Raw genomic sequence first — 127,735 nt, forward strand, 5'->3', positions numbered from 1 at the left:
TTCTCCTAGATCAGAATTAATGTGTGTCGGTTACTTGACCACTTACCAGAGATATTGACTTACGTTTGTGATGGTTTTGACGATGACCATCTCTGAACAGCTGAAATCTCGTTATATTGACAACAATAAAAAATTAGCCCAGTTTCAGTCTCGTGACGTTTGCATTTGGCTCTAATGGGATTATCAAGTCTACATTTAGAAGACATAACGACTTCCACAGGGATTCTTTCCCATTCCGATTAAACGTTGAATGTCTGAGTCATCGAGGCTTTCAAAAGGTTGATCCACATTTTCATGGAAGTCTTTGTCTTCCCACAGTTCCAAAATATTCCCTCTTTATCGGTGTCTCTGTAAATCTGTCCGTCTCACTGCATCTCCGTGACTTTCTGGCCGCTTTCTCGTCCGTCCCTGATACAGTGTCTCTCCCTTCCTCTAATTTCTCTTCTAAATTTTATTTACATTCTACCGTCATATCACGGTTGACGCATACGAGGGGCTTTCAGAAATCAACGACGCGTGAAAATCTGAATAACCATGACATGCCCATTCACGACACCTCAAGGCCTTGCCACATTTTCAGGAAGATGCGACAGACAAGTCGGGGTATTTTTGCACGAGAGATGGACATACAGACAGACGGCTAAACAGAAGACCACAAATATAAATGATTTTGCAAGTTAAATATCTCTGGTTTTACATTTAATTGTAGTAATATAATGTTGTTATAAAACAAGAAAAGTCTTTCAAGGTTTTCAAGCTAGATTTGAGTGAATACATGTATTCTTTTATTGTTTTTAGTAAAGTAGTATTTCGAAACTAGTAGTTAATGAACGACTGTGTTATGAAACTGCATCGGTAGTCGTTTTAATTTCATTATCAATTACAAACATTAGTCTATACAACACCCCAAAACAAACAAACAAACAAACGAATGAACAATCTATCAAACAAATAAATAAAAAAAGACAAGTACACAGCCTAAACAACAAACTTTTGTTTAGCCGATTTCAGTTTCCGAAAAACGCGGTGTGAATCATTTTGATACTTGTCTTGTCATTTTTAATCATTGAAATAAAACGTTCATAATGTATGTGGCGAACACGAATATCACCACGACACACGTCAAAAATTGAATCGATTATTTGACGAACTGCGAAATTTTGCAAGCTGAACCTAAATTTTACATTTCTAACTTCTCTCTTTACAATTTGCAAACTTGAAGGCAGTACGTAATGACAACAATAAGCAAAGGTTCAAGTCTCTGAATGATTCAACGTATCAACCAAGATCATACTCAGGTTGAAGGAAATCGTCATATGGCATTTCGTCATAATACTAACCCTAATTTCCTAATTAAGTCAAAGTAATTCAAAAGTAGACACGCGTCGCTAATTTAAGAGATAATTGCACATTCTAATTAGTGCACTGTTTCGGTCAAATGCGCGAAAACCAATCAAGTTATTGTAAAAGGACGCTTTCCTTTGTTTATCCCAATAATGGACGCGCTGTCACTCAGAGCGGTAGTCAATCTTCTGACCAAGGAACAAACAGTCGCCCATTTTGATAATAGTTGTCTTTCAAGGGTTCTGTTTTCCTTAAGACCAACGGTGATGCAAAAAGCCACTCATTTTGATAATAGTTGTCTTTCAAGGGTTCTGTTTTCCTTAAGACCAACGGTGATGCTTCTGTTTCTTCGATATATTGTGTTAAAAGATCATAAAATCGAACAAAAATTTGAAAATTAGATACTGATTATCAAGCTTATTCAATAAAGGTGTGAATAAAAATCTCCACCGAGGCTTTAAAATGATATCCTTTCCTCTGTTCTTCATCAAGTTGAATGTCTTGACTTATTCACGCCGCAGTGTCATTTCCAAATCGTGTTTTACGTAACGGTAACTTAATTTTTTTGTTACCGATGTATATTTACTTTGTATCGTAAATATTGCATTCTATGTACAGGTGCAGTTTTTTGTCTCTTGATAAAGAGCATTAAGGTCCTTTGTCTTGTAACGGTCAAAGTCTGTCGAGGATCGAGGACAGTGAAATAGACAGTGTAGCATTACAGTGATGTTAACGTCAACGATAACAACTTTCAGGAGTTGAAAGGTTTCTATTTCGGCAGAACGCTACGTTCAGTCAGCAGTAACCGTTATATGGTATAAGTGAAAACGATAGACTGGGAAAGACGAAAGTTACCATTTTAATGTTCTACCTGCTGCTGTTTGTCACATTTTATCTTCCATTGGTTTCTTTATGGCAGAAACAACATTCTCTAGAGCATCAGCGATACAGACAGGGACAGATAGAAACTACAAAAAGTGTGTCAATAAGGCTATCCAAATAAACATTTAACGAAGGTACTTTTCATTGTCGAAGTATATATACGAACTTAAAAGCACACGAAAAGTATCAGCGTTAACTCCAAATAAATCGATTATCTGAACGAAGCTTTCAATTCAAGGAAAACAAAACAATCGGTGCAAACTGAACTACGAGCACCAGGGATTAGGGATTGTGGCTTTAAGCAAAGTGTATGTATATTTCTTTCGGACTAGGCTATCCGTCAACAACCAAAACAGTTGGTGAAAAGAGTCTTTCCCAAACGAACTTGAGTCTGAATCTGGTCGCATTTCAACCGACAGTCTTGTACAATTATATGTACTGGCGAGTTTGAATGACTGCACTCTATATTTGTAGTTGCTTTCCATATTTTAGCTCACCTTTAAACTTTATTTTTTTAATCCTGCACAAAAGAAGATGGGAATGCTTTAGTAAGAAATGGAAAATTATTCGAAGATTTAGAGTTTCATTTTCCTTCTTTGTAATAACACAGTAGGGCCTATACAGAATGTGAGAACATCATTTTCTCCGCGTAACGACACATTTTACAAGATTCTTCACCGTAAACAGGTATTCTACTATTAAAGTATGCTCTTCTGGGACCTTGGTCTCAGTGATATGGCAGTCACGATTTTAACAAAATCATTAAAATAATTTCAGAGTCCCCGGGCGTAGAAACCTATATCGCTAATTAGTAAACGAGTGGGGAGGGTGTCCACAGGGTATAAGGGCATAAGTCTCCAATGTGAACATCTGTCGTTGTCTTCAGAATCCCCTGGAGACCTGATGAAGTAATGTTAGCACGAGACTACATTATTTCCCTTATATAAATGCTAGTCATTGTTGCAGGTAAGAAGTGAAGCCGTTGATGTCAAAAGTTTTCTTTGGCAAGCGGAAGTGTTAAATATAGACAATATGGCTTATTGACATTACAAACTTGTAAAATGTTTGAAAGAGCATCTAAAGTTACCGGTCAGAAAGTAGAAATTGCTTGTAACTGCAACAAAGTCCCCGTTATAATGATTTTACATTTTTCAAGGCAAAATATTCAATTGACATATCTGAAAAAAACAGCCATCAAGTAATGGTCATACCACTCATATTTATTGCTTTTCAGCACATATGGGAGCTTATTACATCAATTCAAAGTTTCACATGATAGCATATTTGTCAGATTTAACATGAATTAATTTAGAGAGAGAGAGAGAGAGAGAGAGAGAGAGAGAGAGAGAGAGAGAGAGAGAGAGAGAGAGAGAGAGAGAGAGAGAGAGAGAGAGAGAGTTGCACAGTGAGCTGTTGGTTTTAAATTATGACGACAGTGTCATGTTTTCAACGACCAAATTAGAGAAGAAAGGGCTATATGGTAAAGGGAATGTTGGCATTCAATATGTAAAGTAGTACTAGCCAAATCGTTCAGTGAAATCTTGAATTTTCCTTTGTGATAATAATATGACTTTGTCAGGGAGTTACTAATGTATTGCCGTGTTTTGACAACGGTCTTTAAGCGTCCAAGAGAACAAAGGAAACGTCGCGAAAATCTATTTACGAATAATATATCTCATGAGTTTACCCGTCTACCCTTGCCAAACAGATAACGTGATTTGATCGTTTTTGCGTGCTTTGAACTATAGCAAAATCGGGTCATCATAACAAATACATGTACGTTTGATGTCTCCAAATAAGATGGATGTGTGAATGCATGGATAGATGAATGTATTGGTGGATGAATGGATGAATGGATGGATTGATGGATATTTGGAATATTTCGCCATCGGCATGAGTGTAGAAGACAATGAACGTTTACTTCGCTATTTCTTCTCCACCACTTTCCCATCCCTAAGCATTGTGTTTAAGAGATTAGACTGTAAGATGCAATTGTGCAGTTTCATCTGTACATTGTGTAACCGAAATAATTAGATTCATTATTCTCAACGAAATGATAGAAATGGCTGAGCTAACGTGAGTGTGAGGCACGGATGAATTCACACACCCTTGTATCTCTATAAATTTCAAGTCATAATTTCCCCTCTATGCACAATGGACAAGGTGGCAGTGTTCGTACACAGTGATTTCACAGGTAGTTTTACAAATCAATATCTGATTCATTTCAGAACTGGTTAACCACTTTCTGGTGAACGGCCGAGCGCAAAGCCCGGGAGGATAGACGTTGTGTCGTCACAAGATGGTGCTACCAAGTATTAAACAGGAACCGGAAGAGATCTCATCGGAAGCGGAAGTCAATGAAAATCACAACGAGATTCAAAACGAGAACCATAACATGGGTGCAAACGGTCGCAAGGAAGCTCACCTCACGCGTGAAGAACGACGTCGCAGACGCAGGCCACTGCCAAGTATAGAACAGCGCATGCGACCAGGGAGAGAATAAGAGTCGAAGCTTTCAATGTTGCGTTCGGAGAACTTCGGAAACTTCTTCCGACCCTTCCACCGGATAAGAAACTATCAAAAATTGAAATACTCCGTTTGGCAATTTGTTACATTTCCTATCTCAATCATGTCCTTGACGTTTAACGAATTACCATTGAGCAAAAGGACAACAATTAAGCTGATGAATTTTACAAGGTACCTGAGGGACTTCAAAGTTTCCGATGAAGTCTCATTGTTAAGGTGTTCAAGGGCACGCCACTTATTGACATTTGAATTTCAAATGTCATGTTAGTTTGTTCTAAAACTCTGAACACCAATCAAATTGTGGTATTATGATTAGAGCGGAAATGACGTATTCATACGGGTTTTATTCAACTGTCATTTCCTTTGAGCAACATAGTCGAATCACGCAAGAAATTTATTTAAATGAAATATCCGGGGAATAAGACGACATACTAAAAACAATACACTGTGTATTTGTGTAAATAATAAGCAAGCGATATCGCTGATTCGTCTGTAGTTGCCAAACAACTGTCTACATATGCCAAACTATAGAAACTATGTAATTACATTAAAAAACAATTGTTCCGCAAAAATTTATGAGAGATGTACTTCTCCAAAACTTAAATGAGATTATTTGTCTGTTTGTTGTATCTTATCTCTTTGATTTTTATGTGCTTTGAAGTGCTCTGCGGCAAAAGATACTTAATTGGAATTTCCTTGTTTTCGAATCTGCCAGGGCTGGGATAAGTGCAATATTCTATAATCAGGGATTCTGTGGTAGATTGATTTAGATCGCCACTAGATCATCCGGATTAATTTTGAAGGAAGTTATTTTAATCTTGTTTAGTGAAAGTCTACGGTTTACTGACGTAAAGAGTATGCTATGTCTGTATTCTCTTTCTGACTGGAATAGCATTTCTATAGTAGCAAAAGAGAACGCCAATAACAAGCAAGGGCTGCATCGTCCTCGTGATCAGACAGCACTACACTACACTACACTACACTACACTACACTACACTACACTACACTACACTACACTACACTACACTACACTACACTACACTACACTACACTACACTACACTACACTACACTACACTACACTACACTACACTAACTACACTACACTACACTACACTACACTACACTACACTACACTACACTACACTACATCTCTGACACTGCATTAAGGGGTGAAACATTTGATATATTGGGGGGGGGGGGGGTGGAAGATTGATGAGGTAGCATTATTTTTTACCTGATCCATTGTACTCTTTTTTCCCCACTCTCCCATCTTTTTTTGTCGAGCGTTCTCTGACTGAATTTTTTTCAGTGACATTTGCTGGGAATCTTTTGGGTTTTTTTTCGAAAATCTTCCAGACCCCCAGGATTAAACAGCCTAACAGAATTGAATCAAAGTTTTGTACATGTTTTACATAATTGAGAGGACTGCAAGTATTTTTCCCAAACGAGATTGTGACTTCTTTGAATTAATAATTCCATGGCATAAGAAGTAACTGATCGTGATCAGGTGATAATGTTCTTCCTAATTTCCGTTAATACACTGGATGAAGAATTAGCGAGCGGGTCTGTGTACCGACGGAATGATTAATCTGTACTAAAATATATCTACCATTCGAAAAGGGATCTCTGTCATCTTTATCGCTACTTTCTTCTTCCAGCATGCACAGTCTTTACAAATACAGCGGCACTTTCACGGCATTTCAAAGTCTGACGTACTGACTGTCACCTGTTGTAATTTATGATAGGTGAAGCGTATCGATCTTGCATCACAGTAAAAGATAATCAGACCACAACCAGACTGTGGATTTGCAAATGATCACGGCGTTCACGCTATTTGATCAGTAAAGTAAAGAATGAACATATAGAAAAAACTGTAATAAAAATTTACCGTAAAAACCTTTCATGTGTCACTGTCATACTTTTTTCCGATTTGACAATTCATATTTGGGAAAACGTCAAGACTGAAGATGCTAGTCCCAAGCCTGTACAGCGAATACTATTTAAAAACATTTAGTTACATATAAACAGTTTGAGCGACGTAACCATATCGCTGCCCTGCCTGGAATATGTAGAGCAAGTTCCGCACCATGGGACGTTTGAAACTAAGGGACTTAGGGGCCGTGGATAATTGAATCACGCGCACGGTAAACGCAACTTTAGCGGGGGAGTGGTTTGGCTATATTTCGATTACCGTGCGCAAAAATCGCACTACAAGTTTTCATATCGCAACATCTCGCTACACGTTTTATGTATCGCAAAATATCGCGCTACATTGTTTGGCGTGTACCAGGCCAGTACGGCACCGGCGCTACACCAGCATTCTTTTGACATACATGTGAATCAGTGCACGAGTAAAATAAGGTAACAATCATTTTGGATACACTGTTTCATTTCATTCTATTGGTTGCGTCATTGTTGAGTTGGCACTGAACAGAGATTGACGGGGTATGGGGGGGGGGGTCGGTAGCGTATGCGTGATTTCATAGCGACGTTTTTACCGATTGTTTGATGCAGATACAGAATGAGGCTTGGTTGGATTTTCTCACTTCCAAACTTTCGTTCAGGGGAGGGGGAGGGGGGGGGGGTTGAGGACCAACGCACTTAGTTTCGTTTACCGTGCGCATATTTTAACCACGGCCCCTTGCTAACGACTATTTGTGTGAAAATTGAAGGCAAGTCCTTGGAGGTGGTTACAGTACGGTTCATGCTGGTTTAGTGAAAGTCAAATGACTTCAGCCATACAGTCTCAGACTCACAAAATGTATAAGTCTTAGCTACAGTGTAGTAGATGTGAAGGACATTCTACTGCTGCACAGGGTTGATCCTCATTCCAGCGACGATTATACAAATCTTCAAACCTAAATAAGTTATGATAAAATGTAACAAGTAAGATGAACAACATGTGTCGCCAACGTTCAAAAATCATTGACGATATAGCAATGTCTGTATCACTCCCACCAACACTGCTGCACTGAGACTGAAATATGATTAATTTATCAAATCAAAAATAGATAAAGGAAGCAATCAAATAATTACTTCCGTCCTCCGTAATCTAATAAAGTTTATTATTTCCATAATGAGAATTATATTTCATTGAATTATTTCGATGCGACACCCCAGGTTTATGTTATTTCATGGGGTGCTAAGACAGTGACTATGTCCAAACGAAGTGAGGTCAGAGGGTTGTCAGGTAATTTCATGTTTCCTTGGGACGCGTTTCTAGGATCCAGCAAAGGATTTGTCTGTGTTTGCCGTGTTTAGTTATGAGACATATTGCCAACGAAGACATACTACGCGTATGCAGACTGACGGGTTTCCTTAGTCACCTTTGACCCTGATTTAGAAATCATGTGTATCATTTCTGTAACAAGCTGTATTTTGGCATCAAAGCTGTCACTTGTTCCACATCACCACCATTCAACTTCAACACTTAGAATTGCAAAGACTCATCCTCTCTGACATCAAAAGTTACGATAACGTTGCAGGATCATTGAAATATTGTAATAAATTTGCTGACAACATAATAACTTCGTTCTATTGGGAAATCATACATGAAAGACTTCGATTTACTGACGTATAATATTTATAATGTATATTAACTCTTTGCAGTCACATGCACATACGTGCACTGCCATATATAGCAATATGCTTTTCCAGATATTGTCAAACTCGAAGCATCAAAATGTATAGAAGTCTCTTTGTTTCCATGTATTGCGTGATGAAACAAACAATTGAAATGATTACAGTGAATAAATAAGGTTTTACGAACTTTTCATCTTGTCTTGCTAATTAATCGACAGCAGACAAAAACGGGCAGGAGATTTTAGACGGAGATTTTGTAGCTGTCGAGGTTTCGTCCGTTGATGCAGTGGACACAGATGAAATCCATTCCGTGGAATTCGAATGCCTTGAATGTCTCCAAAGGGACATAAAGCACAGAAGAAATGAATGATCCAAGTTTCAGTTCAGCAAGTATCAGTGTCTGGCTCAGGTGGTCAAGTTTGACTCTCACATCTCTCAAATAACTTATCTCCATAGTAACGATGTCTTTTTAATCTCCACGTTTGCTTGGTGGAATGACCAATTAGCAGACATGCTTCAAAACATCTGAGACACAATATTGACTTTCCGTCAAGAGAACATGAAAATGCAGGTAGTTGTCGCGAAAGATTTGTTTTCAATATGTATGTATGTATGTATGTATGTATGTATGTATGTATGTATGTATGTATGTATGTATGTATGTATGTATGTATGTATGTATGTATGTATGTATGTATGTATGTATGTGTGTATGTGTGTATGTGTGTATGTATGTATGTATGTATGTATGTATGTATGTATGTATGTATGTATGTATGTATGTATGTATGTATGTATGTATGTATGTATGTATGTATGTATGTACGTACGTACGTGTGTGCGTGCGGTGGTGTGTGTGTGTGTGTAGGTGTGTGTGTGTGTGTGTGTGTGTGTGTGTGTGTGTGTGTGTGTGTGTGTGTGTGTGTGTGTATGTACGCACGTACGGATGATGCGTAAGCATGACATAGATACTTTAAACAATGCAATCGTAATACCATGGAAGTACAATCGTAGTACCATGGAAGTACAATCGTAGTGCCATGGAAGTACAATCACGCACAAAGGTAGGTAATCATTACAACGGAGTTAATAACAGAGTTGTTATTGAGTAACGATGGAGAAGACTAAAATTATAACACATAGTTAGCTCTTTCTCCGCAATTGCAACTCTTCAAGTGACGTTTACGATGAGAGATTCATTAAGCTGTTTAAAGTTGCAAAAGAACAAGCTATTGGCGTTAATATGAAATAAGACATTGCAAATTATCGTTGCATTCTTACTCAATCTTCATTTGAATTTGGAGTGGTTAACCGACTGTAAAACATATTCTTACTTGAAAACGGTACTCTCGTCTCGTTTGTTTTTTGAAAATTGAAAGATTTTTATTGTAGTTATCAAAATGATTTTTATCTTATTGAATCTGAGAAAAAATTACATTGCAGAAGCCAAAAAAATATTGAACATTCATCATACATGATCATTATCATGTGTCATGTCTGTTTTGCATGGATCTCGGTAGATATTTGAACTGTAAATTCCCCACTTTATGTGCAAACATTTTCTCTTTTGTAACGGCATAGTGAAACTCAGTTTGTTGTACAAAGTTAACAAATCATTTGTATGCTGGGTAGTTCCTTTTTTATGATAATGAAGTAGGAAATTCACAATAACAGAAAGTTTAGGATCACATGGTATGATCTGCCATATTTTTGATCTTTTTCTCAATTTTAATTTTTGTCTCAATAACATAAAAATGATTCCACAAATAACAGCACATGTTGACAATCATGTAAAATATGGAGTTAAGTTTCTTCGTTGTTTTTGCAGAAAGAACATAGAGCTGCAAATTGAAAGTTACTAGTATTTGAATTTTGACGTAACAATTTTGACAATCCTATGTACGATTGTACATATCGAGAGAAATACTTATAAGCCTAGATCTCCGATTGACTGATAAGAAAAAAACTACAGGTATATCTGTGCATTTCATAAAGGATGAGTGGAAAATGACGGGCAGAACTCAATTAGGAGCAGTAAACTTGCAAGCAGAATACGTAAGGGAGTCTACACCATTGAAAATAGGCGAAAGTAGTCGATGAAAGACTGAGAACATATCATGATGATATATATCGACCTTTGGAAGATCAGAAATGACAACCGTCGTGACAAAAGCAACAATGGTTTCAATGTTGAAGTAAACGTAACGATGGAAAAATCAAAGGGAGAAGTGACTAAAAAGTACACATTGCACATAAATTGTGTGTTGATGTTGTAATAATAATAAGAAAATTGATGAAAAATGCGTTATAATACATGCTTACCTCAGCTTATTATTGTATTCACCGCTTTCTTTTTAATATATAAGAATAACTACGGATTGATATTTGTGTAATGACTATTAAAGACGTAAAAATATCGATAAATGAAAATGTAATGACCTTTTCTTATTTCTAAGAGAGAAACTTTTACAATGCTAAATCTATTGATTTTATTTTCAAACGAATTCCAACATTATCTTACTAAAAATTCTGACGCAGGTTGATACATAGACAGTGGAGCTCCGGGATAATGTAATATTAATGGCCGAATACTTGTGTTTGAACAAAGAACTGTCATAGCGCCCTCAAAGCTTTCAAAAGAACTCTCATCAGTTGCTGTTAACAAATCAGCAAGTATTGAAGTCGATGTACAAAGGACGCTTTAGTCTAAAGTCATTTTTCAAAAAAACATCATCGAGTTTCAAAGATTTCCAAGCAGCGATTCACTGATTATACGATAATATTTTGACTCATAACAATCTTGAGGTGGATCCTGTCCAGGTTGCTTTATTGTCTTATAAATTACTTTCCTTCAAGGTCAACTTTACCTATCCGTCTTTAGACGAATCTACACTACTCGTCCTTCTGAAAACAAAGCTACGCCCACTCGGAAATGACCTCATACTGAAATATGTATCAAATAGTACGCAGCAATGTCAATAATATTGCTCCGTAGAGGATGAACAATTCTTAACGGAAGTAAAAAAGACATTGTTGACTGTGACTGGCCTCTCTTGAGAATATTGTGTAGATAACCATACTTACCATGTCGGCCGTTTGTGCAATTTATGTCAACACTAACTGATCTTAAAACTGTAAAGAACCACTTCAATTTAAGTTCAGCTGACGTGAGCAATAGAGAAAATCTCGACGAAAATTATGTACTTTTTCATAATCCTAGAGATCGGGTTGAATTATCTTTAAAAGATCGCTGAAATCTAGCTTTCTCCCATTAAAGTAACTCGAGCTGTTTTACCGTAGAGGGCAGTATACAATAGAAGACTATACTGAATTTTTATATATTTAAGCAATTTCTTTGTCATTCTTTCAAAAAAAGTAAAAACTAATTATTTCAAATAGTGATACACTTAAAAAGAGAATTATGTCAGTCTACAGTGCCGTGCAGAATATGAAAATGTAATTCCATAAAAACTTAGACTGCATCATAAAAATGGAAGCGGTATACATGTTTTATCAGTTTACAGTGATTGACAACAGTTTCAGTGGCAATCGGAATGGTTCATCTTCACAACTACGAAATTAATGTATACATGTACATGTCAGTAATCGTTTTAATGATGATGAGAGAAAAAGAACGAGAAAAAATATTCACACTGACCTTGGATAAAAAGGAAAGTTGTTATAAAATAAACATGTCTATTATCAGGATAATAACACTGTATACAATTAATTACAATGAAATGAAGCACATATGGTTTTTCGTCTTAACAAATAAAACTGAAAATTACAGTCCGAACAAGAATTTGTAGTTTTAATACTGACAATGCTCTGCGAATGTATCGATGAATATGTACAATGGTTTGGTCTACATTTGGAAATCCGTTAAATGCACAAGAAATTATCATCATAGATATTTCACACATACGGGAATCGAGTTTATCATGGTTTAATTTGGTAAGCTTAGGCCTACATACTCACAGAAATTACTTTGCACTAGTTTACGGTCATTTTATGACAATTTGAGTACAAGTGACTAACAAATAATATACTGGCACACAATAAACTACGAACAAAACGCTATACCTTCAGTACGTTTAAAGATAGTAACCTAGAGTACAAGAAATACAATATAAAGCGTTAGATATTTATTATTTTTCTCTCCAATAGATTGACATTAAAAGTCATGTGTAGTTTTTGACCGAAAACGTGAAGGAGAAGACTTTCGGTAAATCAATGACAACAGCGTTTGCTTTCACCCGACAAATTTATTATGTTCAAAATGTATTCGAGTAACATCTTTGAAAGCTAAAGTATCTTTTTGCTGGAAAATATATGGTCGGCTCTATCCGTTTATAAGCCACATACTTATCGCCAGAAACTTTGGGTGTGCACTTTGGACGATTAGATTAACAGCGCCCTCTTTCAAAAGAATCTCACAATCTGCCGGAGGGGGCGCTTTACCAAACTCCGGCTTCACTCAAGTTTTCATGGCATGGCCGGCCCTCCCAACTGGCCATCACTTGCTGACTGTCAGACCATGGACAGTTTGGAATTTACCATCGCGATCAGATGGAAATATTTGTTGCATACTATGCAGGAGTTATCATAGGATATACAGGTAATGTTTTACAAGTACATTTCACTGACAAATGAACCGTACCGGTCGTTTGTCTCTGCAAGACTCTGGTGTAATTGTGTTGGTTTGTCAGGACAGTCCAATACACAATCTCATCAAAATATTCCATTTTTTGGAGTTTAGAAAATCATAAAATCACCGGTTTTTATTTTCAGTGAAAGCAGTCAATCCATACAAATTACGGAAATCAATTTTAGTCCGAAAACCATTTTAAGAATTTTAATGATTGAATTTTAAAAACTGCATTTCAAGAATCAATTGATTGTTTTCATTCATTCATTATGATTCATCAAAAGTTACTCATATTTTGTTCACAAAAAATTCTCATCATGGATTCTGGTCACTATAGACAAGTCTAGCGACTCATACACAATAAATTTTTAGCCCTCACTTGATGTCTAAATTTTGTAATTCTACCAAAAATTGAGAAATTCTTATCATGACCAACTTTACTTGGCATTCCAGTGACGTCACCAATTCAAACTGCTCATTGCAATCAATGCATTTATGAAAATGTCAGAAATTTTTCACCCAAATTTTTAAAACTTGGTTTTCAACCACCATAAACGTGTCCATCGAGTTGTGAAGAAGAAATTTTTAGCCCACACTTGATGTCTAAAATTTCTGGATTTTGAGAAAATGGAGAAAACCTTCTGACCTACTTTACTTGAAGTCAACAAAACAATCGATGACGTCACCGATGCAGACCGTCCATTGCTTTCAATGCATTTTCAAAAAATTCCTGAATTTTTCACCAAAATTTTCACAATTCTGATCCGGATGATCCACATGAAGTTCTGTGTCGAGTTGAGGACAAGAGATTTTTAGTCCAAACTTGGGGTGTAGGATGTGAAAAATGTGTTAAAAATGGTGATATTTTGATGAGATTGTAATGCATATCTATGTTGATACAGAGAATACTTTGATTTGGTGGACGGACCGAGACGGCCACCTCGCTGTGACAGCAATTGTTGTTGTGATGTCATCATTGACTGCAATGAACTCTGGGTAATACCATTCACCTTCAAATAATACACAATCCAATTGTCCATCAGATCTCAGTTTTACAATGCCATTACTCTCCCATCTACAAATATAAATATTGCCGTGTGAATCGACATCCAAGCCTTTTGGATAGTGTAACCTATCATTGCGATATGAATTCAGAAAATTCAAATCAGAATCTAAAACATGAATGACATGTTTGTTGTAGTCTGACACTAAGAGATGGTTGTTGCTAGTAGCCATTACAGAGTGTGGATAATGAATTGATCACTGACTCTTGCAACAAGTTTTCCATCTTTGATGTTGTATTTGATCAAACTTTTACCTTTGCTGTCAGTGACAAAAATAAATGCTGCCATTACAGTAATGCTCCTAACCTCAATGTTTGCACTTTGGGGAATAATTTGAATAATTTTTTATTTTGATCACAAATAATTATTTGGTTATTACCGATGTCAGTGATAAAGAAGTGACCATCAGGGGATATGGCCACATCCAATGGCTTGAATTCTTTGTCAACTGACCATCAAATCTGATAATTTCTATGACCACCTTATTCTTATTGAGTATTTGTATGCGATGGTTTTCTGTGTCACAGATCACAAGCTGATCTCCATGCCATGCCAGACCATTGGGATAATTAAACTGTCCTGGCTCTGTACCAGACTTCACACTGCCCAATACCTGCACTGTCCACTCAGAACCTGAGGAGTAACAAAGAGTTTAAAGGTCAATCTAAATGTAAACAATACTGCAGGTAAGTTTTCACTTCTCTATTTTTTGAAATTTATTGTGTTAAGATTTTTGTTCTGTAAGACAGGAGTGAAAGATTATATCCATAATTTATTAAATTGTTACTGCCATTTTACATTATTAAATGTTAGATTTGTAAAATTTGACTGAGTTATCATGCATAAATATGTTTATAGAATGATGCCTCAATTTAAACTTTGGCCAGCCTCTTTTTATTCTATTTGAAAACACTGAAACTTTGATCTTAAAAGCGTATTTTCTGTCTCATTCTAAGTTGTTATACCAGACAGAGACACATACTTTGACACAGACATTTTATGATTTATCATTGTCTATAGATCAATTTGTGTGCATTCATTTTAACTTAAAATTTGAAGACAAAGTTGACTTGCTTTTGGTGAAACTCACAGAGATAGTCACAATGAAACTAAAAACTTTAATAGCCTTTTTTTGTAATGTTCTGTTGATTCAAAACTTGTACACTTTTAACTCTGAAAGAAAATTGCTGAACACTTCTGTGAGCATACTGCAAGTTTAGTGGTATATAGAATATATTAACAAGAACCCCAAAAAATTGAAATGGAATGATTTTCAATATTGATTCAGAGTTAGTGTTGTACTGAGTTTGCAGTCTTTGGACCAAATGTCCAAAAAATAAAGGCATGGCTTTTTATATGCCATACCGCTGTTTATAGCTGTATACATAACCCATTTGGTAATATTATCTTTGATTTGTTGTAAATATATTTTAGACAAATATTTTTCACACTTTTTAAAGCAACCTTTTTAGGACTTGGATCAAAATTTATATCATATAGTATTTGGACATGTGTTGTTGCCTTAGTTGAAGTGGAGTCAGATTTGTCAATGTTGTGGCAATGTATGTCTTGTACGATATTAAATGGTGTTTCCCCATCCTGCAGTACAGAGTTGATTTAATGAATGCTAAAAAATTATACCAACCTAGAGTAGAAAGACTCCTTTTTCTGTCAAAACCTTAAAATCATCCATTGTTGTTTGAGATTATCTTGACAGTTGAGAAATACCAACACAGCATGTACATCAAAGGAATCACAATGATCAGTCTGACTTGTATTCTAAAAACATCTCAGTTAAATCTGACATCAGTTCTTGTTATTCAGGTCAATCATAGAACTCATTAATTCAGTGTATTGTTCTTCTGTACATGACACTGATTTTACAACATGTGAGCTGTCAAGTTGAATTTGTATGATGCAGGGATTTGTCCATTCGCCATATAAATCAATCAATCAATCAATCAATCAATCAATCAATCTAATCGTCAACTCAGTTTGTACATGGGTGAACTTCAAAATGTTATTATTAACTGGTGAATTCTAGTCCAGACTAGAATTCCAATGTAAACAGAAACAGTGCACTTTACATGTCCATGGATTATGAGATATAAGCAAAGTAGATATTGCTGTTTCAACATGATGACTGGTGTGTATACCAGAACTTAATTTGACATTCAAAAGAGAAATAGTGAATAAAAATTATCAAAAGTTTCAGCTTCAGTCCCTTTAATTGCATCTCACTCTTGTAAATGTAAAACATTGACTTAATTGCCATCGTTTTTACTTTGCTTTGTTTACAAACTATTCTTTTTCTTGTTTTATTTAAATTGAGGAATGGACTGCAAAACCATGATGTCGTCAAAATAACTATATGATAGAGGGCGCTGTCATCCTATCAAGTAGGCAGTAAACAAGAACAGGCCTGTAGGGTAGGTGTTTATGTTTTATTACAAATTTATAAAAATAAAAGAATCAGAGTGTCAGAATTTTTAGACATGATGCTAATTTTAATATGTATTATGTTACTGGAGAAATGTTTCAAAGAAAAATCCATCCAGGCAAGGAATCTTTTAAAATAAAGGAATGTTGACGGTAACATGAAAAGACGTATGACCCTGTAAATGATGTATTTTGCTAAGAAACCATGCAATAATGTCATAGTAACAAGGAATACTGTGATGTTGCCTCTCAAATGTGCTTTGGGTGACCTGTCACTAAAATTTTCAATTAATCGGTCATGTGATCTACTGTATTTGGGTTCCAATGTTTCATATCTATGACTACAGCAAAGGACATAACACATGTATTTGATAGTAAATGGAGCAATTATTCCTGAGGACAAAGTTTCACCAAAATCATAATCCCATGCAGCATTGCTGCTGCTGTGACTGACGATCCTACAGGATTGTTTCATTAGCATTATCATTGTTTTCTATCATGGTAGCATAGTTAGAATTGTTCCTAATGGCTGTAAACAGTAAAACATAAATATTAGTGACAGGTCATCTAAAGAGTGAAGATTTCCGCTCTGTCAATGCTAATGTTAACTCATATTGTGTAACTTAGTGTGCAAAAATTGAATGAATAATGAAAATGAATCAAGCAGTGCACTCTACCAACTGTCTAAAAGCATCAGCCACTCACGTGATGGGTAAATAATAGAATTAAGGTTCCAAGACAAGAAATTTACCATTTTAAACCAACAATTCTCTAGTGTTTAAGAAGCTCAGAACCCCCGTAAATTGTATATTTTCGGAAAGCCTAGATATAGGGGAACAGTTTGGTTTCCATAGTGTCACCATTGTTTACATAACTATCTCGTGACAGGTAATTTGCATAACCCTTCAAAAATCGGTTTTCCCTATGTTTTGTTTCAATGCTTTGAGACATGTGGCTGAAATTTGTGTGAGTGCAAGCTGTACTGAGGGTCTTCAAAAGTGTGTCTCAGAATTTTTTTAAACTTTCTACAACAGTTTCTATGCCAGAAAAACTTCCAGAGCAGTGAATTTAAGCGTAGTTGATTTCTTTAAAATTGTGCTCCAAAAAAACTAAGCAAGATATAAAAAATCTGAGACATATTTTTGAAGATCGTTGTGACAGCTTGCATTCCAGCAAGTTTGAGTCAGATATTTTGAAGTATTGAGACAAAACATAGGGAAAACCGATTTTGAAAGGTTATGCAAATTACCTGTCACGTGATAGTTATGTAAACAATGGTGACACTGTGATTACCAAAATGTTCCCCTATATCTAGGCTTTTAGAAAATGTATACTTTACAGGGGTTCTGAGCTTATTAACCGTTAGAGAATTGTTAGATTAAAAAGGTCAAATTTCTGTCTTGGAACCTTAAGGTGTGGACCATTTGGTTCAGGGAGGGGGTTGGGGGGCTGGAGGATTTGAAAAAAAAATGTTGCTAGAGGAACAATTTTTAGAGAAAAAAAGTGCTTCAAGGAAGTAAAGGAAGGCCATAAAAAAATTGTTGCCATGTACCCCAAGACAGCAGATTGTATTTGAATAATCTCTGGAGCAGCTGCGTAAAGTGGTAAATTATGGCCCAGCTTTCATAGATTGTTTGATAATTAATATGTGTGGTATGAATAGGTTAGTGGAAACATACAAGCAGAAATCTGAGAATACATCGATGTGTACTTGTATATATACTGATTATTTGCAAGTTGTTTACGAATGAGTTACTGCTAAAGTGTCAGATAATGCACTGTCAATATTTGTCAATATCATGTTATGTATGTTTAATTTTAACATTTTCCTTTGAACTGTTTCTTATCATAATAGAAAGTACTGGTAATGCCAATGAACATATGTTATGTGTCATGTCTTTAATGAAGAAAACAAAACTGTTCAGTCTGTCCCCATAAAATCTTCTGTTTAAAAAATTTCTAAACTTTTAATAAAACAGCAAATGGAATTCGGTTGGTATCTGAAAACAAGAGTTCAGTCTTTGAGCAATTAGAAAAGCACTTTTTACAGAATATTTTGTTGATATCTGAAAAGTGAAGCTTTACTAAAATCAACACAGCTAATTTTGTCACAGCTTGCAAGTATAAGTATCTGAATGTGGATATCTATAAATAACTCACACTAGTTGTTAAGAAGATTTATTACTGCAAATTAAACATAAAGAAAATATTTTTTAGGAAATTGCAGATAAGTAGAGGTCACATTATTCATGATTATCTATGATGATCTGTTTTGGAAAGGCGTGCATTATGCATCCACATGCGAGACACCAAACAAGCCTGGTCATTTCCAATTCAGTGATGCTGCACAGTACTGGAAATATTCCATGACTCATCTTTCCTTATGATTTGTACCATTGGAGATTGATGAAGTTTCCAGGTTATTACTTCACTCATACAGTGCAGGGGGCCTACACATGTCTTCAATTAAAATACATTCATTGACATTATGTGATTATGTGAGGTTGTTATGAAATACCGCAGAGGATGCATGAGGACATTGGCGCAGCGTATCGCCCGACGCGAAGCAAATGGCGATGCACGGCGCCAATGTCCGAGTGCATCCTTTGTGGTATTTTCGTAGTAACCAGGAGCTTATTATTATACATCTTATATTCGTGACTGGGACATCAAATTGTCAGAGTAATGACCGTTTTCGTGCAATGTCAACAATTTTTCTTCCGATTTATAGCGCAAGTGTGTGCTATCTCGGACGCGCTTCTGCAAGATCTGGATAGTGAGTGTGTGCACTATATACACACGTACGTACAGAGCGCGTGTGAGACATGTTCTGGCACCCGGCCAATGAGTCCCTTGAAACCGTTCAATAGTGAAAGCGCAGATACAGCTGCAGGGGATGGGGCGCCTTGAAACGCGTACGTGTTGCGGAACAGGCGTTCAGTGCGGCTTTTTTAGCGCACACTAAATTCTGTTGTTCTCGATGGTAGATCATGTATAATAATGCAGATTATCAAATGCCAAATCAATTATGAAACTTTAATTTCCTTTTTAATGTTTTATATCTTTGTATCTAAACTTTGACCTCAAAATGTAACCGTAAATGATCTATGTCTGTGCAGAATAAAACTTTGCCAATATTTTACAGTGTAGTCTCTCCGTGAGTGAAAGAATGTTACAATTTACAGGGCTAAATGATATGGCAATACATTGTTCTTTCAAGTTTTAGGCTTTCTGCATGCACACAAGCTACCACATATTGCCCTCCAGTTCAAATAATGGCTATATACTGCTATAAAAAGAATTTAACTTTAAACTATTAGATTATCCTAGCTAGTACAATTCTTTTATTTTCTCAACAGAAATGGAAAGAAATTATGTATCTACTTTTCATTGTCAGGAAGCATATGGGCATAATCACTGCTGTCAGGTAAGTTACCATGGTGATACAGATCAGATCAGATCACATTTTTTTCGTGTGTTACTGTTTTTTGAAATTCTGAGTATCCCTGTTAAATTCCTCTTCTCCATGCCACACATAACGATTTATTCAAATTATTTTTAATCCATAGAGTATAAAGATACACTTTAAATAGTGGTTTTGAAGATGATTTCCCAATCATACATAAGGTTTGCTGAAAATGAATTGATTTACTGTCATAAGGTTTGACATGAATCTTTTGACATAATTCTTTTATTTCAAATATTCTTGTCACTGCACTGCGATAAATTACTTTCTGAACATACATGATACCAAGGTTGGATGAAAAGTTTGAGCTGAACTACGAAGGAGCGATGCCAGATCAATGAAGCTTGGTTTACATTTATTTCAAATCTTCAGATGGCTATGACTCTTCAGGAGGATATGAAAAATGAGGAAAGTTGAGAAAAAAAGGTGTCTTGTTCCATCAGGACAATGTTCCACCCAACAAGTCTGAATCCAAGCGCTGCAGTACCGCTGCGAGAAGTGAGTGATGATCGAACCGCAAGGGGACTGTGTTGAAAAATAAATACCATAGAAACTCATTCCAGTAGGACTTCATAATTTGGTTCAAAACTTTCCATCCAACCCTCATATATTGTCAAATGACAATCTTGTAATTATAAAAATATCCCCTTAACATATGTCAGATACATGTATCATTACACTCATTGATAGGTTTTAAGTGTGAGTGTTGATTGTAAAAATATAATTCATCATCTATGGATGGCAGATAATCTTCCCTATTCAAGGAAATTAACACTGCAATATAGTCACAGGGCAATTACAGTGATCTTATAGAGAGATAATAAAGTTAAATTTGCTGTTATAAATAACTTGACTTTTTATGCAGATGTGTCACTGCACCAAATTTAATTATTTCATTCTGTACGTAGTATTGTGTATGATAAGTGTGTTAATCTGAGAAGGCAAGTTGAACTTTACGGTGTGTTGCCCTGATATGTTCTCTATCAATTCTGATCAATCATTTAAATCGGTATTTTTCTTTGTTTCAGTTCCCCTTCTAAGTTTGGTAGAGCAGAGATGTACATGTAGACCAGAGAGCCCAGGGGCATTAGAAAGGGACTGTGTATGAATAGTTAAAAGGCAGGTAGAATTCACTTGATTTTATTTTCTATCCTTTCAGATATTCTCACTGACTGACGCTTCAATTAGTGTGACTTTGTATGTATTAAGTAAAATATTATTAGTTCCAGAGACCAGCTCTGGAACTGTTAGTTTTTGCTCACTTTCCTTCTTTTTCTTTCTTTCTTTCTTTCTTTCTTCTCTATTTCCGGTTTTACTACCATAGAACATGCTATACACAAATTTTACCTTAATTACCCAGAATGCATTGCGACACGCTTATGACGTCATCGCTCAGCTCGGACGGGTTTTACGGGCATTTCTTGTTTGTTTATTTATTTATTTTTTATTTGGCATTGCTCAACTATCATATTGCGTTCAGTTATTAATAATTCTAGCTTTCTTTCGCTTTGTTTTTTGTTGCTTTTTGATTTATTTTTCTCTAAATACCCGCCGTACGTGGCGCTATACTGTTTCGCCCGAATGCTCATGAGACAACATGGCGGCGTATCGATCGCCTCGCTCGCACAGAGAGAGAAAAGTAGCCTTTCCCTAAGTTTACAAGCGCGGCTTGGCACATCGTGTACAAGGCGAGGTGGGTGTGCTCGAAAACGATGATCAATGCAAAATTTGGACTCAAAATCGGCTGTTTTGGCGGAGAAACTGCCCGCCGTATTTCTGAGGAGCCACCAGCGGTTTTTCCTATATCAGTCTGCGGGGCTGTGGTGGGAGGCCGTTTAACGCCGGTAACACACAGCCCTGCCATGCAGAGCTAGGCATTCATAGTGAACGTACTGTCTGTCATGCACCGGCATGCGTTGGCTGCACGTAAAAGCAACTCAACTTTCCAAGATCAAATGGTCAGTATCTTGTGAAAACAGCGACATAGCAATGAAAATTGTTTTAGTCTGTGCTTTTAATCAAATGAAAATGCATGTGGCTCAATTTCAACGGCCTAGGTCTGATGTTTCCTCTCGTCTGATCATCGTCGTAAATGACACGCCTCTTTATGGCAACAACTCAGCGCTACCCGTCAAGCGATTTATTTTTGCGTAGGTCAGCGGTCAGCGAAAATTATTGCTCTGGCTCGCGAGAATGTCGTCTGATAAACATTTCCGTGCGTTGTCGCCCCGTATGTATCTGTTGCGTTTTTACCGTACATGTAGGCATTCGTAATCTGTGTACTGTAATTCCCCGGACTGCCTTGCATTTAGTTGAATTGGTGTTTACTGCTATCAGCCCTGCATGAATATTAAAATCCAAAGCACTCTTTCATTCTGCACCTATCTTTGTCACACATTCTCTTGTTTCTTCCGCTGCTCTGGTCTCTGGAACTTCGCTTTTGCTTGCAAATGCTTTCTAGTTATAATTATGATTTTATTTTGTGATTTTTATACAACTGTGGAACAAACGTTTGTTTAATCCTGACCTCCATCATGCAAAATTTGAAAGAAATAATGACTTTGGAATATTGGTTCGAAACATGAAGGATGTCAACATTCAATTATTTGATTTTTGTTGTGAAATTTTTCCTGCTGTGTATTGCAGTGATGTGAGAACAGTGTGGACACTGCTGTGTACAGTGATGTGAGAACGCTGCTGTGTGCAGTGATGTGAGAACACTGCTGTGTACAGTGATGTGAGATCACTGCTGTGTACAGTGATGTGAGAACACCGCTGTGTACAGTGATGTGAGCTCACTGCAGTGTACAGTGATGTGAGAACACTGCTGTGTACAGTGATGTGAGAACACTGCTGTGTACAGTGATGTGAGAACACTGCTGTGTACAGTGATGTGAGAACACTGCTGTGTACAGTGATGTGAGAACACTGCTGTGCACAGTGATGTGAGAACACCGCTGTGTACAGTGATGTGAGAACACTGCTGTGTACAGTGATGTACGGTGAGAACACTGCTGTGTACAGTGATGTGAGAACACGTACTGCTGCAGTGTAAAGTGATGTGAGAACACTGCTGTGTACAGTGATGTGAGAACAGCACTGCTGTGTACAGTGATGTGAGAACACTGCTGTGTACAGTGATGTGAGAACACTGCTGTGCACAGTGATGTGAGAACACTGCTGTGTACAGTGATGTGAGAACACCGCTGTGTACAGTGATGTGAGAACACTGCTGTGTACAGTGATGTGAGAACACTGCTGTGTACAGTGATGTGAGAACACTGCTGTGTACAGTGATGTGAGAACACTGCTGTGTACAGTGATGTGAGAACACTGCTGTACAGTGATGTGAGAACACTGCAGTGTACAGTGATGTGAGAACACTGCTGTGTACAGTGATGTGAGAACACGCTGTGTACAGTGATGTGAGAACACCGCTGTGTACAGTGATGTGAGAACACTGCTATGTACAGTGATGTGAGAACTGTGTACAGTGATGTGAGAACACCACAGTGTACAGCGGTGTGAGAACACCGCTGTGTACAGTGATGTGAGAACACCGCTGTGTACAGTGATGTGAGAACACCGCTGTGTACAGTGATGTGAGAACACCGCTGTGTACAGTGATGTGAGAACACTGCTGTGTACACAGTGATGTGAGAGCACTGCTGAGTACAGTGATGTGAGAACACCGCTGTGTACAGTGATGTGAGAACACTGCTGTGTACAGTGATGTGAGAACACTGCTGTGTACAGTGATGTGAGAACACCGCTGTGTACAGTGATGTGAGAACACCGCTGTGTACAGTGATGTGAGAACACCGCTGTGTACAGCGGTGTGAGAACACCACAGTGTACAGTGATGTGAGAACACCGCAGTGTACAGCGATATGAGAACACTGCTGCTGTGTACAGCGATGTGAGAACACCGCTGTGTACAGTGATGTGAGAACACCGCTGTGTACAGCGATGTGAGAACACCGCTGTGTACAGTGATGTGAGAACACCGCAGTGTACAGCGATATGAGAACACTGCTGTGTACAGCGATGTGAGAACACCACAGTGTACAGTGATGTGAGAAACACCACAGTGTACAGTGATGTGAGAACACTGCTGTGTACAGTGATGTGAGAACATGCACTGCTGTGTACATTAATGTGATGTGAGAACATGCTGTGTACACAGTGATGTGAGAGCACTGCTGAGTACAGTGATGTGAGAACGCTGCTGTGTACAGTGATGTGAGAACGCTGCTGTGTACAGTGATGTGAGAGCACTGCTGAGTACAGTGATGTGAGATCGAGCGCTGCAGTGTACAGTGATGTGAGAACCTGCTGTGTACAGTGATGTGAGAACACCGCTGTGTACAGTGATGTGAGAAAACCGCTGTGTACAGTGATGTGAGAACACCACTGTGTACAGTGATGTGACAACACTGCTGAGTACAGTGATGTGAGAACATGCACTGCTGTGTACATTTAACTGTGATGTGAGAACACTGCTGTGTACAGTGATGTGAGAACACTGCTGTGTACACAGTGATGTGAGCACTGCTGAGTACAGTGATGTGAGAACGCTGCTGTGTACAGTGATGTGAGAACACTGCTGTGTACAGTGATGTGAGAACACGCTGTGTACACAGTGATGTGAGAGCACTGCTGAGTACAGTGATGTGAGAATGCTGCTGTGTACAGTGATGAGAGAACGCTGCTGTGTACAGTGATGTGAGAGGACTGCTGAGTACAGTGATATGAGAACACCGCTGTGTACAGTGATGTGAGAACACCGCTGTGTAAAGTGATGTGAGAACGCTGCTGTGTAAAGTGATGTGAGAACGCTGCTGTGTACAGTGATGTGAGAGCTCTGCTGTGTACAGTGATGTGAGAGCGCTGCTGTGTACAGTGATGTGAGAACACCGCTGTGTACAGTGATGTGAGAACGCTGCTGTGTACAGTGATGTGAGAACACTGCTGTGTACAGTGATGTGAGAACACTGCTGTGTACAGTGATGTGAGAACACCGCTGTGTACAGTGATGTGAGAACACCGCTGTGTACAGTGATGTGAGAACACTGCTGTGTACAGTGATGTGAGAACACTGCTGTGTACAGTGATGTGAGAACACTGCTGTGTACAGTGATGTGAGAACACCGCTGTGCACAGTGATGTGAGAACACTGCTGTGTACAGTGATGTGAGAACACTATTCCAGTTCTATGCCAGGAGAAAGCCTGCTGTGCAGTTTTACGAGACAGGATATGCACAATCAGAATATCTTCTTCTCTGAAACTGTTTGTTGGTTTGCTTTTTAACTTGGTATGCATGATTTTATGTTATTTACCATTCAGAAGTGTTCAAATTGTGGCAAAATGTTATTATTTGTATTTTGGAGGCAAATTTTCCAATTTCTGGTCAAAAATACATCTCAGAAATTGTCTAATTGCTTTGAAACTGGGTATGCATGTGTCTACGGTAGGACTAAACTTGGTTGAGTATATTCAAAATCGGGAGAATTTTGCATGAGTGTATTTTTTTTTTTGGGGGGGGGGTCCAAATGTGAGCAAAGTGACATTGACACTATTTTTCATTCTTAGTATGTAATGCATCGACTATGAAAAAATCAAAAGAATCTAATCAAATAACCATTGAATTGTGAAGAGTACTCATGAAATAATAATTGTTGTTCTTCGTGCAGATTTAACCCCTACACTGAACACGGCTAGAACAACAATTAAGACTGGTCACTGGTGCATTGGATTGACCCAAGCTCTCGGATAGTTTCAATCACCATACTACGTACCACCAATAGGATTCCTCATACACTCACCTCCATGTCTCTCATAAAGCTTCTTTTCTCACCAATATAACGTTTGGTACCAATCGGCTGTGGTTCTGTGTTGGATGCTGTTGATCGAACAAAAGTATCTGGTTTTAGTATTCAGATATATTCCAGAATATTTTATGTGATTTTGATGACAGTATAATGACTTAATTCAGAGGAAATATTTTGAGAAATTGTATGTTCAATGTATTGCATTGTACAAGACAACTTATAATCTTTATACATACATGTATGACAAATATTACTTAATATCAGTTAAATTTTGTCACATTTGATGTTAATTTAGAAAAAATGTTTTTAAAATGTTGGACAAATACAAATACAAAACAGTAGCTACATTGATACAAGGTACTGAAACACATTTTCACATAATTACTGAAAACTCACCTGAAAGACAAACATGTGAAAACATACATAATTTATAATCATACAACAGTTTCCACAACTAGTTTTCTGGTCTTTATGCTTGAATTGATTGTCAAAGAAATTATTTGCGGGTTTTATGCTGTTCAGTGTATCATTGTTTAGTACGTAAAATCACCTTGAATGTATAGTAAGACTTTACAGAGCTGAAACTTTATCACACCCTGTATGTGTGAAAGAGGAACATTGTGTAAATCTTTGTCAATAAGTATAGTACTGTGCATGCTTTAATGCCTTACGGCCACTTCTAACAGGTTCTGACAAATATCACCAAACGTTAACGTTCATTTCAAAACAGATCAAGTGTTGTCATTTCTTGTCATCAGCTGTCAGATGATAGATTTTACTTTGACATTCCTGACATTTAAATTAGACGTTTATGATGCTTCTGAGACAGGTGTAATAGGAGAAACAAAACTTTAACTAATTACTAAGCTGATTTCTTTTGCTACAGTGATATGATCATATGTGTAGTATACATGCACTGTGTTATTTAGCCTGTGATGTGTTTATCTTACATGGAAACCTAATGTTGAAAAAACAATAGTCATCTGTATCGCTTTAGCCTGTTGTATGTTAATTTTGTCATTGCAACATTTAATGAACCTGCTGTAGGACAAATTACATTTTGCGTTCCATGCCCAAATGTCAGTAGACTATACATCTTTTCAGCGAGGTTGAGTGAAACCGTCAAAACACTGAAAGTTATGTTAATGCAGAGAATTCCTATCCAGTTCATGTAAGTAATATATTTTTTAGAATGTGACTTGTCACTTGTATTATATAAAAATGTGAAGCTTTTTTCAGTGATTTGGTAGCCAATTTTTATTTTTTTGAGTCGTTTATTTTCTTGAATTACCACAGGGCATCACAATACACTCAATCCATGCTCAATCCATGCTGGTACAAAACAAGAAATAAGTTTGTGTCAGACATTTAAACAATGTAGCATGGTATATATCAGCTGGATGAGGTGTTTGTGTGTGCAGCTTTACTCAATCAAGAGCGTGTCAATGCAAAATATGCCATAATAGTAACTACATCAGTGAGCAGTGTAACATAAGCAGTAGAAGCTTACAATACTTACAAGAATTATCAGTTGTAGGTGTACCAGGAACCAATTCATCGTCACTCTTTTCTTTACCATTAGATACAGCTCCACTAGTTGTATCGCCATTATTACTTTTCGTAACTTCTGTGGTTGATTTCTGTACATCATCGGTGGTACCTGCAACAGCAGATGTCCCTATTGCAGTTTCATCGCTAGAGGATATATCACTTTGTGTTGCTGTGCATGACAAATGACTTGACAAGTTATGGTGTTTTCAACAACAACAATAAGTTAATAAGGTAAAATAAATCAATTACAAAAAAAACTTGTTCAGGGTTTACAAAAGCACATAGCAATTCATTACACGGAAGATTAAATGTTGTTAAGTTGTAGTTTGGGTTAGTGTGTTCTGGTGACGAGGTGTCGTATTTGGCCACAGTTTCGTGTTATCTACCATAGAACCTATTGAAAGTCCTCACTTGTCCTCTTTGGTGTGTATCCCTCTCTCACTAGTCTTGATGCCAATGAGCTGTGTCTTATTTGAAAATCAGTGTAGGAATCACAAGCTCTACAATATCTGAGAAGTTGAGAAAACGTATACACCATAACCAGGTGCAGATGGAATATTACTTGACAAGTGGGGATAATTTATGATTTTCAAAATCGAAATCACCCTTTTGTCATACAGCTTAGTGTGTATCCAATAAGTACCGACTTGTAAGAGGAGAGTGAGATATGAAGCCAAGTTCTTCGGTTGTTTCTTCAATTTACAACTCTTCAGGATAAACATAACGTACGTTTTTTGACATGTCTGGATTGTCTAGATTAATCAGATCATCAACGCCTTGCAAGTTTCTTTCGACTCTGCTTTGTAGAGATATTGCATGAACTCTGCTTTATATGTGTACGGAAATAAGATAGCAATTTAGTAGAGGTGCACAATTCGTACCCATCGGTATGCCATTAGATTGTTGAAATGTCATACCACAGAATTAACAGTTATGTTGTCGAAAAAGAAATGAAGCATCTTAATAATTTCTTCATCTGTGTATTTGTGCATACATGTTGTTACTAAAATAACCTGACCTACCGGTATATGTATGGTAAAGTATTGGTCCCTAATGTATACCATTTTTATGTGTGTAGCTTGTTTACAAGAGACGACAGCCTTGTTTTAACGCTCCCATATATGCATATGTATATATGCAAATGGGAGGTATTCGTATAAGGTGGAAAAATGGCGTCTGTGTGTATGTATGTAAGTATGTATGTATGTCTGTTAGTCCGTCCGGATCAAAAACTCCTAAACCGTAGCACCTACTGTCCTAGTATTCGGTGTACAGGTGCACCTAGGGGTGGAGATGTGAATTTGTTCAAATGAACATGTCAGTGCCAAAAATATGCAAATGAGGGGGAAAAAGGAAAAATCCTACAAATGGCTAAAACTCAGTAAGCATTGGTCAGATTTGGTTGAAACTTGGTATGCAGATTTCTTTAGGTATTCTAAATTATGTGTGCAAAAATTGGGATGAAATTTGCATGTTTGTATTTTTAATGTATTTTTTTCCGTTTTTAGTAAAAAAATCTTGTTCTCTGAAATCGCTCGTCTGAATGCTATGAAACTTAATATTCATGTTCCTCAGAATGACCTCAGTCATGCTTGTACAAATTGTATTGATATTGTCATATTTGTAATTTTGGGGCAATTTTCCCAATTTTTGATAAAAAATTTTTTAATCCAAAAACTGCTGATTTGATAGCTTTGATACATGTATTTGGTATACAGGTATTTAAGATTAATCTTAATATAATGTATTGAAGGTATGTTGAAACTGGCAATTTTTTTTTTATTTTGGGGCAATTTTTGCCTTTTTTGCTCAAAAAATTTTTCTCTAAAACTTCTGATCTGGTAGCTTTGATATCTAGTGTACAGGTTCCTAGGGTTTATGTTAATTAGATATATTTAAAATTAGGATGAAATCTGCAATTTTGTATTTTGGGGGGCAATTTTTCTCATTTTTGGTCAAAAAATTGTTTCTCAAAATTTACCAGTCTGATTGCTTTGATATTTAGTAAACCGGTCCTTAGGGTTTTTGTTAATAAGATATATTGAAATTAAGTTGAAATCCGGAATTTTAAATTTTTTGGACAACTTTGCGAAACTTTCAGTTTTACTGGGATATCTTTCATTTTGTATTTTAAGATTTTTTTGGTAATTTTATACCTACTGGAACTAAGAGTATATAATGTGGTGATTTAGTAAGCATTTGATATAGTAAACTGTATTTGGTGTTGAAATGCGGTAAAAAAATTCTGGCGGATTTTGAAAAAATTCCAAACAAATGCCAATAAAAAATTCAGCCAGAGAAGGTTGACAAAAAGAAAAGGTGAGAGAGTGGGGAAAAAAGAGTGTAAAATGGATCGGATAAAAAAGATAATGTACCTCATCGATCTTCCAGACACCATCCCTTATCAAATGGTCCACCCCGATGTATTTTTGTGCACAATTAACCATGCAGTGTATTTTAGTTTAAGATGTCAAGTTAGGTAAGGATTTGAAAGGAATAGTCAAGTTCACCGCAGTTTAACTTTATCTCTTGTGTGATCATCCTTGTGTAATTGGTTAAGTATGTAAGTTGTTCCAGATGTGGATGTACCAGCTGTTCTGGAAGAAAACAATGTTTACTTTTTCCTGTAGGGTTTCTGAATTGATGATTGTATGTTGAAATTTCTCCATGTATCTGGTGTATGGGCAAAGTGTAAACATTGGTTGCATGTCATGTATTTCAGTCTATGTCAAATATTGTAAATGAAAATCAAGAACAGTTTACTGTGTGCTTGTAAAAGATAACATATTTGTCAATACATAAACTGCCTTGCAGATTGATTGTCTTAAAAATTATCACAGAAGTAGAAAAGGAAAAGAAACTAATCAAATTGCTGTAACATATTCACTCTCAGTGCCTGTATAGGCCTATACTTAACTATTTTATCATTACATTCAGCTGTTTGTTATATCTTTATCACTCTCCATAGGCCAAGGCACACTTTGGGTCAATGTCAACACTCTGTGCAAGTCTGTGTATGTCAGTCTGTCTGTATATGTATGTTCATGTTTCATACAATTGTTGACTTGTTTTGATAACTATATGGGAGCGAACAGTAGTATATGTGGAAAAGTCTGCTAGTTTTATCTTGGAAATACACATTCATAGTTTTCTCATAGGACTATCATGTATATTGAATGAACATAATCGATGAAATCTAAACATCATTTTTTTGTATACACATGTATTCTTTACCTGCAACTTCAAGCAAAGTACGTTTACATGAATTATCACACACAAATAAATGTAGAGATATAGCTTTTTATGGGAAGATGTTAATAGTTTGCCCAATAGACTCCAATGTATTATGATTTGTTTTTTTGGATGAAGCACTATGACGGCCACACTTTGCCTTCCTTTACGGGGATTGGGATTATAAAATTAAAGCAAGTCAGAAAAGGGGACGTGAACACATAGCAGGCTTGTTAGGAGGGTATTTGATAAATCTGAGACCTTTTTTTGAATCTACCGGCCCCTCCAGAGGTGTTTGTGAACGCACCCTAATATTGAGGAAGTACCAGGCGTGTTTACATCTTTACGTATATTAACATATTCACATCTACAGAAATTAGAGAAATAATATTTGTTTTGAAGTCGCCACATAAACAAATCATTTGTTATCAAATTTTAGTACCACCTAGAAATAGAATGGTATATCGCATAGAGTGTAGAGCTATAAACCCTTTCACTTCTGTCTGCAGATTGCAGGATACATTAGAATTAGAATTAGTATTGTTTAATGTTAAATGTACTTTAACAGAGCTGAGATAATAATATACAAAATATGTCATTAGTAACTGCATCAATGAGCAGTGTAACATCAGCAGTACAAGCTTACAATACTTACAAGAATTATCAGTTGTAGGTTTACAAGGAACCAATTCATCTTCAGTCTTGTCTTTACCATTAGATACAGCTCCACTAATTGTATCGCCGTTATTACTTTGCGTAACTTTTGTGGTTGATTTCTGTGCATCATCAGTGATACCTGCAACAGATGATGTCCCTATTGCAGTTTCATCGCTAGAGGATATATCACTTTGTGTTGCTGTACTTGACAAATGACTCGACAAGTTATGTTTTTCAACAAGAACAAAACTTGTGAGGTAAAATGAATCAATTACCAAAACAGGTTTTTCAGGGTTTACAAAAGCACATGACAATTCATTACGCGGAGGATTAAATGTTGTTAAGTTATAGTTTGGGTTAGTTTGTTCTGGTGACCGAGGTGTCGTATTTGGCCACAATGTCGTGTTATCTACCATAGAAGCTATTGAAAGTCCTCACTTGTCCTTTTTGGTGTGTATCCCTATCTCACTAGTTTTGATGCCAATGAGCTGTGTCGTATTTGAAAATCAGTGTAGGAATCACAAGCTCTACAATATCTGAGTAGTTGAGAAACGTACACACCATAACCAGGTGCAGATGGAATATTACTTGACAAGATGGGAATAATTTATGATTTCAAAATCGAATAAATCCCTATTGTCATACAGCTTAGTGTGTATCCTATTGGTACCCACTTGTAGGAACAGATCGAGATATGAAGCTGAGTTCTTACTGTCAGTTACATGTTTAATTTCCAACTGTTCAGGATAAATATGATGTAAGTTATTTGATGTGTCTGGATTGTCTAGACTAATCAGATCATCAAAATATCTGTGCATGGTGATGAAACGCCTTGCAAGATTTTAGACCCTGCTTTGTGGAGAGATTGTAGGTATTCTGCTTCATATGATTACAGAAATAAGTCAGCAAGAAGGGGTGCACAAATTGTACCCATTTGTATGCCGATAAATTACTGAAATGGTATACCAACAAACTTAACAAATATGTTGTCAATTAAGAAATCAAGCATTTTAATAATTTTTGTTCTGTATATTTGTGCCTGTCTTCCATGTTTTTACTAAAAAAATTTATGTATTGGTACTTTTACTGCCATTTTTAAAATGCAGGAAAGCTTGCTTCATAAGAGATGTCAGCCTTGTTTTTAGTTGATCATGGGCAATTGTGATGTATTAATATGGAAAAGTCAAATGTCCGGCTTGACTTGTACTTATTTCTTCTGACTTTTAAGTCCGAAAGCAACAATTCCTTCGAATTTTTAGTATCAGAATTTGATTGAACCCATCCGTTTCATAAACTTTGTCGAAATATTGAAAAAGACCATTTTGATGGTGGATAAAATTATAGTTAATAATTGTGACAGATGTTCAGCAGTGCATTTTCTTGATCCTGCGGTAAAGCATTGTTTGAAAGGGTTCTTATGTAGTTTGGGCATCCAATAAAACACAAGCAGTGTTTTGTCCTTCTATATTATACACTAGCTATAATTACTACATACAAAAATAATGTTGTTTGAAGCTTTGTCTGCAGGAACTACAACATATTTGTTGTGTAAAGCATTGAGGCATGCTTTGACAGCGGAGTCAGCTTATACAAAATATGCCGTTCAGTACCTGCGTCATTGAGCTGTGCAATATCAGCAGTATCACCAGTAGAAGCTGTATTATAGGAGTCACTACAAGAACCATCAGTGCTGGTGTACCAGGAACTGATTCATCGTCAGTCTTGTCTTCACCATTACATTCAGCTCCACTAGTTGTATCGCCTTATTACTTTGCGTAACTTCTGTGGTTGGTTTCTGTACATCATCTGCAACAGAAGATGTCCCGATGGCAGTTTCATTGCTGGAGGATATATCATTTTTTGTTGCCGTACAGGACAAATGACCAGACAGGTTATGTTTTTTCAACAACAAAATGAATCAATTACCAACGCAGCTTGTTCAGGGTTTACAAAAGCACATAGCAATTCATTACACGGAATATTAAATGTTGTTAAGTTGTAGTTTGGGTTAGTTTGTTCTAGTGACCGTGGTGTCGTATTTGGCCACAGTGTCGTCTTATCTACCATAGAAGCTATTGAATGTCCTCACTTTTCCTCTTTGGTGTGTATCCCTATCTCACTTTGTAAATGCATCAGTTACAAAAACAGCTTGCAGCATGTACCAATTTACTACTCAGAAGATTAAATGTTGTTAAGTCGTATTTTAAGTGAGTATGTTTTGTAAGCCTTGGTGATAAGGTGTACCAAAGTGGTATTCCTCTCTTCAGCCAGTATCTCAGATTTCATTCTTTTTGTTTTGTTAAACTCTGTATCCACATAATACAATCTCACTACCAATAATTAAAATATATCAATATTTCAATGCATTCACAATCATTCAAACTACTTTCATTGATGAAACTTTTGTTTGGGTGAATATCATTCCTGTCTATGTAGGTTATGCTACTCTTTTGTCCCAAAGTTATTCAATAAAGAAATTTAAATTCCTAAAGATTCAAGAAACAAAAGCAGTGAAAGGTGATGACTTCACCTGCGTGGTCAACATGTAAATGAAAACGCATCGGTAACTAGCATCTAGGAATTAATCAAATTGGCAGGTTTGGCCATATATATTAGAGTTTGAAAAGATAGATCGAAAATGTTTTCTTTTTATTGATTTGCCTGTATTCTTGAACCATTCATTATTCAAATTACATGTTAACCAGAATGGGAGTTGACAACTTCTAATGTATTTGCATTTGACGCTACATTTTGCATGAGTGACATTGGTTCCAAATGATAAAAGGAAAGGCTTTAGTAGATTTTTTATCATCAATTTAGAATGATTAGCTTATTTATTTACAGAGCATTCAATTTCAGCATTGAATTGGCTGGAAAATATTTCATTGGCCTCTGTCAAGATTGGCAAAGTCCCTATTGACATAGTAAAAACATATGACTTCCTGTGCCTCACAGATGATAAAAGTTTCAAGAACCCCGCTGCTTCCCCTAGAGAAACATGCTATGACATCAAGAAAAACAGTATTTCTATATTTGAATATTTCCCCCTGCAATAAAGATGTAACTTTGTGTAAAAGATTTTACATCCTTGTATATGCAAGAGTTCTTTTATCCACTTTCCGGTGTATTTCAAATATTTTGTTTGTCTGCAGTTTCCACTGTCTCAAATGCATCCGAGTCGGTATTGCTGATTATTTATGTTAGCACGTATGATAATTATCACATACTATGCAGTTTCTTAATATTTAAAGACAATGTTAACAGTTGAGTGTAAACCTAGAGAAGCTTGTTGACACTTTCAACAAGAAAACCCTGAAAAACATGAAGAGTTACAATTACTTGGCCTTTAAATGCTCTTATGCTATAATCAGCAGTATTTGGTTTGCCGAGAGACTTATTAGAGCTTTGGATAATCTATAATTTTAAGAATTACTGAAATCCACATGCTTTAAGATAGAATGCACTTCAATGGAAAAAGACTTAAACTTTCACTCAAATCTTTCTCAAGGAATCTTTCAACTATTCACTTTCAGAATTAAGAGTAAAAATTGGGATTCATCGTGCAATTTTCGGTACAAAAGAAACAAAGCGAGCAATTTTACCGATGTTTGAAATTCAAAATGGCCGCCAGCCCTGTATTAACTGTATAGAGAAAAATAAAAATTTTCGATTTAAAAACTGTCAAATGTTTTCTTACTCAACGGGCCTTTAAAATTGCCCCAACCCCATACGTGGTAGATAAGAGAAGACATGAAAAGGTTTGAGAGTCCGAATATCTGTCCTCAAAGCGCATTCCACCTTTAAACTTCTGGAGTGTGTATCACTATTAACTGAATTTAGGGCAACTATCCTCAAAATCAAAGTGACTCACCTCTGTTCTTTGATGACTTTCTTTGTGACTTGTACCAGAAAGACTGCAAGGTTCAAGCAAGAAAAATAATGGAATATGTATGAAAAGCTTCCTTAGTATATGACTAAAACTAGTATCTTGGGATAAGGCATAAAATTGATAAGAAAATGTTGAAACATTTCTGTACGTCAATTGAAAACGAAAACGATATCAGAAAATGCAAGCCCTGCAGTTGAATCACTTATTTATTTATTTATTTATTTATTAGTCATTCATTCATTCATTCATTCATTCATTCATTCATTCATTCATTCATTCATTCACATAAGTATGAAAGGGTGGTATTGTATTGATGACCGATTCCCTGAGATGTCCTGAATATATAATGTGCTAAAGAGCAAAGTTTTGTAACTTTTAAGATTATCAAAAACCCAATGATTTGCAACATATAACATATATCTTTATAGTACTGTGCAGAGTTTCGAAAACTGCTAATAAAAGCATTGAATTCAATAATGTCATGTAGAGTGTTTTGCCTATGTCCCTTGAGATCACGAAACACAACTTGAGAAGTTCCAGCTGGTACACACCAAGTACAGTAATATGTTTGTCAGATCGCATACCACTTTGCTTTTCTGGAATGCTGATAGACGAGTCTGATAGCTTCGGCCTTTTGAATGGAATAACTGCTGTTCTTGGCATCTTTACTATTGCTTTTCATTTGCTTTTTTCATTTCTCCAAAAATACACTTACCTTAATCTTTTTGTACAACGTTGGTGAAATCTTTCAGAAATTGCGTAAAACCAGATATTTTCGCCATTGTACACTTGCACAGAGAAGAGCTTATAGAGTACTCAAATTGAATAGTTTACATTTACATTGCAATACGTCATAGTTAAATTTTCTAATGATATCAGCACTTTGATTGGTTTTGACATTTTGGTGACTCACATTTGGCATAGTCGTGCTGACAGGGCGCAGGAACAGACGATATTGGGCAATAAGGAAAAACAAATAACATTTTCAGAGTCAATATGGAGGTCTACTTTAAAAAGCAAAAGACTTGCAAGGGATGGTACTCTTACAATGGAAATCAACACAGCTATAAAGCACAACCCACTCATGGCAATCCTGAAGAGTCTTGCCGTAGCACGTTCTTGCTCTGTAAAACAAACAAGAACAATAATGCCTTTGCTACACAGGAAATATGAAAATGTTGCTCAAAACCATATCCAGCATTCATTATACCCAAACCTAACCAGTTCATATGTAACTTTTGGAATAGGCAAATAATCGTGGTAAACATAATAAGCGTCTTTGATCATGTTGATGGAGATCTTAGCGAGATTGGGTGACTTATAAAAAGGTTTATCATTATTTCCTGGTGCATTTTAGTGGCATAAATGAGACGAAAATGCACCTAACACATACAAGTGGAAACATGTTAAACAATTATTGCTTTAAAGCTTTAGTAACTTGAATATTTAGTCCCACGAAATGGGTTAATGATTCCAACATACCAATAATGAAACACGAAATAGTAACATTAGAGCTTTTTCTTTCAAGACTTTACTAACAAACTACTGAAAATCTCCAAAAATCTGAGAGATATGTGTAGATCGGTTTAATATTTGTCCGAATATTTTGACCTATTGAAATGTCAACAATACTTGGCTGCAAATTTAAGTCTCCGTGTGCTCTCAGTAGGAATATAATTTAACTAAATTTAAATAACCTATACCTTTATGGGCAATGTCAAGTCCCAACTTGCATTGGCGGTAGCGCCATCTTTCTATAGTTGTTCTCAGCCTTAGGTTTCCTGCACCAACAGACTTTAGTTTGACGTTTTTCTCTACGTCTGTTTGAATCAGCTGAGACAGGGAACCATTCTCATAGTTAGCCCATAAGATATCAAGAGTTACAGTGGATGGACACAACAGGACGACCGACAACCCACGGTCAAATAGGAGCTGACACTTGATCTCAAAACTTCGCAGAAACTTCTCAAATCTCGGTAGATCATCACATGACTTTAATTCTTGGCGTATATTGTTTTTTAAATCCTCCTGCAAGGGTGTCGTAGTATCAGGATTTAAACCAATCTTTAGACTTCCTGTCAACAAAAGTACGGAAGTGTTTTATACGGGTACATTGCAAAGGTGGGACTTGAAAATTTATTGAATGTCAAATTCATCTTCAAATGCCTTCTGGCACTATTAGTTCCTGCCATTTCCATTTTCGGCGCGCCCTTCGGATGCAACAGGGCATAAAACAATTCATTGGTGATCCAGGCAGCCACCTTTAGGCGAAAGATCTAGGTTTAGGCTTTGCCCAGATTACAGGGAAGTCTGGCAGTGCGTAGTAATTTCATTTAAATGACATGTTGGTGAGTAAAAGGTGATAGCAAGGTGCACGAAATCGGGTATGCCACATATCACCATTGATGGAAACTATCAGGAACCGCTTCTTAAACAGATTGTATTGCAGTTGATAATATTTAGCATAGAGATTACTTCTTATAACGTGCTCGGAGTGCTGCAACTGTAAGAATTTCGTAATAAGCTAGTTTTGAAATCCCAAATCGCAGTTTCGTTAGCATCATGGCGACAAGGGTAATGATCAGGCCGTGAATTACGTAACCTTTCATCAATACAACAGAGGCACAATATTGATATTCGATATCCCGTCGTAGAAGCAGACATGGTTAACAAGCATACCACGTTGTTAGCCAAATTGGAGCGTCTTATCAGCATTTAGCTCCACTGCTCAGACAATATTTTTCTGCGTGAATTTCTTTTTTGCTTTTCAGGGATAACACTGATACAGACGAGCTGATGAGAACACTGAAAGCAAAATGTGTAGAATTTGCAGGTATTTTGTCATGTCAAGATTAGCAGTCAAAAGACAACCCTCTTGCCAAATCTAAAAAACTACGCAAGTGGTGTTATTGCATACGCAGACATTTCGTCTCATTTGACGTCATACCATTAAGAATTTGTCAAAAAAAAGAGAATATTAGAAATTGATCAACGATGTATAGGCCACGTCAGGACTAATACAAAGACACACATTGTTACCGACATTTTGCTGATTATAATTCAGTTGTACAAATGAACTTTGTAAGTCTTCTCTCCTCTCCTGTCTTTCTATTTTAGTAAAATTACCATGTTGTCTATACCATGATAAATGGTGCTTTGCAAAGCAGTTCTTACTCTTACCCTCAATGTCTGCTTGTTTTTTAATCAATCTTTGTCCAGTTATTTAGTTTTCCATAACTTACCCATTTCAGTCAAGGAGATATCATCAGTGCGATTAGCCGTTCCTGATTTGTTTACATGCTCTCCTTCCGGAATGTTGCCGTCTGTAAAACATCAATGACAACATAAAATTGAACGCATCAGTAAAAACTATTGTTTGAGTCTTTAATCATTAAATATATTTGTCAACATCAGCATTCTTAAGAATAACTTTGGATTCTTACCTTTTGAAAAACGCCTTTCCTGTAACTTTGCGTGGACTTCTTCTTTGAATTTTGTCGACAAATTTTTATGTGAATCGTCTATAAATCCTTCTCTCATCGACATTGTTAAAATATTTTGCAGTGTTTTGGCATTTTCGAAAAAGGTTTCATACGAGTTTTGATTTCCGAGAAAGTGAGCGACTTCTCTTTCAGTCTGCCGGCAATCTTTGCCGGATCGTCATGTATTCCAAATCCTCCGACCACTATCATATTGTATTGTTCCATCATGTCCTGTTTCAAATATTCGGCAACGCCAGAGTGTGTTGTGATTACTGTTGGTACACCAGCTGCACTGGACATTAGAGTAATCATTCCGAACGGATCTTGCTCAGGTGTGAATAGATGTAGATGACACTGTTTAAAATCATTTGATATTTTTTCAATTACGTCACCTGAAAATGGGTATGCTTTAACGGATACATGAGGTGAGTCAGTTTTGATCCTTAATAGATCTTGGCATTCACGCGCAATTTTCTGTGGTAATCCACGGATTTTCCACTCAAATCTGTTGACCAATCTGTTCATTGCAACAGTGTCATTAGCAAGTTTACCGATTGCAAGAGCGGCAATTTCAGAATTTTTTGTGCAATCCGACACACTTTTAGCAGCGAAGTCAAAAGATAGAATTTCAATCTTTCCTTCTACAAACGGACAAGAAACACCAGTATTTAATATTTTATCATCCACACCCGGAATGAACTGCAAATGTTCAGGAGTAAAATCTGTTTTCGTAATAGTACGAAATTTGTTCCTGAAGTGCGAATATATTCTAGGTCCTATGGAAATAAGAAATTTTGCAGACTGAGCGTGCTCAAGGATATTATTAGCATGATTTTCAATAACCAAAGCTTCCTTGTCAGTATCCTCTGGTATGTGAGTGAGAAAAAGTACAAAACTAGCATCTTGAAAGTAGGAATCTTGCATACTCAGAGCGGCATCTGAAAGACTTTCATCATCAGCATAGCCAATGATAACGGAGATGTTTTTGAACTCTTTAAGAATCGGAAAGTAAACCTGATGACGGAGTAGCCTATCTGAATAAGGCATGTCTTCTGAAACTTCTGCAGCAATGATTAAGTCAATTCCATGGTTTCTTGCATCTCTGATTTCTTCCTCAGTAGCATCAAACACGGTTATATAAACACTGTGCCCTGTCTTCTTAAGCAGAGTTGATATATCTTTCTGAATGATGTTCCAAGAAAGGTCACCTGTTCTCGGCACCACCCAGTGCCTGCTATCAGAATGACGCCGTCTGAAATTCAATTTTTTTAAATAATCCTTGGATGACATGCAGTGAGTCAAGGTGTTATGTAAGTCCTTTTCCCAAACTCTTGACCTGAGTTTAAATAATCTAGAACATTCTTAGGGTAACGGTCCTTCATTCATGACCTTGAAGTCAATTAGTCATGTTTACAATTTCCGGAAATTCAATTAGTCACAAGTGGAGACATTTTAGAGCAGTAAAAGCATATCAATAGAAGATATAGATTGTTCTTATGTTCTCTTATATAACCATTTATACTGGGCAGCATGATTTTCTGTCAGACATTTGAGATAGTGTCTCTGACGTGTTACTTCAAGGCTTTGGAAACTCCAGCACTATTAATTTCAAGACCTTCACAGCAATGCTGGATTTATCCTGTGGACTTGGTGCAACCTCAAACATTCAAGCCAAGGACTGCATCGGTCTGTCTCACTGTCTGACTCTGAAGCCTAGTGCCGTCTCAGCTGAGATAAGTAGTCTGAAAACGTTTACAGTTTTTACTTTATCCCTTGGCTTACTGATTAGTTTTATTTTTCGTAATAAATTTCGTTTAAAAAGGAAATTGTTGAGTTCACCAATCCGTTCGTTTCAAATACAAATATGATAAACAAGCAATGACGAAAAAAACGTGTGATATCAGGTACTGACATAATCGTCTACTCAGGCACAGCCTCTCCTGCCAAGTGGAAGGACTGTGTTTCAGCAATACATTGTACATTCGGATCCTAAAGGCTTTGTTATGCACAATCCCTCTATGTCGATGGAGGGACCGTGTTTTGTTTTTGTTTTTGTTAGTTTACTTAAGCTGACTAAATACACCATAATATTTTATGAAACGTTTAAGGAAGTTTTTTCTATTATTTCTGTGCATATGGGACCCACACAACGGGTCTGTTGCTGAGCACAACCTATTCAAGCTTCCCCTGTGCATATCCAACTTTTAAAACGGCGGTTGTGCCGAAAGTGGTGACTGCGGCTGAAGTAGCTCAATCATATAAACAAAGGGACGCGACCTAAGTTTATTTGGAAAGTCTTACAGTGATTGGAAGCAACAAGGTTGGCGAACTATGAACATGCATCACATGTTGAATTTGCTTCACATTTCCTCGACATTTGTCAACCTTTGCATACCAGACGATCCTTCTCTTTAGACCAAATAACATAGAGTGCGATGCCGTCGTTGTTTAACAATACTAAACATGAGTTATGTAGAATAACGGATACAAGTAAAAAGAAATGCGGTACGAAGCAGCGACCTCAGTGATGCCAAGTCAATTGTCCCAGAACATTTTCTGCAAAACGTTTCTACCTTTTCAAAATAATAGACTTAAATAAACTGTTTATCACATGCCTGTTTTTGTTAAAAGATGGCAGTGTTATCTTTTACTTATGACGCCCTTCCTTTAATTACATAGCCCATTAAACAACAATAAAAAATTGCATGTACATTTCTATTAAAATTACAACTGTTGAGATAATTTTAGTTAAATATTGGATGACTGACGAAGTGGAAGGGAAAAAGGATAGACATTCAAATGTATACCAGTATACTTGCCTTCTCTCACTGCACATTGACTAGAATTCTTTTCGCATTGCCCTCTTTCTGATTCGATTTCAACATCACTCTGCAAAGGTGGTTGTGTTGGCTCCTGGCATCGGACTGAAGCCCCGATGAAAATCGTCCAATACAGCAGTCTATAATATGTAAAACGTTAATTTTTAACAAAATGAAAACAGTTTTGTATTAATTTCATAAAATGAGATTTAATGACTAAGTGAATTTAGCGAACTGTAAAGATGAGCATTTGAATCGTGTGCATCTTATCAATAGCAACAGATACGCCAAGGAAGATTCTCCAAAGGATATGTTTTGAGTAAAACTGATCTTCCTGCTTACAGTGTAAGCATTCATCTAGTCAGACAATTATTCTGTAAGCACCAGGTGGATATAACCTAGGATATGAAAATCGGTCAAGAATGCAATTCCAACGACCAACTGGCACAGTGTTTGAATACTAGCAAAAATACACCGAGCGCTTTTGAAAAAAGTTCTTTTTACGTGAAACTTTATCTGGGCCAAAAATTTCTGTTGCTCAATTTACTTTGTAGCTACGTCTCATGTTAGACTTTGTCGAATTGATATAGTCAAGTATCTGATACTTTTTTGCAATCGCCTTAGAGGGAAAGAATTCCTTTGTGTCGTTGTTTGTTACAGTACCCGTAAAGGAAGTACATTTTGCTTTAGGTGTTACAGAATGTGAAAATGTGATATGTTAATCATTTTTATGGATGAAATGTATTTTATCCATGATTCTCACAAAATAATGCCATAAGCATATAGTATTATCTTGCTTGGTGGTTTGGTTCCTGCACTGCCATTTTCATGTGTTTTTTATTAGTTTTTTCGACTGTTGAAATGACCATAAGAAACATTCACACATGTGTGCAAGGTTAAATTGTCAATTGCAGTGACCACGGACGGTTTGTTAACAGCAACAATGAGATTTTGTACAACGATTGAAAAGTTTGTGTGAATTCTCTGCACTTTAAATTCGATTTTGCTACCGAAGTGAGACATAAAAGTCTCAGGGGTCAACAATAGAAGTAAAGCTTCAGGTTATCCAGGAACATCATGGGATGCCAAAATGCTTAAAAAGATGAAAAGATGAATGAGTCGAAATAGTTCCAGAACTTACGGCATGAAGGTATTCACAAGATCACTATCTCAAATTCTTGATGTGATGAGAAGTCCACTTTACCCACAATGCATTTTAATTTCGTATACTCCAGCACAAGACAAAATCTATTAAAGGTAGTAAAAGTTCCTTTTGTAATCCGTATGGTGTCTTAGCATTAGCTTTGAAAATAATCAGTATGAAATCCTATTAATGAACTGTAGTCTTTTTCGACTGCCGAAACGATTTATGTAATTCTAGAACTCACATAGATTTATTGACATCCATTTTCATTTAATCTATAATTACTTTTATTCATTAGCAAATAAAACTTAATATTTTCATTGTACTATGGGTTGGACGTGATGATTTTTATGTGCAGTAACAACGTGTCCTTTTTTGCTCACGTGTTTACACACGTGAGCATATGTCGCAGCGATGTTGTCTGTCTGTCTGTCTGTCTGTCCGTCTGTGTGTGTGTGTCTGTCTGTCTGTTGGTCCGATATCTCAAAAACGGCTTATCAGATCAGAATCAAATCTGGTACATATATTCAGTTAGCAAATGACAAGAACTGATTAGTTTTTGGTGGGTGTGGCTTGCATACTTTTTGCTCATTTGCATAATTAATGATTTCAGAAAAAACGGATATACATTAAAAACGACTACACACAATTTGATGAGATTTGCTACAAATGTTGATCACACCAAGATATATCAGCAGTGGGAACCATTAAGGGGTGATATGAAAGATAAATGCTAATTTGCATATTTAATGAACTTTCCTAACTAGGGATATATGTCTGATTTGACTCGATCAAAATTAACCAAACTTGGTATGTATATTAAAGATACTATGATTTAACATTATTGAAAGTCATTAAGCGTTTTAACTTCAGCCAATTCCTAATTTGCATATTTCATGAACTTTGTTAATTAGGGATATATATTTGAAATGACTGGACCAAAGTTGATGAAACTTGCTACATGTATTGAAGCCACTATGATACAACATTTTTGAAAGTCATTAAGCATTTTTACTTCAGCCAATTCCGAATTTGCATATTTAATGAACTTTCCCAATTAGGGATATATATCTGAATTAACTTGATTGTAGTGTTGAAACTTGCTAAATACATCAAAGATACTGTGATATAACATTATTGAAAGTCAAAAGACATTTTACTTCAGCCAAAACCTAATTTGAATATTAAATGAATTTTCATAATTAGGGATATTTATCTGAATTGACTTGATCAAAATTGATGAAACTTGCTATGTACATTAAAGACACTATAATACAATATTATTGAAAGTCATTAAGCATTTTCTCTTCAGCCAATTCCTAATTTGCATATTTAATGCTCTTTCCTAATTAGAGATATATATCTGAATTGACTGACCAAAGTTGACAAAATTTGCTACACATATTACAGATACCATGATACAACATTATTGACAATCTTTAAGCATTTTTACTAATGCCAATTCCTAATTACATATCTAATGAACTTTGCTTATTAGGGATATATACTAGGATTTACTTGATCAAAGTTGGCAAAACATGCTATCTACATTGATGATTATACAAGGTACTACAACGTAGGTTAAAACAATATCCAAAGTCATTTCACATTTTCATGTCAGCTAATTTATAATTTGCATATCTAATGACCTTTCACAGCTCGGCATATATGGCTTGAAGGACATGGCCAACAGTAATTACACTTGCTATATAAAGTGGTGATACAATACGAGCAGTCAAATAACTTTAATATTTATTTCAGCTAATTACATATTTGCATACTTCATGACCTTTTAGAATTAATCGGCTGTGATTATTGTTCATTTTGTTGATCACAATAATTTCAATGAAGTTACAAACATGTGCCAAAGGTTCAAATTTACACTTAACTTCAATATATAATGAAACACGTGAGCATTTACAGTTCATATCTGGTAGTTTAAGATGTCAAGTTAGGTAAGGATTTGAAAGGAATAGTCAAGTTCACCACAGTTTAACTTATCTCTTGTGTCATCATCCTTGTGTAATTGGTTAAGTTTGTAAGTTGTTCCAGATGTGGATGTACCAGCTGTTCTGGAAGAAAACAATGTTTACTTTTTCCTGTAGGGTTTCTGAGTTGATGATTGTATGTTGAAATTTTTCCATGTATCTGGTGTATGGGCAAAGTGTAAACATTGGTTGCATGTTATGTATTTCAGTCTATGTCAAATATTGTAAATGAAAAATCAAGAACAGTTTACTGTGTGCTTGTAAAAGATAACATATTTGTCAATACATAAACTGCCTTGCAGATTGATTGTCTTAAATATTATCACAGAAGTAGAAAAGGAAAAGAAACTAATCAAATTGCTGTAACATATTCACTCTCAGTGCCTGTATAGGCCTATACTTAACTATTTTATCATTACATTCAGCTGTTTGTTATATCTTTATCACTCTCCATTGCGCAAAGGCACACTTGGGGTCAATGTCATCACTCTGTGCCAGTCTGTGTATGTCAGTCTGTTTGTATATGTATGTCCATGTTTCATACAATTGTTGACTTGTTTGCTCACGTGTTTACACACGTGGGCATATGTCGCAGCGATGTCTGTCTGTCTGTCCGTCTGTGTGTCTGTGTGTCTGTCTGTCTGTCTGTCTGTCTGTCTGTTGGTCCATTATCTCAAAAACGGCTTATCAGATCAGAATCAAATCTGGTACATATATTCAGTTAGCAAATGGCAAGAACTGATTAGTTTTTGGTGGGTGTGGCTTGCATAGTTTTTGCTCATTTGCGTAATTAGTGATTTTAGAAAAAATGGATATATATTAAAAACGACTACACACAATTTGATGAGATTTGCTACAAATGTTGATCACACCAAGATATATCAGCAGTGAGAACCGTTAAGGGTGACATGAAAGATAAATGCTAATTTGCATATTTAATGAACTTTCCTAACTACGGATATATGTCTGATTTGACTCGATCAAATTAACCAAACTTGGTATGTATATTAAAGATACTATGATTTAACATTATTGAAAGTCATTAAGCGTTTTAATTTCAGCCAATTCCTAATTTGCATATTTCATGAACTTTGTTAATTAGGAATATATATTTGATATGACTGGACCAAAGTTGATGAAACTTGCTACATGTATTGAAGCCACTATGGTACAACATTTTTGAAAGTCATTAAACATTTTTACTTCAGCCAATTCCGAATTTGCATATTTAATGAATTTTCCCAATTAGGGATATATATCTGAATTAACTTGATTGTAGTTGTTCAAACTTACTATATACATCAAAGATACTGTGATATAACATTATTGAAAGTCACAAGACATTTTTACTTCAGCCAAAACCTAATTTTAATATTAAATGAATTTCATAATTAGGGATATTTATCTGAATTGCCTTGATCGAAATTGATGAAACTTGCTATGTACATTAAAGACTCTATAATACAATATTATATTGAAAGTCATCAAGCATTTTCTCTTCAGCCAATTCCTAATTTGCATATATAATGAACTTTCCTAATTAGAGATATATATCTGAATTGACTTGACCAAAGTTGACAAAATTTGCTACACATATTGCAGATACCATGATACAACATTACTGACAATCACTAAGCATTTTTACTAAAGCCACTTCCTAATTTACATATCTAATGAACTTTGCTTATTAGGGATATATACTAGGATTTACTTGATCAAAGTTGGCAAAACATGCTATGTACATTGATGATTATACCAGGTACTAGGTCAAAACAATATTGAAAGTCATTTCACATTTTCATGTCAGCTAATTTATGATTTTCATATCTAATGAGCTTTCACAGCTCTGCATATATGGCTTGAAGGACTTGGCCAACGGTAATTACACTTGATAGATAAAGTGGTGATACAATAAGAGCAGTCAAATAACTTTAATATTTTTATTTCAGCTAATTATATATTTGTATACTTCATGACGTTTTAGAATTAATCGGCGGTGATTATTGTTCATCATGTTGATCATAATAATTTCAATGAAGTTGCAAACATGTGGCAAAGGTTCAAATTTACACATAACTTCAATATATAATGAAACACGTGAGCATTTACAGTTCATATCTGGTAGAAAAAACGGCTATACATTGAGAACGATTGCACACAATTTGATGAGATTCGCTACAAATGTTGATCTCATCAAGATATATCAGCTGTGCAAGTTATTAAGGGATGACGTGAAAGTTAATTACTAATTTGCATATTTGATGAAATTTCCTAATTAGGCATATATATATCTGAATTTACTCGATCAAAATTGACGAAACTTGGTATGCATTTGAGGATACTATGGTTTAACATTACTGAAAGTCAATAAGCATTTTACTTCATCCAAATCCTAATTTGCATATTAATGACCTTTTGAAATTAAGGATATATATTTGAATTTACATGACCAAAATTGATGAAACTTGCTATGTACATTAGATACTATAATAGAACATTATTAAATGTCATTAAGCATTTTACTTCAGCCAATTCCTAATTTGCATATTTTATGAACTTTCCTAATTAGGGGTATTTATCTGAATTGACGAGACCACAGTTGACGAAACTGGCTATGTACATTAAAGATACTATGATAGAACATTATTGAAAGTCATTAAGCATTTGAACATTAGCCAATTCCTTATTTGCATATTTAATGAACTTTCATAATTTGGGATATTTATCTGTATTGACTAGACCAAAGTTGACGAAACTTGCTATGTACATAAATATACTATGATATGACGTTACTGAAAGTCATTAAGCATTTTACTTCATCCAGCTCCTAATTTGCATATTTAATGAATTTTGAAATTAGGGATATATATTTGAATTTACATGACCAAAATTGATGAAACTTGCTATGTTCATTAAAGATACTATTATGTAGGCTAACATTATTGAAAGGCATTAAGCATTTTTGCTTCAGCCAATTCCTAATTTGTGTATTTAATGAACTTTCCTAATTAGGGATATATACTTGGATTTATTTGATCAAAGTTGGCATAACATGCTATGTACATTGATGATTATACAAGGTTATACCAATATTGATAGTCATTTCGCACTTAAGTTTTCGTGTCAGCTAATTTATAGTTTGCATATATAATGAGCTTTCAAAGTTTGGAATATATAGTTTGAAGGACTTGATCAAAGGCATGCAATTACACTTGCTATATAAAGTGGTGATACAACAGTCAAAGAAATTAACTATTTCTATTTCAGCTAATTGCGTATTTGAATACTTAATGACCTATAAAGTTAATCTGTGGTGAATATTGTTCATTATGTTGATCATAATACTTTCAATGAAGTTGAAAACATGTGGCAAAGGTTCAAATTTACACATAACTTCAATATATAATGAAACACGTGAGCATTTACAGTTCATATCTGGTTTTTGCTCACGTGTTCACACACGTGAGCATATGTCGTAGCGATGTCTGTCTGTCTGTCTGTCTGTCTGTCTGTCCGTCTGTGTGTCTGTCTGTCTGTGTGTCTGTCTGTCTGTTGGTCCATTTTCTCAAAAACGGCCTGAACGTATTTCAGTCAAATTTGGTAGACATCTTCAGAATTCAAATGGCTAGAACTGAAAAGGTTTTGGTGGGCGTGGCTTGCATATTAATGAGTTATCACAGTTTTAATTTTTCTGATACATGGTAGTCTATGGGAAGCCGGTATCTGTGGTTTGAGGGCGCTATCCCACGTTACACTCTGGCTAGACGATGCTGAAATTAGACTCGGTTTCGGATTCGGTTTCGGATTCGGTTTCGGATTCTAGAGACTGAAAGAAATTTTATATTTTCAGCCAATTGTTACACTGTAGAATACTGGATTTTCCTTACTTTCCCTGGACCCTTTTTTCAGCTAAAATAATATCTAATCACACTAAACAAAGTGAAAATCAGTATATAGGGATAACTTAGCAATACAAATTTTTTGACAAAATGTCATGTGATCTCGATGACCTTTGACCTTAAATATGAGTATATGTCCATAACTCAGTAACCACAAGTGCTACACCCTTCATATTTGGTATGATGGGAGACCTTATGACATCACATCCTGTACCTTATTAATTATGTGCATATCTAATTCTGAGCCAGCCAATAGAGCTAGAGGTCTGATTTTTGGTATATAGGTATAACTTAGCAATACAATTTTTTTGACAAAATGTCATGTGACCCAATGACCTTTGACCTCAAATATACATATATGGCCATAACTAAGTAACCCCAAGTGCTACACCCTTCATATTTGGTATGATGGGAGACCTTATGACACCACATCCTGTACCTCATTAATTATGCGCATATCTAATTCTGAGCCAGCCAATAGAGCTAGAGGTCTGATTTTTGGTATATAGGGATAACTTAGCAATACAATTTTTTTGACAAAATGTCACGTGACCTCGGTGACCTTTGACCTCAAATATACATATTTGTCCATAACTCAGTAACCACAAGTGCTACAGCCTTCATGTATGGTATGATGGGACAGCTTATGACGCCACATATTGTACCTCATTAATTATGCGCATATCTAATTTTGAGCAAGCCAATAGAGCTAGAGGTCTGATTTTTGGTATATAGGGATAACTTAGCAATACAATTTTTTTGACAAAATGTCACGTAACCTCGGTGACCTTTGACCTCAAATATACATATTTGTCCATAACTCAGTAACCACAAGTGCTACAGCCTTCATGTATGGTATGATGAAACACCTTATGACGCCACATATTGTACCTCATTAATTATGCGCATATTAATTTTGAGCGAGCCAATAGAGCTGGAGGTCTGATTTTGGTATATAGGGATAACTTAGCAATAAAATTTTTTGAAAAAATGTCACGTGACCTCGGTGACCTTTGACCTCAAATATACATATTTGTCCATAACTCAGTAACCACAAGTGCTACAGCCTTCATGTATGGTATGATGAAACACCTTATGACGCCACATATTGTACGTCATTAATTATGCGCATATTTAATTTTGAGCGAGCCAATAGAGCTGGAGGTCTGATTTTTGGTATATAGGGATAACTTAGCAATACAATTTTTTTGAAAAAATGTCACGTGACCTCGGTGACCTTTGACCTCAAATATACATATTTGTCCATAACTCAGTAACCACAAGTGCTACAGCCTTCATGTATGGTATGATGAAACACCTTATGACGCCACATATTGTACCTCATTAATTATGCGCATATCAAATTTGAGCGAGCCAATAGAGCTAGAGGTCTGATTTTTGTATATAGGGATAACTTAGCAATACAATTTTTTTGACAAAATGTCACGTGATCTCGGTGACCTTTGACCTCAAATATACATATTTTTCCATAACTCAGTAACCACAAGTGCTACACCCTTCATGTTTGGTATGATGGGACACGTTATGACGCCACATACTGTACCTCAATAATTATGCACATATCTCATTCTGAGCAAGCCAATAGAGCTGGATGTCTGATTTTTGGTATATAGGGATAACTATAGGAGAGAAATTTTTTGACCAAATGTCATGTGACCTCGATGACCTTTTACCTAAAATATATGTTTATGTCAATAAATAAGTAACCACAAGTGCTATGTCCTTTGTATTTAGTAGGATGGGAGACCTTATGACAACACATGCTTTACCTCATTAATTATGTACACATCTAATTCTGGGCAAGCGAATAGAGCTAGAGATCTGATTTTTTGGCATATAGGGATTAATTAGGAATATAATTTTTTTGAAAATGTCATGTGACCTTGATGACCTTTGACCTTGATTATACATATATATGCATATTTCAGTAACCACAAGTTCTATACCCTCCAATTTTGATAGGATATTAGACCTTAAGATGTCACATCTTGTACCTCATTTATAATGTGCATATGTATTTCTTGGCTGGCCAATACTGCTAGAGGTCTGATCTTTTTTCCCGATTTAGAACTGTAACTTAGACATGCCTCATGTGTTTCAAATTGGGAACAACGACATAGACCTATGTGCCCATAGATCTCAACATATACACTCCAATGATACTTCTTAATGACCACATTTTCCTGCCCCATCAAGACTAGTACTCCTATTACAAGTGGGGACTATGTCATTGTAAATGACTTGTTGAGTTAATGGTTGTATCACAGTATTCGATATATCTAATTCTGTATTTTTTCCATTTTATATTCTGAATAATTACATTAAACATATTTCACTGTCTCCAGTACATTTCATTTAAGTATTTTCACTTCATGCACTTTATCCCTTTCACACATGTTCAAATATCTGACCAGAGAACAAACACTAAATAGTCCAGGATGGGAGCTACAGTGTCATTGACGCTATTTTTACTTCAGCCAATTCCTAATTTGCATATTAAATGAATTTTCATACTTAGGGATATTCATCTGAATTGACTTGATCAAAATTGATGTAACTTGCTATGTACATTTCAGACACTGTAATACAATATCTTCAGCAAATTCCTAATTTGCATGTTTAATGAACTTTCCTAATTAGAGATATATATCTGAATTGACTTGACCAAAGTTGACAAAACTTGCTACATATATTGCAGATACCATGATACAACATTATTGACAATCATTAAGCATTTTTACTTAAGTCAATTCCTAATTTACATATTTAATGAACTTTGCTTATTAGGGATATATACTGGATTTACTTGATCAAAGTTGGCAAAACATGACAACATTGATGATTATACCTGGTTAAAACAATATCGAAAGTCATTTCACATTTTCATGTCAGCTAATTTACAATTTGCATATCTAATGAGCTTTCACAGCTCGGCATATATGGCTTGAAGGACTTGGCCAACGGTAATTACACTTCCTATATAAATGACAGCAGTCAAAGAACTTTAATATTTTTATTTCAGCTAATTACATATTTGTATACTTCATGACCTTTGAGAATTAATCAGTGGTGATTATTGTTCATTATGTTGATCATAATACTTTCAATGAAGTTGCAAACATGTGGCAAAGGTTCAAATTTACACATAACTGTATGAAACACGTGAGCATTTTCAGTTCATATCTGGTGATAAGTATATGGGAGCGAACAGTGATGTTGTCACTATTTTTCGAAGTTGGTACAGTACAAGGACATTGACGAGATCATCCAATGTGGCAACATTTTTGCTCACGTGTTTACACACGTGAGCATATGTCGCAGCGATGTCTGTCTGTCTGTCTGTCTGTCTGTCTGTGTGTCCGTGTGTCTGTCTGTCTGTCTGTCTGTCTGTCTGTCTGTCTGTTGGTCCAATATCTCAAAAACGGCTTATCAGATCAGAATCAAATCTGGTACATATATTCAGTTAGCAAATGGCAAGAACTGAGTAGTTTTTGGTAGGTGTGGCTTGCATACTTTTTGCTTATTTGCATAATTAATGATTTTAGAAAAAACGGATATTCATTAAAAACGACTGCACACAATTTGATGAGATTTGCTACAAATGTTGATCACACCAAGATATATCAGCAGTGGGGACCATTAAGGGATGATATGAAAGAGAGTTGCTAATTTGCATATTTAATGAACTTTCCTAATTAGGGATATATGTCTGATTTGACTCGATCAAAATCGACCAAACTTGGTATGTATATTAAAGATACTATGATTTAACATTATTGAAAGTCATTAAGCATTTTAACTGCAGCCAATTCCTAATTTACATATTTAATGAACTTTGCTAATTAGAGATATATATTTAAATTGACTGGACCAAAGTTGATGAAACTTGCTACATGTATTGAAGCTACTATGATACAACATTTTTGAAAGTCATTAAACATTTTTACTTCAGCCAATTCCGAATTTGCATATTTAATAAACTTTCCCATTAGGGATATATATCTGAATTAACTTGATTGTAGTTGTTGAAACTTGCTATATACATCAAAGATACTGTGATATAATATTATTGAAAATCAAAAAACATTTTTACTTCAGCCAATTCCTAATTTGCATATTAAATGAACTTTCCTAATTAGAGATATATATCTGAATCAACTTGACCAAAGTTGACAAAACTTGCTACATATATTACAGATACCATGATACAACATTGTGGAAAATCATTAAGCATTTTTACTTAAGCCAATTCCTAATTTGCATATTTAATGACCTTTGCTTATTAGGGATATATACTGGATTTACTTGATCAAAGTTGGCAAAACATGCTATGTACATTGATGATTATACCTGGTTAAAACAATATCAAAAGTGACGTCATTTCACATTTTTATGTCAGCTAATTTATAATTTGCATATCTAATGAGCTTTCACAGCTCGGCATATATGGCTTGAAGGACTTGGCCAAAGGTAATTACACTTGCTATATAATGTGGTGATACAATGACAGCAGTCAAAGAACTTTGATATTTTTATTTCAGCTAATTGCATACTTCATGACCTAATCGGCGGTGATTATTGTTCATTATGTTGATCATAATACTTTCAATGAAGTTGCAAACATGTGGCAAAGGTTCAATTTTACACATAACTGCAATATATAATGAAACACGTGAGCATTTTCAGTTCATATACTGGTTGCAGATGGCGTTAATGGGCTGTACCAACCGAGCATTCCCTTCAATGTTTCTATTTGAGATAATGATCTTCTGAATACCTTCATGCCGTAAGTTCTGGAACTATATAGGCCTAAACTCATTCATCATCTTTTGAAGCACTTTGGCATCCCATGATGTTCCTGGATAATCTAAAGCTTTACTTCTATTGTTGACCGCCCGAGACTTTTATGTTTCACTTCAATTAAGTCTTAATTGGGTCGACATTCACTGCAACAGATGTAGGATTTGTAAGTCAAATATGTTTGTACTTTGCCCCTTACCGCGGACACTTTAACAAACTATAGGCTGATCGACGTAAAAATGGCGCCACCTGCGTCGTCATAATGCCACCTGTACTGTAATAACCACTGGGATATGTTATCCAACTTACGTTATGGTGACTAGTTTGTCCATTTTTCAACAATGCCTGGTCACATGGAAGATGACGTTATTTTACTGGTTAGCGTTGTGAGAGACTCCGGTAATGTCAAGCCCGCCGTAATTATACTAACATCGTTGAAACGTAGATGTGTTTGAATCAAGATACAAACAACCGGTATCGGACTGATTTTTGATAGTAGTATACGTCCGCCACATAGAAAGTAGTACCTGCTTATACACCTGTCTACAAAGTAGAAGTATGGAATAGCTTACAAAACCTGACATATTATATCAAAACAGCCAAATATTAATCATCTTATACAAATATAACTTACATTTACTACTCTTCTCTGCAAAAAAATCATGCACATACTCTGTAAGAATTCTAAACCAAAACTTCAAGTTGCAGAGTATTCAAGTTGCAAATTATAGGTGACCCGAGATAAAGCACAAGGCATGTTTATCCTTCAAAAGATTGCCAACCTTGAGGCATTAAAGATTATTAAGGTGAGTGAGGTCATGGACCAGGACGGTGTATTCTCATGTCCCTGAAACCATCTCAACGACAGCGCAGAGTCGAATATCAATTCTTCAAAATGTCGTTTCCGTGAAAGTAATGACTAAGCAATGATTTTACTGCGACCGATCCTCTTTCAAAGTCAATTTAATTTTATTAGGAGGGTACTGAACAATGATTGTGAAATGCGATCAAATGTATTTGATTCACTTTCTGTTAACAGGGTCAAGTTTTGATACATTTATTTATTTCGCGAAAAGATGGAAAAAATTTACTAGAATATAAAACACAACATACAATAACGATCCGATTTGAAAATAATCTTCTCTTTTCATTTTACCAATTTGAATTTTAGAGGCTAAAAGGAATGTCCCTGATATAAACATGCGCATGCAATCATTCGTTTACGAACATTTAATGGCATTCATACATCTTTAGACTTTTTTTGAGATAAAAGTCATGGCATGAAACAAAATGGTTCTAGATTACCAACCGTCGGATGACATAAAATGTCCTTCATCTTTCAATTCCTCTACGGTCCCCCCCCTTCTCTTATTTGTTAATGCAGCCTTATGCGTGGCTGACCATAGTCATGAAACGGAGCTCACTTAAGAAGTCTGGGTCAAAAACACCGGTCAGATATTTTAACAACAATAGTCAATATGTTCAGAAAAAATGGACGATCTGTAGCTGCAATAATTGTAGCCCTTGGTTGGTGGGGATTGGGCTTCTGTCGTGCGGCTCGCGCCTTGCCCCTGTTTGGGGCAAGGCGCGAGCCGCACGACAGAAGCCCAATCCCCACCAACCAAGGGCTACAATTATTGCAGCTAGACGATCTGTTGCGTTTATATTAGCCAAAGTAATCAAATTATTTGTTTTGCGTCCACTCTAAATGGGAAAAGGTACACGTCTAAGCGGCTGAAAAAAAACACACAAGAAAATTAACACAATGTAATTTGATTGCAGCAAATAACAAATTGTAACAAAATTGTAGTTCAGAAAAGCAAAGCGGTTATGTCCTAAAATTTCCTATTCAATACACTGTGTGTGGTTTTCATGAAAACTTCAAAACCTAGGCGGGTAGGGACGCAAAACAAAGAATTTAATTACTTTGGCCTTACCAAATGTTATCAAATTACACACAAGGATCAAAAGCTAGAGGCACTGTGCTATAATACAGCATGGTAATCTCTTCGGCGGTGTGACGTAGTAAGGCGTTCCCTTCCCGCTAAAACTACGTAGCCTATGGTGTCGATTCACTATGATACCCGGCCACTTTGTTTATAAACAAATAACACGTTAGTGGAAAAGTACTTCCGTGTTCGCGCCGTACTCTTGGCGGGAAGAAGGCTCGTTCATATTTACATGTAGGTAGTATAGATACTGCCAGTGAGTTTTTTTACATTAATGGTTAATTATTTCACCGCTATTTCATTAAAGTTTGGCATAATCCGTATATTTAAACACGGAAACCAAGGCAACACGTTTAGTGAATAACTTATTTTATAATAATAGAGGCACCAGAGGGAGCAATTACCCTTAGATTCTATGACTAATGGTATAACCCTAATTTAAATTGCAAATTTAGAAAATATCACGGTCACGCATCGAACCGGCGCTCTGGATATTGCTCACGCAGATCACACAGCATATCAACACAAATATTATCAAACATTGATACCGTTCCCTGTTTATCATATGTATACACAGTTGTCTACAGGCAATATCGTAGGACAGTTATTCTAAGGTAAGATATTTATATATGTATGGTGAAATTACAATAGCTTGACCCTGGAAACTCCTCGCTTTATTTTTCGCCGGCGTGGCACGACACGAGCATGGCGAGGGCCCCAAGTAATGAGATCGTTAGACATTTTAGGTAGAAATGTGTTCACATTAAAGCACAGATTGTATCTACACGGAGTAATTCTCGTCATTTGTTGTGATGAAATGTTATTCTTGTGATGTTGTTATTCGCTGACGGGACCTTACGTTCTCTAATCCTAATATACACGTGTTTGTGACACAAAATTTCTGTGTCGTGTGTTGTCTTTGCAGTACCAGTCAGCTCATCGGTGATCCGCCCACTCTCGATTCCGGACAAGTTCAGACAACGAAATCTTCTGACATTGGGTACAACTTGCAGTGTGAATCTCCTGAAGACAACTTTGTTTATAGGGATATAAACAGCGATATAGTTTACGTTTTGTAAGGAGAAGTAAAAGGCCGGTTGTGTACGAGCAATATGGTGGATGTATTGTCAATGAGATGGGGCTCTGCGGGTAAGTATTTCAGTACGTAATGTGTAAACTGCGGATTAAGAATGTAATGTGTAAAATTACACAGATAGTTCTGCCTACAAAACTGTGGCCACGTTCACCAAACAGGGTGAATGCAAAGAATCTCTCTTGAATGGATTGAATTGAATTCGATGTTACATAATTTCTATATTGATGGATGGCGTGACACTGATAGCGACAGGAAACGTACGTCACTAACGAAACAAAACGTCATTTGTATAACCATTTCCCGGCAAAACGTCATCCCCTCCAAGAATTTCCCCACTTTTTCCATTTACGTGTTAAACAGAAAGGATATCCTTATTTTAGCTTCCTGATTTTAAACAGAATTGCATCAAAAAGTCAAAAGACTGCCCCAAAATGAAAATGAAACAGCGATACATAGCAAAAGCAATCACCCCATCCCTGAACACTTGGCCTTTTACATGAACTTTATATAATAAATGACCCTCATGGGAATATACGGACTATATGCGATATGTCTGCCCAAGAAGATTGACCTACTTTGATCTTGTCATACATACTTGTATGTCACACACAAGCTGCAGGACTGTAGCTCGAGGTTTTGCCAGCTGATTTCTGCAAATTACTGTCAAACCCAAATACAGTATTGTAGCTAATCACACATATCCTTCATCAGCCATAGTGTTACCACTCATAATTTAACAAATCATGAATCAATTACATGTGTGTCTGTCATTGCTGGCTGTGAATTGAGTCGTACTGCATAAGCATGGCCATGTCTAATTCTGTGAACATAACTCAAGTACATAATTGATATTTAGGTTTATCAAAATATGGCCCTAGCATGTTATAGAATAACTGTTTTATGTTGTCTATATGTTATTGTGTTTAGTATTTGCAAAATTCCAGAGCATGATACATCTCTTAAAGGGGCAGCTCTTAATCCTTGGTTTTCGGATGTGTTCTTGTCGGCATTTGGTACATAGTGTCAGCCCTCAGTGTTCCATCAAAATTTTAACAAGATTGTCAATTTGCTTTTAGATAAAGCTGATATGTGACCCTGCCCTTCTAAAAGTTAACCTGGCCCCAGCAGTGACGTCAGAGTAAGGGGCTGTACACATGTATGACAAACCATTGAGGTTAAAATGAGACAGAACCTTTGCCACACTGCAATTAGGGGGTGTGGGGGTGTAACAGAACCTTTGCCACACTGCAATTAGGGGGTGTGGGGGTGTAACAGAACCTTTGCCACACTGCAATTAGGGGGTGTGGGGGTGTGACTGAATCATCATGTGCAACCTTGCACTAAGGTTATGCCATAGCAACCCCCTACAATACTCATTGACCTTGTGGATATAGAGGTCATTTATACAATATTGTTTTGCTGCTGAAAATATTTGCACTGCAGTGTAGTGTTGTGCTTTGCTGTCCTTGTCTAGGCTCTAGGCTTTCACAGCGCACTGTGAATGATGGTATGTCTGTTTGGTTTCATTTGTATCACACAGCCCAGTGTTTGGTTTTCTTGGCATGTCTTCTATCAACTTGTGAAAGTACACCAAAGGACTACCAGAGGCAGCAGCTTTTGCCAGGTAAGATCTTTAAAAAATGTAAAATAAAAACATCAAAGATGCGGTCTTTGCCTTTTAAATTGTTTGCAATATGGAATGGTAGGGTTTACCATGCATGCCACAGATGAATCTGCAAGGATTTAAATTTGGTTTTCAATTCTGAATTGACATTACAGACACTGACAGTGGCAGCACATTACAGTAGACATATGGCTTGTCACACTGACCAAGATCAAAATATGTAGACACAAAGATTTGGATAGGAGCTAAAACTGTTTTCCTGAGGGCCTTGGACAAGTTCTTGATCCCTACTACATGTATCCCTATATGTTTAAAGAATCCCAAAGTCACCAGTGATTGATTTAAAAACAATTTCCGTGTTCACCAATGTTAACTCTAACACTACAGTCACACTTGTTAACTTGACCTTTGAATAGCAAAAGAAAGTGTTTCACACAAACTAAGCAGAAGTATCAGAGCTAGATAATCAACTTTTTGTAAGTTATAAATATTTATTCAAGTAATTCCCCGAATGATTCTTGATGTTATATGATTGAAATCACAATTATTTCCTTGTCAATCATGATCTCTATTTGATTGTGTCAAGACTGTTTCATAATATAAAATCTGACAAAATTATTACTGTCTTCATTATATGACTATTCAACCCAATAAACAGATTGGTTTCTGATTATCTGTGCATCACTTCGAGTCATGGGTCGACAGTCTGTGCAAAGAGTTCACAACATTCTTCACCTTGCTATTCCCACACAGCCAACACTTGGGATAAATGATTCACAATATCATTAAAATCTGTAGACTTGATCTGCTATCCCATCATACCCCTTCAATGCTAAACAGCAAAGGACATTGTTTTGCAGCCAGTGCGATTGAAAAAAAACCTATCCCATAATATCCCTTGTATGAAATGCCAATGTATAGGAACAAATTTGTTATTTTTACTGCAATTTTTCAACAGTATTTATAAAAGCACAGAAAATGCATCATTTCATAATATACACTGCGTGTACATGTAGGTCTCTGTAGCCTTAGAAGGTCTCAACTTTTGGCTTAATACAATGTAACTGTGGGTTTTCTTTCATAAATTCAATTTAACTACAACATTGTCCTTACTGTCAAAATACTTTGAGTACTTGGCTATTAATGGTGAATAATTCCATTGGAATCAGAAATGAATCGTCACAACCATGAAGGACAATTTCTCATAGAGATTATACTTTCTAATAGATTTGAAATATAATTGGTGGGCTTTTACAATTTTCAGCACGTTACAGAATTTTAATGATAAAACATGATACATGGAGATATCAGTAATTGTCCAAAAATAAAGAGCTATGAATGCCAGCCATATGCATTTGTAACAGGAAGTAAAAGTTAAACCATTCTATAAATAGAAATTCCATTTGATGACACATGGTTTGTGTTTTGTTCAATTTATATCAATAACTGGTACATACATATATAATGAAAATGTAACAAGTGAAGGCTGTAAGATACATATGTATTGATAGGATTGCTTGGACTGTAATGGCCAGGTCTATGCAGGGATATCGCTTCATTTTACAAGAAGTGTTCTGTTTTGTTAAATAAAGCAACAAAGAAACAAAAAAATGTAAATTTCAGCTATTTAGCAGCATTATCAGTACAGACTGGTTTGTAAAAAGGAGCAATTTTTAAAAGTAAGTAGACAGGGAGTTGAATTTATTGCCAATAAAACAGTCATTGCTTTCAGCTTATCAGCAGTACAGTCTGTTGACAGTGCTGTACATGCCACTATTGATAGCAAATCATACACTGTCTACAGACAGGTAGATCGGTGCCTCTGATAGGCTGATCATGGTTTGGGATATACAGGGTGACATTAGGTGTCCAATCAGATCCTCTTTTACATGGATGAGTTTGTTGTCACAGAATTACCAGAAAGGTCATGTAAGGTGATGGGGTTGTGATGATGTCATGTTGACCCCTGACCCATGCTCCGCTTATAAATTTTATTGACTAGATCCACAGATTTTATCCTCACACTCATAAAAACTATGCACAATGATTCGGAATTTCTCACTACAGCAGAGTTGAATGTTTTGATTGAACATTTGACAGAATACACACATCTTTGGGATTGGTCTCAATTATTCAGGTCAATTGTAGAACAAATTTATTCAGTTTGCTGGCATCAGCATGTACTCACTTGCATGATAAGTTTGTTCGTAAATTACTAGTAATCTAAAGTCAGGGCTTCACCTTTTTCACCATCATGGTTTAGCCCAAACCTATCATTATCAATGGGGATTGTGGACCTGTTCACAGGCAATTGGGGGTGAACAGGTTGAGCACAGAGTTCTTATACTTGATGGTGACTCGTCATCTTTATTGACCCACACGAAATTTCAAGCCAAAAATAATTGCATAATGTTAAAAGGCCAAAGTAATAAAGTCTTTCAAAGTTTGCTTTGCAACTACTCGAAATTCCATAATGTGAAGAGGTAAAGCAGTTTGACATCATGCAAATAATTTAAGATGGGTATATTTGACAGTTTTACCAGATAGACTGTTCATTCCTATAACTGCATTGCATCTTTGGACACCATCATATGTCACTACATCATTAACTGATTGTAAATATGACTGTACCGGTATGTGTAAAGCAACATTTTTTGGAAATATTAAAGTCATGCATGCATTGGTTTTGTGATAGAATATCCTCAACAATGGGAAATACTTCAAGAATTTTTTTTTTTTCTGAAAACTTCCAAAACCTACATGTACACGTGCTAATGTAAAAGAAAGAATTTCAATGCTATGCATAAACTTGATCATGACATATCATCCATGGTGACATGGAATATGAGGTATATGATAAATTATGAGAGCTAGCACAGGGCATAGTCCAACACTGAGTATGTAGCATTTGTTTTCCTCAGTTCCAGTAATTTGTAATTCAGTTCATTTACAATCTCCGAATGTGATCTCATACAGTGTAATGTGGACCGGTGCACATGAACACGGGAGACATTTGTAGTTTATTGACCTAAGAGTCATGCATAGACTTGAAAGCTCAGAATTTGTTGATGAATTTAAACTGACAAACAAAGCATAATCTTGTTGTTGGAAGGGAGAGTGATTCTGAATATTGTAGAGTAGTAGCAATATTTGTTGACGTGCAGTGTACATATGCATGTGAAGTGTATGTGTGCTTTTCATTTAACATGCTAAAATGAAATACATTTTGCTATGCAATGCTGCAGTTTTGACAGAACAAGGAATGTGGTTGATATGATTATTAGAATGACCACAAGTACACTGTATTTCACTTTGGTGTTATAAATGTCATATAGATTTGTATTTTTGACAATTTTGCCATATGCCGTGATAGAATTTTCCTGCTGAGAAGTACATCACTAGTTTCCACAGCACTTGTTGATGATTCTATCTCACATGATGTTTTGTGTCTGTGCGTACAGTTCCACCGCCTCCACAGAGTACAGAGTCATCAGATCAGTTCATAGACATTTTTAACAAGATTCTTCAAGGCTTCCAGGATAAGGATCCCGGAAACTTTGACGGAATGAATTGGTATTTTGGAGACACGACTGACCCAGTGCCGGAAATACCAAAGCTACCTCAGGTGGGTGTCCTTCACCGTAATATAGCTTACTCAGCGCAAATACACTTTTAAAATGCAATGAATGGTTGTGTAAGAGATTTATGTTCATGTTTTAAATTTTGTAATTTGAAATTTTACGTTCACTATCCTCGGTTGATGAACATCAAGTTCAATTAGAAAGGCGCAAGTCACACCATAGGACAAACTACAAACTACAGGTCTTGTCTGAATTTCTTTAAGAGTTGGCACATAAGTATGTGTAGATACCACACTATTTCTGGACACACTGTCAGTATTGTTCCAGAGTTACATCACAGCTTTTTGTGAAGTAAGTGTTCTCATTGAAAACCAGTGTATTGCAATGAACACTTAGAATGGTGACACTTTGGATTGTAGCACACTGCTGTACAGGGCGTTGACCACTTGATAACCATGATGATGTAATGTTGCAGAGCTAAACATATCATGAACACATATAGGATTTTTCAAAAATTTCACACACAAATTTTATCCCATATCCTCCTTGGCCTGTCCCATCTGTAAAACCAGTAACATGGCAGAATGGAGCCAAAACATGCAAAGTTTTTAGCTACTTGGCATAATATATCATAACAGGTTTAGTCATTTAAATATCATAATAATGTATGTCTGTTGCTAGGGCCTGTAACATTCCATTTTTGCGGAAATACAAGATATGGGATATGTAACCACTCACTGATTTCAACTGTCCTGACCTGATGGTGACATCAAACTCAAAGGATAAGGATTCTACATGTACATGTACCGTAGTAATTAATTATAGTGCTGCAGATATCTGGCAGTCAAACCAATTAGGGTCTAACCATCTATTAGCTTGAATTTTTCTCTTTGACCTAACACTGCTATGTAAATGAGATTCTTGACCAAAGGATGAATATTAGAATTGTTGAAATTTAAATGTAATCATTTTTTTGCAAGATGATGGTGGTAGATCACAGAATTTTGAAAATTTTTCGAGTTGTGTGCAACCGAATAGAGATATTGTGCCATTAATACAATTTTTTTGTTTCTGTTTAAATTTTACTAGTTAATGATAGATGAGTTCTGGTGCAAAATAGAATGTTTGTGCATGTTTGAATCATTTAGAAGTGAGTTGTTTGGAAATCTACAGAGCTCAGACGTTCCGTATTGTTAGTAATTTGCATTGTGAACAAAACTACAACTCAAAAAATGAGCCATTTTGAAATGCTCACTAACATGGCTGTACGCCAATATTTCTGTGTTTGTCTTTGTGTGTTATTCTTGAAACAAAGCCAGTATTTTAGACTCCTTCCAAAGTCTGTTGAACTCAGTCACCGTGAATGACACCCAGCATGACAACTTTTGTGACTGACTGATACTTGGCAGAGTGCCAAGTCAATCAGCCAATCAACAGGCTTGTTATGTATTTGAAAATCCATTGCTTTGTTGAGTTCAAATTTACACATTCTGTGAACTGGACACAAAATGAAGGGAAATAAAAAAAATGCTTACGTTTGAGTCCTGATGTATTTTTCAATAATTTGCCATGACGTATGATCCTATTAAGCAAATACATTACCGTTGTTTTCAATATTCATAGTGTGTTATCATACATGGAGTTTTCTCATTTTGATTTTGTCATATGTGGAGTACTGTGACCAAGCCACTGTGTACATGTTTTGTGAGCTACAGACTTGTCATTTATGGTGTGAAGTCAAGCAGATGAACTATATGCACTCTGAGTCACAATTGGGTGTGGGAGGTGTGTGGCACTGCTCTGTACAAATAGTGATTCAAGTTATACCAGTGTCAACATCTGAAACACATCCACATTACAAAAACAACTTTACACCCCACTAGCAATGGTTTAGCCCATTGCTATTGTGTTGAATCGCATAGAGGAGGGTCATACCAAATGTCCAATAGGGGGTGGGTGGGATTCCCTGCAGTGAGACTTGGAGTGGAAAGTTCCTCTAGGTGTTGACCCCTTGACCTATTTCCTAGAGACCTTTTGAATTGAACTTCTTTGACTAAATGGCAAAACAAGAAGTTGCATGTTTTTCCACACTCATGTTTTCATTATTCAGTTGGTTCATGTAAACAGTATTTTTATGAGCTGACCTCACTGCAAATCATATAAAATGTTCTAGAATGCCCTGTCTGTGTTGTCAATAAAGTTACCCTGTCGTTAGTACAAGGGGTTGCTTGGTACAGAGTGTTTTCATCTACATGTACTGGTGTTGTATGTCAGTTTTGTTTGTAATCAGTCTTGTATATTGCTTACAAAATTGACTCTGTTTTACGTTGTTATCTCTTAATTACGTTACAAAGTACATGTAGACATGATGTGTATAACATGCAGAGTGACAAAATGACAGGCTAGATTTTAGACTATTCTGGCCACCACACACGTCTTACCTCTTAGGTCTGTTTTTTGTTACCTATTGGTGTGTATGATAATAGAAATATTTGAGTGGTGACAAGATGCACTGGACATTTGCGAAATTTAGTGATGTTTATCAAATTCTGTATGATAATATGCTGTGAACATAGATGGGTTTTGTACACTGGTGAAGACCAATGCAAATCAAAAGATTTCTCATCCTCATGCGCGTAAATTGAGACCCGCCGCGTCATACTTTGTTTCTGCTCATGAGGAAATAAAGTGAAAAAAATAAACGCAAAAGTACGAGACAATAGTGCATAACACAGTGCTGTATAAAACAAAACTGTAAACGAAATAACTGACACTAACATTCCATTCAAAACTGTACACATATGTCACTGTCAAAACTGTGCATTGCTGCACTTGTTGATAAAGAAGTTCTCTTTCTACAGTGTAATTATGTCTTGACACTCAAAGAGCTGGATTGGTTTTCACACTGTAGCTATTTTTTTTTCAAATTTCAGTTGAGGTCATATTCTATTATACATACCCTCTTTGCTGAAGGTCTCAAAAACAGTAACAAAATGTGACAAACATACAAATATACAAAATGTGTAAAAATACAAAATACAAAATGTGTAATAAAAATTGTTTTTTGACCTAAATTTTACAGTCACATGAGGAATGGTGGAGGACTGCCAAAGCACTTGCTCACCTTTGAACCCTGTGATGCCTGCCAGAAGACAACAGTTCAAACTGTATAAATTGATGACAGTTTTTACAACAGCACAGTGACCAGCTCATCTTGCGTAGCAGTTGCCATAACGATCGTTGCCATCCTCATCATCAGATTTGTTGTCACCATCTACGCCATGAAAACTAGAAAGAGGGGCATCATCGCCATGACGATAAGGAGATCACTACAGAGAAGTGGAGGTAGGCTATCATTTATATGGTGTTTTTTTGCATTTAAATTTCCCAGTACACATCTTGTGTTTCAAGTGAACTTTCTAAAATGATGTCAGGCATTAGTTAGGACTAACCAGTGGACACGAACCTTTTGATATAGACTTAAGGGGTTTCCTGTGAGCCTTAAAGCTATATAGTTTATCACTAACAACTCATCAGTTTACCATTGGTGATCAATAGAAAATGATGCTAGGCAAAGATGAAGATTAGCCAAAACATACCCGTGAGTATGACTAAAAAGTGTTTTCCTAGGGAGTCTCTAGCTTTGTAGTCTATTTCTAATGACTTTCTAGGTTACTGGTTTTTAATGCGAAATCAATTCTGTATCCAGTTATCTTCAAAGTTTCTCTAATATTCTCATCTTATAATGTGTCTTTGTTTGCACAATGATTAAACGCTGAAGGCAATGGTAACGTTTGTACCCCAGCTCACTTGAAAATTATGAGAAATAATTGCTACCCTGTTCAAAAGTTAAACAGTCACTGGAGCCTGAGACTGGTTGCAAATGCCATGACCTATAACCTACTAAACAGCTTCAATCAACTACCACCCAAACAATAATTAGGCAGTAGTGAACACAATCGTACAAATGTCACAGCAGAATTAGATTAAGTGAAACGATTTTAGGCAATCTACTGTAAAAGATTAGGTTCAATGTATGATAATAGATAGGGAGCAGATTGGGAAAATCATTACAGAGCAGTGGTTTAAATTCTCAAATGTTTCTCCGTATAGCGAGAGCAAATATTAGTGCTACGCAAGTACATATTTCATCATTCATGTCCGGGGGCAATACTAATATCATTTGGATGCAAGGCACAGCTGTATGTTGCTGTAGAGCTGACTGCTCCATCAAGTCAGTGAAATAACACTGTGACAGACACGATTCCAATGAAGAAACAAATATTAAGGCCAAAAAAAAAAAATAGTTTGTTTCTCATCCTAGGCATCTTGCAAAAATGATGCGGTGACGCGGTTTTTTTTTTTTTGCTGCTACTTTTTTTTTTATTCAACCATCAACAACAACGCGCTTACACATGAGAACATAGGAATGCATGCAGAGATAAACGCACAGCAAATTTTTAGCATATCAAAGTGCTGCTAGTGCAGAATGCAGTTTTGATAGCTTTCAATGACATAGTGTACAGTTCTGAATGGAATGTTACAGCACTGTGTGATGTTCAATGTTCTGTCTAGTTCAGTTTTATCGTCGCGTATTTTTGCGTTAGTTTTTTTTTTTTCATTTTTTTTCGTTCCCTCTTGAGATGCAAAAAAAAAGGTTGGCGCGGCGGGTCTACATTGACGCGCGCGGGGATGAGAAACAAACTATTTTTTTTTTTTGGCCTAACCAGGAATAACCAGTTTCATGGGAGTGGCTTGCAGGCATAAGGATTATAATTCACCTGATTTTATAGACAGTAGACAATCTTTTATTGCTAAAAGGTCAGAGAATGTAACCTTTATAGGTAAACTGATTTTTAACAGTTTTATTATTCCATCATGTTACGTTATTGTTCTAATATGGCATGCAAACCTGGGTAGAATGACTTTGAAACCAGGTACAGCCAGATAGCAGAAAGCTTATAACAATAAAATTACTGATGTCATTTCTGCTCCATGTGGAAGGAATTTCAAGTTGATTTTCTCTGTTTGGGAATTATCTTATTTGATTACGTTATTGCACCTTATTTGTATACTTCCATGGAATGTAAATAATATCACATAATGTAACTAGTCCTTTCACAGTCAGCTTTTTAGACAACGTTAATGGCATGAATTAGCAATTTTGATATACTATCGTTGTCGGTATGCTGTCAACTTGCTTAACAGCTGTTATTTTACAGCAATTATTCTTGTCAGCCATTTTCTTTGTTGCCAGGTGGGATGTAGCCTAGATTCCTTTTGGTCCGCTTGCCTCCGTACCTCCGTCCCAACTACCGTCTAGCCTCGTTAGCAGTATTTGGGGCTAGAGTTGTAAAAACTGCTCATTTGAATGTCAATGGTCACCAGCTGAGACCATGACGTCACCAGCGTCCCTTTCAAAGTCAATCACTGAAAATGACCCCCTCATGATTGGCCTATGACTTGGTTGGCAGAGCTGCAGTGTCAACACAATTAACATATTTGACGTCATATTAATTAGCTCTGCCCAACCAAGTCATATAGGCCAATCATGAGAGGGTCATTTTCAGTGATTGACTTTGAAAGGGACGCTGGTGACGTCATGGTCTCAGCTGGTGACCATTGACGTTCAAATGAGCAGTTTTTACAACTCTAGCCCCAAATACTGCTCACGAGGCTAGACGGTATTGGGGACGGAGGTACGGAGGCAAGCGGACGGAAAAGGAATCTAGGCTAGGTGGGATGTTACTTTTGTGTCAATATAAATCATTAGGGTCAATATCTACTGATTTTCATGTTTCTGCTCAATGTAATCACAAGATTCGAACATGGATTTACTGTCAATGTTGAATCAACAAGTGTTAACACAAAATGAAAGACTGCCTGTTCTGGGAATTGTGTACCTCCTCTCTTGTTGTGCTGTATCTTAAATACTCAGTATTTACTTGCAAATATTGCTTGATCCAATAGTGCTCCTGTGGCTGGGGTTAAAACTTTAATCCACAAATTCCTTGTGAAGTCACTAGTGACAATACCTGTTGGCGTGAAAATCCATCGTATGATTGAAAAAAATACAGCAAAATCTATCCCTATGATTAATTTCCTAACACTGCCGCATCACTGCAAATTGTGTCTCTCAAAATATTGAATACAGTTTTACAAGATTAGGGGTGTTACTTAACTCAGTGTTGGAAACTGGCCAAAATATTTGCCAGACATCAGGACTGGTAACTTTCAAAACTTGCCTGTCCTGCCAGAAAGTTGCCTGTCCTGAATTCTTGACAAATCCATTCATTCAAAATACACAAAACCATTATGTACTTCAAACTGTAAACAACTTTATTGTCAACCTGAATTCCACTGTTTGAAATGAATTCTAATCCGGACTTGAATACAAAATTTCTACAATAACAATGATTTCATCATGGATCTGTGCATGGTCTGACATGAGTCAAGCACAGATTACATCAAGTCAGTGTCGCTACCAAAATCACTTTCCAGGAGATCAGAAAAGTCTGATTCATAATCAGAGTCCAGTCCCTGTCCTGCTTCAAATGACTGTGTATATCCTTCAGCCTCTGCCCCCTGCTCCACAGGCATGTCAGATGCATGCTGAGCATCGTCTTCTGCTTCCACTGCCTCATTAGACTCTGCCATGATAACATTCAACTTCTTTCTGTGTCTCACTTCCATGAAATAAGGTTTCCTGTGATGATGGTGATTCCACTGCTGAATTGCAGGCATAGGATTGAAGGATGACACTGAAGGGGAATGCAGCTGAATTGTCATCAGCATTGACATTGTGGTACTTTTAAGTTTGTTTCTGTAGCTTGTTTTGGTGACTTTCATTTGAGAGAAACCTCTCTCACATTCTGATGTTCCAGCTGGTAAAGATAGTATGAGATCTACCAGACCAAGGACGTTTGGACACTGAGTATGGAGGAGCCGCTTGTTTGTTTGCCAAGTCATGCTATGAATATTGAAACTGAAATAAAAAGAAAAGATTGTTTTTATATGTGCCATCTATTAGCTTAACTCTCAGCATGTCAACATTTTGTAGAACTAAAAGACACAAAAAGTAGTGGATACACAGAATAAAAATACTAAAAATGGCAGTCAAAATTACTGTATCTGTGCCACAATTAGCTAAACTAAGCTGAGCTGTGTAGTGCAGTTTTTCGTTATGATGTCACTAACTCATTTTTTAAATTCTCTGAGATTACACATATCATTTCACCGGTATATACAGTGTACCTGTCAGTGTTGTATAAAGCCTGTTTGAGACTGGTCCACTCCAACTCAGCAGCTGACACATCTATACCTGCTTCACTGAGATTGTGATGGTAGTGGTCAATAAATGCTGCCAGTAAATGATCACCAAAATCTGAAAATAATATTTGAATTGTGGTTACAAGTATCTGTATATACTACATTTCGTTTATTTTACACAACATCTAGAAGAAGCTGATCGATGAGATTACTGGGTATGCCGTATTGGCTACTATCGAGAGCCCGACACACGGACGTGGAAGTACGATTTTCCACCCGTCCGACTGAAAAGTTACCCGTCTCGGACGGGAGGACGGGCGCAGTTTCCAACACTGCTTAACTACAGTTATTTTTCGGTATTCCCTTCGTTGGTTTTCTGTGTATTCTGTGTGCCTATTAGGAGATGCAGATGTACACCTTGAAATTTAGCCACCCTTTTGAACAATACTTCTTTTTGGGCAAAAAGTGTAAGAGCTTTACTTCAAAGTTATGGTTTCGGAGAAGTTTGGGAACATCAAGGTGTAGGCGATGAGACTGTATTTTTAAGATTGTTTAAGCAAAGATGTATTGATATTGATATCCAACTTTGGATGAGCGACTTGAATAACTCTGAGAGGCTAAATACTTATCGTGCATTTAAGAAAGAGCTCATTTTGGAACCATATTTGACATGTATAGAGAAACCTGCTTTCAGACTTGCCCTTTGTAAATTTAGAACATCTTCCCATTTACTAAAAATAGAAACGGGCAGGTGGAATAATATTCCCAGACCCGACAGAGTTTGTAGCTTTTGTAATCTAAGAATCGTTGAAGACGAATTTCACTTTTTACTTGTTTGTCCAACTTATATGGACTTGAGAGCGAAATACTTACCTTACTATTACTTTAATCCTCCTGTTATGTATAAATTTAAGACCCTCCTTTCATCTCAAAATACCGTTACACTAAGGAAGTTGAGCAGATACATTTTTTTCGCGACAAAACGCAGGGAAGAGATTGCTAGAGTTGCCCACTTGGCAAATATTTAAGATTCCTTGTATATGTATGTGTATGTGTTCTTTTGAATCAGTAATTTGGTTAACTAGCGATCTGTATTGTTTTCTATTGAAGTTTGTACATCTTGGCCGGAGGCCATTGGTACTGAATAAACGAAATCATCAATACTTCTTTAGTGCTTTCAACATTCAGAAAATTGAATTGTTGAATAAATGGAAAATCATGATGACAAAGTCAATGGCTATCATAAGAAATTTATAGTTGACCCAATCAACTTTTAGTGACGTGTATTCAGTAAGAATATGTTTTCACATCTTTTTTCTTGCATTCTTTGTTATAGATTTATTCCAATATGTAAGTAAAAGTGACCGCTCGCTACTAATGCGACAAGCTCCAATAGTCTATGTGAAAGATGGCAAGATACAAGCAGCGCCCTCTTCAGGCCAAGATCTCCACATCAAACGGAACAACACAAAAGTTTGTTGCCCTCAGAGCTTCCACCTCCATACACAGATATTCCAGGGCACGAATTACTACTTCTGTTCAATGCTATAGACTTTCAATGAAGATCAAAGACGCCACCATTCTATATTACCTTTGTAGGCGTGGTGATTTGTGTGTTGGAATGTAATGTTATAAACACAGAAGTATCTGTTGGGGACGCTGAGGGAGCTCATTCGAAATCGAGGCCAGGCAAAACTCAATTGTTAAAAAAACTAAATTATACCTTGCTTGACATACCAGACACGGCTTAGTAAAGCTCTTCTGAAATGAAATATTTTCATCTTTTGCCGCTTTAAATTTACAGTGTTCACTTAAATGACATTTTGAGAATACTCAAGCTTTTTGCTGAAGGATATTCAAAGTTAGAATATTTGTAGTTTATTAACTTATTTAAAATGATCAATGTATGTACTTAGAAGTTTAACAAATTGATTTTTTCTCTCTGTACCACACTTTATAATCTGTACCAAACATAGTGGGCACCTTGTTCAGAACTTGACAATGTAAAAGCAGTAGGTCACATTTAACATGATTGGAACTAATTTGGGATAATTGGATAATGAAGTAAGTTGTTTTCATCTGCAAATGTAAGCTAATCTGCTATTCTTTTTAGTTACACACATGTTTTTATGAGTAATTTGTAATATAACAACATTTAGCTATATGGCACCTAACACGTTTGAGAAATTTGAAAAATACGAAGATCCGATTATCCCAAATTAGTTCCAATCGTGCTAGTTGGGTACTGTTTATTTTGGACTTGATTAGTATCTTTGCCAAGGTTTAGAAAAAGTCAATGATATGCAATCCCTGGTAACAATTCCGTTGTTCCCTTACGGAAGTGTTTTGATATTCAGAAGGGCAGATGACATAAATGGAAAAGTGCTGTGAAATGTACATGGTGAAGAAGCTTTAACAAAACACAATGGTAAAGAAGGTGGTGTAACCCTTCCAGCACCAATAACTTAATGAAATTTTGTGTACAGAATACAGACTGTGCTTTTTCTTTCGAAAGTACTCAAGCATTTTGCTGAAGACAAATTTATAGTCGAATGTTTAACGTGTTTATGCATTAATGTTAGCAAACATAGTGTGTACCTTGTTCAGAAGATTACGACAGAGCTTGAGTCTGTGAAATAAATGAGGGGTACCGTTTGTTTAGTGGTGATCAGTCTATTTGCTAAATGTTTGGAAAGATAAGTAAATGATGGTAAGCATGGTAATGTTCCTTTTAAGTGTATACCTATTTCTGAAGGGAATCACAGTATGACACTGGTAAAGAATGTGGATGTGGTGTAACCCTTTTAACATCATGGTTTGACCAAAATCCATTGTTATCAAAACAGTTCACAGGGAATCGCTAGGCAACTGGTTAAACATCGTGCATTGTTTGCAGATTCCTAAATGAGACAGTATATGTTTTCTGATCCAACATGACATATGCAATCTGTTCCTTGAGAACTGTTCAAACACTATTCTCTGTAAGTTATAATATTTTTCCACTATTTGGCAATGGCTAAATTTTATATGAATTGATTTATGAGGACAAAAACCAGGAAAGCACAGTGAGAGCTTAAATTTCACATTTAACTTGTCAGGTCAATGACCCTTAGTGACCGATGGAAATTAACAATGAAGACAATTTTCTTTGTTGGTTGCTTTGATTTGTTAAGTCTTTTGCGATTTCTAAACTAAGTCTCAAAATTTTTCTACGATTAATGGAGACCATAAAAAAAAATAGAAAAAAACATGGGCTGCTTGAACTCCGTCACTCTAGTGCACCTGTCAGGTCAATGACCCTAAATGACCAAATGTCAATTCCGAGTGCAAATAAATGTTTGTTGGTCAGTTATTTTGATTTGTTTAGTTGGTTTTTCCTGCTTTTTGTTCGTTTTTTTGCGATGTCAAAACTTGCTTTTTATATGTCATTTGTTATCTTAGATCTTGTTACTCTTTTATGATCAATTTTGGTAAAAAGATTTGTGATATATGCATGATTATTTAAACATTAAAAAACAGTACAAATATTCTTATAAATTATTGTATCCGGTAATGACGTTATATACATTGTTTTAAAAAATCCTCGATCAAAGCATTATACCTTGCATCACACATCACTCTGATAGCACGTTTCTGAATCTTATGCAACCCTTTCATAAACGGTGATATAAATGACAACAGTAACCCAAGTGTGGTAAAATATAGCTATATCGCTATTATAAATGTTTTCTTGTATACATATGTGAAAGCTGTCTTATATCTACTTTTTGGACACTGTGGTGCGAAGCACCAAAGGTGTCCTATGTCGCCACAATGTCTGTGTGTGTGTCCGTCTGTCCGTCTGTCCGTCCGTCCGTCCGTCCGTCCGTCCGTCCGTAGACAGATTTTGTTCCACTCATAACTTAAGAACCCTTAGGTCCAATGTCATGCAATTTGGTATTTGGAAATATCATGATGAGACTTAGATCTGATTAGATTTTGGTGGGTGTGGCTTATTAATTAATTGCTCATTTGCATATTTTATGACTTTTTTCGTTCACGCAGATATCTCAGAGACGCCTGGAGCGATTTTGTTCAAACTTGGTAAAAGAATAGTACTCTACCTCATACAGGTGCACGTTGATTTGTTTCACAATGTGATCAAATTTGGCCGTGTTAGAGGACTTTTTAGTTTTCGCCTCCATAGACTCCCCTGTATAAGGCAATCCATAGACTCCCATGTATAAGGCAATCCATAGACTCCCATGTATAAGGCAGTCCATAGACTCCCATGTATAAGGCAGTCCATAGACTCCCATGTATAAGGCAGTCCATAGACTCCCATGTATAAGGCAGTCCATAGACTCCCATGTATAAGGCAGTCCATAGACTCCCATGTATAAGGCAGTCCATAGACTCCCATGTATAAAGCAGTCCATAGACTCCCATGTATAAGGCAGTCCATAGACTCCCATGTATAAGGCAGTCCATAGACTCCCATGTATACAGTGCGGACGCAGATATGCGATTTTTCCGTTGTTGCTAAGCATGCTTATGCCAAATTCCATCGTTGCCAAGGGGTCCTGGCGTGCGCTTCAGAGCAACATCAGACTGACTGGGTGACGGTTCAGGTAGGTGGAGCTCTCCAAATTTTCGTTTAATTTCGTAAGTAAGTTTGAGATCGAATATTTAAGTAATCTTATTTTAAGAATACTGGTCTCCGATCAAAATTGACCGTTCATGCAGTAATCCTCCTCTGAATAATGTAAATATGCCCAAAGAAAATTGACATTGCTGACGATAGTGGATTGCATCGTTAGGAGAAAGTTGTCAATATTATGTACTGCTTTCTGATGTTAACATTTCTGTCTCACGGCCTTATCTTGAACAATTTTGGTAATTTCCGTAACAGTTTATGTATAGGAATAGATTTTGTGAATATCGCTTCTGGAGGAGGTCATTTGACAGTACGATAGCGTATGAAATGCAGACACCTGAAAACCGGAAGTACATTAACTTTCCAGGCGATATCATTGATAACAACTTCGTTCTCAATATTCTCATTTAGTATCACGGTCGTTTAATCCAGTTATTTGTTAGGGAAGCATTAAGTTGACAATCTTCTGTCGCTTACTTAATGTATTATCATGCAGAATAGTTATAACCGTCGCGGTATTTCAAAAACAAGAACATGCAAGTTATCCAAGCCACAGTACACGGCGATGGCCGCTTTGGCATGCATTAGAAATATGGGAAGTCGGGAAATGGAATAGCCGCTATACGCACGTACAGCCGAGTTCGGAGACGGATTTTCCTGACAAAAAGCTATAGTTTACTTAATAAACCAGCATCGATGGCTTCCAACACGTCTCTGAATCCATACCTGTTATAGTCTATCGTCAATAACGACCTTCTTGCATTTTTGGGTACGATTTCCGATTCTTCTCTCGATTTTTCTCTGAGTGTCTACAATGTGACGTAGTATTAAACATGAAAAAAACAAAGTCCCCTTCCTATGACCCGCGTCTTTAGCCATAGCAGTGACTATTTTTTAGCTTCACCAGTGTACACATTAGAGAAAATGATAGTCTAGAGGGCGATGCTGTATACTAATTAGGCTGAAGTTCATATCAAGCATAGGGAGTCTATTGGGAGTTCACATCGGATGTGCATTAAGTTTGTGAGATGAGATCCTATCAGAAACAAATGAGAGCATTTAAGTCGGACGATTCCACAGAACAGCTGATATGGAAGGATGTTTTGTGAAAATCCTGTTTTATATAACAATATCTGCTACTGATATCTGTTAATATATCATGCATGTATATCCATTGAAGTGATAATTTTCAAAGAGTGTCATTCTTTATAAAATTCAACGCACTAAAGTGTCCTAACAATTGACTGACGACTTGATGAATTATCATTGAGAAATACTTTTAAAACATATGTCTAATAAATGATAAATCTACTGGTTTTTAATATGCATGTATATTAATAAGTGGTGTGAACATTCTTTCAGATCAACACTACATGGACTGACGGCCAGTGAACGTTTTGCGTGACAAGACTGAAACATTTAAATTTCTTTTTGACATGTCATTACAACAATGATTTATTGCCATTAAAGACATTAATCATTATTACAATCTAGATTTGCTGCAATTTTATGAATTTTGGTTCAACGAAGTACAAAGATCCACAAAGATTTTAAGATTTATTAGTAATGAAGCTCTACAAGTTACATTTGCTAGAACCGAATTATTTAAGCAGTCTTTTTGAGTAATTACCTGTACAACAATTTGCCTTCAGCGATAAGAAGTTGTACAAGTCTTAGAGGTTATAAGCAGGCTTGTTACAAATTTTATCGACAAAGCTTTTTTCGACACTTTTACATGAAACCTGTCTGTGTTGTAATGTTGTTGTTATCCTGTACTCTGTCTTCTGTGTATAAGTTTTCTTTGTGTTTGACCCTTGTGAAAAGAGGCGTATACCTATCATGACTATAGAGTTAAAATAAAGTTTATAGGGCCTATTGTTGTTGTATTGTTGTAAGATACTTATTGCATCAAATTGTAAAAGGTTTATAAAAAATACGTATTTTAGTTTAGGTAAATCGCATAACCTCATCATTAATTTAACCAGTACTTTTAGAACAATAATTGTTGAAATAATTGAACTCAGGTATAGCCTTGAAGCTGTGATACTTGTATTTTTTTCTCTTTCTGGCTCAATATGTAAGTGTGCATTTTAGAAAAATCAGTGACAATCAGCAAATAGTTCATTTATGCTTTTTTAGTAAATTCATATTGGCCACTTTAGAGATACAAGGCTTCAGTAAATCGCCTCATTTTTTATGCTTAATTTTCTGCACTTTTATAGGGGAGATACTTTCTCCGGCGCAAAAGTTCAGGATGAGAAACGGTAAACGGTAGCCGACTGGTTTTGTGTGAGGCCTAGCAGCTAGGCGATGTTGCTGTTGTTGCTGTGAGTGTGTTAGGGTTCGAATCCCGTTAGGGTTATAGTAAAAATTATATTTGAGAAACGCCACAATGAGTATCGTCGCTAGAGGGCAACCTTCACGCATGCGCTTTAGCTGTTTTTTAGGGATTTGCAAGGACTACCTGTACCCGCCAGTGCTATTTTAAGTTAACATTTCCGTCTCACGGCCTTATTGCCAAAACTGAGGGCACAGCGTTTAAGTTTGATGACTGTGTAAAAGGACAGTGACAAAATCAAACTTGGAGAAGAAAAATGTAATGAGCATGACCGGAAAATTCAGGAGTGAATGAGTTGTATTTTCTGTCAAAACGCACGAGACAACATTTTGACTTCACGATTTTTCTGCAATATAAACTAATAAGACACTAAATAATGTACGATTTGGTAAATCTAACTATCTATCTTTCAATTCGCCTAGTTATAATTAACATAAGTTGAATTCTCGATGAATTACAGGCGATATTTCTTTACAATGTGTAGCGCTAGATTTAGTGATTTTTTTTAAATTTCGCGTTCCATACCACCCACGAAGGAAAATCGATTTTGCGCGTCTCGGGTATCTGCGTCCGCACTGTATAAGGCCAAGAAAAATAAAAATTTAGTTTCTCATCGTATTCATATTGCAAAAAGGATGCAGTGACACAGTTTTTAGTCCCCACAGATAAAGTCCAGGGGGCTCATAGATTGGGTCATGTCAGTCTGTCAGTCCATCCATGTGAGTCCATCCGTTCACGCAGATATCTCAGACGCTTTGACAAAATGTCACGTGACCTTTGACCTCAAATATACATATTTGTCCATAACTCGGTAACCACAAGTGCTAAACCTTTCATATATGGTATGATGGGACACCCTATGATGCCACATATTGTACCTCATTAATTATGTGCATATCTAATTTTGAGCAAGCCAATAGAGCTAGAGGTCTGATTTTTGGTTATATATGGATAACTTAGCAATACAATTTTTTGACAAAATGTCATGTGACCTTGGTGACCTTTGACCTCAAATATACATATTTGTCCATAACTCAGTAATCACTAATGCTACATCTTCATATTTGGTATGATGGAACACCTTATGACGCCACATATTGTTCCTCATTAATTATGTGCATATCTAATTTTGAGCGAGCCAATAGAGCCAGAGGTCTGATTTTTGGTATGTACGGATAACTTAGCAATGCTATTTTTTTGACAAAATGTCACGTGACCTCAATTACCTTTGACCTCAAATAACCTTTTACGTCAAATACACGATTATGTCAATAAATAAGTAACCACAAGTGCTATGTCCTTTATATTTAGTAGGATGGGAGACCTTATGACAACACATGCTTTACCTCGTTAATTATGCCCATATATAATTGTGGGCAAGCCAATAGAGCTAGAGGTCTGAATTTTGGCATATATGGATTAATTAGCAATACAATGGGTTTTTTTTTTCAAAATGTCACGTGACCTTGATGACCTTTGACCTTGAATATGCATATATATGCATAACTCAGTAACCACAAGTTCTTTACGCTTCAAGTTCTTTACTTTAAGATGTCACATCTTGTACCTCATTTATTATGCACATATGTATTTCTTGGCTGGCCAATACAGCTGGAGGTCTGATCTTTTTCCCGATTTAGAACCATAACTTAGACATGCCTCTTGTTTCAAAATGGGAACAATGACATCGACCTATGTGTCCATAGATCTGAACATATACACTCCAGTGATACTTCTTAATGACCTCATTTCCCTGCCCCATCAAGACTAATACTCCTATTACAAGTGGGGACTATGTCAATGTCAATGACTTGTTACTTCTATACAGAATATTATCTCACATAGTGAGCGTCTGAATATTATTCTGAATTGTATTCCAAAGCACATTCTGAAAGGACTCTTCTGGAATATACAGAATATTATCTCACATAGTGAGTGTCTGAATATTATTCTGAATTGTATTCCAAAGCACATTCTGAAAGGACTCTTCTGGAATATACAGAATATTATCTCACATAGTGAGTGTCTGAATGTTATCTGAATTGTATTCCTAAGCACATTCTGAAAGTAACTCTTCTGAAAATTTCACATTCTTTGCCACTGTACAATCTCCCTAATACATACTGATGACCCACGGTGTCCACTCAAGTCTCACTTTGATTTTTAAATCTTGTCAGTGTGCTAGGCGCTGTTTCCGTATAAGGGTTTCATCGACAAATGTACTAAGAATCTTTTCACTGAGTACTCTTTGCAATTCCACTTCGCCAAGTTTACAATCTAAAGTTTGTTTATTCAAATGTCTACGTTTTTGTTGCGTCATTACAATCATTGTTTTTTTCTAGTCACAATGATAGCCATTGTATTATTCTTGCACTAATTATAAACATAATTGAGACAACCTTGAACTCTAGATTCAAGGTTGTCTCAATTTCTTGAGTACATTTGCACACTGGCGATTTTGGATGAATTATCAGCGTACGTGTCGATGTTATTGACACTATGAAGTGGCAAACCGTTAATGTAAATGATAAACAATAAAGGCCCAAGTATACTACCTTTGGGAACACCAGTCAAAATATATTGCTTTTGAAAATTGCATGCGATTTTGGAGGGACGATTTAAACCACCGAAGAGATGTAGCATCGCACGTGTATATTGATATTTTTCTATAGGCATCGGGTGCGTCTGTAGGATAGTGTGTAAAGACAAATGGATTGATACTAGATGGGTAACACCAAACTGTGTCCATAAACCGTTAAAACACACGAATCCCTGGCACGAACGCTGCTGACAGTTGGTTACAGCTATACTCGATGTATGAAGATGGAGATTTGTTCAAATCAAGTTGATTCAGTGAATCTGAGAGGAATTCATTTTTAATGATTATTTTGTGTAAATTCGTGGACCATTGAGCGGATTAGGTGATGCTCTTCCATTTACTGCCTGACATCATTTTCGAACGCCATGATACGTAACCCCCGTCGCTTACCCTATGCATTTCTGTGGTTTAATGATGCACGATGAAAACAAAGAAATGATTTAAAAGTTGCACATTTGAATTAATTTAGTCTCTAAGATAATTAATACGGTCATCATATTTCGCTGTTTGAATAAATAATTACCCACACCTAACAACGAGAACAAATTAAACTGGACATGTTATGAGTGCATCGATGACGTAGCCCCTTGGCCTGGTCTTACCATCGGACTCATTGAAGGCTCGATAGAGTTTCAGTTATGTGACCCTTTTCATTGACTTTCGCCGGGAGATTTTCCTTCTTTCAGGTTGTTGAGGATGTGCAAGCTTTCCTGTGGAGTGATTGGAGGGTGATTGGTTTCTCTCTCTACAAAGAAAGCATTTATCTCCTCATTTATTGAGCTTGCATCATGGCTATTCGAAGAGCAATCATAGAAGCTATTAAATAAGTTACGGAAATGGTTATACCAGTCTTGAATATCTGTTTTGTTACTAACACTTTCATTGGTTGGTTACCTCGTTGATTTTATCCCCGGTTTTTACATCGGCTGTCAGATCCCGCTTGTTTCAAGGTGTCATGTAATTTGGAGATGGCAAGACTGGCATTCGGCAATGCATCCTTTGCCACACAGAATAATGCCTGAGGAGCTCTTGACAGCAACTCTGTTGAAGTGAATCCTTACAGTTGTCTGTCCAGTGGAAACGCGCGGCGCTTTCAGTTTTAATGGTATGCAAAGTTGGAGTCTTATGCAAATTAGGAGAAAACGAAACCAGTTTGCAGGCGAGTGGAAATTGGTCCGTTTCAACTATGGGAATGATATTGAAATACGTCATGGGCTTGAATAACTCGGATGACAAAAAGCGTAATCAACGATACTGCGACCGTTAGCAAGTACATATGTAATATAACCAACTGTGTCATCGAACACTCAGCCATTAGCAATATGATATCAAAGCATTTACACAACTGCAAAAGAGCGCTCCCAGCTGTATTGACTACATCAGCTTTCGAATTCCTAACCATTTTAGGATCATTTATTATGCATTGCAAGTTATCAAAGGGCAACCACTTAGAATCATCAGCAATGTAGTAATCTTGTGTTCCTGTACGCGCATTACAATCTACACCCAACATAAATAGTGATTGTGTAAATTTATGTAATAAACTATCGGGTATGAAATAGCTGCATCCAAGGATCACATTATAATGCTTTTTAAAAAGAGACTTGTCAAGTTGAACGAAAATATAATTTCCATGGTCACTATGCAATTTTTTTGACCTTTGTAACATTTCATTTCTAATATAAAGAGTAACACCACCACTTGGGCACCCTCTATGGCTATGTCTGGAAGCATGGGAACTACCAGTAATTACTTTGTAATTTTCTAAACACTCAATAATATCACGTTCTGTACAAAACGTTTCTAACAAACCAACAATGTCGTAGTTTTACGAATAGAAATAAAGTCCTTGTCATTTCTCTTAGCCTTTAGTCCTCTAATGTTCCAGAATAACAATAAATATTATTTTTCCTCAGGCTCAGGGCTTCGGCAATACCCCTATGGAGACAATTGTTGGTTATGAGCTTGTACTACTTGTCCCGTTGGTTCGTTCACTTTAAACTCAGGTCTTTTTCCGCTTTCGTCAATACAAATCAGTCTATCATAGCGAACGAAAGTTTTCAGAGATCCGTTATTGTCTGTTAAAGATTTGCGGTAGGCGATTAGTTTTGAACGCCCATTTCTAATTCTCTTTGCATTATCTTCACCAATACTGATATCCGTGCCGTGTAGTTTTTGAACATTTTTCAGGACTTAACCTTTGAACTTGCAATAATTGGCAACACGAGCACTCTTGGCTGGTGGCATCTTTCAAAGTCAATGTTTTCAGTAATATTCAGTTCATTTTCCAGAATGGACTTTCTCTTTTTCTCTGGCTCTTCCAATGTGGTTTGGACTGTCCTGTTTCAAGCCGTAGAATACAAGATGTTTCTTCGACTCTTGTTTTCTAAATCATCCTTATCTCTGCGAAGTTTCTCATTTTCTCGTTTCAGTTGTTCTATGGAAACTTGAATATCGCCGAGACATTTCTGTTTCTCTTCATATAAATTTAGTTTGTCCCTGTTCTGGTCTGAAAAATCTTTGAGTTCATGCATTCGCCCTCTATATTGGGAGTGGAGATTTAGCCGACTGGTTCTGTCTCAGGCCTTCAGCTAGGCGACTGATGCCGTATGTTGTGGGTTCGAATCCGATTGAAAACTATCCGTATTTCATTCTAGTGCAAACTTGAAGGCAGTACGTAATGACCACAATGGGCAAAGGTTCAAGTCTTAGACTGATTCAACGCATAAACCAAGATCATACTCAGGTTGAAAAAAATCGTCATATGGCATTTCGTCATAATACTAACCCTAATTTCCTAATTAAGTCAAAGCAATTCAAAAGTAGACACGCGTCGCTAATTTAAGAGGTAATGCACATTCTTATTAGTGACTCTTTCGATCAAATGCGCGAAAACCAATCAAGTTATTGTAAAACTACTCTTTCCTTTGTTTATCTCAATAATGGACGCGCTGTCACTCAAAGCGGTAGTCGATCTTCTGACCAAGGAACAAAAAGTCACCCATTTCGATGATAGTTGTCTTCTAAGGGTTCTGTTTCCATAAGACCAACGATGATGCTCCTGTTTCTTCGATATATCGTGTTAAAGGATCATAAAATCGAACAAAAATTTTTAAAATTGGTCCTGATTATCCTGTTTATTCAATAAGTGTGTGAATAAAAATCTCCAGCAAGACTTCAAAATGATACCCATTCCTCTGTTTTTCATCAACTTGAATTTCTTGACTTATTCACGCCGAAGTGTCATTTCCAAATCGTGTTTTATATAACTTCAATTTTTTGTCACCGAGGTATATTTATTTACTTTGTATTGTAAATATTGCATTCTATGTAGAGGTGCGGTTTTTGGTCTCCTGATAACGAGCATTAAGGTCCTTTGTCTTGTAACAATCAAAGTCTGTCGCTGATCATGGACAGTGGAATAGACAGTGTAGCATTACAGTGATGTTAACGTCATAATAACAACTTTCAGGAGTTGAAAGGTTTCCATTTTGGCAGAACGCTACGTTCAGTCAGCAGTAACCGTTATATGGTATAAATGAAAACAAACACTGGGAAAGACGAAAGTTACCATTTGAATGTTCTACCTGCTGCTGTTTGTCACATTTTATCTTCCATTGGTTTCTCTATGGCAGAAACAACATCCTCTAGAGCATCAGCGATACAGACAGGGACAGACAGAAACCACACAGTGTCAATAAGGCTATCTATACAACATTCAACGAAGGTGTTTTTCATTTTCGAAGTATATATACGAACTTAAAAGCACACGAAAAGTATCAGCTTTAACTCCAAATAATCGATTATCTGAACAAAGCTTTGAATTTCAAGGAAAACAGTCGGTGCAAACAAGAAGAACTTCGAACAGCATGGATTAGGGATTGTCGCTTTAAGCAAAGTGTATGTATATTTCTTCGGATTTGGCTATCCGTCAACAACCGAAACAGTTAGTGAAAGAGTCTTTCCAAAACGAACTTCAGTCTGAATCTTGGTCGCATTTCAACCGACAGTCTTGTACAAGTACATGTACCGGCGAGTTTAAATGACTGCCCTCTATGCCATGCTATTTGTATTTGCTTTCCGTATTTTAGATCAACGTTTGACTTTATATTTTTAATCATGCACAAAAGAAGATGGGAATGCTTTAGTAAGAAATGGAAAATTATATCAAAGGAAGATTTTGAGTACATTTTCCTTCTTTGTAATAACACAGTAGGGCCTATACAGAATGTGAGAACATCATTTTCTCCGCGTAACGACACATTTTACAAGATTCTTCACCGTAAATAGGTATTCTACTATAAAAGTATGCTCTTCTGGGACCTTGGTCTCAGCGCTATGGCAGTCACGATTTTAACAAAATCATTAAAATAATTTCAGAGTCCCCTGGGCGTAGAAACCTATATCGCTAATTAGTAAACGAGTGGGGAGGGTGTCCACAGGGCATAAGGGCATAAGTCTCCAATGTGAACATCTGTCGTTGTCTTCAGAATCCTCCGCAGACCTGATGAAGTAATGTTAGCACGAGACTACATTATTTCCCTTATATTAATGCTAGTCATTGTGGCAGGTAAGAAGTGAAGCCGTTGATTATTATGATGGCAAAAGTTTTCTTTGGCAAGCGGAAGTGTTAAATATAGACAATATGGCTTATTGACATTACAAACTTGTAAAATGTTTGAAATAGCATCTAAAGTTACCGGACAGAAAGTAGAAATTGCTTGTAACTGCAACAAAGTCCCCGTTATAATGATTTTACATTTTTCAAGGCAAAATATTCAATTGACATATCTGAAAAAAAAACAGCCATCAAGTAATAATGGTCATACCGCTCATATTTATTGCTTTTCGGCACATATGGGAGGTTATTACATCAATTCAAAGTTTCACATGATAGCATATTTGTCAGATTTAACATGAATGAATTTAGAGAGAGAGAGAGAGAGAGAGAGAGAGAGAGAGAGAGAGAGAGAGAGAGAGAGAGAGAGAGAGAGAGAGAGAGAGAGAGTTGCACAAAGAGCTGTTGTTTATAATTATGACAACAATGTCATGTTTTCAACAACCAAATTAGGCCCAAATTAGAGAAGAAAGGGCTATATTGTAAAGGAAATGTTGGCATTCAGTATGTAAAGTAGTACTAGCCCCGTCGGTCAGTGAAACCTTGAATTTTCCTTTGTGATAATAATATGACTTTGTCAGGGAGTTACTAATATATTGCCGTGTTTTGACAACGGTCTTTAAGCGTCTAAGAGAACAAAGGAAACGTCGCGAAAATCTATTTACGAATAATCTCATGAGTTTACCCGTCTACGCTTGCCAAACAGATAACGTGATTTAATCGTTTTTGAGTGCTTTGAACCATAGCAAAGTCGGTTCATCACAACAACTACATGTACGTTTGCTGTCTCCAAATAAGATGAATGTGTGAATGTATGAATGTATTGGTGGATGAATGGATGGATGGATTGATTGATGGATATTTGGAATGTTTCGCCATCGGCATGAGTGTAGAAGACAATGGACGTTTACTTTGCTATTTCTTTCCCATCACTTTCCCATCCCTAAGCATTGTGTTTAAGAGATTAGACTGTAAGATGCAATTGGGAGTTCCATCTGTACATTGTGTAACCGATATAATTAGATTCATTATTCTCAACGAAATGATAGAAATGGCTGAGCTAACGTGAGTGTGAGGCAAAGATGAATGCACACACCCACAGTCCCTCGTGGGCTATTCAGCTCTGGGACTATTCGCCCCATAGACGAGTGTACAGAAGCGCTTCTGTACACACGTCTATGGGGCGAATAGTCCCAGAGCTGAATAGCCCACCAAACGACTGTGACACACCCTTTGTATCTCTATAAATTTCAAGTCATAATTTCCCCCTCCGTGCACAACGGACACGATGGCAGTGTTCGTACACACAGTGATTACACAGGAAGTTTTACGGATCAATATCTGATTCATTTCAGAACTGGTTAACCACTTTCTGGTAAACGGCCGAGCGCAAAGCCCGGGAGGATAGACGTTGTGTCGTCACAAGATGGTGCTACCAAGTATTAAACAGGAACCGGAAGAGATCTCATCGGAAGCGGAAGTCAATGAAAATCACAACGAGATTCAAAACGAGAACCATAACATGGGTGCAAACGGTCGCAAAGAAGCTCACCTCACGCGTGAAGAACGACGTCGCCGACGCAGGGCCACTGCCAAGTATAGAACAGCGCATGCGACCAGGGAGAGAATAAGAGTCGAAGCTTTCAATGTTTCAATTACCGTTTAGCAAAATGACAGCAATTAAGCTGATGAATTTTACAAGGTACCTGAGGGACTTCGAAAGTTTCCGATGAAGTGTCATTGTTGAGGTGTTCAAGGACACGCCACTGATTGACATTTGAATTTCAGATGTCATGCTAGTTTCTTCTAAAACTTTGAACACCATTCAAATTGTAGTATTATGATTGGAGCGGAAATGACGTATTCATACGGGTTTTATTCAACTGTCATTTCCTTTGAGCAACATAGTCGAATCACGCAAGAAATTCATTTGAATGAAATATCCGGGGAATAAGACGACACACTAAAAACAACACACTGTGTATTTGTGTAAATAATAAGCAAGCGATATCGCTGATTCGTCTGTAGTTGCCAAACAACTGTCTACATATGCCAAACTATAGAAACTATATAATTACATTAAAATAACAATTGTTCCGCAAAAAATTATGAGAGATGTATTTCTCCAAAACTTGAATGAATTTATTTGTCTTTTTGTTGTATCTTATCTCTTTGATTTTTATGTGCTTTGAAGTGCCCTGCGGCAAAAGATACTTAATTAGAATTTCCTTGTTTTCGAATCTGCCAGGGCTGGGATATGTGCAATATTTTCTAATCAGGGATGCTGTGGTAGATTGATTTAGATCGCCACTAGATCATCCGGATTAATTTCAAATGAAAAGTTTGAAGGAAGTCATTTTAACTCTTGTTTAGTGTAAGTGTACGGTTTGCTGATGTAAAGAGCTCGACATGTCAGACAGCATTCTCATTTTGACTGGAATAGCATTTCTATATAGTAGCAAACGACAACGCCAAGAACAAGCAAGGGCTGCATCGTCTTCGTGATCAGACAGCACTGCAATACACTACACTACACTACACTACACTACACTACACTACACTACACTACACTACACTACACTACACTACACTACACTACACTACACTACACTACACTACACTACACTACACTACACTACACTACACTACACTACACTACACTAAACTACACTACACTAAACTACACTAAACTACACTACACTAAACTACACTTCTCTGACACTGCAGTAAGGGGTGGAACATTTGATATCTTTGGGAGGGAGGGGGCTGGAAGATTGATGAGGTAGCATTATTTATTACCTGATCCATTGTAAATTATTTTCCCCACTCTCCCATCTTTTTTGTCGAGCGTTCTCTGTCTGAATTTTTTCAGTGACATTTGCTGGAATATGTTTTTTTCGAAAATCTTCCAGACCCCAGGATTAAACAGCCTAACAAAATTAAATCAAAGGTTTTGTACATGTTTCACATAATTGAGAGGGCTGCCAGTATTTTTCCCAAACGAGATTGTGACTTCTTTGAATATAATTCCATGAGAAAGGAAGCGACTGATCGTGATCAGGTGATAATCTTCTTCCTAATTTCCGTTGATACACTGGATGAAGAATTAGCGAGCAGGTCTGTGTACCGACGGAATGATTTATTTGTACTAAAATATATCTACCATTCGAAAAGGGATCTCTGTCATCTTTATCGCTACTTTCTTCTTCCAGCATGCACATTCTTTACAAATACAGCGGCACTTTCACGGCATTTCAAAGTCTGACGTACTGACTGTCACCTGTTGTAATTTATGATAGGTGAAGCGTATCGATCTTGCATCACAGTAAAAGATAATCAGACCACAATCAGACTGTGGATTTGCAAATGATCACGGCATTCGCGCTATTTGATAAGTAAAAAAAAGAATGAACATATAGAAAAAACTGTAATAAAAATTTACCTTAAAAACCTTTCATATGTCTCTGTCATACTTTTTTCCGTTTGACAATTCATGTTTGGGGAAAACGTCGAGACTGAAGATGCTAGTCCCAAGCGAATCAAATTTAAAAACATTTAGTGACATATGCAGTTCGAGCGACATATCCACATCGCTGCCCTGCCTGGAATATGTAGAGAAAGTTCCGCACCATGGACGTTTGAAATAAAGGGACTTACTAACGACCGTTTGTGTGAAAATTGAAGGTAGTCCTTGGAGGTGGTGCAGTACGGTTCGTGCTACACATGAGCAATACCATGAACTTGGTTTAGTGAAAGTCAAATGGCTTTAGCCATACAGTCTCAGACTCACAAAATGTATAAGTATTAGATACAGTGTAGTAGATGTGAAGGACATTCTGTTGCTGCACAGGGTTGATCCTCATTCCAGCGACGATTATACAAATCTTCGGACCTATACGTTATGATAAAATGTAACAAGTAAGATGAACAAAATGTGTCGCTAACGTTCAAAAATTATTGACGATATAGCAATGTCTGTATCACTTCCACCAACACTGCTGCAGACTGAAATATGATTAATTTATCAAATCAAAATTAGATAAGGGAAGCACTCAAATAATTACTTCCGTCCTCCGTAATCTGATAAAGTTTATTATTTCCATAATGAGAATTATATTTCATTGAATTATTTCGATGCGACGCCCCAGGTTTATGTTATTTCATGTGACCCTTAGACAGTGACTATGTCCAAACGAAGTGAGGTCAGAGAGTTGTCAGGTAATTTTCATGTTTCCTTAGGTTGCGTTTCTGGGATCCAGCAAAGGATTTGTCTATGTTTTCCGTGTTTAATTACGAGACATATTGCCAACGAAGACATACTACACTGTAAATCTATGCGACATGTGACGCGTTTATATTCTAAACACACGCGTTTATCAATTAAACACGTGTATTTATGCAAGTGTTTACGTGTTTAGCAACTAAAACACTCGTGTTTATTTATAATAACACAGAGTAGGCTACCGTGATCAGGTTTGTTCTCTGAGATGTCCAAATGTTTAACTTGTCCTCGACAGTTGTATGTGTGTTGTGATGTATTTTGCATTTAACTTGAGATTTGACTAAGTTTGCCTATTTTGATAATTTTAATGTCGGCCTATAATTATGGAGCTTTGAGGGGGAGTAGGCTAAGCTTAAAGGTTTTTCATTGTGAGTCGCCCCTTCTACTCTCCCGAGAATGAATTCATTTTGTTTATCGAAAATGTCATATTGCAACTGTTTATCACTTCTCAGGCGCGGTGCTCTTTAGTCTTCCTCAAATCAATATACTTCAACCGTTGTCTTTTGCCGTTTTTGATTGTTCCTTCTTGTTTTGATCGACAATTGTATAAAATGTGCAAATCAGTATTTTGTGGTAAGCTCTACCTACATCAAACACTTGTAACCATGTGCGTTAGGCCTACAATTTCAGATTGTAGAATTTCACCGTTGGGTTAAAGATTAATGATATTTACTTTTTTGCCCTTATGTTAATAAACACTGGTGTTTAAGTGAAAGCTCTGTTAATAAACGCCGGTAAATAAACACACACGTAAGGTAAACACCATACCCAGCTGTCATTGCGGCTTTACAGGGGAGAGCGCATGAGCAGCATTTCGCGCGTATCTCTGCGTCACCAAGAGCAGGCCAGCGGGTGCACTGGTCGTGAGTCTGCCGTGATTTTGTGTTTCCGGGCGAGTGACGGTCAAAAAGAATATCAAGAATCAAGGTAATATTGCCATTTTTTCTGCTTTTCATACCAAGGGTGATCAAATGTAAGTGTCAGCCACGTTTGTAGACTCTTCATTGATCGTATTCGAGGTCGACCCAAAATGTTCGCTACCGCCTACCGGGGTTCGCTATGCCCAAGTTGCTTCATGAATTGACTCAGTCGAACTTCAGATTTATAAGTGAACGTTTTGTGAGAGTAAATAGTCATACTTTTTTCCTTGTTAACAGTGTCTATGATTCAGTGTAGTACTGGATATATGTGTTCGTGCGAGGCCTAAAAATCGTCAGCATGTACGGTTTTCACAGAGTGAATGTGAAAATAGATGCTGTCGTCTGCCAGTCAGGAGTCACGTGACTCCAATTTCCCGCCGCACAGGGCTCAAAACGTTTCCAAGATAATAGTCTATTAAAAGTCAACTTAGCTAGAATCTCTTAGCCCTGACTTGAAATCAGATGGATGTGCGTTTCTTTAAAGCACAAACAACACCAATTGTATTGAAAAGTTCACTATACTCAGGGTTCTCCATGGATCCCAGAATCTACAGGGGCAGCTAGTTTTGCATATCATTTGCATATCTAATTTACTACCAACACTTGCCAAGAACTTTTTCAGAAATAATCCATTTTGTAGCTTTTTCTGTATGAACTTGAAAACACTAGACACACATGCCACTACCAGCATATCATCATGGATATTAATAATTGAAAAAGTTTTTAAAAATCAAATTTATTAAATAGTTTTTTAGTTTCCAGGACTTCATGCATCCTCCAAATTCATAGTTTATATCAACAAATGTGAATTGTATTGGAAATTTGCAAAAGTAAAAAAAGATAAGCATTGAATTTGTAACTTATTTTCACCTTAGGTATTTCTACAGATCAAGTTTTGGGAGGAATTTATTAGCACCATGGATAATGCAGCACATAATCTGAGTACAACATTTTGTCCAAAATATGTTACATTTACGTTCTTTTTTTGTTCATTTTCTGTGTTAGAAAAATTGTACTGTAACATGACAAAAAATGTTTTCTACTATCAGTATGTTGTTTGCTCAGCAAGTACAGCTAAATTGAATTTTTAACCTTTCTCAATTCAAAACCAACTTAGAAGGGGTTTTCTTATGTATTTTTAAAATTAGGGAAATTTTGGCTCATTTGCACCATATGAGAAGATGACATTTGACTAATGCGACTGTTTCAATATTTATGCTACACGTTTCAATGCATGGGGCCAGTCTACTAACCTGATGACACTCGGTGAACAGGGACTGAGGCAGTTGCATACACATCGAAGGTCATTTAAAGTTTTCAAATTAGTGGGTTTGTTCTGAAAAATCTCATTTTTCACCAAACAGATATGCTTTTAGTCCAGATTCAGTGAATTTGAGAAACTATGCGGGTTTAATGGTTGTATGTGATCGGGATGAGTTTGCATTTTTGAGAAGATGACGGACCATTTCCTATTTATATTGAGTATATAGACAGATACTGTCAATGTCACTGGAGAGGGCATAGAGGTGACATAAGTACTATTTATAGGGAAAAGTGATGCCCCAAAGTTCAAAGAACATGCAGTGTTTTTGCTAAGGGTGGCAAGTAGATAAATTTTACCTGGGTTCCCCTGTCATTTTACCAGGGTTCCCCATGGTATGTCAATACAGTCCTATTAGCTAACAGTAGAAATGTTACTGGGGTTCCCAAATCATTTACCAGTATTCCCAACCCTAGCAAAAAGGAATGGCATGAGAAGTGAGGTGATTTCAAAATCATGGTGAATTAACTACTTCTGGAAACGCAGGGGTGACCTGAATATGGACAGAACAATTCTAGATGTTTTCCAAATGAATTGTTGTGAAACTTTATTTCATCTCGGCAAATTTCCAAGAAACATTTATTGATGACAAAGTTTTTACAGTGTTGATATGCAATTTCACACTTCTCAATGCATGTTGGCTTTAGTAATACTGACAGCAATACATTGGCGACAGCATTACACATGTCTACTTGTGACAAAGACGTCATTTTGAGGTACTTGACCAAGTGTAAATTGTTTTCCTTTACTGTAAATTCAACTTGTTTCACACCTCTATGGCAACAATCACCCAATACAGGCCTCCTCCGTTGATTCAAATACTTTGTCAATGATTGTCACGTCATACACGAAGTGGCTATTGAAGTGCCTATTGGCAGCAAAGAAAATCAAAGGGGCAGGAGATATTTTACAGGGGCATCCCTCAAAAAGGCCTTCTGGAGAACCCTGATACTTTTAGCTCCCATTTGCCAAGATGAAAAAGTCTGCATCCATTTTCTGTATGTCTGTGTGCATGTCACAATCTGTCCATTGGCAAGCCATGAGAATTGCTGCACATTGCTGCATGGGTTTTGGTGTGTAGGTGTGAAGCTCACTGGTATACCATGTGAGCTCATACTATAAGTTGGTGTCCATCTGTATGTATATATCAGGGAAAGACACTAAGGGTTGCCCGATTGCCCGGGGCAAGTGAAAGTCGCGTTCGGGCAAGTGAACCTCCGATGCCACTTGCCCGACGGGACAAGTGAAAAAAATAATACCTAGAAATCGAATTCACGACAGCAATTTTCTGGTGAGGGAACACGGACTTAAACAACAAAAAATAATCATATTATGTCATTGTGAACATTTCCATAAGATTTTTCATAAAATTGCATGAAGAGTTGACGTAAAGAATCATGTAATCGCTTTCAATAAAGTGCAGTTCAAACAATACCACCGGTTACCGTACGCTGATTTTGCATATGAAAAAGCTGTTCAGCTGGTGGAGCGTACGTTCACCAAAGTTCATTCATTGCATTGACTGTGAGGTTACGGTGTCTCACAATATGTCGATACGGTAAAAAAAGAAACACAGCGTTTTTTGTGCTTTGTATGAACGTTTATAATGATGTAAAAATAAAGTCCAGTGGTGAAAAATCACCACAAAAAAGGGACTTTTACTAAAACATACTCTTCAATGTTAACTTGTTGAGTGACAGTGAGTGGCATCGTGGCAAGACCGCATGCAATGAAAGTCATGAGCAAGCTTTGGTGTCAACGGGTCCAGTCTTTGAATTTTCAGTGAACACTGACTTAATTTTCAGGTCAATAAGCCAAAAGTTACTTGTCCATGGCGACCAACCTCTCTGTTTGTGAATTTTCCCATTCTAAAATGACTGTCAAGAAGCAATTGGAGCGAGTTTGACATCGAGAAATTCAGCTTTCAGACACATTGAAAACCACCGACGCCTTAGGTTGTTGGTTTAAATTCTATTTAGTCTGCGCATGAGCATTAAAAAGACCACCTAGGTTATTAGAAAAACATAGGATACTGGTATAGTGCAATGGTAATCCAAACTTCATAGGGCTTGTGTATGATATCAGCGCAGTAAAAACATGAGAAAGAAGTACATTATTTTTCAGAAGCTTCAAAACATTCCTTTATAGCTACAGATTTTTTTCTTTCTGTATTCTGCAAAAATACCTTGAAGGTACAATTAAAATGGCTGTTATTTTTTGTACATTAAGCCCCAAGAAAGTAAACATACAAACATATGAACTATTAGATTTTTTTTTTACATATGAAAGCCCCACTAGCTGTAAATCTTGAAATTTGTTGCCTTAAAAAAGGCTTCCTATTTTCTCTGGTTTTCTTTAAATTCTACCCATTTACAGGATATAGTCTTTTACAGCTTTACAAAACATTCTTTAGTGAAAAATTGGACAAGTAAATTTACATTTTAACCATTATTTTGATTTCCCACCATACTACAAAGAAAACAAAGCATTTTTGTCCCAGTTGAAAACATTCAACACTATGCATTACATTGGACTACTCTGTTGTTTCCGTGAATATTCAAATGCATATATGCACGGTGTACACTGTTTTTGCTATATTTGCATGGGGTGCCATTTTACGTTTGGGCACACATTTATTATTTTTCTTGTTCAAAATTGTACATGCAGTCTCACTGGGCAATTAACAATACTTGTATTCCAACCCCTCAAAGAGCACATTCCCAAAAATGTGTTTTAGTTCGGAAGTAAAATCACATAAAGAATTCACACTATGCATTACATTGGACTACTCTGTTGTTCCGTGAATATTCAAATGCATATATGCACGGTGTACACTGTTTTTGCTATATTTGGATGGGGTGCCATTTTACGTTTGGGCACACATTTATTATTTTTCTTGTTCAAAATTGTACATGCAGTCTCACTGGGCAATTAACAATACTTGTATTCCAACCCCTCAAAGAGCACATTCCCAAAAATGTGTTTTAGTTCGGAAGTAAAATCACATAAAGAATGCTAAATGATACAGCTAGTGGGGCGTTAATAATTAATATAAATGAGCCATCCAGCACTCTTAGAAGTGTGAGGAGAACCCTATGAGAATGTCTGACATTTTCTCATGATAACATGATAATTTTCAAAATAAAGTGCGTGAAATGAAAAACCAATGTGTTAGCTTTTTTCAAACACGTAAATTATACTGGGCAGGTGGTTTTCCAATTCGGGCAAGTGAACCAAACCCCCCACTTGCCCGAAGGGCAAGTGGATAAAAAAATAAGTGTCTTTCCCTGTATATGTGTGTGTGTGTGTGTGTGTGTGTGTGTGTGTGTGTGCGTGGCATGTCCATTGTCCACTGCAAAAACTTGAAAAAACGCTGAACATTTCAGTGTGGAATTTGGTGTGTAGCTGCATCTTGGGCCGCAGATGGTATTTTGTTCAAACCAAGTTCTCATCCCCAAATATGTAAATGAACTTAAATATGCTGCCATAAGCTAGTCCAGTTCAACTCATATGCAAAGCCAATTTGTAATTGTATCATTTGGAAGCATCCAGACCTTTTGTCTGCAAGAAGTTTTCAAGCTTTTGATTTTGATTTTACTCATTCTAGTCTAGTACGAATTCTAAGATTTGGACTACATAAATCCTACCCAGCACTGAGTGATATACGGTACTTTTTATGTTAATTTTCAGAGATGTGACTCTGCGACAGGCAGTTGGAAACCAGTTGTAGTTGTCTCAGTTATTCACCCCATTAAACTATATCAAAAGCACACATAATATTGCCCATTTGTGACAATACAATTGTAAAGTGAAAAATTAATTTCCATATTTTTGCAAGTTGATATGCAAATAAGATATTATAGTGCCTGTTGATAGCTTGTTTGAAGATAGGCATGCTATTTTGAATTCCTTATTACCATCAATTCAACATAAGTGGAAATTGTGATCATATGTCTCATGTAGCAACAAAAATAAACATCATGGAAATACTTTTAACTTAAGTCATTATGTGGGGAATCAGTTGTAGTTTTACTGTCTCCATTCATGAAAATACTGCCTAAGAACATACTAAATCACCCGTGAAAATGACCTCTGTCCAGCACAGGCCATAAAGTTCTGTCAGATTAGTTGAATGTCAGAAGTAACAGAATGGATACCACGCAAAATTTCAAGTGCACTATGTGTTGCTATCATAGTGAATCTTATAATTTGTACAAAAGACATATTGTACGTAGACATAGATATGATGGTAATTTTATTGCAACCTGTTCAGTTCTGAACTGTAATTACTCTACAAAAAGTTGGTCAGCCTTCAAAATGCATGTTAGTCGTAAACATTCAAATCAGACAGGACCAGTACAAGAAATGAGGATGAGGATGAAACTGATATGCAAGGTTTAGTCAGTCTAGCTGGCTCAAGTCAAGATGACAGTAACTATTGGCAGCGTCACTTTGGATTGTTTGCTTTGAGTCTTGTCACGCAGCACAACATGACAGAGAAGGCTGTAGATGGTGTACTACAGAGTACAACTTATCTTATACAAGTTGCATGCAAGAGGTAAATTCAACCCTTGCATGAAACTCGCTGAAAATGGTATCATGAGGGTTTGATTGAAAATATTCAATTCCAAAGTGAAGCCTATAGTGTTGTAGAAGAAGTACAGAATTCAAAACGAAGATTGAAATATTTCACTTCACAGTTCAATGTAGTCCAACCAGTTGAAGTAATATTGGGATACAAATATGCTACAGTCAAGGGTGTCCTAACCAGAAAGAAGGTAGTTGGATATCAGATTCCATTTCTAAAAAACCTGACTAACCTTCTTGCACTTCCTGAAGTCATGTATTATGTGAATAATCCCCACAACAGTGAAACAGATGTCATGCATGATATTTGTGATGGAGCATATATTAAAAATCATCAATTATTCAGAAGAAATCCGAATGCACTCCAGTTTGTCCTGAACTGTGATGATATTGAAATTGTCAGTCCAATTGGCACCCATGTAAAGAAACACAAATTGACAATGTTCTATTATTACTTAGCCAACATACCTCCAGAGTATCGTTCACGGTTAAGTTCTATACAACTTTTAGCAGTTGCGAAAAGTGTTTCTATAAAAAAGTCTGAAGTAGGTACCCTTCTGTGTGATTTCATCAACAGCATAAATCAGTTGTCCAGTGGAGGTGTTATGCTTAATGTTAATGGACATGATCGCTTAATAGAAGGGGCTTTAGTCATGCACCAAATGACACTTTGGCTGCACAGTGGCTCGGAAAATTTAAAGAGGGTGTATCCTTTGCTCTGAAAGCATGCAGGACTTGTTCGGCTTCGGGTATTGACATGAGAGGGAAGTTTTCAGGAAATTCTTTCACACTCCGAAATCATGATCAGCATGTTGAAAGGTGTAATATGTTTAAGACGTTGTCTAACAAAGCAAGAGTGTATTGGAGCAAATTGTGGGGCATCAACGGTAGTAGTTGTTTGTTGGATATAAATGGATTCCCACTGTGTTCAGGACTTGTGCATGATCCTATGCATATCCTCTTAGAAGGTGTTGTGAAATATGAATGAAACTAACATTATGTCATTTCATAAACACGGCAAGATATTTTACTCTCAAATGGCTAAATGCAAAGATTTCATCATTTCCCTACTCGTATTTGCAGCAAAGCAGCAAGCCAGAGAGATTAGAACCTCGTCAGGTGATGGGTGATGGGGACATTAAACAAACTGCTGCAGCCGTGATGACATTGTGCATGATCCTTCCACTTATCATTGGTCCTCGGGTTAGAGAGGATGATTTGGTATGGGTAAACTTTGTCCGATTAATTCAAATTACTTTTCTGTGCACTCACCATGTGCAGATCTAGATACTGCAGGCAGTCTTGAACAGCTGATTTATACTCACCTTCAGTGTTTCCAGGAGATCTTCCCGAAATCTTCCATAATTCCTAAGATGCATTACCTGGTACATTTGCCTCTACAAATTGTTAACTATGGACCCCCACGCCAACACTGGTGCATGAGATTTGAAGCTAAACATAGTTTTTCAAATCTAAAAGGTGGAAGTGCTTCAAAAACTTGACTTATAGTGTAGCTTTGAAACATCAAATGTACATGCGGTACAAACAGATTGACTCTTTTGGAGAACAGTCACATAACTACTTGTACGAGGGTGATATTGTTGGAGAGGGTGAGGAAGTCTGTGTTCTTGAAACATACCCAGAATTTGTAAATGATTTGCAAGTCATCACCGGACATGATTTCAATGATGGTTCTGAAATCTACACCACACGTCATGTTGTTATTCATGGACATGAATATCGTGAAGGTTGTTGCCTGGTTCATCGATACATAGATACTACCCCTCAGTTCTGTATTCTCAAAAAAATACTTAGCTATGATCACAAGAAAATATTATTGTGGAAGAAATCCAGATAGAGTATTTTGATCATCATATCCTGAGCTACATCCTTTCCTCAGCCAACACTTTGTCAGTTGTTGCTCATGCAGATCTCATTTCAAAGTGGCCTCTACCTGTTTTAAATATAAAGGAAAACTGTGTGTCATGAACAAATACTCTCACACAACTGAGATGATATAACTAACATCATTGGGCCATATATACTCACATGTACATTGTAATGTGACTGTCTGGAAATATTTGCAAGTGTTTGTATCAAGGGGTTAATTAAAATGGAATGGAATGTTCCATCTTGTATTTGAACAATTTATGTCAATCATCAGCTATCACTAGGGCATGTTTTAACGTATTTCATTCTAACATGGTTAAATTGCAGAGATTTGTAATAATTTTAAAATCATGATATCAAAAGATTACAAATCTCTGCCATCATACATGTATATGAATAACGTGTTTTTCCGTTATGTAACTGTTAATTGTACCTATAGCTTTGTTCAACCCAAGTAGTATTAACTCAAATAAACTTCAGAAAACAGGTTGCAACTGGAAAACAGAAAATACATAAGGACCTCCCTTAATATTTTTAACCTTTTCGCAACCATGGTTTGTCCCAAATCCATTGTTTTCTATGGTAAAGTTGGACCTGTATACAGGGAACTGGGGGTGAAAGGGTTAAAGTAGCCCTTAACTGAGTACACTACACTGGTTCATTCCTATAATACGAGTCAGAAGTTGGCATCCCATACTTCATGTACTGGACATTATCTGCTGTTTAAAGTGACGCTAGCGCTGTTTTCGGTATGTTTCTTTTATCAGACTTCCAATTTGATTCTCAACAGCACTTCAAATACTTCATTTTCAAATAGATTGATTTGCTATAGTATAGATGAAATTTAAATTGAGAACAGGTTGATAAGGATTAATTGGAATAACTATAATGACATGCAAGAATACAATTATGTATGCCTATACACATTGCAGGGGCATGATAAAACTGTGTCAAAATACCAGGGTATACCGTAATGACTAATGTTCCACTTTGGAGTTGGTATTGCAAACTAGTGGTAATCAAACATTGATGTGGAAAAAGCTGGCTTCACTAACTTTCAGTTTATGTAAACAGTCAGAAATAGGCAGTCTGGGCTACAAAATTATGTGGTGCATTTCAATCTGCACGTTCAGTCTGCACTGCTCCTCTGTGCCTTTTCTACTCACTCCATATCACGCCCATGCATGGTTGGGCGGAGATGTCAGAGACGAAAATAATTGCAAAAAAATAGTATAGAAATAGCTAGAATACTTTAAATGATTGTACAGTGTTGCAAAACACCGACCGACAGGCGATGATTTGCACAAGGAGATAAAAGGAGCAAAAATGAATGGGTAAAGCTTTTATACATTGTGATGGTAAAATGTACATATATATTTTACAGTGATGTATGCCAGCTATATTAGACCACAGTCCATCTTATCTATGTTGTAGCACTTCAAAAGCAATCATGATGTGCTGTTCTGCTGGAGCTTAATTTGGCCTGATGTGTTCATTCCTGTTGTGCTATCCAATATATTAGCCCGGTAATGCGATAGCCGCGGTTGCTAAATTCTCAAAACTTGCAGATTTTTGATGCTTGATTTTGTCCAAAAGAATATGGTATAAGCAAGACTTATACCTTCATGGTGTACATAATTTCCCAAAGAAGGGTAGTTTGAAAATACAAGGTTTACTTCCATCAGGGCCCATATTTTCAATTCAAGTGATGACAGTTCCTTGTTCACTTATTCATTCATTGCTAAAATTCATGGAAGTTCTGTAGTGTATGCCCGTTTGACATCTCCGCCCAACTCTACCGGTAATTAGTATCACATCTCAGCACAACTGGCCCAACCGTGTGGCACAGCTAGACGTAGCATCGCAGAATGGGGTGCAGATTGAAATGCGCTGTGCAGGTTGGAGACTCAGATTGGCGATTTTTGACCGCTTACATAGCGTGCAAAGCAGAGATTGATCTATGACCTAGACAAAACCAAAAGTGACAAAAGTCAACTTAAAATGTGGCGTTGTGCCTGGAAACCACAGTCTAGCCAGATATTTGGTTATGTGTGGTCAGGGACAATCTAAACTGGATATTAGAAAGCATGCACTATATACTGACAGTGCTGTCAGTACTTTGTGTCATCAGAGTATAGCCATGTCAACCATATTGTTGTCCAAAGTAACAAATGAATAATATGGTCTGTGATGTATGCATCTCATTATTACAAATTCTAGACTGACTGGAAGTGACTTCATGGTTAAGCATTAATTGGAATTCCTGAAAGATGCCTATCTTTAAAATATGGGATGCACAGAGGAGTCTGAAAAAAATGGTATCATGTGAGAGCCGTGTTAATATGTTGTTGACAAGAGGTAAGTACTTATTTGAGTAAGTATTTATATTTCAGAACAGGGCATGATTTTCATAGTTGTACATTGTCACTGTTTTATTTTATGCTATCAAAGGGTGGTCAGTGTGATAGGAAATTTATTATAAAGTGGAATGTGATAATGAAGAAAATAAATTTGGGATGCAGTATATTGGAAGTGGTGGGTAGATGCAAGTTAGATTAGTAAACATGATAGTTTATTTTTACACTTAGATAAATATGCTTTTGTCCAAATATATGCATTTCAGGAAGTGAAAAATTCACAAAAACCATGCACAAAAGTTGTACTCAATGAAGATGGCACTGAAGTTGAGGACGATGATATACTTGACTCCTGCTCATCAAATACCCTCATCCTCCTAACCAATGAAGAAAGGTGGCAACCTGAAGAATTTGGCTGTGTAGATGTACCGGTACATGTAAGCAACGTGACTGAGAATGAGGAAGCACCGACACATACAGAACCTTCTAGACCAGTCCTAAACTCTGGTAAGTTGATGCCTGGATATTTTTCCCATGGAAATTTTGCTGAGGTTTATTTCATGATTTTGAATGCTGTTGGATAAAAAACAGGATTTCAAGATCGAGTTGCAATTGTGCCATTACAGTATCAGTATGTATGTACATGCATGTAAGCCCTATAAGTATTGTCAATTTTTTTCCATTTCAGTATTTTTGTTTCGTGTAATAGCTCAAGCTCTCTGTTCTTCTACCAGAAGTACGATGAAATGCAAACTCTTCAGAATCTCAACATAGTTTGTGTATAAGAATTACCAATGTTATTGTTGACAAGTGAATTCAAGTCCGGGCTAGAATTCAATTTTCAACAAATTGCTGATTGTACACATAATGACTGTGTTGAGAAGATAAATACTTGGCATTTCATCGTACTTTGGGAGTACTTTAACAAGAAACTGTATTTGAAACAAGGAACAAAAATGCTGACAAAATGGCCAAAAATCAGCGATAGTGTGGCTTTAATAGATTAACACACCCCCCAAGGACCTGGGATATCTTGTCATTTGACCCTATGACACATTTCACCCTGTGACGCAGAAATACCATCCAAGGTCCTTTGTGTGTGAGATTCTTTTTCTCACATGCCCACAAAAGGTATAAAATTTGTCCAAAACCATATTCGATCTGCACGACTTTCATGTGACATGTTAGTTTCTGTCCATTTAAAACACATTGCACCATTGAATTATTTTTTCATGCACGTCAGGAAAAGAACATTTAATTATTATCCAGTCAGCGCTGTGTTTTGTGCTCACTGGAGTACGTGTGCGATTGATTTGATCTCACACTGTCTATCTGACACTCCAAGCGGCCAGGAATGTGAAAAAATGATATTCCAATGGTTACAGATTCACTTCATTGTGTTTGACCTTTAGGACCATCAGGGTTCAAAATTAGCAATTGTCATTGCTTCATTATGCTACAGCTTCTTGGTTTTGAAAATATTAAGGAAATGCCTAAATCTGAAAGCTACAAATGTAGTAGCATGCAACTATCTAGAAATTTGATATATCTGCTTGTAACAAATTCTTTTTGTACATAATGAAGCTAAAAGCGACTAGTGTGTCTACAAGATGTCACAGCTATACCACATAAATTTGTTATTACAAATTGTTATTATACAGGGTACTGCAAAATATTGTTGACATGAAGAAGTGTCTTATACAATTGTGTTAAATTTTGTTTGACCACTGGTATTTTACTACTAGTGACCACCAAAATGTTAATCCGGTGGTCGGTATATACCACTAGACAAAAAAAGTTAATTTCGAACACTAATGACCATAATGCTATTTTCAACTCTACTATAGTTTGATTTATTATGTCTTGAAAGTGACACACAATCTCAAAGACTTTAATCCAAATTTTTTTTACAGCTTCACAGTGTCACGCTGTTCCCAAAAGGCCATGTACAGTTGAATCTATTCCTCTACCAAAATTCTCCGAGTACATATCGACACAGTTAAGAAATGGAAATGCTCAAAGTGTGTGGCGGAGGATGGTGGATGAGGCGGCTCATTACTACCTGGGCACCTTTCCTACTTTATCTGACAGCGGTGAATACAAGTCTATCGGGAAAAAGTTGTACCAATGCTTTCCTTGTATAGCACATATCGGTGAACATCCATGGGTAAGTACTTTTTTACTTTTAAAGGGAGAGGGTGTGCAAGTGTGATCTATACATAAATATCTTCTTAGGAATGAGTATTACTAAATCGAAATAATTTTGGTCAACCATGAGTCACACATTTACTGATAATCCAAGAAAAAACTTTTGGTAGGGCTTTAGTGTCAGTGGGAGAGAAGCTGAGAAAACAAAAACTCAATTTTTGGAGCAAGCCACTGTTATTACAGGTATATCTTAATCCTGTTGACCCTCTAACATTAAGGCAAATGACTGTATTTACATACCTATTGTTCAAAACAGTGCTCAACATACCAGATACCTGTAACAGCAATGGTTGCTCCAAACATTACATCCAGTTTTTGGAGCTTTTCTCCCACTGAGAAACCATTGAGCATGCCCTACAGAAACTTTTTATTGGATTTTTAGCAAAATCACATCACTTGTGGTTGTCCAAAATGACTTCTATTAAAGATTAAGATATCTACCAAATCATTAAAAGCCTAAAGTTACAGGCAGCGGAGCCGTTAAAGAGCCAAACACTACGACACAATACCACACAAATGTAATATATATGCTCCATGAAAATCTATACAAACTGTCAAAATCTATACAGTCAAACACCATGACAAAAATACCACAAAAATGCCATATTACTTTATAAAAACTGATGTGTGGCGTCACATACCTGTTCAACAATTAACAGAAGAAAACAAAAAACTGATCAGTTTAAAATGTTTTTGCTTTCAGTCTCTTTTTACAAAAAATCTCAGCGCAAGGATTCGCCATCTGAGGTGGGATCAAAAAAGAAAGAGTCAACAAGGTCACGGTGATCAAAAGGAAAAGCCCTGCAGTTTGAACACACCGGTATTTATTCATTCTTTGCCGAAAGATGTCCGTGAATCCAGTCTTTCATCTGAAGACATCAAACATCACACGAAGATACAAAGAAGATAAAAAGGAATGGATCAAAGGAAAGCCTAACAAGGAACACATTCACATGTTGCTGAGAGAAACATACAAACATCGCCGGGAATGGATAACATCCCTTGGGCATGGGGTGGTGGCTCCATAATTGACCAATACCCATGTTTTACTGATGGAAATTATGTGAGTACATTTTTCTTTGGTTTACTTGTTTTCTAGGCTCTCATTTGGTATACCAATGTGAGATTTTAGCATAAGTCTGTGTATATGTATGTAGCGAAAATATATAATTATTACATCATTTTAAAGAATTCTCAACCAAGTCAAACTAAACTGTCGTTTTTGTTGGATGAAAAACCTTTTGTGTTAAAACCTCCCACCCCCAAACTTAGAGAATTAGGATTTTATCTAACACCGATCATTTGACGTGGTCCCTTACATATTAAATTACCTAAAGATACATTTTTGTTTAGGTCATTTCTGACTTGTTATACTTTCAGGTTCTCTATGAATTAATACTTATGCTTGTGCAACAGCGTGTAATTCAAATAAAGAATGCAGTAGGGCCAATGATGGATGTTGTTGAATCAATGATGAAGACCACTGCAAAGAAAGAGGTAACAAGAGTTAATTTTCATGATGTTTAAAGCTATTTAAAGGGACACAGTCATTAACCAAATTATTTCTGTTTATGAGATAAAATAATTTGGTTTATGCCAGTTGGTGAACAATTTTGTAATTACAGCTCAATCCATCTCAATGTTGAGTGATTTCATGGAACATTCTTTCACACATCCACATAGAGTGTACAATACAATAACCTGTAGGTGTATTACTCTGTACACTTATATGTGCATTTTATATATTAATATAGTTTTGTCAGCTGTATTCTATGCGCTCAAACTTTGTAGTGTTGGTGTCTGTAAGCATATTAAACATTCTGAATGTAGACTGAACAATTATAATATTATCTTGTCATTTCACATTTGCAGATATAGTGTCAATCAAAAACTCAAGCATTTCAGGAAAGATTGTGGGCTACAAGTGTATTTTTGTCTTTGCAGGGAGAGCTGAGAATGTTACCAATCATCCACTTTGTGGAAGAGTCGACCAGTTATAATAGAGGAAAGGGGCAGAAATCCCAAAGCATGGTAACAGTAATGAATGTGAGTATTTTAAAATTTTATTGTAATATGTTGGCCAAAATTTGACCAGTACCCAGAACTCCCACACCCCTGTAACACTCATAGGGTTGTTACAGGGATATGCACATAGCTGTACCAACCTTATGATGGAGCTACACACCCTGTGCTAGCCTAGAAAAATGTCACTGCTAGAGGCATGTCAATATATTAGCTGTGAGAGAAATGCATATCGTACGGTAGGGAGTGAAAGTAACAACTCTGTTTTTTAGCTCCGCTGTCAGCGACGCGGAGCTTATCAAATAGGTTGATTTTCCGTTGTCGTCGTCACTTGTCGTCGTCCGTCAACAATTGCCTTCTCTTCTGAAACCGCAAGTCCAATTGCTTTGAAATTTTATATGCAGCTCACTTTGGGTGACCTCACTTCAGTTTGTTCAAATCGTGGTGAAATTTGCATATTAGTATTTTTGGGGCATTTTTTGGTGTTTTGGTAAAAAAATCTTCTTCCTGAAACCGCTTGTCCGATTGCTTTGAAATTTGATATGCAGTTTACTTGGGGTGACTTCAGTCAGATTTGTTACAAATCGTGGTGAAATTTGCATATTTGTATTTTTAAGGCAATTTTTGTCATTTTTGGTAAAAAATCTTTAAAAATCTTCTTCTTCAAAACTATAGATCAGATAGTTTTGATATTTGATATATGGTCATCAATAGGGATGACCTTTTTCAGATTTGTTCTAATAAGGCAGAAATATACAAATTTGCATTTTAAGGCAATTTTTGCAATTTTGGTCAAAAAATGTATTCCTCTAAAAGTGCTGGTCCGATAGTTTTGAAATTTGGGATACAGGTTTCTATAGATGAACTAAGTAATATATATTGAATTTCTGATGAAATCTGTAATTTTGTATATTTTGGGGCAATTTTTGCCATTTTTGGTCAAAAAATGTGTATTTTCAAAACTACTCATCTGATAGCTTTGAAATTTGGTATACAGGTTTCTACAGATGAAGTAAGTAATATATATTGAATTTCTGATGAAATCTGCAATTTTGTATTTTTGGGGCAATTTTTGCCACTTTTGGTCAAAAAATGTGTATTTCCAAAACTACTCATCTGATAGCTTTGCAATTTGGTATACAGGTTCCTACAGATCACCTTAATGATATTTATTGAAATTATGATGAAATCTGCAATTTTGTAATTTTGGGCAATTTTTGCCATTTTTGGTCAAAAAATGTGTTACTCAAAAAGTACTGGTCTGATAGCTTTGAAATTTGGTATACAGGTTTCTACAGATGAGCTAAGTAATATATATTGAATTTCTGATGAAATCTGTTATTTTGTATTTTTGGGGCAGTTTTTGCCATTTTTGGTCAAAAAATGTGTATTTCCAAAACTACTCATCTGATAGCTTTGAAATTTGGTATATAGGTTTCTATAGATGAACTAAATAATATTTATTGAAATTATGATTAAATCTGTAATTTGAATTTTTGGGTCAATTTTTTCCATTTTTGGTTGAAAATGTGTTTCTCAAAAAGTACTGGTCTAACAGCTTTGAAATTTGGTATACAGGTTTCTATAGATGAACTAAATTTGATCTTTTGAAATTATGATGAAATCTGCAAATTTTATTTTTTGGGGCAATTGTTGCCATTTTTGGTCAGAAAATTTTATTCTCCAAAAAACTACTCATCAGATAGCTTTGGTTGACATGTTCTTAGGGATGATCCAATGTGATATATTCAAAGTATGATGAAATCTTTGATTGTGTATTTTTGCAGCTATTTTAGCCACTTTTTCCTTGCCACTGCATTGAGCTATCAAAGATTTCCACCTTATTCATCAACATGTGTCAAAAATAGTTATTCTCTACATAAACACAGCGGAGCTATATCAGCCGCTAGGTCACTTGTTGCATAATTACCATATTTTTTTAGCATTATCATTATCATATATAAACTGCAAGGAATTGAAAATTACTGAGCCACAATGTTTCCTAAAATAATACTGTTGATTGCTGTTTACAGATCACCATGGGCACACCCTCTTCAAACTTATACTCTTTTAAGAGAAAAAACTAAAAAATGCGTATTTTTTACCAAAACATTCGCGCTGATATACCGGTATTGGAAAATAAACACATTTTCCATAGTTTTCAGATACAGAGCTTTCAGAAAATATTTACTATATCAAAATCACCACCTTCACTGAGAAATAATGGATTCCAAATACAAAAAAATATATCGTTAAACATATATCTCAACCTTAAAGTGTATGTCCCGCATAAATTCAAAGTTAATTTTGCTTAAAATGAGCCATGCTATATGATTTTGCCACCCCTACTTTATCAAATAAATGCATCACCCCAATGAAACGACGCGGTTAAATATTATAAAAATGCAATATGTTGTGCGACTTTGAAGTTAGCTGCCATTCGGGTCGTTTCGGAATTCGCGGGCATTGCCACCGGAAATGACGTAACTAATAGAACGTACGAGTGAGTGTGTTCACCTCGCCATAGCGAATGCTTACCGCTGTGGCTTCAACATGGTGAGAAGTTACGCCTTTGGTGGCTGAAGTAACCGCAGCCATTGTCAGTTTATTGCATTTTAGGATGCTGTATTAGCCGCATTTGCCAAAATTACAAGAAAGGGTCGGAAAAGAGGCATTCAGACAAGCGTTTTCTGCGGTGCAGATTTTCGGGTGCCGTGACTTCGAATAAACACAGTTCGGAAGCCAGATGTACGGTAAGATAGACTTTAATTCCTGGAGTTACTACATCGATTATTTAATCGCAATGCCGTACCAGTACGACCATTGTCACCAGAAAGCTTCGCGTGTATCATCATCAACTGTGGACAAGAGTGAGAACAGCAGCAAGACTGCGACAGGTTGCCCAAAACATGTCAAGGATGCGGGGGCCGCGGAGAAGTATGGCCGTGTTTACATCCCCCAAGATTGATCGCTGATTCAGCAATTAACGAAAGTGATTGTAAATAAATAAATGAATACAAGTACTAGATCTCATGCATGTGTGACTCTATAATTAGTAACGTTAGGAGATATCTGATTTTATATTCCTAAAAAGTTTACGTAGTGATTGACTGACTCTTTGTGAGACTGAACGATAGGTTGTGTATAATATAGCACGGCGCTGTCAGTAACAGTGACACAACGTGTAGCAAAGAAGTTTATACTGTTGACAAAGCAGTTGCGTTGTCGTCATCTGTTCCCTTCTGCTTGACTAAGTCTCCCCTAAAATATATCTCGCGGTCATGAACAATGAACGTTGTGCTTTATATCGCTTCATTTTGAAGCGTTTGTGCCAGGGAATCTTGGCATGAAATTAAATTTTATCCAGTTTGTTGAATGAACTAGTCACTGTCAGTCTCTGGTTGTATATTGACTCCTTTTTAAGCTTTTACTTCAAACGCTAGCATTTTGAATCCATCTTTGGTACTCTTTAGTTTTGTGTCAAAAAAGATTTTCCCGAATATGTAGTATTTTCAGTACTGTTAGGGGATACATGTTGATAATTAGTATCAGAGTTCAATCTATGTAGATTTTCTCCATAACGGTTAATTCTTTGCAAGTCAAACATATGTAACTAAAGTTTATTTAATAGTTTCACTGATTTCCTGAAGTTGCATCCAATTTACTGCATATATTTGTAAGTTATTTATGCAGTAACATCTCTGTCTTCCCATAGGATGTTCCGGATGAAGACGTAGACATTGCACTTCAGGCTAAAGAACTGGAATCACCCAATATAGTAATTTTTCTGGAGGATCAGAAGAAACTTAAAGGCATTTTCGCAGAGCGGACAATCGCACCATTGACTGCAAAGCGGAGAGTGTGGAGCATGGTATCATAGTGCTCTTAGCTCTATATTATGTACTAAATCTGGATTATCCACGAATATATTCACAAGGATTAGGTTTTATGCAGAGTACCATTTTCGGAGAAATGTACACTTTAGCAAAAAGTCAAAAGTTCAAGGTCTTTCTGAAAAGGTATACAGATTGCCAAAAGAAATAATGTGACACCCACAGTAAGTGAGGCTACCCACAATTCTCCATGATCTGTACACACGGAGATCACTCACTGAACTGAAGCAAATTTCTTCTGTACACAGAACAACTCGGTCCATATTTCAAAATTCTGGCAACATAGTTCTGATAATCATAATTTTCTGATTTCTCACTGTGAATAATGAAAAGATCAACCCCTTTTCCGCGGAGGAGATAGCAATTTTGTAATTTTGTTGACATAGACTTTTGACAGCCATACACAATATTTTCAAGGAAACTAAGGGAATAAGTTGCATCTGTGTTGGCAAAAGAAAGGGTATTGATTTTTTTAAATGTTCTAACAAAGGAAATTTGCATGTCTGACAGGTGGTATGATGAGACCATCTTAGTTGCTGATAACTTTATCTTGACAAGTGTGCAATTTTTAGCTCCTCCATACATTGACTTCTCATTCAATCTGTGTTCGCGCTGCCCATTCGCCACGTTCGCAAATGCGAATTGAAATCAGCAGTGGCGAAGAAAAATCGATACTAATTCGCCACAGTGGTGAAAGTGATTTTTGTTAAAAAAATTCAGCAAAATAAGCAAAAACGTGGGGTTTTTTAGTCTTTTGTTGATCTGTTGTTGGCTAAGAAACTATATCTACTTCCGTATTGTTCTCTCTGACGTACGCAATTGCAATAGAGCCAAGTCTCGCGAGAGATTTTACGTCAATATTTGTATAGTGTACAGCATGCACATAATGACTATCGCGAGAATTGAAAATGCAGGCAGACGCAATCGAGCCCTAGTCTCGCGATAAATTTGACGTCATTTTATCTAGTGTACAGCAAAACAAAGCGAACACTCGTGAGAATTGAAACTTTTGCTACAGCAGACATACGCATTTTAATCGTGGTCAAAACGTTCGATGTTGAAATTTATTTGCATTATGGTCTAGACGTTCCATGTTGCGCATTTAAGTTTATAATCGAGATCTTATTTTAATGGTGGTCGATTTGCATCGCGGTCCTCATGCCATGGTCCCGTATTGATGTTCATTAGAATCCGGTCCTACTAATTACTGCCCGTCGACTGCCCGTCAGGAAATTAACCTTCCAATTACTGTAATCTGTCGATATATCAATACCAAAGACCACTTATATAATAGAAAGCTACAAAATAAGAGTCTGTTTTACTCCAAATGCCCGAGTCCTGTCTCAGAACTAACGTGAATATTGGAGCGCTAAGTTCTCTACTCGACGGGCAGTGATGATAGGCAGTGTTCGGACATTGATTACGATCAGCGTTGCCACTCGTTCGCAAATCAACGTTGTTGGGGTCTGGGACGACAATTTTGTTTGGTTGTATAGTAAGTAATGTTTTTGATATGAGATATCAACTGATTACAGTCGTTGAAAGGTAAATTTCCCGGCGGCAGTGACGGCAGTGGTCGGACATCGACAGCAGTATGTATGGCCAATGGTGATGCATGTACGATACACGATTAGCGTTGCTACTCGTTCGAAAATCAACATTTTTCGGATCTTGGAATATTAATTCTTTCGTTTTTCAAAGAGTAATTGTCTTTGGTATTGAAATATCAACTGATTACAGTAATTGGAAGGCTAATTTCCTGACGGGCAGTGACGGGCAGTAATTAGTAGGACCCATTAGAATCGCCCCATCCCAACGAAGCATTCCGTGTTGTTGTCGATTTGCATCGCGGTCTCGACGTTCTGTGTTTTTGTTCATTAGAGAGGTTATAATCTAATTACGTGTACGTCTGAAGGCACACAGTGGCGTACGCATATCCATGCTCAGTTGTGATTTTTTTGGTTGATTTTGCAGAATTGTTTTTGAACATACGAAATTCGTCTAAGTTTTAAGAAACAATTAATTTCTCTACGCGAGGACTATTCAATCTCGTATCCTTGCATTAAATTTACCAATTTTCTGTAATACAGTTATTTATGTGGTTTACGGAAATCTTTGTGACAGCTTCAGGTAAACTGAGTTGAATTAGACGACAACATTTCATTTATGTCAGGAAATCATAGCACGTACGTCTTGTGCAGGTGAACTCTACGGAATTTTCTGATATCAAAGATGCTTGCTAATTTACACAGATACTCATACTTAACGAGATTTCCTGTCTAAATTCCCGCAAATCACCAAGAAAATCTAAAAATTACTACACGTAATTAAGACTACGTGTAGAAGTGTCGTTTGATGACGTTCCGAACGTCTGTGCCACATGTACGCGACGTCTTGTATGACGTGACAAAGACACTGTGTACTGATGGAACGTAACGTGTAACCAAACTTCTATTTTAATCGCAGTCTGAACGTTCAGTGTTGCTGTCATGCTGTTGATTTGCATCGCGGTCCCAACCTTCCGTGTTGCAGTTCATTTTAATCGTGGTCTCAACGTTGCGTGTTGCTGTCGATTTGCATCGCGGTCCAGAATCAAGCAATTTCCAGTGTTAAAATGAAGACAATTGGATACAAGGTTGATGTGTTGATAGTTTATTCTTGTGCATGCAACCGACATTGGAGATTATAGCATTATAGAAAGCTTTGTTTTCGTAAAATGTGTGGCTAATAAAATTTGTCTGTGGATAAAAATTTGAAACTATTCGCCACAGTGGCTAACAGCTTTCCAAACCCAGCGCTAACACAGTCAAATTACTCTTGAATTTTAAACATAATCAATAATTTTGGAACATAGTTTTAACAAATAATCCTGAACTTAAATTTTAATTTAAAAACTGTTACTGTCGTATGCAGATAAGAATGGACAGTGAAATTGATCTAAATGTATCACACTTGTGTAATTGGTTTGTAAAGTTGTTTCAAAATTTACATCAGGATTGGTAACTTTAGCTGAGTTGCGGCAAACTAAAGAGGATGATAGTGTTGTTTCACAGTAGGCTTCTGCTGTAATTGTTGATATAAAGCAATAAAGTAGACACTGATTAGTGTCTGTGTGTAGGGTTTAAGATTTCCTGACTTTCTATCCCCGTACATTTCAACAACTTTCTCACTTACTACTTCTGGTGTATGTACACCTCTTTTCCTGTCAATCATGATTTTTTTTGCCAAAGAACTTCTACAATGCAAAGGCAACAAAATTCTAATGACAACTAGACTCTGACTTGGCTGTGATACAATGTAACTCAAGGCAGCTTATAAGGAATGTAATATGAGTCTGTGTATGTACTGTGAAGTGCATTGCAAAGTGTACTCCCTGGTGTGTGTTTATTATGGTCCATAAAAGCTCTTTGATTTTCACCGCAACTATAACAAGTCAGTGCAACTTCTGAGGCAAGTTTTGGAACAACTTTGCAAACCAATCACACAAGTGTGGCAACAGTTAGATCAATTTCACTGTCCATTCTCATCTGCATACCAGTGTAAGAAACTGATAAAATTGAAAAAGCCTTTAGCAAAAATGTCTGAGTGAACAATCAAGGGGAATTGTGGGTAGCCTCACTTACTGCAACACCCTTTTCGACTGATGAAGATCAAGAAGAGCCTGGATTGACAGGAATTTCTTGAAGCAGTTATTACGCTCTGTTTAATGCGTTTACACGTCAAATTTTCACCTGGCAATTCTTTGTTTGCCAATGGAACAATGTGCTTTTTCGGGTGATTCTGTAGGAAAAATGACTATATAAAGTACACAAAATGCCTACATAAAGTACAAAAAGTACACAAATTTCAATTTGCTGAATTTGTGAGAGAAAAGCACAGAAAGGATGTGATTTTGATCGACGACTTGAAGTTCATGAGACTTGCACGCTTGTTTTAGTCTGCCGCTGAGCTGGCTGCCAACGTCACTACGGGTATGATAATCTTCTCAACAAATCAAGTTATTCTAAGAGCAATACCGTCGCTTTTTCTAGATTAAAAAGATGGGCTAGAACTGATTGATTTTTAGAACCAACCATTTATTTGAATGGTATTTTATTTTAATTATTTTTACGTACTAGAATCCACGGTCACAGGCATGTGTGTTTCCCATCGTTAATTACACAGTCACAAGCATAGATATGCACGTCAATTTGTTTTGTGATACCATCCAATATTACTGCTGTGCGGCATTTTGTTACAATTTTTTCGTGTACAGAGTCATAACTCTGGCATATCTCAACTGATTTTATTCAAAGTTTGTACAAGGACATTGACCTATGTCATACATATGCTTATTGATTGGTTTTGTGATACGATCCAATATGGCCACCGTGTTGCCATTTGTTTACAATTTCTATGTCCTGAACGATAACTCAGACATGTATCAAGCAAATTTATTCAAAGTTGGTACAAGGACATTGACTTATAGTATACATATGTACGTCCATTTGTTTCTCGATATGGCCACATGGCGGCAATTTGTGTTATCTTTTTTTTTCATGTCAAGAGCCATAACTCTGGCAAGTCTCAACTGATCTTATTCAAAGTTTGTACATGGACATTGACATGTCATACATATATGTGTTGATTTTTTAAACAGTAAGATCAAATATCGCTGTGTGACGGCTATTTTTTAAGATTTTCTCATGTACTGAGCCAAGTCGGACATTTTTCCACCAGTATCATTCAAAGTTGGTACAAGGACATTGACCTATTTCATACATATGCTTGTCAATTTGTTTCATGTCATGTAGAAGTATCATGTTAATTATTGAAGTTTCGTAATTAGGCTGATATGTCAAGAAATACTGCATCAAATTTCATGAAACTTTGTACAGGTTAAGCTCACATTGCTTTAACAGTGAAAAAGACACTTATGAGTGTCATTTTAATTAATTTGTAATCACATATGTAATGAACTTTCCTAATTAGAGTGATATATCCACAAATACAATGTCAAATTTGATGAAACTTGATACAGATGTTGATCTTATAGTGTTGTAAATACTGCATCAAACTTTATGAAATATGGTACCGGTGATAATCTATTAGTGTTAGGATAGTATGAAAAAATGTTTTGCAACATCCTGTCAACTTAAATTCCCGATTGACTCATTTAATGACCTTTAGGATGGTGGCCTACATTGGTTTTATGTTGTCATCACCATGGAACTCATTCTTGGCCATTGAGTGCCATCTGTATCAAAGTATTTTTATCACAGACCTAATGAAAAGGACTCTATCCTCTCTAAGGACCTGTAATTATAGTACCCATTAACAAGTGAGGACTGTGTCATCAGCGATGACTTGTTCATTTTGATGTTTGTATTAAAAAATGCGAAGTAGATCAAAAATGCCATTTTTGGTTAAAAAAATCTTTATAACCGCCACTAAGACAGCTTTAATATTTAGTGTATATGTCCCTAGAGGTTGAACACACTTAGATTTGTAACAGCTTTAATGAAATATGCAAACATTGTATTTTTAAGGCAACTTTTGCATTTTTTGGTCTAACATCTGTTTACTTCAAAACCATGAGGCATACAGCTTTGATATACAGATGCCCATGCAGGCATGACAGTAGTTGGATATTCTTTGAAATTGTGCTGAAATAGGCAAATTTGTATTTTTAAGAGATTTTGGAGAAGTGTACACTTGAGAGAAAAGTCCATATGTGTCCACGAACCTGAGTCACAACCTTAAAGAAATTAGTTACTTGTTATCTGTCTAATATAAAATCCGTAAAATCTAGAACAACAAAATAAGTTGCAATGTTATTGTTGACTTTTAAATGTTGGTGTGGATTATAGCCGTTACTATGGATATCTGCATGTTTGTTTTTATGAAGGTAATTGTTAGTATAAACACTTTTGATAAACATTTTAATATGTTTATTGAATAAACATGTTTAAGTCATAACACTTATATGTGTTTAAAAAGTGTAACAACACAATAAACATGTAAGTCTGTTTAGTTGTTAAACGCGTTGACACGTTTAGTAATAAAACACTAGTGTTTAAATCCTAAATATGTGTGTTTATTAATTAAACATTTCAAGTGTTTACTATATCTTAAACACCTTAACGTGTTTACTAAGTGTAACAGATAAGTGTTTAGTTATGTGTTTAGAAGTTAAACACTTGGATTTACAGTGTACGCGTATGCAGACTGACGGGTTTCCTTAATCACCTTTGACCCTGATTTAGAAATCATGTGTATCATTTCTGTAACAAGCAGTATTTAGGCAACAGAGTTGTCACGTGTTCCACCTCACCACCATTCAACTGCAATACTTAGAATTACAAATCGAAAGTTACGATAACGTTCCAGGGTCATTGAAATATTGTAATAAATTGCTGACAACATAATAACTTCGTTCTATTGGGAAATCATACTTGAAAGACTTCGATTTACTGACGTATTTTATAATTTATATTAACTCTTTGCAGTCACATGCACACACATGCACTGCCATATATAGCAATATGCTTTTCCAGAAATTGTCAAACTCGAAGCATCAAAATGTATAGAAGTCTCTTTGTTTTCATGTATTGCGTGATGAAACAAACAATTGAAATGATTACAGTGAATAAATAAGGTTTTACGAACTTTTCATCTTGTCTTGCTAATTAATCGACAGCAGACAAAAACGGGCAGGAGATGTTAGACGGAGATTTTGTAGCTGTCGATGTTTGGTCCGTTGATGCAGTGAACACAGTGAAATCCATTCCGTGGAATGCCTTGAGTGTCTCCAATGAGACATAAAGCACAGAAGAAATGAATGATCCAAGTTTCAGTTCAGCAAGTATCAGTGTCTGGCTCAGGTGGTCAAGTCTGACTCTCACATCTCTCAAATAACTTATCTCCATAGTAACGATGTCTTTTTAATCTCCGCGTTTGCTTGGTGGAATGACCAATTAGCAGAAATGCTTCAAAACATCTGAGACACAATATCAAGACTTTCCAACGAGAGAACATGAAAATACAGGCAGTCGTCGCGAAAGATTTGTATTCAATATGAATGTATGTATGTATGTATGTATGTATGTATGTATGTATGTATGTATGTATGTATGTATGTATGTATGTATGTATGTATGTATGTATGTATGTATGTATGTATGTATGTATGTATGTATGTGTGTGTGTGTGTGTGTGTGTGTGTGCGCGCGTGCGTGCGTGCGTGCGTGCGTGCGTGCGTGCGTGCGTGCGTGCATGCATGCATGCATGCATGCATGCATGCATGTATGTATGTATGTATGTATGTATGTATGTATGTATGTATGTATGTATGTATGTATGTATGTATGTATGTATGTATGTATGTATGTATGTACGTACGTACGTACGTACGTACGTACGTACGTACGTATGTATGTATGTATGTATGTATGTATGTATGTATGTATGTATGTATGTATGCATGCATGCATGCATGCATGCATGCATGCATGCATGCATGCATGTATGTATGTATGTATGTATGTATGTATGTATGTATGTATGTATGTATGTATGTATGTATGTATGTATGTATGTATGTACGTACGTACGTGTGTGTGTGTGCGTGTGTGCGTATGTGTATGTACGCACGTACGGATGATGCGTAAGCGTGACATAGATACTTTTAACAATACAATCGTAGTACCATGGAAGTACAATCGTAGTACCATGGAAGTACAATCACGCACAAAGGTAGGTAATCATTACAACGGAGTTAATAACAGAGTTGTTATTAATTAACGATGGAGAAGACTAAAATTATAACACATAGTTCGCTCTTTCTCCGCGATTTCAACTCTTCAAATGACGTTCACGATGAGAGATTCACTAAGCTGTTTAAAGTTGCAAATTGACAAGCTATTGGCGTTAATATGATATAAGACATTGCAAATTATAGTTGCATTCTTACTCAATCTTCATTTGAAGTGGGAGTGGTTAACCGACTGTAAAACATATTCTTATTTGAAAACGTTACTCTTGTCTGTCCATATTTGTTTTTTTGAAAATTGAAAGATTTTTATTGTAGTTATCAAAAAGATTCTAATACATGTCTTATTGAATCTGGGAAAAAATTTTACATTACAGAAGCCAATAAAATATTGAACATTAATCATACATTATCATTATCATGTGTCATGTCTGTTGTGCATGGGTCTCGGTGGATATTAGAACTGTAAATTCCCCACTTTATTTTCAAACATTTTCTCTTTTGTAACGGCAATGTGAAACTCAGTTTTTTTTTACAAAGTTAACAAATCATTTGTGTGCTGGGTAGTTCCTTTTTTACCATAAAGAAATAGGAAATCCACAATGACAGAAAGTTTAGGATCACCTGGTATGATCTGCCATATTTTTGATCTTTTTCTAAATTTTAATTTTTGGCTCAATAAGATAAAAAATGATTCCATAAAAAACTGCACATGTTGACAATCATGTAAGATATGGAGTTAAGTTTTTCGTTGTTTCTGCAGAAAGAACATAGAGCTGCAAATTGAAAGTTACTAGTATTTGCATTTTGACGTAACAATTTTGACAATTCTATGTACGATTGTGCATATGGAGAGAAATACTTATAGATATCCGATTGACTGATAAGAAAAAACTCACAGGAATTATAATATTGGTTCATTTTATAAAGGATGAGTGGAGAATTAAGGACAGAACTTAATTAAGAGCAGTAAACTTGCAAGCAAAAAACGTAAGGGAGTCTACACCATTGAAAATAGGCGAAAGTAATCTATATCAATCAGAGAATATGATGATAATATATCGACCGTCTTGACACAAGCCACCATGGTTTTGAATGTTGAAGTAAACTACGGAAGAAGTGACTAAAAGTACACATTGCACATAAATTGTCTGTTAATGTTGTTATAATAATAAGTGCCACTGAATGAAAAATGTGATACAATACATGCTTACCTTATTATTGTATTCACCGCTTCCTTTTTAACATATAAGAAAAACTACGGATTGATATTTGTGTAATATTACATTGGTAGTATGTAACTGAAAAGCATTCCATGAAAACATCTCCATCGATATCATATACAAATAATTTTTTAAATTGTTTACTTACATACATTATCCGATAGTTACCGACTAAATGAATGTATCGGCACATTTACAGAAAAGATTGAAATCAAGGTAATGATTATCAAAGACATAAAAAAATCGATAAATGAAAATGTAATGACCTTTTCTTATTTCTAAGAGAGAAACTTTTACAGTGCTAAATCTATTAATTTTATTTTCAAACGAATTCCAACATTATCTTACTAAAAATTCTGAAGCAGGTTGATACATAGACAGTGGAGCTCCGGGATGATGTAATGGCTGAATACTTGTGTTTGAACAAAGAACTGTCATAGCGCCCTCAAAGCTTTCAAAAGAACTCTCTCTCTCTCTCTCTAAATACCGCTAAAGGACATCAGCAAGTATTGAAGTCGATGTGACAAAGGACGCTTTAGTCTAGAGTCATTTTTCCAAAAAACATCATCGAGTTTCAAAGATTTCCAAGCACCGATTCACTAATTATACGATAATATTTTGACTCAAAACAATCTTGAGGTGGCTCCTGTCTAGGTTGCTTTATTATCTTATTAATTACTTTCCTTCAGGGTCAACTTTACCCATCCGTCTTAAGAAGAATCTACACTACTCGTCCTTCGGAAAACAAAGCTACGTCCACTCGGAAATGACCTCATACTGAAATATGTATCAAATAGTACGCAGCAATGTCAATAATATTGCTCCGTAGAGGATGAACAATTCTTAACGGAAGTAAAAAAGACAGTGTTGACAGTGACTGGCCTCTCTTGAGAATATTGTAAAGATAACCATACTTACCATGTCGGCCGTTTGTGCAATTTATGTCAACACTAACTGATCTTAAGACAGTAAAGAACCACTTCAATTTAAGTTCAGCTGACGTGAGCAATAGCGAAAATCTCGAGGAAAATTATGTACTTTTTCATTTTCCTAGAGATCGGGTTGAATTATCTTTAAAAGATCGCTGAAATCTAGCTTTCTCCCATTAAAGTAACTCGAGCTGTTTTACCGTAGAGGGCAGTATACAATAGAAGACTATACTGAATTGTTATATATTTAAGCAATTTCTTTATCATTTTTCGAAAAAAAGTAAAAATTATTTATTTCTAATAGTGATACATTTAAAAAGAGAATTGTGTCAGGCTAAAGTACCGTGCAGAATATGAAAATGTAATTACATAAAAACTTAGACTGCATCATAAAAATTGAAGCGGTATACATGTTTTAACAGTTTACAGTGATTGACAACAGTTTCAGTGGCAATCGGAATGGTTCATCTTCACAACTACGCAATTAATCTATACACATAAATGTACATGTCAGTAATCGTTTTAAAGTTGATGAGAGAAAAAGAATGAGAAAAAATATTCACACTGATCTTGGATACAAATGAAAGTTGCTATAAATTATACATGTCTATTTCCAGGATAATAACACTGTATACAATGAATAACGATGAAATGAAGCATATATGGTTTTTCGTCTTAACAAATAAAACTGAAAATTACAGTCCGAACAAGAATTTGTAGTTTTAATACTGACAATGCACTGCGAATTTATCAATGAGTATGTACAATGGTTGGTCTACATTTGGAAATCCGTTAAATGCACAAGAAATTATCATCATAGATATTTTACACATACGGGAATCGAGTTTATCATGGTTTAATTTGGTAAGCTTAGGCCTACATACTCACTGAAATTACTTTGCGCTAGTTTACGGTTATTTTATGACAATTTGAATACAAATGACTAACAATAAAATAATGTACTTGCACAATTAAAAGTACGAACAAAACGCTATACTTTCAGTACTTTTAAAGATAGTAACCTAGAGTTCAAGAAATACAATATAAAGCGTTAGATATTTATTATTTTTCTCTCCAATAGATTGACATTAAAAGTCATGTGTAGTTTTTGACCGAAAACGTAAAGGAGAATGTTTTCGGTAAATCAATTACAACAGCGTTTGCTTTCACCCGACAGATTTATTATGTTCAAAATGTATTCTAGTAACATCTTTGAAAGCTAAAGTATCTTTTTGTCTGGAAAATATATGGTCGGCTCTATCCGTTTATAAGCCACGTTCTTATCGCCAGAAACTATGCGTGTACACTTTGGACGATTAGTTTGACAGCGCCCTCTTTCAAAAGAATCTCACAATCTGCCGCGGGGGGCGCTTTACCGAATTTCCGCTTCACTCAAGTTTTCACATGGCCGGCCAAACCAACTGGCTATCACTTGCTCACTGTCAGATCATGGACAGTTTGGAATTTACCATCGCGATCGGATGGAAATATTTGTTGCATATTATGCAGGAGTTATCACAGGATATACAGGTAATGTTTTACATGTACATTTCACTGACAAATCAACCGTACCGGTCGTTTGTCTCTGGTGTAATTGAGATCTGATGGTTTGTCAGGACAGTCCAATACACAATCTCATCAAAATATTCCATTGTTGTGAGTTTAGAAAATTATAAAATCGCCGGTTTTTCTTTTCAATGAAAAAAGTCAATCCATACAAATTACGGAAATCAATTTTAAGTCCGAAAACCATTTTGAGAATTTTAATGATTGAATTTTAAACACTGCATTTTCAAGAATCAATTGATTGTTTTATTCATTCATTATGATTCATCAAAAGTTACTCATATTTTGTTCACAAAAAATTCTCATCATGGATTCTGGTCACTGTAGACAAGTCTAGCGACTCATACACAAAAAAATTTTAGCCCACACTTGATGTCTACATTTTGTAATTCTACCAAAAATTGAGAAATTCATATCATGACCAACTTTACTTGGTATTCCAGTGACGTCACCAATTCAAACTGCTCATTGCAATCAATGCATTTATGAAAATGTCAGAAATTTTTCACCCAAATTTTTAAAACTTGGTTTTCAACCACCATAAACGTGTCCATCGAGTTGTGAACAAGAAATTTTTAGCTCACACTTGATGTCTATAATTTCTGGATTTTGAGAAAAATGGAGAAAACCTACTGACCTACTTTACTTGAAGTCAACAAAACAATCGATGACGTCACCGATGCAGACCGTCCATTGCTTTCAATGCATTTTCAAAAAATTCCTGAATTTTTCACCAAAATTTTCACAATTCTGATCCGGATGCACATGAAGTTCTGTGTCGAGTTGAGGACAAGAGATTTTTAGTCCAAACTTGGGGTGTAGGATGTGAAAAATGTGTTAAAAAGGGTGATATTTTGATGAGATTGTAATGCATATCTATGTTGATACAGAGTATACTCTGATTCGGTTGAAGGACAACCACTCTGTGAGAGCAATTGTTGTTGTGATGTCATCATTGACTGCAATGAACTGTTGGTTATACACATCACCTTCAAACAATACACAATCCAATTGTCCATCAGATCTCAGTTTTACAATGCCTTTACTCCACCTTTTACAAATATAAATATTGCCGTGTGAATCGACATCCAAGTCTTGTGGATCCTGTAACCTACCATTGTGATATGAATGCAGAAAATTCAAATCAGAATCTAAAACATGAATGACATTTTTGTTTCTATCTGAGACTAAGAGATGGTTGTTGCTGGTAGTCATTACAGAGTATGGATCACTGAATTGATCACGGACTCTTGCAACAAGTTTTCCATCTTTGATGTTGTATTTGATCAAACTTTTACCTTTGCTGTCAGTGACAAAAATAAATGCTGCCATTACAGTAATGCTCCTAACCTCAATGTCTGCACTTTGAGGAATAATTTGAATAATTTTTTTATTTTGGTCACAAATAATTATTTGGTTATTACCGATGTCAGTGATAAAGAAGTGACCATCAGGGGATATGGCCACAGCATATGGCTTGAATTCTTTGTCAAACTGACCATCAAATCTGATAATTTCTATGACCACCTTATTCTTATTGAGTATTTGTATGCGATGGTTTTCTGTGTCACAGATCACAAGCTGATCTCCATGCCATGCCAGACCACGTGGATAATTAAACTGTCCTGGCTCTGTACCAGACTGCACACTGCCCAATACCTGCACTGTCCACTTAGAACCTGAGGAGTAACAAAGAGTTTAAAGGTCAACCTAAATGTAAACAATACTGCAGGTAAGTTTTCGCTTCTGTTTTTTTTGAAAATTATTGTTGTTAAGATTTTTTTCTGTATGACAGGAGTGAAAGACTACATCCATAATTTATTGAAGTGTTACTGCCATTTTACATTATTAAATGTGAGATTTGTAAAATTTCACTGAGTTATTATGCAAAAATATTTGTTGATGATGCCTCAGAATTCAACTTTGGCAAGCCTCTTTTTATTCTATTTGAAAACACTGAAACTTTTATAGTTAAAAGTGTATTTTCCATCTCATTCTAAGTTGTTACACCAGCCAGAGACACATACTTCAACACAGACATTTTATGAACTATCATTGTCTATAGATTAATTTGCATATGCATTCATTTTGAAGAGAAAGTTGACTTGCACTTGGTTTTGGTGAAACTCACAGAGATAGTCACAATAACTAAAAAATGTAAATAACTTCTTTTTGTAATGTTCTATTTGATTCAAAACTTTTACACTTTTAACTCTTTCAGAGAAATTGTAACGAATGACAATGGACACCCCATTGACATGAACTGAATCGAAGTAGTTAATATTAGAGCGCCGTCTACGTTAACCTTGAAACACAAGATCATTATCATCTACTCTTGAGACAACAGTTTTTACATTTACCATGTCGATGAATAAAACTGAATATCGGTAATCTGAAGATCTGTGTCAAAGCCAATATATTCCCGTAACAGAAATACTAAATATTTCTGTGAGCAAACTGCAAGTTCAGTTATAGAATATATCTAACTAGAACAAAAATTAAAATAAAAGATTGAAATTAAATCATTGAAAATATTGATTGAATCAATATTTTCATTCCGAGTTATTGTTGTATCAAACAATTTGTTGTCCTTTGGACCAAGTGTCCAGGGAAATAATGCCTGTGAGTTCTCATATCAAATTGAATTTGTATGATGCAGGGATTTGTCCATTGGCTAAATAAATAAATAAATAAATAAATATGTAATTCTGATTGTCCACTGAGCTTGTACATGGGTGAGCCTCAGAATGTTGTTGTTGATCAGTGGATTCTAGTCCAGACTAAAATTCCAATGTAAATCGAAACAGTGTATTTTACATGTCCATTGGATTCTGAGTAAGCAAACAAGATGTTGCTGTTTCAACATGATGAAGGGTGTGTATGGTACCAAAACTTAAATTTGACATCCTAAACAGAAATAGTGAATAAAAATTATCAAAAGTTTTAGCTTCGCTCCTTTCAATTGCCTCTTACTCTTGTAAGTGTAAAACATTGACTTCATCGTCATTGATTTTACTCTGCTTTGTTCACAGACTAATTTTTTCATGTTTTATTTGAATTGAGGAACGGACTGCAAACACCATGATGTCAAAATAACTATATGATAGAGGGCGCTGTCTTCCTTTCAAGTACCGAGTGAACAAGAACAGTCCTGTAGGGTAGGTGTTTATGTTTTATTACAAATTTGTAAAAATAAAAAAAATCAGAGTGTCAGGTTTTTAGACATGCTAATTTTAATATGTTTTATGTTACTGAAGAAATGTTTCAAAGAAAAATCTATCCAGGCAAGGAATCTTTAAAACTAAAGAAATGTTGATGATGACTTGAAGAGACATATACTTGACTCTGTAAATCATGTATTTTGCTAAGAAACCATGCAATGTCATAGTAACGAGGCATACTGTGATACTAGTCTCTCAAATGTGCTTTGGATGACCTGTCACTAAAATCTTCAATCAATTGGTCATGTGATCTAGCTGTATTTGCATTCCGGTGTCTCATATCTATGACTACAGCAATGGATATAACACATGTATTTGATAGTCAAATGGAGCAATTATTCGAGACAAAATAAATTTCACCAAAATCATAATCCCACGCAGCATTGCTGCCGCTGTGACTGACATTCCTACAGGATTATTTCATTAGCATTATCATTGTTTTCTATCTAGTCTAGACAATTTAGAATTGTTCCTAATGGCTGTCAACAGTAAAACATAAATATAAGTGACAGGTCATCTAAAGACGGAAGATTTATGCTCTGTCAATACTAATGTTAGCTGTTATGTAAAAATTGAATGAATGATGAAAATGAATCAAATTTCTTTAAAATTCAGTGTCAAGCAGTGCTAACACCCTACCAACTGTCTAAAAGGAGGATTTGAAAAAAAATGTTGCTAGAGGAAAGAAATTGTCTGAGAAAAAAAGTGCTTCAATGAAGTAAAAGAAGGCAATAAAAAATTGTTGCTATGTACACCAAGACAGCAGATTGTATCTTGAATAATCTCTGCCGCTGCTGCGTACAGTGGTAAATTACGGCCCAGCTTTCATAGATTGTTTTATAATTAATCTATATGGTATGAATAGGTTAGTGGAAACATACAAGAAGAAACCTGAGAATACATGGATGGTGACCTTCCAGGTGGGTCACATGACTTTTTGTGCATTTTTATGATGCTCTTTTATATTGCAATACTCACTGAAAAAAATTGTTTACGAATGAGTTACTGCTAAGCGTCAGATAATGCACTGTCAAAGTTTGTCAATATCATTTTATGTATATTTAAGTTTAACATTTTCCTTTGAACTGTTTCTTATCTTAATAGAAAGTACTGGTAATGCCAATGAACATATGTTATATGTCATGTCTTTAATGAAGAAAACAAAACTGTTCAGTTTATCTCTATAAACTCTGTTTAAAAAATTTCAAAGTTTTTTTAACACGGCAAATGGAATGCTTGGTATCTGAAAACAAGAGTTCAATCTTTGAGCAATTAGAAAAGCACTTTTTACAGAATATTTTGTTGATATCTGAAAAGTGAAGCTTTTAAAAGCAACACAGCTAATTTTGTCACAGCTTGCAAGTTTAAGTATCTGAATGTGGATATCTATAAAACAGGCAAAGTGGATTACAAATAACCCACACTAGTTGTTAAGAAGATTTATGACTGCAAATTAAACACAAAGAATTTTTTTTTAGGAAATTGCAGATAAGTAGAGGTCACATTATTCATGGTTATCTATAATGATCTGTTTTGGAAAGGCGTGCATGATGCATCCACATGCGAGAGACCAAACAAGCCATGGTCATTTCCAAATTAAGTGATGCACAGTACTGGAGATACCCCATGACTCATCTCTCTTTATGATTTGTACCATTGGAGATTCCTTGGGGAAGTTTCCAGATTATTACTTCACTCATACAGTGTACATGTCTTCAATTAATATACTTTCATTGACATTATGCAGATTATCAAATGCCAAATCAATTATGAAACTTTAATTTCTTTTTTAATGTTTTATTATTTATATCTTTGTATCTAAACTTTGACCTCAAAATTTAATCATAAATGATCTATGTCTGTGCAGAATAAAACTTTGCCAATATTTTACAGTGTAGTCTCTCCATGAGTGAAAGAAATGTTACAATTTACAGGGCTAAATGCTTCATATGGCAATACATTGTTCTTTCCAGGTGTAGGGTTTCTGAATGCACATTTATATTCATCCAAAGTGCAGAGACAAGCATACAAGCTACCACATATTGCCTTCCAGTTCAAATAATGGCTATATACTGCTATAGAAAGGATTTAACTTAGATTATCCTAGGTATCATGATTCTTTTATCTCAACAGAAATGGAAAGAAATTATGTAACTACTTTTCATTGTCAGGAAGCATGCGGGCCTTGATCACTGCTGTCAGGTAAGTAACCATGGTGATACAGATCAGATCACATTTTTTTCGTGTGTTACTGTTTTTTGAAATTCTGAGTATCCCTGTTAAATTCCTCCTTTCTCCATGCCACACATAATGATTTATTCAAATTATTTTTAATCCATAGAGTATAAAGATACACTTTAAACATTGTATAGTGGTTTTGAAGATGATTTCTCAATCATACATAAGGTTCGCTGAAAATGAATTGATTTACTGTCATAAGGTTTGACATGAATCTTTTGACATAATTCTTTTTATTTCAAATATTCTTGTCACTGCACTGCAATTGTTACTTTCTGAACATACATGTATACCAAGGTTGGATGAAAAGTTTTGAGCTGAACTACGAAGGAGCCATGCCAGATCAATGAAGCTTGGTTTACATTTATTTCAAATCTTCAGATGGTTATGACTCTTCAGGAGGCTATGAAAAAATAACGAGGAAAGTTGAGAAAAAAAGGTGTCTTAATGTTCCATCAGGACAATGTTCCACCCAACAAGTCTGCAGTCATCAGAGTCAAGGGATGCCATGGCAGCAGTGTGTGACTGCAGCTTCAAACTCGTTTTACACCAACCATACTCTCCTAACCTGGCACGCTCAGACTTTCATCTCTTCCCCAACATGAAGAAACAGTTAGCTAGCTGGAAAGCATTTTGATGATGATGATGATGACATATATCCGCCTTTGAGGACTTTTTCATGACAAGATATAAACCCTTCCACAGCGCAGGGATCCAAGCGCTACAGTACCGCTGCGAGAAGTGATCGAGTGAACCGCAAGGGGACTGTGTTGAAAAATAAATACCATAGAAACTCATTCCAGTAGGACTTCATAATTTGGTTCAAAACTTTCCATCCACCCCTCATATATTGCCAATGACAATCTTGTAATTACAAAGATATCCCCTTAACATGTCATATACATGTACTCATTACACTCATTGATAGGTTTTAAAAGTGCACAAGTGTTGATTGTAAAAATATAATTCATCATCTATAATCTTCCCTATTTCAAGTAAACACTCCAATATAGTCACAGGGCAATTACAGTGAATAGAGGTAATAAAGTTAAATTTGCTGTTATAAATAACTTGACTTTTTATGCAGATGTGTCACTGCACCAAATTTAATTATTTCATTCTGTACGTAGTATTGTGTATGATAAGTGTGTTAATCTGAGAAGGCAAGTTGAACTTTACGGTGTGTTGCCCTGATATGTTCTCTATCAATTCTGATCAATCATTGTGGTATTTTTCTTTGTTTTCAGTTCCCCTTCTAAGTTTGGTAGGGCAGAGATGTACATGCCAGGGACAATGGAAAGGGACTGTGTATGAATAGTTAAGGCAGGTAGAATTCAGTTGATTTTACTTTCTATCCTTTCACATATTCTCTGCACTGACTGCCGCTTCAATTGGTGTGACTTTGTATGTATTAAAGTAAAAATATTCCCTTATTAATTATGATTTTATTTTGTGATTTTTATACAACTGTGGAACAAACGTTTGTTTATAATCCTGACCTCCATCATGCAAAATTTGAAAGAAATAATGACTTTGGAATATTGGTTCGAAACATGAAGGATGTCAACATTCAATTATTTGATTTTTGTTGTGAAATTTTTCCTGCTGTGTATTGCAGTGATGTGAGAACAGTGTGGACAACGCTGTGTACAGTGATTTGAGAACACCGCTGTGTGCAGTGATGTGAGAACATGCTGTGTACAGTGATGTGAGAACACTGCTGTGTACAGTGATGTGAGAACACTGCTGTGTACAGTGATGTGAGAACATTGCTGTGTACAGTGATGTGAGAACACTGCTGTGTACAGTGATGTGAGAACACTGCTGTGTACAGTGATGTGAGAACACTGCTGTGTACAGTGATGTGAGAACACTGCTGTGTACAGTGATGTGAGAACACTGCTGTGTACAGTGATGTGAGATACACTGCTGTGTACAGTGATGTGAGAACAATGCTGTGCACTGCAGTGATGTGAGAACACTGCTGTGTACAGTGATGTGAGAACACTGCTGCATATGTACAGTGATGTGAGAACACCGCTGTGTACAGTGACACTGCTGTGTACAGTGATGTGAGAACACCGCTGTGTGCACTGTGATGTGAGAACACCGCTGTGTACAGTGATGTGAGAACACTGCTGTGTACAGTGATGTGAGAACATGCACCGCTGTGTACAGTGATGTGAGAACACTAGTACCGCTGTGTACAGTGATGTGAGAACACTGCTGTGTACAGTGATGTGAGAACACTGCGTGTGTACAGTGATGTGAGAACACTGCTGTGTACAGTGATGTGAGAACATCAGCTGTGTACAGTGATGTGAGAACACCGCTGTGTACAGTGATGTGAGAACACCGCTGTGTGTACAGTGATGTGAGAACACTGCTGTGTACAGTGATGTGAGAACACCGCTGAGTACAGTGATGTGAGATTACACTGCTGTGTTGTGAGAACAATGCTGTGCACAGTGATGTGAGAACACTGCTGTGTACAGTGATGTGAGAACAATGCTGTGTACAGTGATGTGACAACACCGCTGTGTGTACAGTGATGTGAGAACACCGCTGTGTACAGTGATGTGTGAGAACATCGCTGAGTACAGTGATGTGAGATTACACTGCTGTGTACAGTGATGTGAGAACACTGCTGTGCACAGTGATGTGAGAACACTGCTGTGTACAGTGATGTGAGAACACTGCTGTGTACAGTGATGTGAGAACACCGCTGTGTACAGTGATGTGAGAACACCGCTGTGTACAGTGATGTGAGAACGCTGCTGTGTACGCTGAGTGATGTGAACACTGATGTACATTGATGTGAGAACACCGCTGTGTACAGTGATGTGAGAACACTGCTGTGTACGTGTGTACAGTGATGTGAGAACACTGCTGTGTGTACAGTGATGTGAGAACACTGCTGTGTACCTACCGGTACAGTGATGTGAGAACACTGCTGTGTACAGTGATGTGAGAACACTGCTGTGTACAGTGATGTGAGAACATTGCTGTGTACAGTGATGTGAGAACACCGCTACATGTGTACAGTGATGTGAGAACACCGCTGTGTGTACAGTGATGTGAGATTACACTGCTGTGTACAGTGATGTGAGAACACTGCTGTGTACAGTGATGTGAGAACACCGCTGTGTACAGTGATGTGAGAACAACTGCTGTGTACAGTGATGTGAGAACACCGCTGTGTATACATGCAGTGATGTGAGAACACCGCTGTGTACAGTGATGTGAGAACACCGCTGTGTTCAGTGATGTGAGAACATCGCTGAGTACAGTGATGTGAGATTACACTGCTGTGTACAGTGATGTGAGAACACTGCTGTGTACAGTGATGTGAGAACACCGCTGTGTACAGTGATGTGAGAACACCGCTGTGTGTACAGTGATGTGAGAACACTGCTGTGTACAGTGATGTGAGAATATCGCTGAGTACAGTGATGTGAGATTACACTGCTGTGTACAGTGATGTGAGAACACTGCTGTGTACAGTGATGTGAGAAACACCGCTGTGTACAGTGATGTGAGAACACTGCTGTGTACAGTGATGTGAGAACACCGCTGTGTACAGTGATGTGAGAACACCGCTGTGAGAACACCGCTGTGTACAGTGATGTGAGAACACTGCTGTGTACAGTGATGTGAGAACACCGCTGTGTACAGTGATGTGAGAACACCGCTGTGTACATGCAGTGATGTGAGAACACTGCTGTGTGCAGTGATGAGAGAACACTGCTGTGTACAGTGATGTGAGAACACTGCTTAGCAGTGTACAGTGATGTGAGAACACTGCTGTGTATACAGTTATGTGAGAACACTGCTGTGTACAGTGAGAACACTACTGTGTACAGTGATGTGAGTGTACAGTGAATCGTGAGAACACTGCTGTGTACAGTACCTTGAGAACACTGCTGTGTAACAGTGATGTGTGAATACTGCTGTGTACAGTGATGTGAGAACACTGCTGAGTAACAGTGATGTGAGAACACTGCTGTGTACAGTGATGTGAGAACACTGCTGTGTACAGTGATTGAGAACACTGCTGTGTACAGTGATGTGAGAACACTGCTGTGTACAGTGATTGAGAACACTGCTGTGTACAGTGATGTGAGAACACTGCTGTGTACAGTGATGTGAGAACACTGCTGTGTACAGTGATGTGAGAACATTGCTGTGTACAGTGATGTGAGAACACTGCTGTGTACAGTGATGTGAGAACACTGCTGTGTACAGTGATGTGAGAACACTGCTGTGTACAGTGATGTGAGAACACTGCTGTGTACAGTGATGTGAGAACACCGCTGTGTACAGTGATGTGAGAACACTGCTGTACACAGTG

General features: G+C 36.4%; 4 protein-coding genes and 1 long non-coding RNA gene across 8 annotated transcripts; 3 read left to right on the forward strand and 2 right to left on the reverse strand.

Moving 5' to 3' along the window:
- Positions 1–11,154: 11,154 nt before the first annotated feature.
- On the reverse strand, positions 11,155–53,734 carry LOC139125504 (uncharacterized). Of its 2 annotated transcripts, XR_011550249.1 has the most exons (12): positions 53,577–53,734; positions 41,416–41,555; positions 38,558–39,848; positions 38,357–38,437; positions 36,818–37,189; positions 36,162–36,238; positions 35,097–35,139; positions 32,836–33,031; positions 31,224–31,364; positions 27,306–27,506; positions 25,781–25,857; positions 11,155–14,682 (listed from the first exon to the last, which is right to left on the reverse strand). XR_011550249.1 is itself a non-coding variant. In XM_070691572.1 (9 exons), the coding sequence occupies exons 3-9, from the start codon at positions 38,658–38,660 to the stop codon at positions 14,647–14,649; spliced, it is 789 nt and encodes a 262-aa protein (XP_070547673.1). In that variant the 5' UTR covers positions 38,661–39,848; positions 41,416–41,555; positions 53,577–53,734; the 3' UTR covers positions 11,155–14,646. The 2 variants fall into 2 exon arrangements, 1 of the variants encoding a protein (XP_070547673.1); XM_070691572.1 differs by lacking the exons at positions 27,306–27,506; positions 31,224–31,364; positions 32,836–33,031.
- Positions 53,735–55,665: 1,931 nt separating this feature from the next.
- On the forward strand, positions 55,666–71,915 carry LOC139125505 (uncharacterized). Of its 2 annotated transcripts, XR_011550250.1 has the most exons (6): positions 55,666–55,830; positions 56,142–56,365; positions 57,853–57,936; positions 61,398–61,561; positions 64,600–64,862; positions 70,123–71,915. XR_011550250.1 is itself a non-coding variant. In XM_070691573.1 (5 exons), the coding sequence occupies exons 2-5, from the start codon at positions 56,329–56,331 to the stop codon at positions 64,645–64,647; spliced, it is 333 nt and encodes a 110-aa protein (XP_070547674.1). In that variant the 5' UTR covers positions 55,666–55,830; positions 56,142–56,328; the 3' UTR covers positions 64,648–65,617. The 2 variants fall into 2 exon arrangements, 1 of the variants encoding a protein (XP_070547674.1); XM_070691573.1 differs by lacking the exon at positions 70,123–71,915 and having other exon boundaries at positions 64,600–65,617.
- On the reverse strand, positions 67,980–68,932 carry LOC139125431 (E3 SUMO-protein ligase KIAA1586-like). The gene is made up of 2 exons (XM_070691513.1): positions 68,772–68,932; positions 67,980–68,502 (listed from the first exon to the last, which is right to left on the reverse strand). The coding sequence occupies exon 2, from the start codon at positions 68,484–68,486 to the stop codon at positions 67,980–67,982; it is 507 nt and encodes a 168-aa protein (XP_070547614.1). The 5' UTR covers positions 68,487–68,502; positions 68,772–68,932.
- Positions 71,916–88,089: 16,174 nt separating the features above from the next.
- On the forward strand, positions 88,090–101,425 carry LOC139125562 (uncharacterized). Of its 2 annotated transcripts, none has more exons than XR_011550277.1 (5): positions 88,090–88,186; positions 98,198–98,335; positions 98,601–98,841; positions 100,248–100,501; positions 101,246–101,425. It is a non-coding gene; the product is annotated as an uncharacterized lncRNA (long non-coding RNA). The 2 variants fall into 2 exon arrangements; XR_011550276.1 differs by lacking the exon at positions 88,090–88,186 and adding an exon at positions 95,936–96,726.
- Positions 101,426–101,988: 563 nt separating this feature from the next.
- On the forward strand, positions 101,989–108,013 carry LOC139125463 (uncharacterized). Its single transcript, XM_070691542.1, has 3 exons — positions 101,989–102,039; positions 102,487–102,588; positions 106,280–108,013. Exons 1-3 carry the CDS (start codon positions 101,992–101,994, stop codon positions 106,442–106,444), a joined length of 315 nt encoding a protein of 104 aa, XP_070547643.1. The 5' UTR covers positions 101,989–101,991; the 3' UTR covers positions 106,445–108,013.
- The last annotated feature ends 19,722 nt before the right edge of the window (positions 108,014–127,735 follow it).

Source organism: Ptychodera flava, assembly GCF_041260155.1.
Source record: "Ptychodera flava strain L36383 chromosome 3 unlocalized genomic scaffold, AS_Pfla_20210202 Scaffold_25__1_contigs__length_14229661_pilon, whole genome shotgun sequence".
Taxonomy (NCBI): domain Eukaryota; kingdom Metazoa; phylum Hemichordata; class Enteropneusta; family Ptychoderidae; genus Ptychodera; species Ptychodera flava.

Coding starts and splice junctions, on each gene's coding strand:
- LOC139125431 (XM_070691513.1), bottom strand. CDS start 68,486: ATGACTTGGCAAACAAACAAGCGGCTCCTCCATACTCAGTGTCCAAAC.
- LOC139125505 (XM_070691573.1), top strand. CDS start 56,329: ATGGTGGATGTATTGTCAATGAGATGGGGCTCTGCGG. Junction 57,937..61,397: donor GAGGCAGCAGCTTTTGCCAG/GTAAGATCTTTA, acceptor CTGTGCGTACAG/TTCCACCGCCTCCACAGAGT. Junction 61,562..64,599: donor AAATACCAAAGCTACCTCAG/GTGGGTGTCCTT, acceptor TAAATTTTACAG/TCACATGAGGAATGGTGGAG.
- LOC139125504 (XM_070691572.1), bottom strand. CDS start 38,660: ATGTCGATGAGAGAAGGATTTATAGACGATTCACATAAAAATTTGTCG. Junction 36,239..36,817: donor ACTTGACATTGCCCATAAAG/GTATAGGTTATT, acceptor TTTGTTTTACAG/AGCAAGAACGTGCTACGGCA. Junction 25,858..35,096: donor AAAGTCATCAAAGAACAGAG/GTGAGTCACTTT, acceptor TTCGATCAACAG/CATCCAACACAGAACCACAG.
- LOC139125463 (XM_070691542.1), top strand. CDS start 101,992: ATGATGGATGTTGTTGAATCAATGATGAAGACCACTGCAAAGAAAGAG. Junction 102,040..102,486: donor AGACCACTGCAAAGAAAGAG/GTAACAAGAGTT, acceptor TTGTCTTTGCAG/GGAGAGCTGAGAATGTTACC. Junction 102,589..106,279: donor GCATGGTAACAGTAATGAAT/GTGAGTATTTTA, acceptor GTCTTCCCATAG/GATGTTCCGGATGAAGACGT.